The following is a 144,179-nucleotide window of genomic DNA, read 5'->3' on the forward strand; positions in this document are numbered from 1 at the left end:
ACAAAAGCAGTAGTTATATGTCTTACAAGGACACAAAAAATCCTTAAAATGGCACAGGGTAGAAAGACAGGGTCAGCCATAGCGATAGGGAGAGAGGGAGAGCGGTTGAGATAGAGGAATAGGACAGTCAGTGGTCAACTAGAGAAAAGGTTCATTATCCCAGGGTGCCTATTGTGCACTTGCTCTTTTTGCCTAAGCCTTGAAATGCCTCTGGTGGCACTTTCTTTAGAGGAATGAAAGAAAAGTCAAGGATGTTAACAAAGGCAAAATCGCTTCACGCCTGCTTTATGACTTATTATTTTTCTGAAGAGAGAGACTCGCTTTGAGGTTAGCCAGAGTGGATCTGCGCTAGCGCCTTTCTGAGTTTGAGGAAAAAGCACTCACTCAATGTATCTTGTTGAAATGTTTCAGTGGGCCTGGCAGGTAGTTTCTAGTAGTGTTTTTTAGATTGGTTGCTTTCATGAGAGTGAAGCTGAACAAGTTGTTTGGTCCAAAAACCAACCATGTGGTGGAAATGTCTCCGGGGAGCTTAATCACATGTGTTCTTTGGAAACAAGCGAGCTGATGATTCGTAAGAACTTTGTTTGAATGTACAGCTTTTCTGCAAAAAGGGAATAATCTACAATGTAGAATAAGTGATTGTATCAGTGCATGATCCTGAAAACTGTTGGTCGTTGCAAAAACTGTCCCCATGTATGTTACTTCATGTGTGCTACCTTATCTGTGCTAACACATGTGTACTACCTTAATTTGAAGATTATTAAATGGAGAGGGAGTGTGAGGAGTAGAAGGATGGGAGGGGGTGGCATGAAAGCACATGCAGTCCTATAGAGTACAGCAAATAAAATAAAAAAGTAGCCCAGGCTCAAAAAGCAATAGCAGCAGAAGGACGCTCACTGAGAAAAGATCCAGTATTTGGGCCATGCTCCAGGAGAGCGGCAACACACACAAAGAGGAAGTGAAGAAGGCCTGTGCTGATCAAAAAGGAGCAAGAAAATGAGAGTGAGGATGAAGCCAACCAGTGGTAACCAATGATCGAGCTCTACTCCACTTGTAAAGTAACAAAATGGCATGCGCTGGTTCATGCGAGACCTAAAACCTAATGCATTATGATAAAACCCTGAAGCAATGTCATGGCAAGAACAGGAACAGGAACAGGAAGTAACTACAGCTTCAATAGTCCTTTTTTCTTTTCTGTAGTTCACACTCTTTGAGTATCTGCTAGTACTTAAGCAGCAAATAAAAAGCTTTTCAGAGGCTAAGCGCTTGTCAAGGGGTCAATAATGTGATGCAATTGGGACCACCAACACAACTCCTAACCATCACACTCCTACAAGTGGGATAATTCAGACTATTCAAAGCCCCAAAGCTATAAGAATAGCTTGGGTACAAGGTGCTACATATTTTTACTGTATTTTGAATTAATTAACCGCTGTTGTGCTCATCTCTAAATCAAACAACCATCGCCACCATGTGGCAGACTGCCATCAGTCCCGGTGTTGACAATTAAATGCTGGTGTCGAGCACTGGAAAATACTAACACAAATTAAACACTGTGAAGTAGTCAAAATATATGTCAGAGTTACGAATATGATATATTATATAGGATGGTGCATATTTTGTACTGTAGACTAATATTTTGGAGTTGGTGTGTCTTCCTCTCACATTCATTTAACCTATTTATCACCTACCTACAGGTCTATCAACTCCCCACTTGAAAATCTTGTGGTTGCTAAAGTCCCAAGTCCTAGCTCCCCATTTACATTCCTAATCACAGATGTATTACTTGGTGGAGAAAGTTAGCTGTTTTACTAAACTGAAACATATTATCTTCCTTGAAAAGCAAGACTTTTTGTAATCCCCAGTTAAAAAAACTTGCAGTGCTGTTTACTAAACTCTCATTTCTACTTTCCATAGGTTGGAAACATTTGGAATTTTCAAGAATGAACACCTGGATTCTGATATCAATCATTTTGGCTAGTGTTTGTGTGTACACAAGTGATGGCCAAGGTAAGCTTTTACCAAACTATACCAGGCTGAGAACTGGATCCTACAGTAGTAGGTACTCCTGGTAAAATGTAGGTGCATTAAAATGTTTGAAAGTCACCATATGAAAACCATCATGGCTAGAAATATATGAAACATCATGAGAATGTGAAGGTGAGATTAGTTGGTACGGTTGGCTTTGTTTCCACCCAATTTATGGATTTGCACGATTATATAGAGAATATTGTGTCCAGTCTTTATTTCCATATATTGTTCTGGAGTTGGTCAACATTATTTAAAAGGATGTTTTTGGCCAAAAATGAAAGTGTAAGGCCAAAAAGACATCATTGGCATCTACGAACAAGTCAGAAAATGATACCTGGTATGTGTAAATGGATTTATTACTGCAGATTTCTCCACCAGGCGTATGTGGAAATCCACTGTGGTAAATTCTAAAACAAGGGTGTGTACTAGCCCCCACACTATTCAATCTATTTATGGTTGAGCTCTCAGTTCAACTCAATGGAAGCAACGCGCATGCACCAAAGTTAGGTGGTCACCAGCTATCTAATCTCCTATATGCAGACGATTTAGTACTTATCAGTCGGACACCCATAGGATTACAACGTCTGCTGGACATTACATCTCAATACTCAGATACTAACAAACTAAGCATCAACCAAGACAAAACAAAAGTCAAGTGTATAAATTACAGGAAAACAAAAACAAAACACAACTGGCACTTGGCAAAATGCAAGCTTGAAGTCGTACAAGACTACAAATATCTGGGGGTTATGATCGATAGTAAAGGCAATTACAAAGTACAATTTGAGGCAATAAAAAAGAGGGGGCTCATGACAGCAGTAGCACTAAGAAACCTGAAGAACATAACCGCGGGCCCGAGCTTCCTCCCTCTGACCAAGGTGATACAGGCCAAACTCATACCATCTATCACCTATAGAAGCGAAGCCATGAGAGGGAGGGATGCGGAAACATTAAATGGTACCATCGCCAGAGCGCTAAGAATTATATACGGGCTGCCTGGATACACATCTCCAGCGCAAATGAGGCTGGAATTTGGTATACAAAAACAGGAGCTGGACAGGAAAGGGGCCTTTGTTAAAACCTGGTTTAAGATCAAAAAAGGGCAACCAGAAACTTTAAATTTCTATTTGTGGAGAGAACTAGAAACGAAAGTAACTTGCCCAGCCAGACTTTTCTTGGACACTGCACTGGACCAGTTGGGCTTACGGCAACTCTGGGCAACGCCTGGGACCATGGCAAGCTTCAAGAAAATCGTAAATAACACTGTTAAAAAAGAGTCCATCTTACAGGACAAAGCGGCCTTGACTGAACGTTCGCATGGCTGGCTCACTATACAATCTTATAGTAAAGCGACTCCTCAAGCTTACCTCCTCTCTAATTTCTCCAGAACCACCAAAGAGAAGTTTCTGAAATTTCGGTTAGGTCTGCTGCCGACAGCATACCACCTGCCCCCTTGGCTGCGCCCTCCAAAGCCAGCAGTGTGCCGTCTTTGTGGGGAAGGAGAGGAGGACATAGTCCACATTATAACCATTTGCCGTGAGCTGATGCAGGAGCGCCGGCGACTACTCAGACCAATTTTCAACAAAAATCAAATACGGTTGTGCAGACAAGCGGTGCTTGCAAGCTTCTCTGGCCAAGATACTCAACTAAGCTGCTGTCTGGTAAAGTTTTTAATCGCAGATGACCTACATTTTAAAAAAAAGTGCACACAATGGTAACAGTGTTTTAAGAATACAATATCAAGTTTTTTTCTCCACACCCAAGCCTCAAAGGAAACTATTGAAAGGCCAACTATACGACATACTTTGCACAAACCAACGGAAGCTGAGGCAGCACTATGCACTTTAAATCGGCGCATCTCGGTCTTTCATCATTCTGAAGCCAAGACTTAATAAGGGGGGTACTTTTATCTCACGGACTGCTACTAATATTTGCCGGCCGAAGTGAAGGAACAAGATTATGGATTACCGAGGACGGGGGTGTGGATTTTCTTCCCAATCTTAACGCATGTTTCTGTTTAACTATGGCTATCAGTTTTTTATAAAGAAAATTGAGGTTTTATTGTTTATAATTGTGGGTCAATCATTGTAATGGTTTTAATTAACTGCACAATAAACTTATTACTTACTTACTTACCACTGTGGTAAATTCAACTCAAGGCATTGCAAGTGGTTGTACCACGGCGGGGTTTGACTTGTACAATCGGCAAGGTCCACAATCATGTATGCTTATGGCCATGCCCATACGCCATTCCGACCCGTTTCCACCATACAAATAGTTGTCAAGATAGTCCATCCAAGGCTGGAGTAACCCTACCCCTAAGATAGGCAGCTGGGAAGTGGATTGCTACTAGATTTGCTCAGGGTGCTTGGTAAGGGTTACTCCACGGTACAAAATATTGGGGAGAGGATGTGGCCTTACGGCTAGAGTGGTCGACCTCGACGCTGGGGAACCGGGTTCGAGTCTCCGCAGGGACGCGCAACCTCCTGTGATTCTGGGCAAATCACTTAATCTCCCCGTGCCTAACAAAAATGAATGTGTCCTTGTGTAATGTAATTGGTGCTCATGTGAAGCACTCCAATACCTTCGGGTCAAGTTCGCGGTATATAAAAAACTGCAAAGAAATAAATAAATAAGTAATGCCCCTAAATAAGTGTGTGAATGTGTCCTTGTGTAACACAACTGGTGCTTATGTAAAGCCCTCTGATACTTACCGGTTCAAGTTCGCACTATATAAAACTCAGGGGAAAAAATATGTACTCCCTTGAAGAAAAAGAAAAAAAGACTGCTGAATTCTAAGCTATGTAGAATTGTGCATTGAGGAAACAGGTCATCATGGGATAGGTCACATGACATTTCCAGTAGCACATCTGGGCGCCTGCCCGTTGGTACAGCTTTCCAGGGCTTTACATACTTCATTCAGGAGATGTGACTCCCTTACTCTACTTATATGGGGTTTTTGGGAATAGGGTGCTCTATCCACCCCGCGTGTGCTTTCATCACCAAATGAACGCAGAATGCGAGCAAAGTACAACTAACCCTAAATGTGTTATGCTCTATTTCGAAGATAGTGCCAAATTAGCAGAATTATTATTTGATCATTTTTTTGCCCAATCAGCAGCGTAGTTAACCAAGAAATTGTGCAAAGATCATTAGGTCATCAAAGGTATTCAATTGACAATACATAGTAAAAGCAGTTTCAAAGACTGCTAAATGAAAGAGATATTAGATAACTAGATACTACAAAGTCCTTGTAGGAATTCAATGACGCAATAAATCAGCGCACAACTGCAGTGGCTGAATAGGGTCAATGGTAGACACAAAAGACAGACTTTTGGATTCTGCTTTTTCACCCTGAAAGTCGCTTTCTTAGCCTTCTAATAAAAATAAATATACGTTTTGCAAACAGTTCCTAAAGACTTAATAATTGGCTGGAAGGGATTTTCACCCCTTCAAGGCAGCTGGACTAAGGCCGCCATTAAAAGTTAGAAGTTACCCAGACGTAGTTGTGTTATTTATTTCACCCAATGAAATCCACAAGTCTCATTTTCAAACTGCTGGTGCTGTAAATTCTAACTATTACAGGTTTTAAGGTATAATATACAGATTTTGATGCGCTCCCCCAGACACAGCCACACCACTTGTAATTGGGAGCCCTGTGGAAACAGCTGTATACAGAAGGATCCTATAACAGTGTACAGACCCCAAACTGAGGTCTTTGTTATATAGAGGAATCTCACTAAAATTCCACAGGGGGGCCAATCCTTTGCTGCTGTGCCATTATCAGTTCCATTTTTTACTATTTGGGTACCACCATTGACCTGCACTCCTGTTCCCACACACCAGATTAGAAAGTTTGCCTTTTCCAGTGCCAAAATAAACCTTCAAAGCAGCCCTCTCGAGTATTTGCCTCATGATTTATATGTGCAGGGAGGCAGTCAAGTTAGGGCAAGTGAAAGACATTTACAACAGGGTTCATAAGGTCCTCGAAAAATATTTAACTTTCAAATGCCCAGGTGTGTGGTTTTCGAAAATATTTGCAAATCTCATCACTCTCAGTCCTGTGGGGTGCACTGTGAGTGATCCTGATTACTACTTAGAGAGCAGGTGCAAGTAGTCCAGGCCACCAGCAGCCAACCAAACATGATGCATTGTGCTGAGCCAGAAGAGATGGAAGGAAACTGCAAATCCTCTTTTTAAAATCAGTGACTCTAGAGCTGATATGCGTTGAGAGGAACAGGTACAGGTCAAATCTAGGTCAGTAGCACCGATTGGACTTGGAAAATGGATAGCAAAAATGTTCTAAGAAGGCTTCCACAATCAGACCTTCTTTCAAACTGTAGTAAGCAAAAGAACTTACAGTGCCACTAAAACAAATGAACACTTGCTAGTAAGCATTGATGCCAAGACTTGGTCATGCATCAGTCAAATAGTCACAAACCATTTTGCACCTTATACTGAGCCGCGGCCCCTGCAGGTAAGAGCGGTAGGGCCAAGTAGGGGGGATTTCGACAGACGATGAGAAAGTGTGCCTTCCTGCACAAAAACAATACTGCCAACAATGCAGACACCCATGCACCGTGGTGCACGGGTGCCTGCTTTGGTGCTAGGCACCAAATTATGCACCAGCAGAAAGGACAGGAATGCACCGTATCTTATAAATATGGTCCATTTCTGCCCTTTAGAATTGGCATAGGGCAGCACAGCAAAAATTCTTGCAGCGCTGCCCTACACCATTCCATTGTAAATGAGGCCCATCGATTTTAGTTATAACCAAACCCTATGTAATGCAATTTATTTTATATAACTGTCCCTTCAACACCTTCTCAGGGATAGTAAGCACTATGTAAATACAATAACAATTAAAAGCAAGCACTTCACAGCTCAGTTAACTCTATGAACTACCACTCAAAAAGCTTCAAGTCATTTGATACATTTTATTGACTGCAACAGCACTCACCTTTGCTCTGAAATCGAAGGCACACACCTAAACAAATGCGCCTTTCTGCCAGTGTACTACTGGCCTGAAAGAAAAGAACATGTGTACGACTAGTTAATCTGCAAATGTAAAGGATTTGGAGGTTACCTTGCTATGCACATTTGCATTTCTTTCAGGCCAGCAACACACTGGCAGAAAGGCATGTTTACCTATCTGCCTGGCTTCAATTTCACAGGAGATTCCTTGAATACCACTCTAGCCGAAGCATTTTAACTATGGCAATTAACCCTCTGAAGAGCGTGACCCCCTTCCTGTGACTCCAAGCCCCCCCTGGGGGTCGCGCCCCACAGATTGAAGACGTCTGATCCAGAGTAACAACATATGTAACAGGGACAGTCCTCATGGGAGGTTACAACAAGAGAAAAGGCAGTACTAAGGAGGGACTACTAAGCCTATTTACCAATGAAAAGCCACCATTTACATAGGACAGTAACAGAAGCCAATTAAAACGATGGTCAGAAAGTGGGCGGAGCTTCATGCCCATATCCTGAATACAGTATGTCTCAGAGAGACAGCGCAAGCACTGCCTAGGCGAGACCTAAAAATGAAATCTCATAATATTAACTTCTGTTTTCTCATTTGTATTTCATGCAGGATACTACGAAAACTGCTGTCTGTCTTATGCTCAGAATATACACCTAAAACTCCTTTATAGGCATGTGAAATCCTATAAGCAACAGGAAATCAATGAGAGCTGCAATAGGAAAGCAGTTGTGTAAGTATACACTGTTCCTTTTGTAATATTTGCTCAGTGATGTCAATGTGTGTCGCCATTGAGTAATGCTCACAAATCTATGGTCAAGTGGCCAAGAATTATACAATATTTGAAACGGGACTACAGCTTCTTGTGAAATGCTATTAGAATCCCACTTTGGTCCAGGCCAGATTATAGAGATAATCACTGGCTGTAAATGATTTCACTTTAAGTTGGCACCTCTGGATACGACTGTGTGATGGCAAGTGATAGGTGACAGATGGAAACCCAACCAGGATTTGGTTGGTGGTAGGGAAGATGAGATCAAATAACCTATGATTAGTGTTAAGACCTTAACGGAGAAGTAGGTAGCTACAAAAAGCATAAATAAATTTTTTTTCCGCCAAATACAATACTAACGTTTACTGCCCCGTCACTACTGAAGTCCCAAGTCCATCTTAGGGTCCAGACAAAATTACTATCAGCCAACATCAGAGAATCCAATTGCTAAAATATATAAATGAATATCAATTCTAAAAGTTAATTGTCTGATCTGAATGACATCTGCAGGTATCCGTTAGGAAAGAATATGCAGGAAATTAAGATTTCAAAACAATATATGTTTTCTATTTAAAAATTGCTTGAATCCTTGGGTATCCACGCCCTTGCTGAATGTTAATGCTCATCAATACTCCTGGCCAGTAAGAAAGTCAATTCTACAATGTTCTTGCTGATTGTGACAGATTACAATTTTGGTATTTGTCCCGTAAGAAATAAGTGTCCCGTAAGAAATACTATTCCAAACAATAAGGACAGTCGGAGCCAGAGAAGGTTCAGCTCCTCTGATATTTCTTCTAATATCAACGTTCTAAACAAACTAGGAATCTCTCTTACATGTCTATTAAAAATAAAAAATAAATATTAAAAAAACTGTAATTGTAAAAATGTCTTTTATAGAACTGTTTTACTTCCGTATGAGTTAGATACACTGTTATTGACCTATTTTTTGGCTTTTATCTTGGCGATTGATTTGCTAAGTAAGACAGTATTCTCTGTGAACCAAGTCAGATATGTAATGTCTTATGGTTTGGGAATGATCAAGATATACATATTTATTTTTCATGGTTTGGCTTTACGATCATGAAATGATTACAGTGCTCTGAAATATTGTTATTCAAAAAAAGGAATGCTTTTCATCCTGCTACATAACACTCTTTTACCGGCATAAAATGGGAATCATGCTTACTTTAGGTGCATTGTGCAAGGAAAATAATTGCGTAGAACAATATGTCTGATATGCTTGTGAATTGTTGTATGCTTATATTCTCATGATCTACTGTATGTCATAATGGAATTGGACTAGGTTTGCTCCACTTATACAATGAGTAATATGTGTTCTTGTCTCACATCTAAGAATTTACATGGAGCCCTAAATTACTGTCAGGGCCTCAATGTTGTACTGAGTGCAGATATGAGGTTTTGTGATGGGATGTGGGTTTTGATATGTATTTGAGGTAATTGGAGTGGTAATCATTAGGTGTTGGCTACAGAGAAAGCTTTAGCTGTATGTTGGCCAGGTCTATTGTTTCCAGTTGGTATTGAGTGGAGCTTTGGGTCAGCACCCTTGCCCATTATTGGATGACTTTGGTGTCTGTACCAGTTGTTTCCTCGTCATTCAAAGGCTTTCCCCTCTATTCTTGCATTTGTCTGCCCTGGAGTGTTTGGGTCTGGCAGTGTTCTGATTGGTTTACTTGCATCCTCCCAGGGCTGACATTGCTTCCATTCAGGAAACCACTTTTTCTATTCCTTTATGCACTCCACATGAGTTTTTTCGCTTTCTCTGTTTGATGTGATGCTTCCCTCCTCATTTTGTCCCCCTCAATCTCCTTGTTGCGTGCCCCCGCGCTTGATCGTTGCGTCCCTGCCCCACCACATCATGCGGTTTTTAAATATCACCCCACCTCTACTATTTCTTTACATCCCATTCCTTCAGCAATAATTTTTTTACTTTTGTTAAAAAGATTTTTGTTTTGCACCTGATGAAGTATCTGCGAGCATTTATCTTGCAATAATATTTGTAACTCATTTCAAGAGGGCCGCCAGCGACTGTCCATGCATATGCATGCGGAGCAAGTACCAAGACATAATTTTGTTTTATTTTAACAAACTTGTTGGAAAAATGTGTGCACACTACAGCGGCCATCTTTGAATGGGCGCATTCAAATAATACAAGTGCAATCAAAAATGGAAGCCATGAATGGGCATCCATCCGTGGCAGCTCTATTTGAGAGCATTTGTAATGTTTTCTTTTTTTTAAAAAAAGAAACATGCAGGGAGTTTATTCTCACTTACTACAAGGACAGTGAAAGGAGACTATCCTGATCACAATGTCACCTTTGTCATTACCTTCCGTAACACTAATGAGCACGGGTGACACTGCAAAAAATGGTAATAGCATAGTATATTTTTAGTCGACTCAGTCGCGTGGGAATAGAGTTTTTCCATCACAGCAGTTTGTGCCTTTAACCAGCTGTAAGGTAAGGTAAGGTAGTCTTTATTCGGTATACAATAAATAGTATAACCATAAAAGCATACAATTATATTTATATATTTTAAAATCAATAAGAATCTGTGGGAAATTAACATAACAGGATAGTTAATTGTCACATCCTAAGATTTGCTTAGCATGGTCTAAGACAGATGTTCACAGTCCAAATTCATTATTTTTCAGCTGTCATCTTGGTGCAAAAACTACAGATGCCAAGGCTGCATTCTTTAAATGTGGTAGGCCTTGCTCTAGTGGCCTGGCAGCAGTCTTTTCCCGCCAATTTTGCTGTCTGGACATTCCAGTCAAACACAAAAAAGATGGCGGAAGAAATGCCTGCAATTTGTCTAAGCACTGGCAATCATTTGGAGTAGCATTTCATGCCACTTCAGAAAAGACCCAGCTATGCACACATCACTCCTGATCCTGCTCCAGCAGCAACAGTCCAGCCAGGACTGCCATTCCAGGCCCTCTCCATACTAGAACACAAGCAAACAAAGAGAGATTTAGCCCTAATTGGGGCTCGTCAGTTGAATGCAGCTTGGTTCCAGTGGCACAGTGAGCAAGGGTCCCACTCTGGGCATACCCTTTGCCACTTAGGGCAGTACAGCAAGCACACAAAAGGTGATGGGGGAATCCATGCCACCACTGGCATTCGCTGAGAAGTAGTATTCCAACCATAATTTTTTTGCTCATCATGCCACCTCAGATCAGACCCAGCCATATGCAAATCAGTCTTGGTCCTGCTGCAAAAGGAACAGTCCAGCCCAAACTGCCAAACCGGATCCTCTCCCAACCAAACTCAAGCAAGCCAAGACCAGTCTCACCCTTGAAAGCATTCCTCCCCAGTCACCTCTTGTGAGTCTCCAGACATATAATCATCCTCCAAAGAGGTGTGACTCATGCGGCCAGCGCAGCTGACTTCAGAGCAAAGGGTTCATGGTTCAATCCCCAGCTCTGGCGGCAGTTCAGCACAATGTGACTCTGGGCAATACCTTGCTTAATTTCCACAACAGCGCCTTGAGGCCCGTAGGAGTGAGTAGTTTGTGCTTTACAAAACGAATTAAATTAAAGACAGGAGTCCTGAGATTCTACTGGGCACGTTGAGTGGGCTGTCGCGGTACAGTGATAATGGCTGCTAGTGCATTGAAGTTTCTAATTTTACAAAGAGATAAAAAGCAGACTGTGACAAGGTGTTCCTGTAACCTTTCTTAATGGAAGAAATGGGCCATTATTGAGCAATAATTCATTAACCCTAAACCCAGAAGTGGCTTATTGCCATATTTATTTCCAATAAAACATAAAGTTACAAGCATCTTATACTGAAATTACTTTGAGTTTCTGATCACTTAGTAATCACTTAGGTACTCGTTTAGTAATCGCTGAGTAATCAGTCAGGTAATCACCTAATAATCAATTATGTAAAAAAAAAAATACACAGCGACCTAACAATGCCTAGTCTGAGATCTCGCCATCTGACTAATAATTAAATTACCTAATATATAAGGAAGTTTTTTTTATGCACATTGTTTGATACATATCTGTAACAAATCATATCACAATTTTCATCAACTGACTCTAGAGATCTTTCCTTTTCAACAAAGTGAAAAAGCCCCAACTAGATAAAAATATTTTTATATCCTTTCTTGCGTTTCTGGTATTGCCTGTAGTCAGCAAGGATTCCCCACGGTACTGCAATGGCCTTAATTGTCTTCAAGACAACTGGTGTTAATTGTACTTTTATTAAATGATGAAAAGGATGTTGGGGGGAGGATGCTGCCAAATGGTTAGGGCGGTCGCCCTCAAATCTGGGGAACCGGGTTCGAGTCTCGGCAACGACGCACAACATCTTGTGATTCTGGGCAAATCACTTAATCTCCCCGTGCCTAACAAAAAATAATGTCTCCTTGTGTAACGCAACTGATGCTCGTGTAAATCGCTTTGATACCCAATACCTTCAGGTCAAGTTTGTGCTATATAAAACTCTGAAGAAAAAAAAAAGGAGCCACAGTGTGCACTTTGAGGTTTTCCTCCTGAAATCTAATAAATGATCCAGCCCCTACTCAGGGAGGAGATTTCTAATCTCATTTCAATGAAAGCTTCTTAGCTCTGACTGCCCAGCTTTACTTTCTTAATGCTGTTCACATCAACATATAAGACACAAAGACAACAACAAATGCTCACATTAAGATAAAAGACACGAAGACAACAAAAAATGCTTGTGATGGGCACAATTGAATTTCACAAAATGAATAAATGTTATTGATCTTTTATTCCCAGATTCCGCATGTCCAGGAAAGGGAAGGTCGTCTGTGGTGACCCCAAGGAGCACTGGGTGCAACTTCTCATGAAACGTCTAAACAACAGGACAAACCTTAACACGATGAGGCCTTCTCAGAAGAAAAAATCTGCACAACAGCTGGGCAAGGTGAGTAGACATAATCCAGCTGCAAGGAGTAGACTCATGATGTTGATACCCAGCAGCGAGTACTGGTGTGGGCGGACCAGTGGCGGCGAGTAGGAAATAGGGGTGGTGGGGCGGGAGTGGCAGGGGGAGGAGACGACAGGGGGTGTTTGAAAATATTGCTAACGCGGGATTACTGGTTACTAACTATCTTACCAAATCCCATTTCCTGTCGACTGAATCGTTGGTACCTGTCTTGAGTAAAAGGTAATCTCGCAATAAAGCAATCAATTTAAGAACTTACACCACTCTAAATGACCACTGACCAAAATCAAGTTTTAAAGATTTAATATAAAGTCAAAGATAACTGAAGATACAAACTTCCCAAAATGAGATTAAGAAGATAAATCGGTATCACTATAAACATGAACTTTTTGAACGCCGTGACTTGCAGAGGAACGTACTGTTTCCTCAACTTGGACCCCGTACTCGGAGGATCTATTGGGAGCTTCGGATTGGATGGATATGTGTTTTTGATCTGAGGACTGACTGTCCTTTACCTGGGATAATTGCCTTGTGCTAGACGCTGCACCTTTTGGAAACTTATGAATTGTTCTGCTTGAACTAATACGCCTACGCTTACCCATTGGAAGCTTGCAATTGACCGATTTTGCCCTGACGAAGTCTAGTGGTCTTAACGACCTAGACGAAACACGTGTTGGCGGTGTTTGTGGTTTGTCTCTTGTAAATATATGAAGATTGGACTCTATCAATTGAATGAAAGAAAAATCTTTTCATGAAGAATAAAATGAGGAGCACCTAAAATATTGGGACTTGATATCTTGAACTCATTTGAACTTTTTTCCAGCTCAGGATCTTGTGCATGTTTGAACTTTTTGAATAGTCTGAGTCTGAAAAACAGAATAATAAGTACAAGCTCGAAAACCATCAGGGTTGCCAAAATGGATACAAGTTGCAACCTCAAAGTCATTACAGAAAAGAAAATTAAGGTTAGTCTGTCCCTACACTACACTAAATGACATCCCTACTTAGCAAGATCTTAACCCTCTAGGTGTCAGCCGTGGTGACTTCCTAAGAAGATCACGCACTTCTCTTTGTCTCTTCTCTGATAATGGGTCTCTCCTGATCAGCCTATCTGCCTACCCATCCGCTTCCTTAGGCTCCCAAAATCATCTGCTCTGCTCTCCTCCCGGGGCTCTTTCCCTAATACCAAATCACATTTTCAATAGAAACGCCCCTTGGGACGCCCCTCACGTGGTACATCTTTGCGCGGCAAACTCCATGATGGTACTCTTGAAGACCCTCGTTATAGTTGACCTTGGTTCCCAGGCTTCTTCTTCCGTGCGCTGATACCCCCTGAAATTCCTGGAAACTCCTACAGGCCTGCGCAAGGCGCCACTGAACAAAGTCCCTTTCATTCGAGCTGATTAGGACCCTCGCACCTGCATACAGCTCATCCTGCAGTGGGCCTCAAATTCCAGACTCCACCATATCTTTGGTCATAAAACACTCTCAAAGCTCCATGCTGGACACCTCACGACCTCTCCTCTAACGAGCACATGGCAATTTAAACTACATGACATTATCTGCTCTGGCCTACTTGATTTACATGCAGCAGGTTCCTGCACTCTTAAAACGTTAACTTGATTTAAACAGCAAACATTCTTGACTAGCATACGTTTCTAAAATAACACATCTATAAAGCATATACTTTTAACCCTAAGTTCAATAGTACATTTTGAAAGAACCATGTCAACTTTATCTCACATTAGTTTAGCAGCACGTTCAGGTTTGCTGTGAATTGCCCTAAGGCCTACACATAATACTGGATTTTCAAAGTTACATTTAATTCGGACATGACTCTTTTTAACATGAGAACATGAGGTTTTCACATATATTCCAACATTTCTACATTAATCTCACACCGTTATAATTATAGTTACTCTACTTAACATTCTATACGTTTCACTACTGAATATAAACCACTCGTGTGCAAAACATGTTTAAACTAACTACGTGCTTGTAAATATGGCGTACTTATACATTTTTTTCAAACTCGTGCTCTCTCAGTCCCCCCTTTGATGACCTTCAGGGGTCATCATCACCAAGACACTAAAAATGTAGAACCTTTTAAAGTGAAGACAGGGCAGTACCACTTCTTTTCATACTCTCTAATGCTTTCAGACTTTTATATTGAGTGTCCTGCATCGCTGTCAACTCTTCTTCCTGTTTCTTCATAGCTCTCTGTAACCTATTTGCTCTATAACATTGATACAAACGCACCAATCCCCACAAAGTGATTACACAAATCACAATTATGATGATGGGTTTCAATATGTACCAAACGATACCCTTTCCTAAGTTGGCAAACCAACTTCCAACTTTACCCATTCCATGGCCTACTTTTTCCCACACATTTACCTTTGCCAGGTCCTCAATTTCGTAATGTATGGCAGTGATGTTTTGTATATACTTCTCTAGAGGCTTTGAATTGTCTGGAATGTAAGTACAGCATTCCTGGACCTTCAAGGCCCTACAGACTCCTCCCTCTTTTGCTAACAGAACATCTAAAGCAAGTCGGTTCTGAAGAACCATTGCCCTAATCGATTGCATCTCCCCTTCTATCAGCATCAAGGATCTTGCAGTACTGGCAGATAGCCTATCTACGACTGTAGCTAACCTCCTGATCTTAATGTCATTCATTATCAATCCTAAGAAAGGGAATGCAGCACCTATTACATCTCCAACTACTTCTGCTGCACCCAGCCCTCGCTTCCATCTAGTTGATATTTCTTTCTTAGGCGTGTCTAAATTCTCAACATGATATATTTTAGGGAAGACAACAGCCAGATAGCATGATCCGTACCAATTATCTGGTAACTTCACATAGGCATATTTTCCACATACAAAATATACATTTGGTATTGCTTGCATCCCTTTCATGAAGTTCTTAGAGTAATACTCCAATTGAAAGGCATGTTCACAATTGACTTGTCCTACATAAACGTTTTCATAATAGGAGTAACTCCTGTGAATGCACAGTTTCCCCCGTTTCTCCTTATCCAAAGCAATTGGACCAATACTTCCTTTTCGTTGTTGTGCCCTTTCCTCCTTGGTCCAATCTGTTTCCCCTTGTCCTGATGCCTTCAATATCTTCTGCCTCCTGTATCTAGTATCTACCTGTGCTATAAACGTTTTCTCAACTTCTGATATTTGACAAGTCAGATTGTTCCTTCGAGCATGTGAAGTATCTAACGTTTTCCATGGAATAAACCATTTGTGTAATCTGTCTTCGCTTTTGTAGTAGTCCCATTTGTTCAAATGCTTGAAATTCGGAACCTCTGGCAATGTCGAGTCGAAATTCGAGAAGTAATACTCAAATCCGTCTCGTCCATAAAACATACTTAACAATAAACTGCACGTTATTCCATACGTCAACGGGAGATGATGGTATCTGATACCCTCCTCCACTGAAGCTGGTAACTGCATACAAACATAACAATCCTTTACTTCCATGGCATCAACATATTCATAAAGCAATTTAGCATAAGCATTTGACTTGTAATTTCCCTGTGACTCATCCATGTGTAACCTTTTTACTTCTGCATCTAACAATGCTTTGTCTTTTTCATTGATGTTTCCCTTCTCTTTAATAACGGTAGTTTTCGGTGTTGACACTCCCTTATCTTCCTTAACTGTGGTTTCATCCCCTTCGTGTCCCGCTAGGAATGAAACAGTTACCACTAAAATTATAAGAGAAACCACTACTCCTAAAAGTATAACAGCTATACATTTTGCCCTGCGGTTCGGGTTGCCAGCCTCCATGTTCTCAAACAGTGTAGTTTTCGACTTTCTTCCAGCATTCACTTCCTCTTCTTTTCAAACAAAGTCTTTCTCTCTTGCAATGTCTTTCTTTGAACACTTGGAAGCTTGACAATTTGTTTCCGCAAAACAGTTCAAAGTCCAGTAGAAAATAGACAACCCTAGCCCTTCTCCATCCACTAAAATGAAACCCCTATCACTTTTCTTCTTCCACTCGGCGCTAGGTTATCTTGCAACAAGTTTTTACAATTTCTTTGCAACAGTCTTATTTTCGTCTGAAGTTATGTATGACTCAAGGAGTGACACTACTTCTTCATAAATGTCCATCCGAAGTATCATTCCCTCAGGTTCTGGACAGTTCGTACCACAACATGGAAAGTCAACTTTTTCTAGGATTATTCTCCTTATTTCGCTCAAGACAAGTGGACGGACAAAATTGAGAGTTAGCGTTTTTTCAATTTCCACTCCTGGTACTATCAGTTCTACATCCACAATTACAAAGGGGTCCGTTCTAATCAAGATCACTTTCTTCACCTTCCCAGTTCTGCGCCCCTTTGAAGACATTCACAATATGGTATTAATCCACAACAATAAGCGCTCCTAGCATTTCTACTACTCGCTCAAGCATTTCCAAACGAAGAAGAGTTCCCTCCAATATTGGATATCGTGAACAGCAAACTGGAAACTCAACTGTCTCTAAAATCAATTTTCTTATTCCACTTAGAAGAGCAGGATGAACGATGTTGAGTGTCAGCAACCTTTCAGTCTCCGCTCCTGGCAGTAGAAACCTTATTTGCACTGTGATGATCGGGTCAGTTCTGATCAGTTCCACTTCCCTGATCCTCCCTGTTCTGTGTCTCCCAGACATCTGCAACAAGGTAGGTCCAGTCGGGAGTAGAGTATCTTCTGCTAGGCACTCGCACCCTTCTTGATCTTCTAAGACCCTCCTCGGCTTGATCCTGGATATCTTCTTCTGGATCTGAGTCTTCGGATATAGGAGTAAGCGTTTCTTCCTGGGCCGACCTCAAACTTAGCCTTCTTCTCCTTGTTGGCCAAGTGGCAGCTCCAAGCCTTATTCTCCTATTTCTTGTCCTCCCACTTGGTTCTTGGTCGCTCCGATACGGATCTGAGTCTGAGTCGTATTCACTTCTGCTCTCTCCTTCAGTTGCGTCTTCTGTCTCACTGCCGTCCTGCCTTTGCTCTTCTTCTGAATCCGTTGCGTTCCCAACTTCTTCTGACACCCCCTCAGCCGCCTCTATCCCTTCTTGCGACTCTTCTTCCACTTCCGGGCTTTCGTCTGGGATGGGAGCTGTTCCTTCTAGAGGTGCTGGAACTCTTCTAGTATGGGATGCATGGATCCAATTTGGCAGCCCCCCGCACTTCACCGCGGTGTTCGTGATCAGGATTACCTGAAAGGGCCCACGCCAGCGAACATCTAGGCAGTTCTTCCGGACGTGCTTTTTAACTAAGACCCAGTCCCCTGGGTTCAGGTCATGACACAGGTTCCTCGCTGCTGGAACTTCAGCCGCATGCACCTGAAGGGACACAGAATGGATGGCGTCAGACAGTCCTTTACAATAATCCAAGATCAGATCATCTGTAATATTCAATAGAGCTAGTAGTTGGAACTGTAGGAAGTCTCATGGCCCTCCCCATCAGGATCTCGTGGGGAGAGAGACCTGTCCTCCTATCAGGTGTGCTGCGCATGCTCATGAGCACTAATGGAAGAGCATCTGGCCAACTCAAGGATGTGGATGCCACTACTTTAGCCAATCTATTCTTCAAAGTGCCATTCACTTGTTCCACAATTCCTGAAGCTTCTGGTCGATAACTACAATGCAGCTTTTGATCGATATTCAGTGTGGAGCACAACATCTTCACTATTTCGCAGTTAAAATGTTTTCCTCTGTCAGATTCCAAAGAGGCAGGCACCCCGAAGCGCGGTATCAACTCCCTGAGCAACAATTTAGCCACTGTGAGTGTATCGCACCTACGTGTAGGGTACGCTTCAACCCATCTGGAAAATACGCATACAATCACCAACACATACCGAAGGCGATTGACTCTTGGCATCTCGATGAAATCTAGTTGCATTCTATTGAAAGGCCCCCCCGACCTCCCAATGTGACTCAGTGTGACTGGGGTTCGTTTGCCTACGTTCAGCTGTTGGCAAGTAACACATCGTTTACATACTGATTCTGCTGCTATTCTAAATTTAGGGCAATACCAAGTTTGCCTAAACACTCTCATCATAGCATCCCTTCCTAGATGTACTGGACCATGTATTTCTCTCGCCATGGGATTAGCTAATTCTTCAGGTAACACAGCTCTCCCATCTGCTGAAACCCAGAAATCCATTTCACTTCGCACACAACCTGCTATTTCCCATGCCTTTTTCTCTGTTTCAGGTGCGTTCTCCTGCATTATTCTTAAATCCTCCCAAGTGTCTACAGTTTCTAACATCATACTTAATTCAGTCTTTTCTTCTGCACCTTCTATTTCCACCTTTGAGAAAGAATAACTTTGTTCCGCACAATAGCGTGCGACTTCATCAGCATATCTATTACCTTGTGACACAAAATCTGTATTCTTAGTATGAGCTACACACTTCACCACTGCGATGTCAACAGGACCTTGTAATGCTTCTATCAGCAATCGCACAAATTCTCCATTTCGAATGGGCGAACCAGAGGAGGTCATGTAACCCCTCTGAGACCACAACTGCCCGAAATCATGAACCACACCGAAACCATATTGGCTGTCCGTGTAGATGGTGACTCTCTTTCCATTTCCTGCTATGCAGGCACGAGTTAGGGCAATAATCTCTGCTACCTGTGCGGAATGTACTCCTTCCAGGCAAGCGGCTTCCACAACTCCAGTAATAGTACAAACAGCATAAGCTGCTCTCAACCGACCAGTATCGTCTCTTAAACATGAGCCATCAACAAAGTAAATTTCATCGGGGTCTGACAATGGCTCATCCACAATATCTGGTCTGGGTTTCGTGCATAGTTCAGTCACATCAAGGCAATCGTGGTCTTCACATCCTTCGCCTTCTATTACCGTAGGTAATGGCATCAAAGTAGCAGGATTCAAGACAGAGCATCTCCTGAGAGTCACGTTTTCTGCGGCAAGTATAACTTGCTCGTAACGCGTGAGCCTGCTATTGGTCAGATGCTGCGTCTTCGTCCTGGTCATTAACAATTCAACTGAATGTGGTACATACACCACTACTGGATGTCCCATCACAATACTCTCGCTCCTTTCAATGCTGACACCCGTTGCAGCAACGGATTTGAGACATCCGGGCAACGCTGCGGCTACTGGATCTAATGTAGCCGAAAAATATGCAACTGGTCTACGGGCATTACCGTGGGTCTGTGCCAAGACTGACAAAGCACATCCCTCTCTCTCACAGCAATAGAGTGAAAATGACTTTTCGTAATCTGGCATTCCCAGAGCCGGAGCACGACATAAATCGTCTCTCAGCTGTAAAAACGCCACCAGACATTCTTCATCCCATGGTACCGGATCACTCACCTCCTTGTGCGTCAGTTTCTGTAAGGGCTTTGCTTTCAGTGAAAAGTTAACTATCCACTGTCGGCAGTAACCCACCATTCCTAGGAACATTCTAACTTCTCTCTGTGTTGTAGGCGCATTCATTTTCATTATCGCCTCAATCCTCTCTGGGGACACCTTACGTTTCCCTTTTTCTAACCTGTGCCCTAGATACTGTACTTCTGTCAGACAATACTGTAACTTGCTCGGAGATACCTTATGTCCATTTTCAGCTAAATGATTCAGTAAGGCAATTGAATCTGCTTTACAAGCTTCCTCTGTCTCTGACGCAACAAGTAGGTCATCTATGTACTGTACCAGAACCGAATTCTGTGGCAGTACTAGATTCTCAAGATTCTTTTTCAACAACTGATTAAAAATGGATGGGCTGTCTGTGAATCCTTGTGGGATTCGACACCATGTTAAAACGCGATCTTCCATTTTAAAAGCGAAAAGGTACCTGCTCTCTTCATCCAATGGGATTGAAAAGAAAGCCTGACAAAGATCTATCACTGTGAACCATTCTGCTTGACATGGTATTTGAAACAATATTACTGATGGATTCGGTACCACGGGACAACATGAAACGACTATGTTGTTAATTTTTCGTAAATCCTGAACTATCCTAAACTTCCCGCTAGGTTTCTGCAAACCCATAATCGGGGAGTTACAAGGACTACCCACGATTTCTTTCAGTATTCCCTGCTGTATCATTGACTCGATCACAGGCTTTATTCCTGCAATCGTTTCCTGTGACAATTCGTATTGAGGCGTTCTTGGAAACTCAACATTTGGTTTTACCAATATTTTTACCGGTTCTACCCCTTTAATCAATCCTATATCTTCTCCTGTGAAATCCCACACCTCTGACGCCACTGCATCTCTTAAATCTTGTGGAAGATCTTCTACAGTCAGAGTAGGATATAGTTCTACACAGAATTTTGAATTGGCCACCTTAAAGGTAGCATCATCGTCGGTAGTCTGTACCTCCACTCCTTGCGGGGTGCAGTATATGGTGCAATTCAATTTGCACAACAAATCCCTTCCTAACAGACATACCGGACTCGAGTCACAAACCACAAACTGATGTTCGTTCATATGATTGCCTATTTTCACAGATACTGGTTCTGTCAACGGACTAGTCATTCTTTTATTTGCGACTCCTACCACCTGAATTGTTTCCCCTGACATCGGCAAGTCTGGAACCACCGCTGATCTCAGAGTCGAACGAGTAGCCCCAGTATCCACTAAGAACGTAGTGGGACACCCTGCCACTTCTGCCTCAACAAATGGCCCTCTCTGATCCACTTCTAGAACTGCCCCGAGGGTACAGTCCTCTTCACTGCTTACCCGTTGTCCTGTCAATGGATCAATGTAATAACATTTTTCTTCCTCAATAAACAGAGGCATTTGTTTAAAGACCTTTCCTCCAGCTGTTATCTTCGGTGGCTGTGGGAATTGGGCCCGTGGAGCCGAAGTCCCCCCTCTGGCCACCTTATTACTTGGGACTGTCACCTTTTGCACTGGGTCTTCTTGGACCTGCTCTTCTACTTCTAGCTCTCCATTTTCAGGGTTAAAGGGACACTCGCGTCGCCAATGCCCCACCTGGTGACACTGATAACACTTCGTCGTTTTCTTTAAAGTGGCAAAGTCTATCCTAGGTCTCTGCCCTTCTTCATTATCTTTGCTCTGACCATTTGGTTTTCGTCCCATCCCCTGCTTCTGCTGGCCACCCTTCCCAGCGGACTGCATTTGCACCACCATCAATTTCTCCTTTAGATTCTTGGCTTTAGAATCTATCTCGTCACTGCAGTACCTCGCATATCGTAAAATCTCATCTAGTGGTTTGTTCTGCCAACAGATTAAATGTTGCTGTATCATCAAACAAATATCAGGTCTCAACCCCAAGACAAACTTTGACACGAACTGCCCTATGTCTTTGGGATCCATTACATCTAGTCCACTGTATTGCTTGAATGTTTTCAACAATCTTTCATAAAACTCGTGAACTGTCTCCTTGGGTTCCTGCCTTGTTCGGTCTATTTTTACCCAATCTATGTCCTGTGGTGGTACCTTATCTTTCAGCCATGCTATTACCCTTTCATACTTTCGCATGACAATCTCAGATGGTCCATTTGTTCGAGCATCCCTCAATGGTTCAGCATTTGGCCATTCGACACTAGTCTTGCACGGGGTCCACAAATCAGATGGGACCACGATGTCAAACAACGTGTTCAAATCTATCCACAGTACTTTCGAGATTTTAACAAACCTCTCTACCTGCTTATACCATTCGACTGGATTGTCCCGCAACTTCGGAAATGAGTTGGTAAATGCGGCTAAGTCTCCTCTACTCCAGGGCACATGTACATAATTTCCATTTGATATTTCTCGCAAAGGGAATGCCTCCATCTGCATTACCCTTCCCTCAGGGGTCATCACATTTGTACTTCGCCTAACTGTGCCCTTTTTCGACCACCTTTCTTCCCATTTATCCAGTTCTCTCCACACTCTTATCCCTGTTACCAGCTCTCTTATGTGTGTTTTTAATCCAGTAGTTCTCTTCTCATCTAGATCCTGGTCTGCGTACTGTAATCTGTGGTTACTCTGTAATGCCCTTGTCCTAGACAAATCCACGGCATACTTGTCTGCCAAATCAGTCAGTTTTTCATGAAACGCTCTAGCTTTCCTAGTAATATCCTTTGCCATGAACAATAACTCATCCTGTTCGTACAATTCTATCCTTTCCAAAGGCAATGTTCCATCTATTATCTCATCAACATCTGATTTTAAACTGGTAACATCAAGCCTTTTTGCCTTAATTTCAGCTTTCAAGACACTCAATTTAGCTCCTCCATCCGCATCTCTCCCATCCCAGCTCCGAGATCTACGTTTAGGTATTGGTGAATTATAGGGAGTCCTCCCCTGTTCCCATCTCTCTAGATCCCATGCCTTTCCGTCTTCTCGGGGTGGGTGGTGAAACGGATGTACGTCAGTACAACGCGATCTTTTAGATCGCGGTACTTTACAACGCTGCCATTACAACGCAAGTCGTTACAACGACTTGCGTTGGTGTGCGTGGATTGAGGATTATTATAATTTTATATTCCAACACCATCCCACGTAACAGTAGGGAAGGTGTTGGAATATATACAATATTCCTTATCCAACAGCGCCATCCAGCGCAAGTCGTAGTAACGACTTGCGTTGTAATGGCTTAGTTGTAAAGGTAGTGCGGTGTAAACACCGCGTTGTAAACAATGTTTCCCGGTGAAACACTCCTTCATGCCTCATAGCCCCTCTCTCCCCCTCCGGGCTAGTTTCACGGGATGCAGGGTAAGATGTTCCATTACTCCCTCTTTCTTCCCTACTTCCCTGTGATTCCTGATTATTCGAGGCGTGGCGGGACTTATCGCTGTTCTCCTTTCTCCAATGTTGAACGTCTTCCCCGAGTGTATGATGAAGGCACCTAAACCTATTCTGAAAAGCCCGTACCGCCTCATCTCCTCCTTTCCCCCAGAGACGGGACATTTCCTCACATTCTACAATCCTAGTATTTTGTTCCGGCTGTTCTCTCTGATTTGTAGGACATGCATCCCCTCTATTCTCTTGACTTTGGCCTTCCCGGCCCTGACTGCTTTCGCTGGCCCCACAATGAGATACAGTCCCGTTACCCCTGCTTTCCCACTCTGGTTCCGTTCTTGTCCTGTTACTCGGAGATACTATGGACCCGTCCCATTCCCTCAAATCAGCTCTTAACTCTGAAAAAGATCTTGGCCGCGGTCCCCTTAGATCCATTGGTCCTCTCGGACCTCCCTGTTCTGAATTGGGACCGACAGTTGTGTCTAATGGGGTATTCCATGTTACTGATCCTGGCAATTGTTTCCATGCATTTGTCACATTATTCCTCCTTTCCATCTCAATCCTCTCCCTATCCAATTGCCTTTGTTGTTCCCCTCTATCTCTCTCAGAATTATAGATCGAAACTATGGGTCCTATGGTAACAGGCACTCGAAGAGCGTCTGGCAATCCCACAGACTCAACCCTTTCTGTGGTTGGCGTTTTCTGCACCACAAACCTTCCCACTACACTCTGTACAGTGTTGTTTGGAGGTGTTTCTCCGCCTTTGCTAGGTGTCCATTCCGATATAGGGAGTGGTGTATATCCCTCTATCTCATTCCCATCCTCCCTTGCGAGCCCTCTATCTTCTATCAACTCCACTCTCGGAGGTGGTCTATCCATTAACAATCTGTTTATCAGATTGTCCTCCGACTCGCTTTCCTCGTCTTCTTCCATGAGGTTTCCTCCTCCTGACACCTCCCTCATCGGATACATTTTCTCCACCTCAATAGTCTGTACTCTCCAACGCTTTTCCTCCTCATCCCATTTGGAATCTCGCACTGCCCTTACCGATCGCGTCAGTCTTTGTTGACGCCTGTTCAAATTTCGGTCGTGTGCAGCCTTAATCCATGCATTAAGAGCCTCAAACTGTGTTGGTCTGGGCGAGGGTTTCAATGAGGACATGGTTGCTTTCAGCCGATGTAACACCTCTAATTTAAACGTCCCGTACTTCGGGAACTGCATTTCCTCATTCCCTTCCGTAAGCTTATTCCAAGCCCCAATCCACAATATCGTATGCAGCCCAACATTCGTTGCCATATAATGAGCTGGCGTACCCTCTGGGGGAGCCTCTTCCCCGTAATAATGTTCACTTCGTTTACGTTTAAAAATCCCTTTCAAACACTTAAAACACTTCATGATTTCTCTTTTCTCCGCGTTTGTTTACTTCCTGATGATATTCCACCAATCTCAGCCCCGTTCTCAATAACTGGCCTATCCGTACGCGACTTTCCTCCGACGTCACTCTAGCCGCCCAACCAGAGCGCGGCTCTAGCTAACGTCACACCAACCGCTCAATCACAGCGCGGCTCTAGCCGACGTCACCCGTCCCCCTTCGCAGCAGTTCCCCTCCTTTCTCAGCTCGTCTCCTCGGTCATGCACGCATCCCATTCATACTCTGAAAAATGATTACTTCCGTCCAAGCGATCACCTTTCTTTGACTGTACGCCCACAGTCTTTCTGTAGTTGTCACCCTAACTTGGCGAAATGTCTTTCCGATTACTTCCAGACAATCGCCTTCTCCGATAGGTTACTCACACACAGTAACTTTCGACCAGCGTCCGTTACTCATACACTCACTCTTACACTCCCCCTATCTTGGATCCACGGCGGTCAATGGTACCTCGTGACCTCCGTACTATGGTCGACAACTACCCTGGATGTTCGATACACCCAAAACCACTTAAGCTCTGGCCTGAACTTAAGATTTCACCAGTTCACCCGTTTACCAGGTTACCAGTTTACCAGGTTGCGCGCGCTCACAACCTTCTCTCATTCACACTACAGGCATTCAACTCCGCAAGACATTACAATACAAATACAACACAAAACACCGCAATCTATTCACGCATGACCCTTTTTATACTCACTCTCCGATACTGCTGCTTTTCTCGCACCGTCTGCACCTTTCGGCACACGATTCTTCCGCTGCTCGTCTCTCGGCGTCTCGGGCCTTGGGGTAAACTAACCTCTCTAGATTACCTTCCTCAAGAAGATAACCATCCTCACTCTGCTACCAACTGCTAACACGGGATTACTGGTTACTAATTATCTTACCAAATCCCATTTCCTGTCGACTGAATCGTTGGTACCTGTCTTGAGTAAAAGGTAATCTCGCAATAAAGCAATCAATTTAAGAACTTACACCACTCTAAATGACCACTGACCAAAATCAAGTTTTAAAGATTTAATATAAAGTCAAAGATAACTGAAGATACAAACTTCTCAAAATGAGATTAAGAAGATAAATCGGTATCACTATAAACATGAACTTTTTGAATAGTCTGAGTCTGAAAAACAGAATAATAAGTACAAGCTCGAAAACCATCAGGGTTGCCAAAATGGATACAAGTTGCAACCTCAAAGTCATTACAGAAAAGAAAATTAAGGTTAGTCTGTCCCTACACTACACTAAATGACATCCCTACTTAGCAAGATCTTAACCCTCTAGGTGTCAGCCGTGGTGACTTCCTAAGAAGATCACGCACTTCTCTTTGTCTCTTCTCTGATAATGGGTCTCTCCTGATCAGCCTATCTGCCTACCCATCCGCTTCCTTAGGCTCCCAAAATCATCTGCTCTGCTCTCCTCCCGGGGCTCTTTCCCTAATACCAAATCACATTTTCAATAGAAACGCCCCTTGGGACGCCCCTCACGTGGTACATCTTTGCGCGGCAAACTCCATGATGGTACTCTTGAAGACCCTCGTTATAGTTGACCTTGGTTCCCAGGCTTCTTCTTCCGTGCGCTGATACCCCCTGAAATTCCTGGAAACTCCTACAGGCCTGCGCAAGGCGCCACTGAACAAAGTCCCTTTCATTCGAGCTGATTAGGACCCTCGCACCTGCATACAGCTCATCCTGCAGTGGGCCTCAAATTCCAGACTCCACCATATCTTTGGTCATAAAACACTCTCAAAGCTCCATGCTGGACACCTCACGACCTCTCCTCTAACGAGCACATGGCAATTTAAACTACATGACATTATCTGCTCTGGCCTACTTGATTTACATGCAGCAGGTTCCTGCACTCTTAAAACGTTAACTTGATTTAAACAGCAAACATTCTTGACTAGCATACGTTTCTAAAATAACACATCTATAAAGCATATACTTTTAACCCTAAGTTCAATAGTACATTTTGAAAGAACCATGTCAACTTTATCTCACATTAGTTTAGCAGCACGTTCAGGTTTGCTGTGAATTGCCCTAAGGCCTACACATAATACTGGATTTTCAAAGTTACATTTAATTCGGACATGACTCTTTTTAACATGAGAACATGAGGTTTTCACATATATTCCAACATTTCTACATTAATCTCACACCGTTATAATTATAGTTACTCTACTTAACATTCTATACGTTTCACTACTGAATATAAACCACTCGTGTGCAAAACATGTTTAAACTAACTACGTGCTTGTAAATATGGCGTACTTATACATTTTTTTCAAACTCGTGCTCTCTCAATATTTTCTTTTAAAAACGCACTTACCTTTCCTCCGCCGGCCGCATCGCTCCTCCTGTCTCTGCTCTTACTGACTCCAGTCCAGAAGAAGTTGCAGATGTTCCCGGGCACAAACACTCCCCCGTGCCAATCACAACGCTGCGATGCAGAATTGTGATTGGTCTGGCCGCCATTGATCGGCGCTCAGATCAAGACAGGGAGCCTGTGCATATTCCCCACCAGGCTGTCCATTCCAGCCTGGTAGGAATATGCGAAGTGCGCATGACTGCTTAGCTGGCCGTTTACAGCCGGCCAAGCAGTCATGCCCACTTAGAGTGCATAGTCCACTCCTCCTCTCACCCTGAGCCACCAGCCCCATTAAGCCAGCCCGCTGCAACCAAAAATAAAATGATAATAACCTTGTTAATATTGTTGTATTTGACCCCTTTTCACTGCTCTAAAAACAGTGGGGTGATCTCCTCCACCTGACATTTATGGGGGTGCATACCAAGAAGCGAGTCCTGGAGTCAGCATAGTGCCTTGTACAAAAGTGAACACTATAGTCAGCACACTGAAACATGTGGTGCGTTGCACAAAAGTGAGCGCTGGAGTCAGCACACTGAAACACATGGGGCCTTGTACGAGCAAGTGAGCCCTGGAGTCAGCGCACTGAAACACATAGTGCTTTGTACAAGCAGTGAGTGCTGGAGTCAGAATACTGAAACACATGGTGCATTGTACACCAGTGAGAGCTGGAGGCAGCCCATTGAAACACATGCTTTCAGGTCTAGTACACTGAAATGCAACAAATACATTGTGCCTTGTACACCAGTGAGCCCTGGAGTCAACACACTGAAACACATAGTGCCTTGTACAAGCAAGTGAGTCCTGGAGTAAACAATCTGAAAAATGTGGTGCCTTGTATAAGCAAGTGAGCCCTGGAGTCAACAAACTGAAATACATAGTGCCTTATACAAGTCAGTGAGCCCTGGAGTCAGCACACTGGAACACGTGGTGCGTTGTACAAAACAAGTGAGCCCTGGAGTCAGTGCACTGAAACACATAGTGCCTTGCACAAGCGAGTGGAGTTAGCACACTGAAACATGTGTTGTGTTGTACAAGCCAGTGAGTGCTGGAGTCAGTACACTGAAACACATAGTGCCTTGCACAAGCGAGTGGAGTTAGCACACTGAAACATGTGTTGTGTTGTACAAGCCAGTGAGTGCTGGAGTCAGTACACTGAAACACATAGTGCCTTGCACAAGCCAGTGAGCTCTGGAGTCAGCACACTGAAACACATGCTTTCTGCTCTAATGCACTTTAGAAATGCAAAACAAAATGTGTGCCTCTTTCAAGCAAGTGAGCCCTGGAGTAGGTAGACTGAAACACGCGGTGCGTTGTACAACAGTGAGCGCTGGAATCAGCACACTGAGGTTGATACACAATAGAGGGCCTGAGGAGATTTACAGGCCAGCAGGGGACGACTCCCCTATGACAAAGTCATAAAACACAAATAGGCCCCCGGATCGAGTGGAAGATAGTAGAGGAGTGCAGGAGTGTCCCTTTTATAGGACGGTTTCCCTCACCCACCCGAAGGTGGCATGCTTCATCATAGGGTAACCTCCTCGCAATGTGAGCGTGGTCTCAAAGTGGCTATAACCCTCTCTGAGAGGGAGGAGCTCAGGGATGTTTTCAGTGTAGAAACAGAGGTATACTAAAACCTGTAGGTGAGCTGGGTGTGATGAGGGGTGAGAAAGGGTTGAAGAAAGTTTGTGAGAGATAAAACTAACTCCGAGGACACCAAAGACTTTCTTGGGGCATCCCACAGTCAGGATTAAGAGCAAAACCAATAGCAGGAGTGGATTAAACATGTCATAGTACGGTGATGGTCGACATGTTTCAGCCTCATACCCTCCTTAGAGGTGGCACAGCTTTCTTCAGGACCAGTAGTGAGAAAATGTCATCTAGTACATTGCAGAGACATACACATCCATAAAAAGGTATACTGAACCAGTGGATGGAGTGGACTGCCACGCGATCAGAGTTCCATGGGTTAGTGTGTTACCCGCAGTGTCAGGTAATCACAGACACCTTAACCTCAGTGCGAACTCAAGGGGGCAGCTTAGTCTTCAACCACGGTGTGTGGTGGGCGCTGAATCGCGCTTCAAACAGGTCACTAAAACACAAGTCTTCTGGTCTAAAGCGCTTTAGAAATGCAACAGATACATTGTAATTCTGCAAAATATTGATCCAAAGATTTATCATAACCATTTTAGGGACTCTTCAAATACTGCCAAAGTACAGGTAGATTAATTATTAACTCCCTTGTGATTATATTTCGGAAATTATATTATGGTCAAAGTTTATCTGCGGGCCAATATTTTAACTGTGATAAAGCGAAAAAACACTGTGACCTCCAAGAGCACTTGACGAGTAGAACCAAGCATTGAGCCCTGGAGTCTGCACACTGAAACACATAGTGCCTTGTACAAGCAGTGAGCGCTGGAGTCTGCACACTGAAACACATGGTGCCTTGTACAAGCAGTGAGCGCTGGAGTCAGCACACTGAAACAGATGGTGTCTTGTACAAGCAGTGAGCGCTGGAGTCAGCACACTGAAACAGATGGTGTCTTGTACAAGCAAGCGAGCCCTGGAGTCAGTACACTGAAACATTTGGGGCCAGATGTATGACCCTTTTTTGCGGCCGCAAACGGGAGATCCTTCCGTTTGCGGACGCAAAAAAGGGCAATAGCATGTACAAATACTATTTTGTGAGTCACTGACTCGTAAAGTAGCATTTGCGACTCTCACTATTAGGAAGGGGCGTCCCTTCCAAATAGCTAGTCAACATGCTATCTACTAATGTTTTGCCGCCGCATTTGTGGCCGCAAAATACTCGCAGTTTGCCACCTACTTCAAGCAGGTGGTAAATCACTCGAAAAGGGGAAGGGGTTCCCAGGGAACCCCTTCCCCTTAGTGGGTATGTGGGAAAATATTTTTTAAGCGCAGGCAGTGGTACCAGAGACCACTTCCTGCCCTTAAAAAATGAAACTGAAAAGTTTCATTTTTCTTTTTTAACTGCATCCCATTTTCCTTTAGGGAAAACGTGCTGCATTTGATGTGTTGGAATCTGGAGTGGTCAGGTACCGAAAGTGAAGAGATGAGATACCTGGGGATTTATGTAGTGAAGGAAATTGAAAAGATCCCCGAGTTAAATCTAAAGAGGGTGGTAAAAGAAATCGACAGTCTATTCAGTAGATGGAGAAATCTCCCACTGACCATATACGGGAAAACCAACTTAGTAAAGATGGTCATCCTTCCTAAACTGTCATACCTCTTTTCCTCAATTCCACTGACATTCTCGAGTAAAAGTCTGATTAAGGTACAGAGTAAGATCAACAGTTTTATTTGGGGCAACAAGGGAGTTCGACTGGCGTGGAAAAAACTCAGACGCAGATTAAAAAAAGGGGGGTTAGCGCTCCCAGATGTAAGGCTATACGCAGCAGCGTTTCAGTTTAAAAGCATACGGATGCTATTAGTAAAGCCAGGAGAATCAGCCTGGGGGAGGTTGTTAGGCGAAATGGTGCGGGTAGAAGGGGGAGGAGATGGAGAAGCTTTTCTGTATAAATTTGGATCACCTAGGTTCTTCAAGAGGGTTCGTTTGAAGGTTTTAAGGACATCTCTGGAGATTTGGTGCAGGCTCAGGCGTAGCTGGGGCATTGGTTACTACTCTGATAATGCCCCTGTATGGGATGCCCCAGGAACCCCGGATTGTTTGCAGGATGGTTTGGCACTACCGATAAAGAGGGCAGGTGTCAAAATTTGGTCTGAACTGTTGGACTCTGGGGGGATATATCCCTGGGATTACCTTAGGGCCAGGATTGGCACAGGGCTCTCAAGATTCAAGTACATACAGTTAACATCATGGTATGAGGCAGAAAAGCAGGAGATCAGTGGAAACAGGGAGATCGAAGACTTGCTGCAAGGGATACGCCCATTGAATAAGGAAATCTCTATGTGGTACAACAGTTTGTTAGAGGCTGAAGACCATGAGACACCTGCCCCTGTTGCAGTGTGGACCGGAACCCCACTTGAGCCACCAGCAGACCTTTTATATGAATCGTCACTGAAGAACTTGTACAGATCTGTTAAACCTGCCTGTCTAAAAAAAAATCATTTATTTGTTATTAATAGACTTTATTACACCCCGGCAAAAATTGCAAAGTTCGCGCCTTATCCTGTCCCTAAATGCCCCAGATGTGCAGTACCTCTTGCCAACGACTTACATATTTTTTATGAATGCCCAACACTTACAAGGTTCTGGGCTGAGGTGGGTGACAATCTACTGGACATATTTAACACCAACATTGAGATAAATATGCAATTGGTTTTCTTTGGAGATGATGGGTGCCTCAGCCAGAACCTTTCGCTGAAAGATAGGGGTTCACTATTGAATTTGATATTGTTGGCAAGAAGGGAAGTGTGTAAGAGGTGGAAGGACCCCCTACCCCCGCAAAGGGAGGATTGGCTTAAAGCTGCATTTTCCATGGCACGACTGGAGTATGATGGAGTGGAGGATAAGATCTCGAACATGTGGCATCCCCTTGTGAGCTGGGGTAAGAACTTAAGATTACTGTAACATCATTGGTCCTATGATTACACCATGGTCCCTAACAAAACAATGGGACTGGTCGGATGACCCAAGCGAGTGCGGTAAGCCGTAGGGGCGACAGATAACGAAGGCGGCTTCATAAGACCCGCAGAGGCTTGTAAGGTGAGATGAGGACTAAAAAAAAAAATAAAAAAAAAAGGAAGGGGCGTCCCTTCCAAATAGCTAGTCAACATGCTATGTACTAATGTTTTGCCGCCACATTTGTGGCCGCAAAATACTCGCAGTTTGCCACCTACTTCAAGCAGGTGGTAAATCACTCGAAAAGGGGAAGGGGTTCCCAGGGGACCCCTTCCCCTTAGTGGGTATGTGGGAAAATATTTTTTAAGCGCAGGCAGTGGTACCAGAGACCACTTTCTGCCCTTAAAAAATGAAACTGAAAAGTTTCATTTTTCTTTTTTAACTGCATCCCATTTTCCTTTAGGGAAAACGTGCTGCATTTTTTTTAAAACCTGCTTTATTAAAAAAGAAGTCACAGACATGGTGGCCACCAACCCTGTGAATGCTAGCCATTCCTAGAGGGGTCACAAATTGCACGTACCTCATTAATATTAATGAGGCATTATTTTGTAGATAGAGATTTTATAAACAGTGATAAAGTCTGATTCTGACTTTTACATGTAGCTTCAGAATCGCTTTGTAATGGTCCTAGTAAAGACATTGATCATTTTTGTGTGTTAAACAAAAATCTGAAGGAACTTTTTTTTGGTTTTATGTTTTTATGTTTGCAAATGTCTTTTCTGATGATATATTGAAAGGTTAATAAAACTAAGCAAATCAATATTAACAATGATGGAACATTATCGGAGTTAATCATTCAAGGTAAATAAAGTTAAGACAGAAAAGTACACTATAATAGATTTTCTTTAATTTGTGCTAATTGCTTTTTTTTTTTTAGAGAAGAAGAAATTCTGCATAAATCGTCCTAAAAACACTGCTGGATTCTTTGCCCAAAGCTAGGTACATGTAATATCCTTCACCTCAAATAAGTTAACAAAGAACTCAACTCGAACTATTACAGGGCGCTATTGTATTTACAATGCAATCGTTCTTTCTTTTATTTGTGTTTGTAACTGTTGGAAAAGAATTGCTCATTATTTTATATTAAGAAAGTTTTCCATTTTGTTTTTTAAAAAAAAAATCACATATTTTTAAAGAACACACATTGTTCTTTGTTTACTTGGTCCAATGGACCTGCTACTTCACATCTATTGTCAAATTATATATTTGTTTCTCTTTAATTGTTTTTTGATGTTATTTTACATTAAACTACTATGAAATTTGCAAGATGTTGCCATACCCACTTTTACAACACTAGAATGTTTTGAACTCCATTGAGGAAAATGAAGTACAGAGAGCTGGGAGCATGGAATGTTAGACTGAAATTAAGTTGCTTCTTTTCTGTAAATGCTCAGCATACATAGTACACTAACAATCATTTTATGTAAATATTCTGATATTATACCCTGCTATTTTTCATTAAATCTTTTACCTGTACTCCCTCAGTTGTTAATGTTTTTATGCTTAATTTAATCAGAGACGCCTCCAGTTCATGATATTAGTGATCTAGCGCAATCTTTCCTGCATAAAACAGAAAACTGACTATGCGCTCTTCGCAAGAACGACTGCAGAAGGAAGAAAACTGATTCTAAGCTCGTCATAAGACTTCCCTGATGTTCAAGATATTTTACCTTTACATGTCAATTCATTTAAAAACAATTGTCTGTAAACCCACCATGCTTTACATGTCAGTCGTGAAAAGAAGTGATGCCTCCAGGTGTTGTCGCAGGCATTCTACCCTAAACTGGGTGGCCCACTCCAAAGCCATTTCTGGTAACGTCACATCAGCCTTGAACCCTGGCTCCATGATTGGGAACCCCATCCTCCCCCATGATCAGAATGAGAGGGAATTTAGAAGAAAGAAAGACAGACTCCTGCCATGTTTGGTCCATGTTCAGTTTATTTTTTTTGCACCAGGGTCTTAAGGTCTTATTTATAATTTGGCGGACCGGATACTCCATCAAAACATGACGGATAGCAAACGGCTGTATTATAAGTGCACGAGGTTATAAGGCATTTCTAAAATGGCGGACAGGATATCCACCATGTTTGTAGCAAAGTATCCTGTCAGCAAACGCTAAATAGGGCCTTAATTTTGAGCAACTACGAGGCCTGGTGAGTCCCTCAGGCATTGTTTCGATTGAGTTTAAAGGTAGGGAAACCTTCCAATTTTTTTTTTTTAAGTTTGAAATATATGACAAGTAAACAAATAAAAATTATACGAAAACAGGTATGATAAAGAAAATGATTCCCCGTTAATGTGTCTTTCTGAGAAATGATGCTCGTAGTTGTATATAAGGATATTCTACACAGAAAATATTGTGTGAAATAAATATTGTGGTCTAAATATCGTTTACAAAAAATATCATCGCATCGGGTGTTGGCTCAAATGGGTTTATAATTTTGAGAAAAATGTTAAGTACACAATCTTTATATCAGGCCATAGTCTGACAGCGATATTCTCGGACCATACCTTGTTGGTTAATTTGCTGCTAACTACTTGCATTGCCGAAAGATCAACCCAAAGGGGCATATAATAAAGAACCTTGTTAAAATGATCGCCGCTTTAGCGACAGGAAACTGCCACTAAAACGGCGATAATGGGCTTGCTAATATGTGCAGGACATCTAACCTGGGCTTCTATTGGAATTCTTGGTTGAATCTTGGTTGAAAGCTTTATTCGATATGCAAGATATCTTGAAAGCATACATACATATAAAAACAGCATTTCAAAGACAGTAAATAGATATGTCAACATTATAATACTAAGATAATAAAATAGGATATAGCCCTAAATAAATTAGCTAAAAAGTGAATTAAATTGAAATTGACAGTCTCTTGCAGCGAATCAACCATGAGCGTTTTAAAAATTTGGAAACACCGCAAACAATTGGAGGGGCGGTATCAGTCAATAAAATACGTAGTGCAACCAGATGCCTACGTGTTCCCAAGTGTCTAAAAAGAGGTTTAAGCCAACACCACCTAGGATTAATATAGTCCGGGCACTCAAAAAAAATGTGTGCTACCGTTTCTGGCCTAGATTGACAAAGGGCACAGAAGGGCGATAGATGAACACCGGATTTCCATTTTGAGACAAAGGCCCCGATCGGGAGGGTGCCTACCCTGAACTTGAAGTACAGGGCCCTATCAACTGGCAAGGTGATTAAGTCCAGGTAGGGTTCGTAGGCTACCACATCTTTTATTTCCAAAAATGCTGCAGTCATATTACAGTGGTTTTGGTTCCTGATAAGTTTGCCAGAGACCCAGTCCCAATAAAGTTTTTTATGGTCAGCCTTTGGTGGAGCAGATTTTGTAGTCCAACAGTCCCCCAGGCCCAGCTCTCCCAAAAGATTTTTGGTGTCCCTCAGCCACTTGATCTTGGCCCAGCCTCCCGTGCTCATTACCTCTGCCAAGCCGTCGGCATAAGGTTTTAACTCCGGGACCCTCCATATACGGGACCAAAGAAGCAATGGTCGAAGGCGAGCCTGATCTTTAATACTCTTGCAGCCCACATCCAAGAGTACCGGGACTGTCGGGGTGCTCGAGGGGAGGACTAGGAGGTCCTTCAAAAACTTGTTCTCAGCCTTGGATAGGGACTCTAGATTACAGTGGCCCCACAGCTCGGCCCCGTACAATGCTGAGGTTACACCTCTGGCCTTGTAAATCTCGATAGCAGGTCTCACAAAGTGTCTGGGTGATGCTCGAAATTCCCTAAGCAGAGCGCCCCCTACCTTTTTGTGGTTCTGGACCATCTTGTCAATGTGGGAGGACCAATTCATATTGTCAGTTATACGCAGCCCCAGGTAATCAAATTCGGAAACTTTCTCCAAGGGGACGGTGTTCAAAACAGGCGGGCGTCCTAGTCTCCTTGGAGGGTTCAAAATCAAATATTTAGTTTTATCCACGTTGATTACCAGACCTCTGGATAGACAACAGTCCTGGAAGCGGGTCAATAGTTTCTGTAGTCCCTGGGGAGTTTTTGAAATAAGCAGAGTATCATCTGCAAACAGCAGAGTAGGGATCCGTACTCCCCCCAGACAGGGTGCGTCCACTGGTTCTTGCTGCAGATGCTCAACAACACCGTTGACGTAAAGCAAAAGAGTGTTGGAGCTAACACGCAACCCTGTCTGACGCCCCTACAGACCGAGATCCTGTCCGTTGTTTCCCCATTTTTCCCCCAACGGACCTGGGCATAGTTACTAGTGTGAAGTTTAATGAGTAGGGACAGAATATAGGGGGGCAGCCCCAGACCCTGAAGTACCCTCCAAAGTTCCTCCCCAGGGACCAGGTCAAAGGCAGTCTTCAGGTCAATAAAGGCCAAGTAAAGACTGCCCTTGCCTAGTTCCACGACCTTCCAGTTTAGGAGTGCTAACCTGAAGACCTGCTCAATGGTGCCCGTTCCAGAACGGAAACCAGCCTGGAAATCAGATAGCACTCTGTTCTCGTCCACCCAATGGAGAATCCTTCCCAAAATTGCCTTTCCTGCCACCTTTTGCGTGGAGTCGATCAGGCTAATTGGCCTGTAATTCCCTGGGCTATCTCTGGGACCCTTTTTATAAATAGGGACGACCACCGCCCCCCTCCATGAGTCAGGAACTGGGCCACCCTTCATAATATCGTTTAGAAGTGCAGCGATTACAATGGCCCAGTCAGATGGGTATGCACGCAAAAGATCTCCTGGAAGCCCATCCGGGCCTGCTGCTTTCCGCGGTACCACCCACTTGATAACCTCCCCTACCTCCCGTGCCGTAAAAAGATCGAGATTAACGTCCCCTACTGAGACGGTGAAAGAGGCTGGGTCATTTAGGGGGCCTTCTACCAGAGCGTATAAGGCCCCAAAGTGTTTTGACCAGTTCTGGGGAGGGATGTTACATGTCCTCAGGGTCTCGTCGGGTCTGTTTCGGGAACCCACCAGATTCCAGAACCCTCTTGCGTCCTTACTTTTACTGGCAGCCAGTAGGTCCGCCCAGAACTTTTCCTCCCATTCCTTTTTGGCATTTTGGAGGGTCCTGGAGTAAGCCTTTCTGGCCTCCCTGATCTTAATTTGCGATTTAGATTTGACTGCCTCTACCAGTCTAGTCTTCATTGCCCTACATGTACGGGTATACCATCCCTTAACTTTTATTTACCTTTCTTTGGTCCCTAATCTTCTTGGGTGAGCAGTAAACAGATTAGATAGGGCCTTGGTAAGGTCACTAAAAACCCCACAAACCGCCCCCGTCCCTCCTGTAGTGGTCCCCAAGTTAAGTTGTGCTAGGGCTAGGAGATGAGTTATTGCTGCGACCTTCTCCTCAGAGAGGGCGAGTTTCGTCCACCTTATACGCCTCCCACAAAGTGCTACTTGCGACTCGCCCAGATCTGCTGTGAAGGAGGGAGCCAAGCCTCCCCTTCCGACTGTCCACCAGGATACTAGAGTGAGGGAAAGTAAGTTGTGATCACTCTCTACTGAGGGGACCACAACCATATCCCTCACCGAGTTCCACAGACACACATCAAGGAAGATGTAGTCAATTCTTGATGTGTGATTAGGCCTATTGTAAGTGTGGGCCCCCCCCTTGCCCGACTCTGTCCTCCCATTTAGGGCCCTCAGGTTGAACTCCATACTGAGGGTATACACCTGCAGGGCCACCTCAGTCCACCTCTTGATGGGGGCTATTTCTAAAGCGGGAATCCCCCTCCTGGCATCCTCCTCATCCTGATCCTGGGTGACGTCCGAGCCTAAGGGCTCGAATGTACAGTTGATATCACCAGCAACCAGGGTGCAAGCCTTGTACGGGGTTGATCTTAAGAGGCCCTGCAGAATTGCAATTGTTGGGGACTGCCTTCCCCCCTTAGTACCTCGTGCATAAATATTGTAAATGTTTAAAATAGCGCGACCCCTGGAGTCCTTCAGAGTAATATTAAGGAGGTCCAGACAACCGGTCTGTTGCTCCACTATCCTACAATTCAGTGAGGCAGCAACCCAGATGAGGAGGCCACCAGAAGGGCGTCCCCTCCCCGATTCTGAGCATACGGCTGGGATAGAATAGGCCAAATAGCCCACCTTATGAGTGGGCTCCGTGCTCCATGTCTCCTGGAAAATACATATGGAATGCTCATCCACCGATGCATTCCAGTCGGGCAATGACAGCTTCCTTGAAATTCCGGCTACGTTCCAGCTGAGGACCCTAAAGGATGGGTCCGTCACAGCTGGGACGCTACCGGGTACAAGGTCATGACAGGGGGCCACCTCTTGAAGCTCCACCGGTGTTCCACATGCACCTGCGGTATCTTGGGTCTCTACCCTTACCCCTACATCTAGTAATATAGAATGGATTTTAGTTGGGGATGGGGATAAGGACTGTACTATGGTAGAGGGTGAAGACTCTCTCAACTCACCCTCTGCTGTCCCACCCTTGCCCTCAAGTCAATGTCCCCTGGAGCCCCAGGTCATCTCCGGCCATCCGGCTTGGGGATAGAATTGAGGCGCCTCAGAGTATCGTGGGCCTCCACCAGGGCCAAAGCAAGACTCCTCAGTGACAGGCCTAAAAAGTTTGGCTACCGGCCTAGGGTAAAAATAAGTCAAATCCACTACTCTAACACCAGGGCCGCTCACCTCTTGATTTTGACCACAAATTATCTTCGCCACTCTGTTGTCCTGGAAATTGATAATAATACAGTCTCCCTCCAATCGCTTTTTGCCCTGTCCCACCCAACCTACCCTACAGACACTGAGGATTAATCCATCCACACCCATTGGAAGTGGTTTGTTTGTTTTTAACCAGTGGAGACTCTTGTTTTTTAGGGCCTGATGGGTCTCAAGCTGATTAGCCTTCAGTGGTGGGACATTGACAAGCACTATAACATAGAGATGGCAATCAGGGGGGAGATTAACCGGAGGGCTCCGAGTGGTGGCCTTTGGGGGAGCAACTACAGTAGCGTCAGATTGGAATTCTATAATGCATATTAGCAAGCCCATTATCGCCGTTTTAGCGGCAGTTTCCTGCCGCGAAAATGGCGATAATTTTAACGAGGTTCTTGCTAATATGCCCCAAAGTCTTTCAAATAAATGGTGATGTTATTCCTTTTCGTCAAATACTGCATTGTCTCATTCATTCCAACAATGCCTGTTTCATCCATATGAAAAAGTACCTCTTGAGGCCAGATGCGGCCCGTGCCGGTAAGAGCGGTGGGGTCGGCTGAGGGGGGATTTCGACAAACGACAAGGAAAAAATAATTATTCATTTAATTTTTCCTCATGGTCGTCTGTTGAATCTCCCCCAACCCGGTCCCACTGCCCTACCTCTCTTCCCTGCACGAGCCGCAGCTGCTCGAGGCTACAGGTATCAGTGTTATGCTTTTACTACTTACTCTTTCTCTCTTTTTCACTCTAAATTTACTCTCACCCCCACTTTATTCCTCTGTGATCAGTGCTTAATTTGACCTGGTGGTTGCAGGTGAGGACCACCGGTAGTTATTTTTTGGGCCTGGGACTTATCTTTTCTCAACAGACTTGGATCTGGAGGAAAAGAAGGAAAAACACAAAAGGGGGAAAGAAGAAAAAGCGACAGATGAAAAAACAGTGACAAAAACAGAGCAAAACTTTGGTTTTGGCACTTACTGCCACATTGCATCAAGCTAAGCAATTGCGATTCCTTAATAGCAATTATTAAGAAATCATTATTAAGTAATCACAATTGCCTATGCATGTAGGTTTTGCTAAAAAAACAGTGCCTAGAGGCCCATAGGAATGAATGTGAAACCATTCTCAAATTTGCTATTACCAAATAGGTAATTGCAAATTGCAAATGCAATTTCAAGGGTGCCAGGGGGCCAAAAGGCCACCCTGATGCACCCCCAAAGTTGGCATGTGTGCACACGAGGCACACTCACATGCCCTAAGGAAGTGGTTCCCAAACTTTTTTGACCTGTGGCTCCCTTGACTAAATTGGCAGTTGGCCGTGGCTCCCCACCATTTTTTTACCGGTGGGGAATGTAAGTCCGACCTCGGGAGTACCCTCAGTTGTCTTCCTTAAATTAATTAGGACACTTTTTTATTTTCCAATTGATGACAAGCAGAGGAAGTCATGTTTTGGAGCATTTGTAATCATTAAAGGTTCCATGGCAGTCCAAAACAGGTCAGGTCAAGTTACTTACCAGAAAGATGGCAGTACGCCAGGTGATGCAGTGACAGTCGCATGCCATGTCAATGTGTACGGGCAGAGTCCGTCGCCTAGTAAAGTTAGTACAGTGGGGATGGGGCAGTCAGTTGGGTGGCAGACTGGGAGGGCTGGTAAACAGCAAGTAATATATACTGTCAGTAGGGCCAGGTCATCGAGAATTGGCAAAGCTATAAGTAGGCCCACTCCAGGTCACAGGGGCTGAGGCTGGGCAGGACAGTAAGGTTGGGGGCAGAACGAGATGAATGGCAGAAGACAGGGCTGCGTAAGATCCAGCCAGTTCAGTGGGGCTGGGGTAGAGCCAGTCTCATGGCAGGAAGAATGGACGGGCAAGAGGCAGTTTTGTAGCATGCTGGTATGGATAAGGTAGAGTCAGTTGCACAAGGTAGAGATGGTAGTAGACCCAGTTACATCCCAGGTCAGTGTGGGGCACAGGCCATGGATGACTTTGAATTGACCACACGTGTGCCCACTGCCAGTCCCTGCTTAGATGCCTTTATCACATAGGTCTGCTGCCCCCACGCCTAACAGCCCACTCTGCTTCAAAGCTGCTGTCTGTCATCTGTCGAAATTGATGTGACACTAGCAGCTTCTTCCCGAGTACATACTTCGAAGATGTCTCTGAGAAATATTTCTTTTGGTGCAAATTGGCTTCATTGTCGAGCCAGCTGTGAATTGATTCTAAAACGTGAATTACTTTCTTATTCAAAAACGTTTTTCAGGAAATAGACGGTGAGTGATAACAATGTCCCTTAAATTGTGTTCAGGGGTTACAAACTTGTTTTGCCACTTAATAAATCCATTTGTCAACCTTATCTTTATTGAAGGACTGGCTAAAAACTCGTGCCTTGCAGCCTGCATGCACCCTTTTGCAGAAAGTGCCTAGTTAAGTTCACTGGACTGTAACTTGCGACCTGCAGTTCACAGAATGATCTCTGCGGCAAAGCATTTATACCAACTGATTTATACTTTTTATAGCTATCCTACACTGAGCTACCTTACACAGACTAGAAATGCGTGACGTAGACGTAAACACGGTTCTTTGCCGCAGCCATGCTCAACCAGTCTGAGCTATTTTATGATCATTAGAACCTGTTAAGATTTCATAAAAGTATTTCCAAGAAGTGAGTTAGCCATGTTTTTCCTGAATATATATTATATCCTGAAACTGGACGTAAACAGTCGTTTGCTGCAGGTGGCTAACCCTCAGAAGTGTAATAGGGACAGGGGGGAACAACCTTTACAACACAACTTTTACCCCGCACTACCATTACAACGCAACCATTACAACGCAAGTCATTACAACGACTTACGCTGGAGGGCGCTGGAGGATAGGGAATAGCTTAATTTTCTATCCAACACCTTCCCTACTATCCACGGGGACTGGAGTTGGAATTGAAAATGTAACTATTCCACTATCCAGCGCCCCCCAACGCAAGTCGTTGTAACGACTTGCGTTGTAAAAACTGCGTTGTAATGGCATGCGTGGTAAAAGCATGCGTTGTGATGTCATACAACCGGGACAGGTAGTATCAGTTCCAGAAAAAGTTTTATACCTCGAGAAATATACGGAGGGTCAGACTGGGGCCAGGACATTAATCCTGGCTGCAATGCAGCCTATTTCCACAGCCGCGAGTTTGCCCACTGGAATTTCTGACTTATAAAATCAGGCGCAGTGTTTCTTCAAGTTCACACAAAGTGCGGGAACAGCAGCCAGGATATAATTATACATGGCTGTATTTTACATTTACAAGTTGTAGCTATATTTGAAATCATCTTGTTCTGCGAGGGGCCTACTACGTGTTCATTAAGTCCGATGCTGTCCTGTTTTCCGACGAGACTGCGGGGGTCCCTTTCAAATGAAACTTCTCAAAATAAACCAAATAAAAGAGTTAATGAGCAGTGACTCCCCCGTATATTGTGGCTGGAATAAGCTTCATCCTGCATTCAGGCCCTGTTGGGCGTCAACAGACGCATAATATTTTACTACCTACACACGTCCAAGCGCTATCTTTTCCACATCGTGCGCTGCGCCCCTGGCTACTCATAACGGCGCACCAGGGCACTGCGGCGCACAGTTTGGGAACCACTGCCCTAAGGGCATGTGTGCGTGCCACATGGCACTTTGAAAAATGCAATTTTGTGCATTTTTCTAAGGAATTGCACAGTACCATCCACTTGTAGTGGATGGTAATTTGCGATCCCTTAATACAAAGTCGCATTCTAAGAATGCTTCTTGCATTGCATCTAGGGATTCGCAAATTGCGATTCCGTAACTGCATTCGCAAAATAGGTAATCACAAATTTGGCGATTACCTATTTTGTGAATGGCTTTGGGCTTGATGCGTCCCAAAAGACAGGGTTGGCCCGTTTGCGGCCGGTAATTAGCTTGATGCATGTGCCCCTTATTCTTGTACAAATTAAGCGCTGCCTCTGACTCCTCTGTGACCACCATCGTTCACATCTCTCTCTGCCCCGCCGCATCTTTCTGTTGGTCTGTCTTTAACTCCACCTCCCCTCTCCCTGAACCATCAGTTGAGTCTCTCTGTTGTCTGCCCTCCTTAGATCATTTTAATCTAATTTCTCGGATTCTTTATGTTGGGGGAGAGCATGGAAGACACATGCAATTATCTCAGAAAGCAGCTACAGAAAAACAAGCTAATAGAACGCTCTCTCTCTCTCTTCCGGGTTGGAGAGGGCAGACTTTAAATGAGTCTGGGTATCCAGTTCCGCCATTAGAAGAAAGACTCGTTGACCGGCGGTAATGAGGGCAGGAGAGGGGCCAATTACTGCAGCTCCATCATCTAAAGAAGACAATTTTACAGATTGCTGGGCTGGGTGGACTACAGGGAGGGGTGGAGGCAAGTGCTGAAGCCTCTTCCCTGCCACAAAGCACTTGTGAAACCAGTCTGCAGAAGAGGGGACACTTTGCAAGCTCTGTCAGTCAAGGGGGGATTTCCACTACACTGGTGAGTATGCAAGGTGTGTGTGGTTTTGTGTGTGTGTATGTGTGTGGTTGTGTTTGTGAGTGTATGTGTGTGATTGTGTGTGTGTGATTGTGTGTGTGTGATTGTGTGTGATTGTGTGTATGGGTGTGTGTGGTTGTGTGTATGGGTGTGTGTGGCTGTGTGTGACTGTGTGTGTTTGTGTGGTTGTGTGCGCCCAGGCCTGTCATTATCTAACTCTGATGTATGTGTGGTGGTGAGAAGATGTACGCAGGGAAAGAGGCGAGCGAGGGCATCTGAATCTATCTGGGCTGCTGTAACTGGTCGGATTGGGAAGGCATTGGGATACGTACACATTCACTCCTTGGCCTCTCTTCGGTGGTATCACAACCAGTGTTCAGAGAGAGGTTTCGTGTCCATGCTGTTGCTTCTACCCCATGTTCTGCGCCTCACTCTATGCCTTTAGCCTATACGCTCCTTCTCTCTCTGTGCTTTGCAACTCTCAATGTCTCACACTTTCTCCTCTCATTGTATCTCCTTTTTATGTTTCTGTCTCTTTCTCCCTCGCTCTCTTTTTCACATTCTCCTTCTTCAATTCCCATTGTTTACCTATCTCTGTTCTCTCCAAATGGCGTCTACTCTCTGATGATATCCCTATATCTCTCACTTTTTCCTCTTTCTCTTGAATGTCGCTCTCTATCAGACATTCTTTCTCCTCACCCCATCACTTTCCGGGCTCTCTTCTTTTTCTTGGCTCTCTTCTTTTTTTCGATTCCTATATCATTCGCTTTCTCCTCTGTCCTCTAATTTTCTTTCCTCTCCTTTTTTATTCTCTGCTTTTCTAGTGCCCCAATCTCATTCTCTCTGTCTATTTTATATTAAGAGTTGATATTGGAAAAAATGGTAATTTACATTAATGTTACTTAAATCATTATATAACTTCGCAATTGCGTCAGAGCCGTACAATATTTCTTGTTTTGACCCAAATGAGGGACCATTAGGGGCCTGATTCACAAAGGTAAACTTAGACCGAAATTCTAATTTTACTACCTTTCCATATTCACAAAGTGACTTACGAGTAATATCTTTACTCCTGTGGGCGTTCTGCCCCTTGTACGGGGGTTCTCAGTGTCTATCGGGCCTGATCCTCTTGAATTCCCCAGGTGTCCCCATTCATGATGGTCTGGGATGGTGAGTGGTGGGTGACCCTGCCAGGGCCCAGCTCCCTGTGCTACACCTGCATGATGAAAAACGAACAATCGATGGACAGAATGCAGAACAAGGTTATACATTAACCCCAGTACAGAGATCTGGGCCTAAATCCATCGTTTTTTTGCTCACCATGCCATTGCAGTTTGGACCCAGCCATATGCAAATCAGTCCCTGCGCCCATTGGGAACAGTCCAGCCTGAACTGCCAGGCCAGGTCCTCCCTGGATTGGAAACAAGCATCCTAGGACCGGTTTCGAGCTTTCAAACTGGGTGGCATAGTGAGCAAAAGAATGATGGATTTAACCCGGATCTCTTGACTGGGGGAGAATGTTTGAATCATTCAGCATTCCGTCCATCATTTGTTGCTATCACACCTGCATGGTGGGCAGGATGGTATACGACATATGACTTGTTGAAGAAGACATGTTATACTGCCAGGGTCCTGTCTCGGGATTCAGTCCCAGCACTGGGATTGTGTTTTTAATGAGCAATGAACTGTATTGAATTGGTGCTAAAATTAGGATTGCGACACATTGGCTGATATTACTTAGGCGGATTGTTTGTGGTGATTGGTTGTTATAGTAAAACAAGTTAATGTTATTGATCAATTCAAGGTGGTAAATGTAGCTCAGTGACGTAAACACTTAGGGACTAATTAACAATTTGTGTTCAACAAAATTCAACTTAGGTGGACAGAAAGTGCCATCAGTGGGTTATTCTCAGGCTCTGAAAATAGATTGAGGATCTGCTGTTGTTTATACTCAGATAGAACAAGTGTTACATGAAATTCACCAGACTTGTACCCCAGCAGTACCTTTGGAGTCAAGAGTAGCACCATGGAGGTTACTGGGGGGAGGGTTGAATGGAGTGGAGGGAAGCCACTGGAAAGGTAGGTTACTTCTAGAAATGTGCAACTTTGCAGACACCTTACCCTTGGTTCTTTCTACCCCATTTATACACCTAAGTGCAGCTTGCAAAATATGTATGTTTACATTTGAAGGAAACTTCTCACATACTGCACGGAAATGTAAGGAAAGAAGTTTCTGTGCTAAAGAAAATATTCTCATGTTATAGAAAAAAGAGAAATCAGCAGAAGTAAGTCAAGCACAGCAGGGACCCTCATGGAAATATACGATTCCCATCACTACTCCTGGTCATTTATGCTGATCCCAGAATAATTATAAATCAAATCGATTGCTAAGAAGATAGTTTTGCAAGCCTACTGGTATCAGGCCGTGCAACCAACTCTCCACTGCCCACTGCGAAACGCAGTGCAAAGCGGAGAGGTAGCCATCCTTCTGAGGGATGTACGCAGCGCATGGCTGGAGGGTGTGTGTAGCGGTCATGCTGGGTGCCAGTGGAGGGTTGGGCACTGGACTGGGCACTGGACTGGTCATGCCACAATCCTTCAGCTAGCTACGTAGGCGTGGGCACAATACCTGGCTGGAGGTCAGGAAATGCAGCCAATCCTCAGCCTCGCTGTAGATTGGTGATCACAGGGCCTGCTCAGTGAAGCGGTAGCCAGCCAGGAGGGCGTGGGTACAGGGCCTGCCCACACATTGCACCAAAGGCTGAACACAGCAGATGCGATGGCCAGCAGGAGAGGTTTGGGTGTCTGGAAAGGCCTGAGCTCAGGCCGTGTGGCAAATCCTCCCCTGAGCATGGCTGAAGGACTTATGGAACGTAGAGATTGCCTGAATGCTGGGTGGTGGGCACAGGGCCTGGCCTGCTGCATACAACCGTAGACTGGGTGCCATGGAAGGGTTGTTTGCATGCAGAGGGGTAGGTGTAATGCTCCATTTAGAACATGGTAAAAACCACAACAATTCTCTTGATATAGTAATGGATAAGGTGACATCACATTTAGGTTTTGTAATAATGTCTTAACGTATGTTGAAAAAACCGAAATCCACTGAAAAGAAACAAATGGTAAAGTGATGGTAAAGTAAGGAAATAAGATAAGAGCTTACTTTAAAAAACAACAAAACACTCAAATTCACCAGTTATAGTTTAGTGTTCTAGCTATAATTTGCCATACCTTCATGAAATGCTTATTACTTCATTTATCACATCACTCTTGACTTGATTTGTTAATACGTATAATATGGTGTAATATGATGTAAGGATAGTTACAAAGAAACAGGGCTCTGCATGTTATAGAAGAAAAGCCACACAAACTCACGTTGAATGTTTGTGGCTCTTCATAAGACTCTCTTTCTTTTTTTTCTTTTTACTGAAAAAACAAAGGTTACAGGGACATTATAGTTAGGAAATATAATTTGAAAAAAAACTTAGAATTCACTGAAAAAAACATAGGTTACAGGGACATTATAGTTAGGCTCACATTTCACTCATTCAAAACCAGAGAAATTCAGCAGTTACAGTTACCTGAGCTAACTATAACTTACACCCCCGCAATGGACTGCTTATAACCTCACATATTACAACGCTCATGACATGGTCAGTGACATCACTCATGACATCACTGATGACATCTCAAATGACATCACTCATGACATCATCCATTGAGCGTGAGTGGTTTCTAAAAGTTTGTGAGTGTTAAACATATATAGCAAAAACAAAGAGAGGAGTATCCACTATGAATTTGAAGAACAGACGTATCTGGAGGACCGGTTCTTGGCAAAAAGGAGGAAATTCATCCTTTTGATAGAAACCCCTCACTCACCACCTAGTGGTGACATGTAATGTAATGTGCTGGACTTGTAAAGCGCACAGCTGCCCGTAAGCGTCCCGGCGCTTGCTTAGGGAACCCGTCCTAGTATTCCCCTGTGAGAAACCCCGGCAGAGTGTCCACAAGGTGAAAGCCAGGCATCCCGCCGCGAGGGGCCGTAGTGGAGATTAAGCAAGCTATTGCCCAGAGTCGCAGAGTGTGACCCCGTGAGTTGAGTAGGCACCAGAGCGAGAATTGTCGAGTCCGTGGAATTTTGAACCCGAGACCCGCCGAGGCGGGGAATCGAACCCTGGTCCACAGTCGATCTCAGCTTCCGGGTCTGCCGCCTCTAACCACTGAGCCACGCTTTCTCCACTATGCTTCATCATCGGGGTCCACCTCGGCGTCCTAGCGACACCAAGGTGTGCTGCGACACCTGAACTACAGTGGAGCGGGTTGTGGCTGTAGGTGCAAAAAAATTGTTAAAAATTGTCCTGGTTGTACTCAAAAACAATGGATTTAATTATAGAGCAACTGAACAATGTGTTTAAAAATAATTACTGGCGAGATCCTGGTAGGGAGGGTTACGACCAAGTGATCTCTATATGTGTTGAGTGGTCAACATGTTTCTACCATAAGGGCTATTGCCCGGTATTCGTCAGGACCAGAAAAAACAGGTGGACAGGGGGTGCGTGCTCCCTAAAAAGCACACCCGGCCTTGATCCCCTGTGTGCCTCCTGGCAAAAATGGCCAGTGGTGGGTGCTGCTCAATCAAATAAGTGAGCTGGCGAATAAAAAAGAGACCTGTAGGGAGAGAAGGGTGGATAAAGAACAATCAGGTATTGAGTGATAGACTTACTCTCCTGTAACGTCGTGTAGTCTCTTAGTGCAATGGAAATATAGTGCCAAAAGAAGGGGGGGGGTTCCAGATATACATAATTCCGTGGTGAGGGAGTGAAAACTAGTCAACATCTATGCCAAAGGATAGGTGCACGCGAGTTGCATGCGGTGCTAGCACGACCCAAGCGGGATAGAGTATTGAGTTTTAAAATACTTGTGCTACAGGTCTGTCACGTGGTGCCTGGGCTACTCGCAAGTATCAAATGACAGTGCAGGTACCTCTATCATCGTAGATGGATGTGCGGTGGAGTGATTTAAGGCATAGTAGTAACTCGGTAGTGCTATATACATTTGTCAGCAGCCGACTCAAACGTATACGTGAATAACATTAAATTAACATACAAAACGAACACACATGTAACACTGATGGACACACTTGAGCTCAAAATGACATGGGATTGGGCTTACTCGAATATGAGTGCTCTGCGCTTCAACGGGCAGGGCGTAGGGTCATTGCCTGTATAGTAACATATTCTGTAAAAAACAAAAGGGGGCGAGCATTGTAAATCTCTGCGCCGCTCGAGACGCTGCGTGGGTGGGGGGCGGCGCCCTCGTGGACCCGGTACTGGGATGTGTACCCGGGACCTGGTATTGTGAATCTACTTACAGTTGCAGGCAGGGAAGATCATGGTCGACCTACTCCTCGCGTCCACTGCTCGGCTAGTGATTTCGAGAGCAGCTGGGCGCGGTAAAGAGGAGTCGGCCGCTTCCGTGTTTGGGCGCGGCCTGGGCGAGTTGGGGGCGGGGCTGGCCTGGGCGAGTTGGGGGCGGGGCTGGCCTGGGCGAGTTGGGGGCGGGGCTGGCCAGCCCCGCCCCCAACTCGCCCAGGCCGCGCCCAAACACGGAAGCGGCCGACTCCTCTTTACCGCGCCCAGCTGCTCTCGAAATCACTAGCCGAGCAGTGGACGCGAGGAGTAGGTCGACCATGATCTTCCCTGCCTGCAACTGTAAGTAGATTCACAATACCAGGTCCCGGGTACACATCCCAGTACCGGGTCCACGAGGGCGCCGCCCCCCACCCACGCAGCGTCTCGAGCGGCGCAGAGATTTACAATGCTCGCCCCCTTTTGTTTTTTACAGAATATGTTACTATACAGGCAATGACCCTACGCCCTGCCCGTTGAAGCGCAGAGCACTCATATTCGAGTAAGCCCAATCCCATGTCATTTTGAGCTCAAGTGTGTCCATCAGTGTTACATGTGTGTTCGTTTTGTATGTTAATTTAATGTTATTCACGTATACGTTTGAGTCGGCTGCTGACAAATGTATATAGCACTACCGAGTTACTACTATGCCTTAAATCACTCCACCGCACATCCATCTACGATGATAGAGGTACCTGCACTGTCATTTGATACTTGCGAGTAGCCCAGGCACCACGTGACAGACCTGTAGCACAAGTATTTTAAAACTCAATACTCTATCCCGCTTGGGTCGTGCTAGCACCGCATGCAACTCGCGTGCACCTATCCTTTGGCATAGATGTTGACTAGTTTTCACTCCCTCACCACGGAATTATGTATATCTGGAACCCCCCCCCTTCTTTTGGCACTATATTTCCATTGCACTAAGAGACTACACGACGTTACAGGAGAGTAAGTCTATCACTCAATACCTGATTGTTCTTTATCCACCCTTCTCTCCCTACAGGTCTCTTTTTTATTCGCCAGCTCACTTATTTGATTGAGCAGCACCCACCACTGGCCATTTTTGCCAGGAGGCACACAGGGGATCAAGGCCGGGTGTGCTTTTTAGGGAGCACGCACCCCCTGTCCACCTGTTTTTTCTGGTCCTGACGAATACCGGGCAATAGCCCTTATGGTAGAAACATGTTGACCACTCAACACATATAGAGATCACTTGGTCGTAACCCTCCCTACCAGGATCTCGCCAGTAATTATTTTTAAACACATTGTTCAGTTGCTCTATAATTAAATCCATTGTTTTTGAGTACAACCAGGACAATTTTTAACAATTTTTTTGCACCTACAGCCACAACCCGCTCCACTGTAGTTCAGGTGTCGCAGCACACCTTGGTGTCGCTAGGACGCCGAGGTGGACCCCGATGATGAAGCATGTTACCACTAGGTGGTGAGTGAGGGGTTTCTATCAAAAGGATGAATTTCCTCCTTTTTGCCAAGAACCGGTCCTCCAGATACGTCTGTTCTTCAAATTCATAGTGGATACTCCTCTCTTTGTTTTTGCTATATTTCCTCCCAGGGGAATAGGAGAAGTCTCTAGTTCACTTTTGGGTGAACGAACTCCCTTACTCTCTTCTTTGTTTGGAACACTGTTAAACATATATACCACGGTACTACAAACGCTAAAATTGCATACTTTCTGTATTACTAATGAGTAATACTATTTCTAACATATATTATGTGAGTGCCTGTGTGACCGTGTGTATTTGTGTGTGAGTGGGTATCTGAGTGCTTGTATGGGTGTGTGAGTGGCTTTATGGATGGCTAAGTAGGTATATGACTAGCTGTGTGGGTGAGTGAATGGCTGTATGAGTGACTACATTGGTGAGAGAGTAGGTGTTTCAGTGGCAGTATGGGTGAGTGAGTGGCAGTATGTGTGGGTTAGTAGGTGTGTAAGTGACTGTATGGGTGAGTGAGTGGCTGTTTGAGTGGGTGTTCGATTAAGTGAGTTGGTGTTAGTGGCTATTTTGTAGAACAAGTGTCTGTGTGAATGGATGTATGAGTGAGTGAGCAGATGTGTGAGTGCTTGCAGAGATGTGTGAATAGGTATATAAGTGATTGTGTGGGTGTGTGAGTACTTGTATGGGTAAGTGAATGGTTGTGTTGAGAGGCTGTATGGGTGAGTAAGTGGGTGTGTGAGTGGCAGTATAGGTGAATACGTGGGTGTGTGAGTATCTGTATGGGTGATTGTGTGGTGATGTGATGATGCCCAAACCTTTGAGGCGGGTAATCTCAGGAACCACAGCACCAATCACAACACCCAATACAGCGTTGGAAAGGACAGTTGCAGCAGAAGGACATAGGCTATGCAGACGCCCAATATATACATTCAAAAGGTAAAAGAACTGTGCCAGCAAAGTAGTCCCTTGTGGGCGTGTCTGCGTTGTGCTGTGGGCGTGTGCTGGGGCGTGACAAACGCTGGGGGCGTGTGGTACGTTCCGCCCTTCATGCCATGTCTCATATCGTGTGCTGTGGGCGTGGGCATGTGCAGGGCGCGGGATTAGGGGGGGAAAAAAGCGAGCGTTGTGCCCAACATTTCATTGTTTTTTCTTCCCAGATTCTGTACATTCCAGCTCCGGGTGTCCACCCTGCTCCCTTTAAAGACCCCTGCACCCCATAATCATAACCCACCCTTACTCCTTAAAATACCCCAACACCCTTAACACTAACCCATCTTAACCCTATAAATATACCCTGCACCCCAAAACCCAAACCTATCCCTAAACCCTAAAAATACCCCTGTACCCCAAAACCCAAACCTAGCCCTGAACCCTATAAATACCCCTGTACCTCAAAACCCAAACCTACCCCTGAACCCTAAAAATACCCCTGTACCCCAAACCCCAAACCTAGCCCTGAACCCTAAAAATACCCCTGTACCCCAAAACCCAAACCTACCCCTCAACCCTAAAATACCCCTGTACCCCAAAACCCAAACCTAGCCCTGAATCCATAAAATACCCCTGCACCCCAAAATCCAAACGTACCCCGGAACCCTAAAAATACCCCTGTACCCCAAAACCCAAACCTAGCCCTGAACCATAAAAATAACCCTGTACCCCAAAACCCAAACCTACCCCTGAACCCTAAAATACCCCTGTACCCCAAAACCCAAACCTAGCCCTGAACCCGAAAAATACCCCTGTACCCCAAAACCCAAACCTAGCCCTGAACCCTTAACATACCCCTGTACCCCAAAACCCAAACCTACCCCTGAACCCTAAAAATACCCCTATACCCCAAAACCCAAACCTAGCCCTGAACCCTTAAGATACCCCTGTACCCCAAAACCCATACCTATCCCTAAACCCTAAAACTACCCCTGTACCCCATAACCCAAAACTATATCTGAACCCTTAAAATACCCAAACACCCCAAAACATATACCTCAGTACCCCAAAACATATACCCCTATACCCATACTTACCTTAACCAAACATTAAAAAAAGCATGCTTTTACCATTCATGCATTTACAACGAATTTCGTTGTAAATGTATGCGTGGTAAAAGCACATAAAATGTAATGCCATGCGTTATAATAGCATTGCGGAGTCTTGGTACTTTTGTAATGAAAGTATGCGGAGTGATGGTAGGCGGAAAGAAAGTTGCGGAATAATGGGTGTTTACCCTCCCCCGGTAAGTACATTGGTGGCACGGCGGCCCACATTGCCAGCAACATACTCATATTTTTTCACCACCGATTTGAAAAATGCACAGGTCTCTCTCATTGATGGCCAGCACCGACATACACTTTTAGACACACCTCCCGCCACAAGTTCTAGAATTGTGAACTTTAGAGCTGGGGAGCTACGTTCCAATCTCGGCATCAGCTCAATATCCTGTGATTCCAGGCAAATCGCTTTGTCTCCCCGTGCCTACCACAAATGAATGTGTTCTTCTGTAATGTAAATTGTGCTCATGCCATGTTGTCGAGTTTGCGCTATATAATTTTGCAAGGAAAAATAAAGTAGGGAAACTCGAGTTCACACACTACTGAACGCGCACTCTTAAGTGCATCAGCAGTGCACTGTGAATCGGAGCGTTTCACAGGCCTGTCACAGATAAGAAATGCTAGTAAAACGAAATCCTACAAAACAATATACTACTGGCCGGCAGCAATTCATACCCGGACAATGTCGGGACGGGCTGCTAGTGATGTCATAAGTGGTGTCACTGACCATGTCATGAGTGATGTAAGATGTGAGGTCATAAGCAATGCATTGCAGGGGCATAAATTAAAGTTAGCTCAGGTAACTATACCTGCTGAATTTCTTTGGTTTTGTAAGAGTGAAATGGTAGTGTAGCTATACTGATTCTGTAACCTTTGTTTTTTCAGTCAATTTCTAAGGATTTTTTAAATTCTATTTCCTAACTGTAAACTTTACAAATGTGTGTGTGAGTGAGTGCAAGAGCATCTCAGTGGGTGTGTGACTGAGTGCATGAGTGTCTCAATGGGAGTGTGAGTGGGTGTGTGAGATTCTGAGTGGGTCTGGGAGTACCTGAATGGGTATGTGGGTGAGTGCATGATTCTCTGAATGGGTCTGTGAGTGGGTGTTTGAGACTCCGAGTGAGTCTGTGATTGGAGGTGTGTGTGTTTGAGTGGGTCAGTGAGTGAGTGCATGAGTGTGTGAGCGGGTCTGTGAGTGGGCACATGAGTGGGTGCATGAGTCTGTGAGTGGAGGCATGAGTCTCTGCATGGATCTGTGAGTAGGTGCATAAGTCTCTGAATGGGTCTGTGAGTAGGTGCATGAGACTCTGATTGGGTCTGTGAGAAAGTGCGTGAGTGGGTCGATGTGTGGGTGTGTGAATCTCTGAGAGGGTTGTGAGTGGGTGTGTGAGTCTCTGAGTGGGTCAGTGATTGGATGCGTGTATTTCTAAGTGGGCCTGTGAGTGAGTGTCTGAGTGGGTCTGTGAGTCACTGATTGGGTCTGTTAGTGGTTGCAGGAGTCCCTGAGTGGCTCTGTGAGTGGGTGCATGAGTGTCTGTGTGGGTCTGTGAGAAAGTGCGTAAGTGGGTGCATGAGACTCTGATTGGGTCTGTGAGAAAGTGCATGAGTCTGTGAGTGGGGCATGAGTCTCTGCATGGATCTGTGAGTAGGTGCATAAGTCTCTGAATGGGTCTATGAGTAGGTGCATGAGACTCTGATTGGGTCTGTGAGAAAGTGCGTGAGTGGGTCGATGTGTGGGTGTGTGAATCTCTGAGAGGGTTGTGAGTGGGTGTGTGAGTCTCTGAGTGGGTCAGTGATTGGATGCGTGTATTTCTAAGTGGGCCTGTGAGTGAGTGTCTGAGTGGGTCTGTGAGTCACTGATTGGGTCTGTGAGTGGGAGCATAAGTGTCTGTGTGGGTCTGTGGGTGGGTAAGTGGGTTTGTGAGTAGATGTGTGAGTGGCCAGGCCACATTTGAATGGGGGTGGGGGGGCTGCATGCTCGGCCATGCAGCACCCGTCCCAGGGCTGATTTTGGCCTCATCCCCCAGGGTCCAGACATAAACAAATGGGGGAGAGGGCTGAATGGCACTCCTCCTTGGGCCAATTTTTTCCCTGGGGACCCATCCCTCGGAGTCGAGCTACAATACAGTGGGGGGCATGTGCCCCCTTCTCCAGGCCAATTTCAGCCCCAGGTACCACATTCCCCCTGGCCCAGCCTTGTAATTCTGGATGCCTTGGTGCCCACCTAGGGCACCCAGTCCCAGCGTTGGGGACCGCAGGTGGAGCCCGAATGCCCTTGGTTCCTTGGCAGCTCTCCACCTTCTGCGGGAGCCGGCATTGCTGCTGCATGGAGTGAGCTGCTGGAAAGGCAGGTCCCTCCATGCTGGAGCAATCTTTCCATCTCTTTCCCTGCCCACATGTCTGGAAAAATAAAAAGAGGAAACCTCTGCTTCCAGCAGGCGGGGGCACTTTGACAGCTCCCGCCCGCTGTAACCGGAGTGTTTGATTTTGCTTGGCAGGAGCTGTCAACCTTCTGCCAAGCAAAAGCAGACAGCAATGTCCTGGGGTGGGCACCCCGAGACATAGCAAGAGCTGGCCCTGGAACTGACAGTCGGCAAGGCCATTATTGGCTCCAGGAGGGGGCCCGCGTGGCTCCCGTCTTTTCTTCTGCAAGGGCTGCCCAAGGGAGGTGGTGGTACCCAGGGCAGAGAAAAATAAAGAAAACCCAAGAAGGTGGTCGTGCGTGAGGCGTGGGTGGCCCTGCGGACCCCTCTCTCCATGTTTAAGTTAGCCCCAGAGAGGTGGTGGTCCCTGGGGCTCAGAGGGGCCAACGAGGCCGACCAAAACATTTAATTTGTGGCCCTGGGAGTTTGTGGGCCTGCACGTCCCTCCCGCTTACTGGTAGAATTAGGCCCGGGGAGTTGGTGGTCCCAGGGACCTGGCCTACCCCCGGTGCTACAATAAAAACAAGCACAGGAGATTTGTTTTTAATGCACAGCAATATTCGTGAATATTTCCCGAAAATCAATGTGAATTTAAAAACCTAGGGCTAGATGTAGGTAAATAGGATTTACCAATTCTAAAATACCGAATTTTACCGATTCGGTGTTTTAGAATCGGTAAATCCTATGTAGCTAATAATTCGGTAAAAATTACCGAATCGTTAAGATTCGGTATTTACAGAATTGGTATTTACAGATTCGGTAATTGCCATTCATTGCTATGGGCCTACCGAATCGGTAATTACCGATTCGGTAAAATAGGGAAAGAGTCAAGGGTGGCAGGGTGTCACTTTGACACCCTGTTGCACCCCTGAATAGTGCTTGTGTGCACATGTGGCACACATACATGCCCTAAGGGCATGTATGTCTGTCACATGGCACAGGTGTAAATGCACAGATTTGCATTTACAGAGGTATTTGTTATTTACCACCAACTAATAGTTGGTGGTAAATAAAGAATCCTTAAAGCACAGAAGAACTCTTCAAAGTGCTTCCTACATGTCATTTACCGATTCGGTAAATACACAATCGGTCAATGATGATTCGGTAAATACCGAATCGGTAAATACCAATTAGTTATTTACCGAATCCTCCCCTACATCCCAAATGCCCGGTAACGGACGAAATTCTGTAATTTCGGCCGTTACCGACCGGTATTGGGCAACCTACATCTGGCCCAAAATGCTTTTTTACTGTGGCAGGGTGCCAAGGGACCCCCTAAACCAAGGCTTTAGGGTCTGAGTATGCCTGCCCTGTCCACTTTTTGTTTTTCTGTTTTTTTTGTGGGACTTGACTGAAGCCAAGTTCCAAAATGGCTGCCAACACTTCCTGGTGGAGAGCTCTGTATTTCCCTGCATGAGCTTGTTATTATTTGTGAAGTCGTTCCGACCCCAGATATACAAATTTGGATTTACTTAAATTTCTCAGCAACTACTAAACCGATCTACACCACACAACTGAAAGCATGATCTGTGTAACCAAATCTACTTTTCTGCCAAATTTTGTGTAATTCCGTTCAGCGGTTCAGACTGTTGTCGTGTTCAAAGCTCCTACGGGAATTGACATTGGAGACACACTTTTTTTAATCCCCTCTTTTTTTCGGCCCCCGCTTGACGGATCACCCCAAAACTTCCCATGCATAACAAGACTCACTCTGACACTTTTTTGGGAAACTTTTGTGAAGATTCGTCAAATAGCCAAAGAAATAGGTAAGTCAAGAACTCTTTTGCTATGGAAATCTGGTCCTAACTATAACTACCTACTGGTGGTCGCCAGTAGATAATATAATGCATTAGTGTGGTAATATTTATATAGTTTAAAATAACAAGTGGGTGTATACCTGCCATAAAATTGTGAAACAAAACTTATATAATGAGTAATCTCCTTTAACAAAATAAACATTCTTATGTGTGTTATCAATTCCAAATCATTAAGTTTTGATCATGGATACATTAAAAAATGTGCGTGACGTATTTAAAATCTGTTAACAATGTACTTTTTTATCAGTACTGTGAACCTGCCCTTGGCTGCCTGTGTGCTATATGAACAGAATGCATACAATAAAAGTTATCAGACTTAGAAATGTGGAAAGAATGCTTAGATCTCAATCTTACATACTGTAAATCACGTTTCCCTTTTGCAAGTCAATGATTAACAAGCTTACTTACTTAAATGGGAAGCGCGCTCAAAAGATGTACTGTTTATTGATTAGATAAAACTCACCATCTGGAATGGTCTGGCGTCAATGTCTGAGTAAAACCAGGATTTAGCTTCGGAATACCGCTGTACATGAGTTGCAATAGAAGTCTTTAGCTGTGCTAACCGCCCATTTAACACCTCTACAAATTCTTTCGGAAACTGGAACCTGTGATCCCGGGCAATAGTGTACCTAGGCTGTGTTGCACTCTTAGCTTCTGCCTCCCCCTGGCAAAACATCTTTATCTGGTTAAATTGCCATCTGTGCTTAGACAAGCACGCCTTTTAGCAAATATTGGTGAAATCACGTATCCTCAACAGCTATCCATTCTTTACATTCCAGAAGAACAGGCAACTCCTTTCAGAAGTCTATAGGTGCAGATGATACTCCTAATTGCCATCTGAAAAGATTTCTAGCATCACAACCCCAGTCCCAGGACCCACAACATACCTCACAACTCATGCTAGTGTGCCAGGTTCTCATAGCACATACCTACAGTACTAGGCATACATATGCAAGAAGGCATCGCGACAGGTCCAATAGCAACAAAATGCTGTGTCTTTTCAGAATTGCGCACAACTTTGTGGCAATGTCACCAAAGGTATAACCACCAGGATTGGGGTCACAGATTCCAATCCTGAATATTTTTGACACAGTTTAGTAATTATTACTACTACTTTACTGACACCTCCACGCAACCACCAGGTACCCATACAATTACTTCAAAGAAAAAGATTCCTAACTTCAGAGAACCATTAGAGGAATGTGCCAGCCCAACAGCACTCAGTGGAGAAGCACAAGATCTTCTCACTCTGAAGAGATTCCTTGAGCAGGTTAAAGAGAATTTATTTCTACAAGGACCCTCCATGTCTAAGGCTATGCTGTGCAGAGCCACATTCTGAAGAAGGTACCGTTTTGTACCTTTTTAAAATTCGTGGTTATCTCATAATATTCACTATTCATAATATTATCAGGTTGTACATTGATCTTAAAAATGAAAAGCACCTTTAAGTGTATTCAATCCGCAAAGCTGTGTGCAGTAATTTTGCCCAATATTATAATCTTCCGGACCACTGCATTTGCAACTAGTTTATTGGGTGTACTTTTCTACTTCAGTGTCATCACACAGCATGTTTTCAACTGTTGTTCCATTTGTAATGTCACTTTACTATCCCCTTCAATGAACACATGTGCCAGGTCCTATATCTACTTCCTAGGACCTGATTGCGAGTGTAGGTGTTATTTATGCACATGATATATAACGATACCACTGAGGATGTTATTTATCATGTGGGATAAATAACAAACTATTACAAGTTTGAGGAGATTAACATGCAGATTTTGGTGTTTAATGCACTCAAATCTACATTGTCCGGAAAACACTGTTCAATTTCCCCTGTTAAATTTCAGCAGGTTTGATCAGTGGAAGTTTAGCAAAGGTTGAATTATCTAACACATCCAATAATTATTGGATGTGTTTAATAAAAGAAAATTTGCAATTTCGATACATGTGTCAGCAGGATTTTTTACACACGGTTTGATATCAACCAGACCACTCGTAATCAGCCACTAAGAAGTGAGGCCAAAAAAAACACAGAAGATCCATAAATGTGGCCATCATTGACGAGGCTGATGTTCCTTAAGATATCGTTCATGAGTTAAGCGCCACGAAGATCAGGAACTGAGAAGTACAGCACACCAAAATTGTTCTACGAATGTTTATGAAATGTTTCCTATTCGAAAAATTATATGTTATACAATGAGCTCCTTTTTGTGTCTCATATATATTTAATTGATATTCATTAGATAACTAGTTTGCATTAATTAGAAACCCCACAAAATGTCTTTACATTATTATTGTGCTGTCCATTAAAGACCCAATATCACCCCAGGAATCAGAGATCAGCATTTAACTCATTAGTAAATAAATTTTGCACAAAGGTGACTTAATGACTCTCATTACAGTCCAAAGCATTATAACTGCCATGGCCTAATAAGAGAACCACTACAGCCACATTTTAAATAATATGTATTTCCTTATAAACATAACAGATCAGAATCCAAGTGTGCCCCAAATTAAAGACAAGTTTCATATCTTAAATCTTAAATCAAATCAAATCAAATCAAAATGGTGCTAGCACTGACCCTTAAGACCCTCTATATTTTCTGTAATTCCTTTAAATTTAGACCCAATATGCCCCTGACAAAAGACCGAATGATTAAATTCAATCCCATTTGGATTATATCAGAATGTTTCAGACACACTAAAATGCATTTAAGAAAGTTCAATGTAGTCTAAATGGTTTGATGAACTTAAAATTGTGCTTGTTTTTAGGAGTTTTATTGCTTTATGATTTGCACGCCATAATATACTTGAAAGACTATACATTTTCTCAACTGTGATGTACAGCATTTAATGAATTTTACGGGTGGATTTGATATTTTTACTTGAAGTAGATTCTGGCTTTCAGGAGCAGTGAAGATCCATCTTTACATGGTGATGTGTTCAAACTTATTTGCCCTTTTTTACTAGGTATGTTTCAGCACGGAGGATATCTTTCAAGGAATCTGGGTCAAATTTGGGGAGGTTGGCTCCCATAAAATTGCTGTTATCTAGGTTTGAGAGGACTAAATTATGGACAGCAGTTCTGAAAGCTAATGTAGGGATGGAGGGTTTCAGGTGTTGTAGACAAAAGACTTTAAAGGAAGTACAATTATTGAGTTTAAAGATGTGGAGTGTTTTGGCAGCTTTCGGTCTATAATGAAGCGATACAATTTGGTTCAAAATGAGGCAGGTGCCAAGACCCTTTGAGCCACAAAGCTTTTTATGCCAATTTTGAAATGTGGTGGACATTCTTTGGTGTTTAGGATGAGAAAAGTCAGCATAGCTGTATTAAGTTTGAGAGAAAAAGAGTTAATTTATCAGTTCTACTGCAAAACGTTTTCCAGATATGTCAGAGGGATCAGATACTATGGGATAAAGTTGGGTATCTGTTAAGTTAATTTTAACATCCAAAATAATAAACAAGCACATGAAGACTTTAAATGCTTTATTGCTTGACAACATCAATTACCAAAATTCTCTTCAGCTTATTCACATAACAGCCTGTCAACTGTCAACCCAAGAACCCTTCCAACATTCTATGGAAAAGAACAAGAGAACAGGTAGAAAGGGAGAAGGGGAATGTTCCATTGTAATAAGACCATAAGAATTGTATATAATAAATGGAGCAAAAATATGTAATTTACAACCTGGAAATTGTGCTTAGTGATAACAGTATCCTAGGCATGCTGATGGAGATGTTTTTTAGTTGTGCTGGGTCCAGGAAATGGTTGAACAACCCAATTTAGAGGCAAGGGAGTTGCAATATCAAATCTTACAATCAGATCATCTGCAGGCATCAAACCAGCCTCTCCGGATATGAATCATGTGATGTTATGTTCTGCCTAATTCAATATTACCCGCATGTTCAGAAAGTGGAATACAGTACGCCAACTAGGAGTTGGTGATATTTCTCCACTCAAATCTACATGGTTCAGTGTCACCTTTGATATTCCCACCTCCAGACTACTGGCCTAATAGGGCTGCTCATGGAACAAACATCAGCATGATGACCCTTACACAGCTGGCCAATCATGCAATTTGTGGTAATTAGCACAAGCGCCATTACACAGGAATGGGGGATGGATGGTGGCAGGATTAAGCCTCCCATCTCTAATTGTAGGCTGTAAGTGCGAGACTGAGGTATGCCTTTGATAGAATGTGCTATACTTGGATGAATTTTGTCTTTCATTTGGAAGATCATATTCTTTTGTTTCTCTGGATGAATTATGTCTTGTTCTTTTGTTTCTTTGGATGTTTTTTGTCTTTTCATTTGGAAGATCATAATATTTTGTTTCTTTGGATGAATTCTGTCTTTGATTTGGAAAACCATGTTCTTTTGTTTCTATGGATGAATTTTGTCTTTCATTTGTACAATCATAATCTTTTGTTTCTTTGGATAAATTCTGTCTTTCATTTGGAAAGTCATGTTTTTGTGTTTCTTCACGGTAGTCCTGCATGGTCCATGTTTTCAAATCAGCCCTTGGCAGGTTCGGATTCATAGGAAAATGACCCAGAAGGTGGACATAAAAACTAGAGCCCATGCATGGAATAGCAATTTTACCCCATATGAATGACCAGCTCTCCCAACACCAAACTACTGAAAAAGACTGACTAGGGAGGGCTCTGTCAAGCAAAATACTATTGTTATATATGGCTCAACAGCAAGTCAAATTTACCTATAAGACAACAATGCGAATTGGGCCATGGTTTTACATCTTGTATTATAAACATAAAATCTCTTAAAAATGTAAAAAGGTAAAGTTTGAAGAATGGCAGGACCAATGACACACACATTCAAAATTACCCCTCAACACAAATCTCTGAGGGTGGAGATTCACGAGAGTACCATAAGCAGTACTACAGAAGTACGCTTTTAGGTTCTCGTGCACCCCTTTGTGAATCAGCCCTAAAAAGTCTAACTCACTGTTGCTAACTGTACAAGAAGAGCATTTCAAATGTATTCTTATTGTAGACGTTTTTGGGCTCACAAAGGTGTGTAAAAGTAAGAAGGGGATATCAGGAGTACTGTTTGAGGTACTGCAAAATACTTTTGAAAATAGGCTCTGATACCTTAGGAAATCATTGTTCTTCCACTGCTGAGAGCAACACAAGATGGCCTATAAACACACATTGATTCTCAGTCTGCAGCTTCCCAAAATAATATGAATTCATCTAATTCAATTTCATCCCATTTTGACAGTTCTAAAGGAAACTCAACAGTCACAGCAGCACCTAGACGGCTCATCATGCTAGCGGCGCTTCTCCAGCCACACAACAAAACTATAGCGGTGAGTGTCAATGAGACAGAAGACATTGGCGTAACGCTGTTGATGAAGATGTTTGCACCTTCGCTGCTAATCTCCATACTTGGACTAATAGGCAACGGGATCGTCCTTTGGTTCCTGTGCCTCCGGATCAAGAGGAACCCCTACACCGTCTACATCCTCAACTTAGCAGTAGCCGACTTTTGCCTCCTCGTTTACCTCATTGTCGCTTTCCTATACATTTTTGGAATCTCTACAAGGTCGAAAATTGCTTCCTCCAATAATGTCCTCCTGTTTTCCCTACGGCTTCTCTTTACATCAGGCCACTACACCAGCCTCTTCCTTTTAACAGCCCTCAGCGTAGAGAGGTGTCTTTCAGTCCTGTGTCCCATATGGTACAAATGCAAGCGACCAAAACAACTATCCAGCATTGTATGCACACTGATGTGGGTTTGTGCAACCCTTTTCACCACAGCAGAGTGTTTGGCCTGTACAGAGGAGTTATACATTGCAAGAGTCCCACGTTGCACGGCAGTGGTATTGTTTTTTACAATTTTAGCTTTTGGGATTGTGTTCCCGCTCATGATTCTGCCAAGTGTGACATTGATTGTCAAAATCAAAATGAGGTCTATGAGGCATCAGCCTACAACAGTGTATTGGGTTATCCTCCTCAATATTGTGGTCTTCTTGCTCACTATCTATCCCACAAGGGTCATAGGTCTGCTTTACTACTTCCGAGTTATCGCACAGCATGATTTTAACTTTTATGTAATTAGTTATGCTCATGTGCTTTGCACAGCCATGAACAGCAGTGCCAACCCATACATCTACTACTTAGTGGGGAGGATAAAACACAGGAAAGACAGAGGATGTGTTAAGGTGGCACTGCAAAGGGCCTTTAATGATGATGCTGATGCTCTGTGACAAGACATCGCACATGGTCCATGCATATCATAGACTATGGACCAAGCATTGTCCGAATCGTAACAGTACTCTTATAATGTGTAATAATCATACCTCATATTTCATTAGCAATATCATTTATGGGAGCATGCTATCCCTGTATAAAAACTTCCAATCTAATTCCCTTATTACAGTCAAGTTGTGAAGTCTCTGGTCACTCGTAAGACGAAAACGATGTAGTTGCTCAACTGTAATAAGTTATTATAGTTTTTGATGTAAAATGCCCACTACCGGAGTGCGTAGCCTAGCTGAAAGACTGGTTACAGTGCATGAATCCAGCTGCAATTTAAACAAGAAAATAGGAGAACTGGCTTTTCTTTCTTCTGATTTGTTTTTTTCTAAAATGAAGGTGATCAGCAGAAAGTCTATATTTATAGCAAAATGTTTATTTTTTCCACACTATGGGTAACTATAGGATTCTCTGCATGTTTCTACACATTTTGAGCTGCAGCATTATTGTAATCTGATTTACATTATAGGAGGCCTGATTTAAGGTATGGTGGGCGGGGCACGGTCGTCATGGGGGCAGCGGTTGCTACCTCTGTCTCCCAGGTTGGGCTCCTGTCTGTTATAGCCAGAGATCGCCGCCAACCATGCGGTGATCCCTAGATATGAAAAAAGAGGACATCGGACCATCCCCTCAAAATAGGGTGGACGGTCTTATGCCCTTACTTTAATGGCCCACACTGCATCATGATGGCGGAATAAGTTTTCTAATGGGTAAGCCATTACCACCGTTGGAAAACTGACTATCTGGCATCTTAAATTAGTGCAGGGGACCAAGAGTTTGGCGAACAAGTTATTCTGTCACCATTGTGATAAAGCACTGTGTCCACCAAAGTCTAAATCAGGCCCAATATGTTCAAGCACTGCAACTGCATTAATTAGTAGAAATGAATTATAACTTTTGAAACAGTACAATTCCACCTGAGGCCGCCTGTAACAAAGGAAAAGTAGCTCCTGACACATTTCTTTGTCTCACTACAGAGCCTCAGAATTGACAAACTAGAGCACCGGGGCATTGAACACATTCACATCCAAAGCATTTCCTCTCCGATGGAAGCTATCCTGAATTATTCTATGTTTTGCTTGATTTATATGTCAATATAACGTTATTGCTTGTTTTATTGACACCATGAAAAAGTGTTATCCACTCTTAGGATCTAACTTTAAAGCCATTGACAGTTGACAAATAATTATTTTATCTGAAGACCAGCTTTCATTGCATGTGATCCAATGTAGACCACCATTTGCATCAAAGAGAAGCATTCAAACATTTGATTCCAGTATTAAAGTTCAATGATGTTCTATGTTGCATTCAGTATCCTGCTTTTAGAGGTATTACGACAATATACCTATATTAGAAATAAAATATATCCTTATTGGAGACAAATAAGACCTTATTAGGACCCCCCCAAATCCTTCCAAATGTTCAATACCGCCCAATGTTTGAAACCAAGCATAATCCTGATCAGAGAAATAATATACGAAATACACTGGCGCACACAACTGTCCGTGGACAGACATCTTTCAGCCTTGCAAACCTGTTGGTGCCTTACTGACCTAATGGATTAAACCCAGATCTGTTGACTGGGTGTGAGTGTTTGATTGGTTCAGATGCTCCGTCCATCACCACCCCCTTTTGTATTACTGACCTAACAGACAGCCAAGGTCAGCCACCCAACATGTTCTCTTCAATCTGCATTTCTAACTCATTTTGCTTACCCATTGTCACTGAAGACAAATTTCCCTGATTCAAAGGAGTCCCTGAAGGCACATGGTATGTGAAGATCTGCCTTGTGACAAACCTCTGCTGATAATCCAGTCTCTGGAATCTCCTTGTCATTGCCAATATCCTACTAACTGCTGAACTTGCTACTTTTAACTCCTTATGCAATCTCCTTTTACTTGAAAAGTACACTGAAGCGACCTTTAGTTTCATTTGGAGATCCTAAATACTCTCATTAGATGGAAGCCCAAGTTATGCGGCAAGTTTAAATTATGTAGAAAGGAAAGAAATTACCCTACACTTTCTGTGGCTGTACTATTTTGATCCAGAAACAACTTTCTTGTATTTTAAACAGACAATTCTATTGAAAATTATGTAGCAAATTAGTTGACAAATGTCTTAACCCATAAAAATATGTGGTAAGCCCCGGAGCCAGAGAATCACATAAATCCTCAGGCCATCACCAATATTTTATAAGCATTTTACTCACAAAAGATAAAACCGAAACATTCTAATTCCAATTAGCGCCCTTTGTATCAGCCTTTTGGAGAGAACAGCTATTTTTATGCTAATTACCCTAAAATGAACATGTAATAGGAAAAATACAGAATATGAAACATGTTTAAAATGATCCTTTATGAAAACCCTTGAGTTTTGTGGCATTTACAAACAAACGTGTGTAAACTGGTTAACAATTTACAAACGTATTGTTATAGAGAATAGCCATGCTTAGAAAGAGCTGCTGTCCAGCACAATGTCAGAAATCTCTGTTGTCATACCAATGACTTTAAACCCCAGCCACCAAATAAAGGGGTAATATGTGGTTTTATTCCATTTGTGTTTTAAGTTATGCAACTATTTTTCTGGATTAATTTAGTTGACAATATTCTTGCATGGGCGTTATATGCAGGTGAATGATTATGACTGGGGGCCTGACTTAGATCTTGGCGGACAGGTTATTCCATCACAACGGTGGCGGATATCCCGGCCAACGAAATAGAAATCCCATCAGATATAATGGGATTTATATTTCCGCGGATGGGATATCCGTCACCATTGTGATGTAGTAACCCGTCCGCCGACATCTAAATCAGGCTCTAACTCTCTTACATTACAATGATACTTTTAAGACCATATTGTGCCGACACTTTGTGCCATTTAGAATCTCATGCTCATTACCTCATACATGTATGTTATGTATGTTTCTCATAGTGTATTATTCAACACAAGTAAGGGGAGAGGGTCGACCGTATCTACAACTCTACCACCCCGAACCCCCTAATTCACAATCATACACACATCGAGGGGTGGAGAGACTAAAAAAAAAAACATTTAACATCACAAAACAGAAAAAATATATTTTGTATTCCCATGCAAAACTTTGATAGTGGAAAACTTAGGAAAAGTCCACCCACTGCACTAGGGTAAGCAACCTTCAGCTTTTAGCAACTGGGGTTGAGAACATCTGACGCAGGGTGGGGAACTATGACAGACCAACAAGTAATTGGTCAGTAATTCAGAATATTAACAAAACATGGACTGCACTTACCCGTTAGCCAAAGTAAATGTGCAATGAATTGCTGTAAATTTCTAAAAATCGACAGAGACTCTAATGCATGCTTCAACTAGCCCCTTACTATACTGAGTATTGTGTCCTTGTTTACATTTCTAATACTTGCCTGTGCTAATGTGTTACCTACAATTACTATAACCAAATGTCATTTTATACTCCCCAGATAAGTTTGTAATAAAGATCTTCAAACCTCTAATTGTGGTATTCCTTGACTTCTCAGAACCTAAATTGGTGCCCCAGAAAACAAACAACCGTCCAACTGTTTTTGTTAGTTCTGAGACAGTTTTGTTTCTGGCCCATCTCCTGTGATTTAGCCCATGGAGGGTCAGTAAAAGATGTGTCTGCTGTCCCAGCTCTGCAGGCCAGTGTCCAAGAGCCAACCCGGGAGACCGGTTGGCTTTCATCAGCAACACGCAAGACAACAATTGTAAACAAAGTATATGTAATACCCGATTTAGCATCTTCAATTCCATTTTTTATTTATCTTTTTTAGAAAGAAGATTTCATCTGTGCTTTAACACTTTTTCCACTGTGGACGTTGTGAAATAATGACTTCAAGAATGAAATGCTGTTTCTATAAATGAAACCAGGTGAATGCATCTAAACAAAAACTGGCTGTCTATCACCTCTGTAATTACTTCTACTGGCTCTTCAATCTTGATTCTTTATTTAACTTATTTATTTTGGCCTAGTCCTCCAGAGCATGCTCTTCTTTTAAAGTTATTACCTTAAAAATTGAATAGTTTTTTCTCCCATAGAATTCAATGCTCTTCTAGCACACGTTAAATTGAATTCTAAAAAATACTTAGCGCGCCTTGCTTCGTTTTCAAAATCAGGGCCTAATGCCATAAAATGAAAATTTAGTTCACGCCAAAAGATTATTTTGACTTGTAAAAAATGAACATTTTACGATTTCATATATAAAATTGAGTTACATCTTTCTGATGCTCATCATTGGCCATATGTCCTATACATATCCATGCCTACAGCTCATCCCTTTGAGGAATGCCTTCGCCATACTGTACTCTGGAATATTGAGTACATGAATATCTTGGCACAATAATGTCATTGACAAAATATCGAAGGAGAAAATATTGAAAGGTAAGGCAAATTAGGGGGTATAGAATTATTATTCTTAAATGCACATATGTGAAACTTGAAGATATACATATCATCATGGTACCTAGATGTGGAGTTAGGTATAGAAAATCTGTACATATTTACCTTTTGATATTTCGTCCCTCAATAGTCTGTCCACAATATGAGTGTCCCAAGATATTCTGTGGTCAATATTAAGTATCCAAGCCTTCACCACCTTATCCATTTCTTTCCATATTCGCATTCCGAGCAACTAAGTAGCATTGCTTTCTTACAATCACATGAGAAATTTCCTCTAATAGATCCCAGTCTGGACCCCTTCACAAGGGTACTCAAATTTGTGATTCAATTGGAAACCACTGATTGCACAGGGATCGAAGTTCCAAACAATCAGGAGTTTAACACACCCAGAAATTGTTAGCTGCAATCAACTTTGCAGTCATATAATATTGCCTTGGTCAATTCTGCCAAGACAACCCTGCTGAAATGTACCAGGGGAAAATACCTGTAAATTACAAGCACTTGTCTGTTTCAGTGCAGTAGTCATGGAATTCTCAATTATGCCCTATTTGTGGATCCAGTACACACTGCATGTTGATATTAAAGGGTTGCGTCACATCTTTACAAACCACTTGGGATCTAAGAAGTTGATATGATTTGTCCGCTCTTACCTTCCCTCAGTCGACCACATATTTTTTTTAATTTACCCTTACTGATTATTAATTAAATAACCCTTACCCTTCAGCTATTTTACATAACTTAACGAAGTAACGTCAGGCAAAGCACTTGAGGAGATGTAGTGGTCTGGTAATGTAGTGGAGATAATGCAGTCGAGTGTTCCACCACTGTTGTCTTATGACTGCAATGCAAGTTGTGCACTGACAATTGACTCCACCAACACTTAACTGCCTTTATTGTTTTGATACCACTGAGATATATTAATTGGGCCGAGACTTGAGGCCTGCATGTGACTGGTAGTTCAGTGCAGCCATAACATCACCGCTCTGCACTCCACCTTATCAGTACAACAGGTATTGAAACCCATGACCTTTGGGTTGAAGTAGATTTTGCAATAGAAATATTCACACCTTGAACAAACTGTGACCTGCAGATCACACACACACTCCCAGCAGATTACTCCCACCCACATTGAGGCAGTAGCATATAAACACCCTGAGTTATCTGAGAGTGATTGCTGCAATGGACTTTAAAATACTCTTGGCCATCTTACTGAGATGTATGTAGAAGAGAGATTGCCATATGCGTGTTGACCTGATGGTACCTTTACGGCATATTCAGATCTGGGTCAAATTGTAGTACTAAAAAAGGTGCAACCTACCACATCACAGTCTTTACCTACCCACCAGTTACCTACAAAGCTTTACTAAAGGAAATGATACGCAATATTTATCCATGGTTGTTCTTATGAGTTTTCCTTGTATCACACTTCCGCCTTGGTACAGTGTTAGTGTGATATGAAACTCATTTCATCATCCACTGGAGAAGGAAAAGTTCAATCAACCACAGTGCTTAATTTGAGCCGGTGGTTTCCGGTGCTCAGGACCGGCACTTAATTGTCAACACCGGCACTTGTGACAGCTGCCACATGATGGCGCTGTTTGTGTAATTTAGGTGTGAGCAGAACAACAGTTATTTATTAATTCAATCTACAATATAAACAAATACCTGCAGCCCAAGCCATTCTTATAGTATAGGAGGCCTCAAATAGTCTGAATTATCTCATTGTCAAATGATATTACACGGGCAGTGGGTGGTGCAAGCTGCAGTGACTTCCTGACGAGGGCCTTGGCACCTGCAATATTTTACAAATTAAGCAATGATCAAACACTCTGGTATTCGGCACAATGAACCTGCAGGGCAAGGAGGCCAATGGAACCGGCATGCCAAACCACTGCACTATCTTACAAAAAAGGACTTGCTCCAGCTCACAACTAGAATTGCTTTGTAAGAACTACTTGGACGTCAGAGTATGACGTCAAACAGTCTAGCTGTACAGTGGAAGCCCAATAGACGTCGCAGGCTGGTATATCCGCACCTGATGCTAGTCTGGATTGTATTGCATTAGCAGTATTTAAATTAATGATGCCTTTGGAGCTAGATATCTGTGCATGGGATATACGTCACAGTGCATGTGAGTTACAAAATATATAGTCAAGAAAAAACTAGAGTGACGTGGATTTATTCATTCGAGTGTTTTCAACAGAAAGTCGTTGGCCTAGTCAGACTATATAGTGACGTGTTCATCATCATCATCATCAAAAACACTTTATTCGGTTTTTGCAAAGAAAACCATAAAAGTCAAACAAACACACTTACAAATATCTCCATCTGATACATAGTAAAACAGTGCAAAATAACCATCATGGGTTCAATATCACAGGGTTAAAAAGAAAACAAGCACTATATCAAGAACAAGAGAGTCTGAGTTGTGGAAAACACGTCGTCTGGGCACCGTAAAATACAGGATTAATCGTAAAAACTAGAGTGACGTTGATTTATTCATTCGAGTGTTTTCAACAGAAAGTCGTTGGCCTAGTCAGACTATATAGTGACGTGTTCATCATCATCATCATCAAAAACACTTTATTCGGTTTTTGCAAAGAAAACCATAAAAGTAAAACAAACACCCTTAAAAAAAGCTCCATCTGATACACAGTAAAACAGTGCAAAATAACCGTCATGGGTTCAATATTACGTAGTTAAAAAAAACAAGCACTATATCAAGAACAAGTGAGTCTGAGTTGTGAAAAAGACATCGTCTGGGCATCGTAAAATACAGGATTAATCGTAGAAACGATATCCGGTACAGTGAAAACATCCGTCACAACCTCATAAAATACAAAATTATGGATGTAAACCATACTTAAAATTAATTCCTATTATCACAGTAGTGACGTGTTCCATTCCACTACTAGATAGTGTATTGATTTGTAATGTATTATTACAACAAGACACTATAATAAGTAATTCACATTGCTTCATGAATATCTGCACATCTTATCTGTAAAGTTAATAAGTAACAATCTGTGTGACGGTCATGCAATAAAAGAAGAAAATGTTGGTATTAAATACTTATTTTCACAAAAGTAATTCTAATCTCTAAATCTGTCAAAACAGAGATCATTTATCAATGAATTTAAAGAAGAAACAAAACGAGGATGTCAATAAAAATCTATGTAAGCATATGTTCATAGTATATGTAAAAAAAATCCAGTAAAGAGATTCTGTTATTATGCTGTTTCACGTAGATGGTGTATCCAGAGGAGTGATAATGAAAGGGCATAATTTGAGTAGCTATTTTGAACACCGGTTTACATGTCGCATACTGCGTATCTATGTTCAGCACATTGTTTATATGTCACACTCTGAATAGCTATTTTGAATATTGTATAAATTTGCCTTATAATCAATTAGGTCTTGGAACATTTTATTGTAGGATGGTTCTCTGTTTCTCAGACTGCCCCCCTTATTAGCCAGGTTATAAGTCTGTGAGAGCATATCTTCAATATTAGTTTTCAATGCAGACCTCTATTGTCTCGTATAGTAAAATTTTTAAGAGTTACTCTGTCACAAACGTGACGGCTGATCCATCCTCCGTATTCCAAGTTCCATAGGATATAATAGAATTGTAATATGGTGGACGTGATATCCGTCACATTTTGGATGGACTAACGATTCCGCCAAACTCTAAATCAGCATTTACCTACTCTGTGATTTATGTTTCTATACATTATTGCTGCCAAGAATGTTGTCAACTTTTCTGTATATTGTCTCTCTCCAACTCACCCCCTAAAATTCTCCCAACAGCTGGTCAGCTGCCCACTGACCTGGACGTCGCATCATCTATTTTAGGTGGATGTTGTTGTTGGGAAATCTCAGAATCAAACCACCCTCCCTAACCTCCATCTCACTGATTAAAGTTTACACCCCTGAAGAAGGTCTTAATTGAATATCTCGTTTTTACAAAACAGTGACCAAGATTACCACCTAGAAAGAGCCTTGCTGGAGCGAAGGGGAGTTTTCACACTGAATAAAGTACAGCACATGGAGCCTATTCTCCGGGTCCTAGGCACTAGCCTAACAAAATTTGAAGGCCCCCCCCTACAAACTATATGAAATGGCCCCCTCTGGACTCATTCAGGAGCTGTCACGCCAGAGTACTGCGCTGAGGGCCCCCCCTGCAGCCCGTGGGCCCCCCTGCACCACGGGGGCTGTGGGGGTCTTTGTTACACCACTGGTCCTAGGTATGGAGCCCTGGTAAGAATCCAAGGTTCATGTGTCATTTTCATGTGTACGCTTGACCCTTGTTATAAAGTGTTTTATAGATGGGATGTGTTATTTGTCTTCATCTGTCACTCAGGCAGAATGTGTCATGGTCAGTTGCCTGTCATGGTTCTTATGTCAAGTCAGTGTCTTTAGCAGAAGTAGTGACTGTGCACTGCTTTGGTGGTGATTTTCCTTACGTCAATAAAGACCATTTTTACTTCAATTGTATTATATCTCCAAATCTCTCCAGTGGAACTTGATGAAGCAACTAGGGAATAACCTAGTAGGTACAATGTGTGAAATGATCAAGGCCATTGACTGACCACTCAGCAATGTCATTAATATTCTCAGTTAGAAAAATAAAATAACAGACTCCTCAGGGTAATGCGGAACTGGTACAGCTTGGAAGCTATCGACACAATACTCTGATGTGAACCGCTGGCCTACCTGTAGTTTCCTGCATGTCCAGTCGCCCCCACCCCACCCACAATTGTGGCATAGTGCCCAGTCATTCCTTCCTCAAACAAAGTATACCTGGCACAATCACAACCTATCCAGACTGACTCTCCCAGCTATCCCCCAAGCATCTAGCTGGGTTAGCTTGGGGGGAGGGGTTCGGGGGGGGGGGGGGGGGGGGCGGGGGTCGCCTTTTAGATGACATGTTTTGCACCAAAATGTCTTGTCCAAATATCCAGGAGCAAACAATGGTCAAGATCAGCAACATGAGCCGAATCCTCAAAACACTAGTTACTGCACATATAGTAAAATTTAGATTTTTCTAGTAACTGAACTCAAATAAAAATGTGCACAGCTAACTTAAGGCGGTTCTTTTAAAAAGCAAATGATCTTTATTATGCATTTAGAAATGAACAGCAGCTGAACATAAATAAAACAAATATTTTAGTGCCTGGCCACAGGCAAGGGCCTATAATGAGGGGGAGGGCCTTTAACAACCAATATAACTGAGGCAGAAGGACTATACGGCTATTAGAACATTTCACCCATTGAGGGTAGAATGTTCTAAATTTAGAAAAGGAAAACAGAAAGACAAACATTGGAATGTTGGTGCATAAGGCTTATACCAGCCATTACAAGCCTGGAGCTGCTCCATTGTCATCAAAGGAGCTCTCCACAGTCTAATGTTCTAATAAGTTATAATAGTCACATTCTAGTGTATTTTCCTTATAATCGATGTATTGGTCCATCACAAGTCGCTGATTACAAAGAACTCAGAGACTGACGTTTATCCAGGGATTACAGAATTCCATGTATTATAAAACAACATGTATAAAAAAGGAAAATGGGCATTGTTTTTAAATACAGAAGCTAGATAGCACAGTTCCTATGTGAATCAATTTATACAAGGATCGAGTTGAGTAGGTGCAATTTGATGGATTTCTCAGTCTAGAACCCTTGTGGAAGTTTCTAACTGCACTTTGGAGTATCCAAATGCGAATAAAAAATAACTAACACCTTCATATTCAGAAACTGCTGGCCTTAATTTGGATTTGAAGGGTGAAATATGGAGTGCACCACTGAAGACAATGGTGGGGTAACGGGCTATTGGCGCTAGTAGGGTCCCACAGCCATCAACATTGAAATTCCCTAATACATAGTCACTGGTTGTCCCTCTCCACTGTCCCTCCTCAAGATTCAAGGAGCTGCCCTGAACAGAGGCTGTGACCGAGGTGAGAATTTTCAAATCCCCTCCCGCTGCTCCCACGGGCACTGGTCTGCTTTGCAGTCATAGGAAAGAGCGGGAGGTCTCCACAGCACCTGTCCAGGGACATAGCTTCAAGGGGGTTGTTTGGAGTGTTACCCGTCCCTAATGAATTTATTCACGGATAAATAGTTGGGTACAGGTGCTTTCAGCTGGGTATTGTGAGATGGCAGTCGGATTTCAGCAGGAATTTTTACCTGTGCGGCCAAAAAGGCACATAAAGGCACATTTTTATCTCTGAGTGCTCCTACCAATCCCCATTTCACTCCCTTTCGCTGCCTCTTAGGCCCCTCTCATGCACCTGGCTTGTCATCATATTATGCATTTAACCCATTCGGTGCTGAGGACAGCCCCTGGCCGTCCAACATGACGGTGGGCATGTGCAAAGGACGGCCAGGGGCTGCCCGAACCCCGCCCACTGATTAAAATGCCCGCACCGCGGCGGAATTCACGCCACAGTCAACGGGTTAAACATTATATGCCAGCCTGATTGTCGCAACATCTGATGCTCATTCCCCCACCCCCAATTTTACTGGCCAAGCTAGGCCCCTGCACCTGCATCTCCCTCTGCCTTCGTAAATAAAAGAAACAATTAGCAATCAGGGCTACGGGAACTTCTCCCTCTCGTCTTCGATAGCTCCTGTCCCATCCAGTCAGTGACCGCCGAGCCACATATATTGGCACACCGCGACTGCGCGGTGACTGAGATGATTGGACAGTAGGAGCTATCAAAGGAGGGAAAGAGCAGCAGGGGTATTAAACCTTGTGTTTCACCTCATTTGACCAAATCTTCCAATAGACGCGTGGATGTCGAGTGACGTCGCATGCTCATTGGCCAAACTTCATCTCACGTGGTTACATCATTTTGGCCCTTGATGTTGTCACAGGAAATGATATCACCTGACCTTTGACTCTAGTGACATCACAGGAACCACTTCACTGAATTTTTTATAAAAACATACATTGACGGCACGATGAATAAAATGAAGATAGCATTCCTACTTGAATTATACCACCCCATGTATCTTCCTTTCACCATCTCTGCCCTTCTCAGTTTCCCTCAGTGTATGTATGACCTCTGTAGCTCCTAGCCTCATGGCGCCTTCCTAACCTTCCTCTCCCCTCCATCTCCCAACCCGTCTCTGTCTTTCAGTTTTCCCTCTTCACTCTGTCCTTCTTTCTTCTCTCTGTTCATGTTAACTTTCACATCTGTATCGGATAGTATTAACCTCTCCCCTCTATCCTCTGTCCGCATTACCTCAGAGTTTGCCTCTTCAGTCCAACTGCATACCTCCCATCCTCTGGCCTTATTCCCTATCTTCCCATTGCCTACCTTAAATTATTCCAGTTCTGCTTCCAACTTTTCTTCTCTTATTCTCACCTTTAGTCCTTGCAACATTTCCATTCCACCTAAAGGACTTGTATTCACTCACCAAAATCCCAAATACACTTCGCCCTTATTTTTAAACTCTAATATTTGCTATTCTTTAGTTTCCATCTCTACCTCTCCCTTTTATATCTACCCCTTTACATCACTTCCCTCACCTCTGGCACAGATGTTCATTGACACCACTAGATTCCATGTTACTCTGCCATGCTGGTAATTCATTGCTTCTTGTCTTCAACTTTCCTAGATTTCCTCACAACTCAGTTTTGTTCCTGTCTCTTCCTTCACTCTTCTCCCTCACATCTGCACTGCACCAGTCTGGCACCCCCTTTGCCATCCCTGCTCTCCACTCAGTCTGCTAGGCCGCAGTTCATCCTCTTACCTTCTTATACATGATGTATTAGATAGCTTCATCTCCCACATAACCTTTCTTAGCATCCCTTTCTTAGCTTCACTCTCTTAATGTCCATCTCTTTCTCTTCCTCTTATGTTTACACTTTTTACTTTCTCAGTTTATCCTTTACCCTTTTTTTGTCCATGCCTTTCCATTGGCTCTTGCTAAGACATGTTACTCAACTGTAAGAAAGTAAAGGCTTATGGTCCATTTAATGCACAGTGGTCTGGGAATAGAGGTCAGACATGGAGCCTACCCATCTGTGGCAGGACCAAGGTTCATTGCATTCGGTGCAGCCCCACAGTCGACCCCAGCAGGCCGCAGGCTTAGATCCTTTTTACAAGTGGGCCATGTACCAGCCGCCAAGAATCAGCGATACCTGTGGCATCAGTACACCCAGCAGGGTGGCTTGCTGGGCATTACTCGATGATCGCTGAGAGTACCCTCACAAATGAGTAACCATTGAGGAAACTAGGTGTACCATGTCCGATTCCCCTAGTCATGCCTATTTCTCCCTCGAGTTTCAACCAGACTTTTCCGCCATTTTAAGCTGCTGACGTGTCTAGGCGAAATGCACAAAATCTATTGCCTTAATCCAATTTGGGCTAGTGAGTGTTTTTATCAACCGTAGCGACATTACCAGGAGAATCGTAATGAGGACCTCAGAGGAGTTCCTTGTCAAAATAGCTTTTTGCTTCAGGCTAATGAGTCTCCATGCATGGCAACAGCAGTCGAGAAGGTGAAACAAACTCTGCTCCTGGCAGGCAGCACTAAAATACACTAGCCATGCAGGCAGGGCTGCACCTTAGATTAGCTCTCCTCCTCTCTGTCTGTCTTCCCCTCCTGTTTCCCTGTCTGCCACCCCCACCTGACCCATGAAACCTCAGAGTGGTTGACCTATCTGCTGTGATGAGCATGGAAATCAAAATAAGACAAAGAAAAACATCATCATAGGAAGTCACCAGTACAGCCCTCCATAGATACACGCCAAACCAGGGCCGGACTGGCCAGACCGGGCATTGGGCGTTTCCCAGAAGGCTGGAAGGGTGAGGGACGGTTTTGCAGCTGTGGGGCCCATTCTTTTGTTACGGGCGGATTTGCAGCAGTGCTGGATTATCGGGCCCCAGTAACAAAAGCAGCAGGCCAGAACCTGATGCAGATGTCTGGCCCGGGACCAGGGTTCAATTCCTGCCTCGGCAGCTCTTGGACTCAATCTCCCTGGACCTGATAATTCTCGTCTCGGTGCCTAGTCTAATCATGGGTCCCACTCTGTGACTCTGGGCAATAGCTTGCTTAATCTCCACAACGGCCCCAGCAGCGCTTGGATGCCTGGCTTCACCTTGGGGGTGCCCAGGAGTGGACATTTCACAGGAAAGCCAGGATGGGTTCCACAGCAGTATGAATACAGCGCTACGAGACCTCTGGGTAGAAGTGCGCTATATAAATACAAACACATTTACATTTACATTTACATTTCCAGACTCCCGGAGCCAGGCAGTGCTTCTCCAGGGGCTGGTTCAAGAAAAGTGCCAGGTCTGCTTTGGGTTCCCATTCCAGTCCTGCGCCAAACACACCTTAACTTGCCCTGTAGCTCTCACAGTTCCTCTTCCATGGCACTGCTCAGCGCTATGACCTAAAGCAAGATAAGAGCACATCTCTGGTCACTCACACATGACACCAAAACGCTTCCTTTCTGAACTCATGTCATATGTTCTGTGCAGGCTCATTGTCATTTTCCCTATGTTAACATGAGCACAAAGCAGGCACTCACAAGAAGGACAACATTCTACCAACCATGCACTCCCCCACAGTGTAGCAGGTGACCCGTTTGAAAAGGCACTTTGGTGCCACACACTGTATAAATGCAACAATCCAAAACATAAAAGGCCTATCCAGTCATGCCTTATGCAGGCTCAGCTAAGCATGTGTAAAAGACAGAGAGGGACCCTTACAGGTATCAAGGCGCTAGCGCTCTGAGACCTTCGGGTGATTTATGCGCTATATAAATGCATTTTACATGACATTACATTACAAGGGAAATGAGGTACTTTCAACCAAAAAAGAGATAATCCCCTTAATCCCCTTATTGCAAAGGATGACACCTGTTTCCTCGGTAGCACGCTGCAGAACTAGAGGCTGCACGTTTAAGAAGAGGATTGAAACCTGTTTCTCTGGTAGCACGCTGCAGAACTAGAGGCTGCACGTTTAAGAAGAGGATTGAAACCTGTTTCCCTGGTAGCACGCTGCAGAACTAGAGGCTGCACGTTTAAGAAGAGGATTGAAACCTGTTTCCCTGGTAGCACGCTGCAGAACTAGAGGCTGCACGTTTAAGAAGAGGTTTGAAACCTGTTTCCCTGGTAGCACGCTGCAGAACTAGAGGCTGCACGTTTAAGAAGAGGATGGAAACCTGTTTCCCTGGTAGCACGCTGCAGAACTAGAGGCTGCACGTTTAAGAAGAGGATTGAAACCTGTTTCCCTGGTAGCACGCTGCAGAACTAGAGGCTGCACGTTTAAGAAGAGGATTGAAACCTGTTTCCCTGGTAGCACGCTACAGAACTAGAGGCTACACGTTTAAGAAGAGGATTGAAACCTGTTTCCCTGGTAGCACGCTGCAGAACTAGAGGCTGCACGTTTAAGAAGAGGATTGAAACCTGTTTCCCTGGTAGCACGCTGCAGAACTAGAGGCTGCACGTTTAAGAAGAGGATTGAAACCTGTTCCCCTGGTAGCACGCTGCAGAACTAGAGGCTGCACGTTTAAGAAGAGGTTTGAAACCTGTTTCCCTGGTAGCACGCTGCAGAACTAGAGGCTGCACGTTTAAGAAGAGGTTTGAAACCTGTTTCCCTGGTAGCACGCTGCAGAACTAGAGGCTGCACGTTTAAGAAGAGGATTTAAACCTGTTTCCCTGGTAGCACGCTGCAGAACTAGAGGCTGCACGTTTAAGAAGAGGTTTGAAACCTGTTTCCCTGGTAGCACGCTGCAGAACTAGAGGCTGCACGTTTAAGAAGAGGTTTGAAACCTGTTTCCCTGGTAGCACGCTGCAGAACTAGAGGCTGCACGTTTAAGAAGAGGATTAAAATCTTCTATGGCTTCCTCTTTCATCTTACCTATCCACACACAGTCCTATACATTAATCTTTTATCTCCTTTTCCTTTTCTGTCGTATTATTCCCCTTCATTTGTCAGCCCCCTTATATCTATTCACCTCTCTCCCTTTCCTCTCCTCCTCTCCCCTCTTTTTCTTTTTCCTTTTCTTTCCCTTATTTTTCTTCTCTGCTTATGCCTATATTAATTCATCGTGTTGTTTTGCTTTTACTTATTTTATACATATTATGATGTATGTATTATACCTCTATTGTTTTATTGCTTTTGTTTTTCTTCTTGTTCCCATTGTAGTGAAAACTCAATAAAAATCTCTTAAACAAAAAAAAAAAAAGAAGAGGATTGAAAGCCTCGACGGTCCGCCGTAGTTCAAACTAATTTTAAAGCAGAACACGGGGCCCACTACCAAACTGCGATTAATACCCGAGGGGAGCGCAGTGTTCTAATAAATATACGTGGGACTTACAGAACACGCACAAAATCGAAGTTTACAAACAAACGATAGGCACGAGGACGTACCTAGTCCATGAACAATTAAGGAACTGCTACGTATATCAAAGGATGTTTGAAAGTGAAGAATGAGCCAACGCAGAAAAACCCAACATTTGAGGGGAGTGAAACCAGGATTGACATATGAGAGAACAGGTGTGGCACGGTTACAACGAATTTTTTACAACGCACTACCATTACATCGCAACTTTTACCACGCAAACCATTACAACGCATTGCGCTGGGGGGCGCTCTAGGATAGGGAATAGGTTAATTTACTATCCAATAACCTTCCCTAGTGTCCACGGGGACTGAAGTTGGAATAGTAAATTAAACTATTCACTATCCAGCACCCCAAAGCGCTATGCGTTGTAATGGTATGCGTGGTAAAAACCGCGTTGTAAAGGCATGCGATGTAAAAGCATGCGTTGTAGTGACACCAATCCGAGAGAACATTATCATTGTGTCCTGATAAAGATGGAATTATAAGTTTAAACCATCGAAACGCGTCGACGCTTCTGCAGGCACAATCTAAGGATCAACATAGACGTGTAGATACTGATTATATCAATGTATCATTAGCTGTGTTTTAAAATGTTAGTTCCACATGATGTGCAATAGTAAATGACAAGGTGTTGTGTCTTACATATGGTGTTGTCTCTGTTATGCTGGTTATAACGGTATTTGTAATTTGAGGCGCTCAATTTCCTCTGTATTATATCTATTGTATCCTAAAGTGTTTATTAGGTCATAACTGTGATGTCATATGTTTTTACATTTTTTAATCTTATGTTTTTTAATAAAATCTTTTGAAATGTACGAATTTAATATGGTATTTACAATTTGATGTATTGTTAATCATTGTGTATTGACAATATTGTTTGGTCAAGGGGATTATCTCTTTTCTGGCTCAGCTAAGCAGCCAGTGCTCTATGCTTTTGCATCAAGAAGTGAGGAAGTGAACATCGGATTCCTGTAGATTGGGTACATCCATGGAGTGTTTGTTACACACCTACTGGAATGCAACATTGCAATTAGTAGTTTGTGCACTACGCTTCATGGAGTGTTAACTTTTCAAAATAAATACATTCTGAAGTGCGTGCGGACGGGGACAGAAAATAGGCCCAGCCACCAAAATAAAGGTGCCGTCATTAGTGGATTAGAAAGCCAAGTTTCAAAATAGCATCAGTTTTGACAATTTTAAAGACAAGTTGTATAAGTGTTTTGCAAGGTGTGGGAGGCTGCTTAGATTTGAGCTTTGTGCATGGAATATTTGTCGTAATATCAGGGAAATCAACATTAAAAACTCACTTGGCAAACAATAAAACAGGCCCACAAACAGTCAACAAAACAGCCCACGAACTGACCTGCCAGATCAGCCCATCGGGCACTGCCTGAATGTCCCTGACCCTGTTGAAATGCAACAAATACTCTAAAAAAATTAAAAACACTGGTCAGGCAGAGCCCCATTTTCCTTTAGTTCCAGACTCTGTCTGTAAATATCAGGTGTTTCAAGGACAGTGTCAGAGGTCACAAAGGGCAAGGCAAGGATTGTGGCATCTGCCCCTGGCGACCATTACACAATGCCCTTGGTTATACTTATAGACTGCTGTAGCGGAACATACTAGCCATTGAAGTCCCGGTGAGTTGTCATAGGCACTAGAATTTGGCAGGTTAACATTACCTTGCAGTGGACCAATAATGGTTTGTAGAGCACACTGTTGCGAGCTAGAAATCTTTAGTATCCTTCCGTGAAAACATACTCACAGACAGGGGCTTAGCTTTTGGGGGGGGGGGATTGGGGTATTGCACTCCCTAATAAATGTATTTTCTGATAAATAGTTGGGTGCAGGTGCTTTCAGCCAGTTACGGTGAGATGTCTGCCACATTTCACAAGGGGTTTTTACATACACAGAGATAAAAACGCAAACACACTCTCTCTCTGTTTTGAAAGTGCTAAAAAATGTTAATAGTTTTGTAAAATGGTTTTTTTTTCTCTTAGTTCTCCCACCAATCCTCATGCCTCTCCTTTTCCTCGACCCCTTAGGCCTCTTTCATGCATCCTGCTTGTCATATAATGCATTTTAACATTATGTGCCAGCCTGATTGTTGGGAAATCCGATGCTCACACACACCCCCACCCCAATCTTAGTGACAAAGCTACGCCCCTACTCACAGATGAAGATCATTTATTTCTGAAACTGTTTTTTGCCACCTCGTGAGGAGGTGGAAATGTTCTTCTCTTCAACATGACCCTGCATTCCAAGTAAAAAAAATCCTGCGTCTAACAACTTCACTTACACCCATAAAACATCTTTAGAAAGCGACTGTGATATTTTTATACAACAAGAGTAAAATTCTAGGGCCTCATTTATGAGAAGTGACGCATCGCTGCGTGAAAGCAGCGATGCGTCACTTCTCACTGCGCCCTCCTTGCGAGACAAATGATGCGTCATATTTACAGTATGACGCATCATGGCGCAAGGAGTTACAGATACGTCAGTATTTCTGACTTATCTGTATAGCGCAAAAGTGGTGCATTGCTGGAGTGTGTCACAAAAGTGACGCAACTCCAGCAATGTGTCCTTTCACATGGGGCATTCCCCATGTGAAAGGGCCTGCGTCAGTCTTACGCCTGCTGTGAGGCAGGCGTAAGAAATTGACGCATTTGTGTCCTAGAAGTGGCGCAGTGAAATCCTATAGATTTCACTGCGTCACTTCTATGCCCGTCTTACGTCAGAACGCCCCCCCTGCATACATTATACCTGACGTAGGCACTGTTCCCAATAAGCTGTGCGCATGTGCACGTGCGCACATCTGTTTACCGGAGCACGCAGTGCTGTGCGTGGAGCGCGCACACATGCAGCACATTTCGTGAGAGCGTTCGCACCACTTACTTTTAAAAAGCAAAAAAAAATTGTTTCCAGGTTGCTGAGAGCTGCGGAATACACTAACGTCCACAGAAGATAAGGGAGTGGCAGGTAAGTGTTGCGGCAGCCTGTGGTGTTAAGGAGGGCACTTATTTCTTCTTTTGAATGCAGAGTGCGGCTGTTGGCAAATTGTCTGCTTTTGTTTAGGTATTTATGTTAATTGCAGCGCCGTCAGGAGTTGCGATTAACAAGAATACTTGAAACAAAAGCACACAATCTGCTGACAGCCGCGTGAGGACAGCCCAGCATGTCCTTTCAATTAGCCCATTTCCCCAATCAACCCTGCCAGACTGCGAGGGGGAGGCAGGAGGAAGCCCTGCGTCCCACTGCAGCCAGAGACGTTTTAAGGCATGGGCACAGTAGAGTCTTGTCCGGGTGACCTTAAATAATTATTGAACAGATTGCAGCAAATAGCATGTTTCTTTTTCCCGCAGCTGCCAGACACCCGCCTTTACCACTTTCAGGCTGACAGCGGCCAGGAATGAGGGGGAGGAGGAAGAGCAAGGATCTATTAACCATCTCAAGGCGCGGGTCAGAAGCCAGCTAAACTAACAAGCATTTACAATGCAACGGTCTCGCCTTTGCAAAAGTTAGAGCTATTGGCATTGTAAATGACCAATTTTTTATTTATGTGTTGGTTTTGAAAACAGATAAATAAACAGAAGCAGGGTGAGAAGGAGGGGTGATATGGTGAGAAGGAGGGGTGATATGGAGAAGGAGGGGTGTATAAATAAGAGTGAGGCTGGTACAAGGAGTAGCAGAGGTGTTGGGAGGACACGAAGCAATGCGGTGTGTGGGGATTGGACAGGCAGGAGGGGGCAGTGATACGGGAAGAAAATCGACGGGTAAGGTGGTGCAGATCAGAGTCAGGCAGTAGAAAAGTGGGACAGGCCAAACGGAGGGTAAGGGGCACAGCAGGGGGGTCCGAGGGGATGGATAGGTGAGATCCTCCAGATCCTCGCATGCCCCGGTCACAGAACAATAAACAGGGACACACAATTACATTAAATAATTAATGGCGCTAATTAAGGCGGTCGAGAAGGCCCAGCCTTGTGCGTCTGCCGATCTCACGCTGTTTTCTCCTGAATTTGGGGGGGGGCACGGGGACAGCACCCGAGAACGGAGCCTCGCTGACAGACGTCGCGTACCTCTGCGGTCCTGTGCTGCAGAACTACAACCAACCGCACTACCGCACCGTCTGGAGGCGCCGGGCATGGAAGAGGCACTGAAAACTCCTCACCCCTCATCCCCTCACGAACAGGCGCGGTGCGTCCATTGAGGCGTAGGGGCGTAGCCCCACTAAGCCCCATGAACCCACCGCGCCGTCACTGAATAGAATGATCTACCGGGAATCCGGGAGACACCCGACTTTTCCGGAGTGCGCAGGGGGGAGGGGGCTGGGCCTGCAGCAGCTTGAGTGACAGTTCACTCAGCCGCAGCAGTACTGCGCAAGTGAATGTTTGGGCAGAAACTAGCCCGAGCATGCGCAGATAGTTTCCCTGCTGAAGTCCCCCTTAGAGAGAGGACCAGGGGGTGGGCCGCAGCCCCCGGGGTTCTAAAGGGCGACTGGGCGAGCAGTCATGGTGCCCCCCTAGCCAATCCTGGCACTGCATGCAGCGCCAGGATTGGCTGGTCCAGTGGTCCACATGCAGGCCAATCACTGTGTGACTTCGCGCCATCCGCTACCGTAACACACATTAAGTACATATGTCACACTGTGTGTGTGTGGGAGGGGGAGGGGGGTTCGCTTCTGCCTCCCAAGCAGCATCAGACGCTGCCCTCTTCAGTGACTATCAGCGCATTACAAAATGAGCTCGCATGGGAGAAAGCGGGGATTCCCATTTTGGTGTGAAGTTGTAGAAATTCATACATAACTTTGGGCTCAATATGTATGTTCCGATTTTGGTGTGAAGTTGTAGAAATGTATACATGACTTTGGTGTGAATATGTACCATCAAAACTGCAGGTCCACACCAAAGGAGAGAGGATGTGGTCTGACGGTTAGCGCGGCCGAATTTGGTGCTGCGAAACCAGGTTCGAGCCTCTTATCGAGCCATAAAAATGTATACATGACTTTGGTGTTAAATAAATAGATGTTTTAAAAAACAAATAGAAATGATGTTCCGACTAAGGTGTGAATTTGGTGTCGAATAAATACATGTTTTAAAAACAATTAATATTAATCATGTATCATTGGTGCTGGAGTACAAGGTTCGAGACTGGTATTGAACACTGACAAGCTGTGTGCAAGTTATATGGTCATAAAAATACATGAATGATGGATGGATGCAGGGTGGATGGGTGGATGGATGGGTGGATGCATGAATGATGTATGGATGGATGCATGGATGCATGCATGATGGGTGGATGCATGATGGATGGGTGGATGCATGAATGAATGATGTATGGATGCAGGATGGGTGGGTGGGTGGATGGATGGATGGGTGGATGCATGAATGATGTATGGATGGATGCAAGGTGGTTCGGGCTTGCTCGCTGAGCTCGCTCGCTGCGGAGCAATATGCAAATTAGTTTACGCCTCACCACTTTCAAATGTCACCAGCCGCCCCTGGTCACGAATGGGGAACGTCACGTGTGGCACAGAAGACAAACGTCGCACCCTCACACACACTCCCCACAGTGTGAATCACACGTAGTAGGTGGCGGGAGGTTGTACTAGTATTCAGTTAACTCATGTTTTGCCGACTTGCAATGCGCCAATATCTACTGTGACTGGAACTTCAAGAGCTCGAATCCCGGCAGGCCTGATCAGCATCCCATCCTTCCGAAGTCGGCGCATCGAGTACCATTAATTGTAGGATTCAGAATGTACTCGGGGCTGCGTACAGCGTTCAGGAATATCTTGCCTCATGGCACACTCATGAGGGGGGGTACGCTTCCTCGCTGAGCAGCCCCCTAACCCGGACCCACCAAAGCTGCAACGGGCAGCGTCTGTCTGGAGTCTCAGTCGTGTAGCACTGCTGCGGGACCAGGAGCCTATGGATAACAGCGTCAACTAGGCAGAACGCGCGGCTCAAATATTGCAGAGGGGTAGCTAGGAACGGTGGACACCCCCACCCCAAAGTGAGTATAATCTGTGAATGGGTCAAGAACAGAGGGGAGGGCGTGGGTAGAGAGCCCGATCAACCTTGCGAAAACATGATGTACAGAGGAAGGCGGCCGGGGGCCCGGGCAGGAGCACTCTGCCTTGATGACACTAAACATCAATATACAGATTTACAGGATGCTGCCCGGTGAGAGATCTGGTCGGAAGGCGGAGACAGTCTCGGGGAATACAAGAGCGCAGCTGGTGCCCTGGGAACGCGGGGAGTCAGCTGGTGCATCTGGAGGCAGGGCAAGCTTTCAGGCGCATCGGAGGGCAGCGTGGAGCCTGGGGGGAGAGGGCTCAGCCGTAACTTGCCCATGACGGCGGCTGGAGAGGAGGTGGCTCTTGGGGGGCCGAGAGATGACCACTGATAATAAGTCGATATTGATAGGAGGGCAGGCGAGATTACAGGCGGAGAGAGGAGGCGAGCCAGCGGATGGAGGGCAGAGTCCGGGGATGCATGGCTGATGGAGCATCAGGGACTAGCCAAGCTTCTGCAGAGCATGCCCCCCCTCCCATTCAGCCGAATGTCATTAAATATATGTGAAATGTGGGAGACCCAGGCACCCTCGTCACAATCTACCCCTGCCCTCATTTTGGGTTACGCTGCTGGGGAGAATGTACGCTAGAGAGGGCGGAGGTTGCTACAGAATGGGCCCCGTGAAGACGAATTTAACACCGAGGAGCACCGAAAGACAGAAGGGTACAAGAAGAGGGGGAGCTATACAAGATGACAGTGGAGGGCAGCCAGGGCGGAAGTGAAGTAATTGACGGATGGATGCTGTGTAAATGTGACTACGTAAAAGTGTTATCGGGAGAAAGGAGGTTTAACAAACTGCATCGAATTAAACAATCACGCAGCAGCCTCTGCTCATAACAGGCACACGTGACAGGCATATTCCTCTTGGCTGACAGTAGTGAGGTTTTGGTGGGGGGGGTGTTGCTCAGCAATGGACTGCAAGCTGACACATCAGCATACACCCAACTGGTACCTCCGTTTCCTCAGCAGAAACAAACACAGATCTGAAACAGCAGTCACTGCTCACGACCACAGGTAGTCGATACCTGCACCCCCAACATTGCAATGTATTCACCAGCCAGAGATGTTAACTCTGCGGACGCATCCATATCCAGAAACCGATGTGTGCCCCCCCACACGGAAGTTCTCAACGGAGGAGTAGCAAGAAATTGTGTAGCAAGTGCAGTGGCATCGTGGCCCTGTCGCCTGTTGAAGTCTGATTTATTGTTTTTATTTTACGACCGACCCAGCCTGTGGGCGGTTCCTCCTTTAGAAAAGGGCCCATTTCAAGTTTGTTACATCACTGGTCCAAGTTGGTCCAAGTGGGGAGAGGGGTTGGTCTAACGGCTAAGGCGCTCGACCTCGGACCTGGGGAACTCGGTTCGAGTCTCGGTAACGACGCCAAAAAACCCCTGTGATTCTGGGCAAATCACTTAATCTCCCCGTGCCTAAAAAAAATGAAAGTGTGTCCACATGTAACGTAACTGGTGCTATGTAAAGCGCTCTGATAACTGATTCAGTTCGGTTCTAGTTCACGCTATATAAAACTCTGCAAAAAAAAAAAAAGTTTATTTTTGAGCCCCGCCAACCTAGTCCATCGACCCACGTGGTCTGCAATTCTATGATGCTGTCTTCGGATCTCCATACTGACCCCAGAGGTGCTTCGGGTCCTAGCTTACGACCCTTGCGCTCCCAAGTAGTCAATGACGTCCCAGGCAAACCACGCAGTAACATGAGACAGAATGTCTCTCTCATGGAGAGCCACAACACGTTTACCCAAGTTGAATCATGAATCTTAGCAACGGAGAAAAAAGCAGCGCCCTGTTAGTTCTCGGATTTGAAGTCAACACCCCCTTAGAGGGTTGCGAGGCTGGAGCAGGCTGAATGACAATACCCGGAGGCCCCACGACACACACAGGCTAACAAAACAAGGCCAGGGAGGTGGCAGGGGTCAGACCATCTGCGAGGACCAGAGGATGCGGGAGGGAGGTGAGCACTTAAGAGACTGGTCTCTCGCGACTTCAATGAAAGAAGAGAAATCCGGCCTTTCACCGAGGTACGCACTCCCCCATCCACCACTCGGAGACGATCTCAGTAAGAGCCCCCTCATACAACCACACAGCCAAATCATGTGACAAAACATGTGCACCACGAAGGGCTCTGCAGCTCCTGCAAAACACACGTTCAAAATGGCCAAAACATGCAGAGAAAAAAAACACAAAAAAAACATCCGCCCACCACCGCATGACGTTCCAAAAGGGGCGGGATGAGTAAAAATCTATGGAACGCCCACGAATCTGCTGCCACAATTACGGACAGATCTCTCTTCCAATGGCTAGCCTCCATTTATGGAGCTAGCCAATGGAAGAGAGAGGCGGGACAAAGCCCCGCACTGGTAAACATAAGATTTCGCCTGCGCGAACACTGCTGCGCAGTGCTACGCCAGGCGAAACCTAAAAATCACATACATGGAACTCTTGTGTAAATATCAGAAGGTGGTCTGCTGGGGTAGGCTACATACACCCTTTTGATGCCACTGCTCAGCAGGCTGCTCTTCGGTTTACCTATTTGACAGTTGCGGAGCTGGGTTCCCACCGCAACCAGTTGTTGTTTGAGCTCCGGCATGTGTTTGTGTCAAAGTTTGGAAGCACATGAGAGTAAACTTAAAAAAAAGCCATCGGCATTGGTTCACATGTTAACTTGCATCCAGATACATTCTTTGTGAAATGCTAAAATAAACATTAATCAAAAAGGTACTCTTCTTTTCAATGTGCAGGCTCGAAGACAAAAATTATGCAAATTGCTTATTCGACACAGGATCTTTGCTTCTCATTTAAAACCACTTCCATGCTAATGACAAGGTCAGCTCGTCATGCAGTTTACTGGAGCTGTGCTTATGACGAGCTGACCTTGTCATGAACAATGGGAATCCAGAAGAGTCAGCACCCAGCGGGAATTGCCTTAGCAGGCAAGGTGTTAAATAACCATAACATGCTGAAGCAACAGAAACATCAAAGTATTCGTTTTCCCGAGTAAACAACTTGCAAACAAACAACCACAAATGTTAAACTTTTATAATGCAGGAGGCAAACCAATTCTTCATGCAAAAATAGTACGATACCAAGTGTGTTATAGTTGTTGACAGCAATATCAATGCAGTCTTTTAAGACGTGTTAGCTCACTATAAACTGCCTGCCCAGTAAAGTCTTGCTAGTCTACACACATTACTGAGGGAAAAAGGCTTATCATGCATTTTACAAGTATACGTCTGAACATCCTACAGTCTGCGTTTAATATGTATATCAGCTTTTACTAATAAAGACTCGCACCTCTTCCATTACCTGGCCTGCCAATTACAACAGCACCCTCAAGCACACCCACCCCTCTTGTTAAATCCCCTTAGTCCTTGCCATTTCACTTCCACCCTTTCCTTATGTCGTCTCTGCAAAGCAGCCTCAACTCCCACACACATATTTCGCTTTTGACTCCTAGTTTTCACTTTAACCCTTACAATCAGTTTGTTCTTCCCCCTCATTAGTCCTTCATGTCTCTCTTGTGCATTTGTCACTTCTTCCCTCCTTTTAGCCATTTCCACCCTCCTGTGGCCCTCTTCTTCGCTTGTCCCAAGTTCTTGACTTTTTAGCCTCCATCCATTTTCCCCTCTCTTTCCAGTTTTATTACTCCGGGGTTTTCACCATCTTTCTTTCTGCCAATTTTTCCTGTCTTCCTCTTTCCTTCTGCTCCCGACCCCTTTCTTCTCTCTTCCTCTCGTTCCCAATACCTCTCTAATTCCTTTGTCAAAGCCCTTTGTTGAACACTTTTACTCTACTGTATGCACTAACTAAACGTGTGCTCCTTTCTTTTTGGGTCACCGTCTCGTGCTAATAGTGCTACACCCTCTACTCCTTTACATGGTGTTCTCTTCTCTCCCTTTGCAGTTGTACTTAGCGCAAACCTGGCCCAAAGGTATCATAGCGCTTTTCAGAAACACTAGATTATATTACACAGGGTCAATTTTTTAGGCACAGGGTGATTAAGCGATTTTGCCAGAATCTTACCATGTTGAGCTGAGGTCGAAACTCAAACTTGGTTCCCCAGGTCCATGCTACCTTTTCAGGCCTCTTTGGAGACCTTGCAAACTCTAATGCACTTGCCCCTTCTTTATTTCCTCTTATCACTAGCTTCTTGCTTTTCTCCTCCTCACTTTTAAACTCCCAGTTCTCTGTCACTTACTGTCCCTTTATCTTTTGTGTGAACTGCAAGACATCTCGAGCTACACATTCGCTCATTAAAGAACAGAAGGTTCAATATTTCAATTATGGATCAAGCAAAACTTAACAGAATAGTTTTTTCTTTGCCTCCTGATACTTTTAGTCTTGTCTACCCGCTCAGTAGCACCACAGCAAAATGCAAAGGAAACTACTGGACTAGAAAAGATACACGTAAATGAACCTGGTAACCATACACAGACTTAGTAATGGGGCCCACAGAACACAGGCACAGCATCACTCAGCACCACCACAGCATCACTCAGGGCCACCACAGCATCACTCAACGCCACCACAGCATCACTCAGTGCAACCACAGCATCACTCAGGGCCACCACAGCATCACTCAGCACCACCACAGCATCACTCAGGGCCTCCACAGCATCACTCAGTGCCACCACAGTATCACTCAGTGCCACCACAGCATCACTCAGGGCCACCACAGCATCACTCAGCACCAACACAGCATCACTCAGCGCCACCACAGCATCACTCAGTGCCACCACAGCATCACTCAGTGCCACCACAGCATCACTCAGGGCCACAACAGCATCACTCAGCGCCAACACAGCATCACTCAGCGCCACCACAGCATCACTCAGTGTCACCACAGCATCACTCAAGGCCACCACGACATCACTCAGGGCCACCACAACATCACTCAGGGCCACCACAACTTCACTCAGTGCCACCACAGCATCACTCAGTGCCACCACAACATCACTCAGGGCCACCACAGCATCACTCAACGCCACCACAGCATCACTCAGTGCCACCACAGCATCACTCAGGGCCACCACAGCATCACTCAGCACCACCACAGCATCACTCAGGGCCTCCACAGCATCACTCAGTGCCACCACAGTATCACTCAGTGCCACCACAGCATCACTCAGGGCCACCACAGCATCACTCAGCACCAACACAGCATCACTCAGCGCCACCACAGCATCACTCAGTGCCACCACAGCATCACTCAGTGCCACCACAGCATCACTCAGGGCCACCACAGCATCACTCAGCGCCAACACAGCATCACTCAGCGCCACCACAGCATCACTCAGTGTCACCACAGCATCACTCAAGGCCACCACAACATCACTCAGGGCCACCACAACATCACTCAGGGCCACCAAAACTTCACTCAGTGCCACCACAGCATCACTCAGTGCCACCACAACATCACTCAGGGCCACCACAACATCACTCAGGGCCACCACAACATCACTTAGGGCCACCACAACATCACTCAGGGCCACCACAACATCACTCAGGCCCACCACAACTTCACTCAGGGCAACCGCAGCATCACTCAGGAACACCACAACATCACTCAGGGCCACTGCTGCATCACTCAGGGCTACCGCAACATCACTCAGCGCCACCACAGCATTACTCAGAAACAGGCAGAAACAAGTTGCCAGCATTGCAAGAACAAACGAAAACTGAGGAAATGTTTTATTATAAATACTTTTTTTAATATGTTCGTTCAGTTGTACATAATGCCTTCTTGGTCATATATAAGGTAACAAAAATTATTCTGACACTTTTTATTAAAACTTTTCAGCAAGCTGCACAGCAGCTACACTTCTCTACAGCACAGCTAAAAGACATTGACAAAGTCAATAGCTCTGGCTAAACACGTATAAGGCCCCAAAGGCGAGACCTATTGGCTATGCCAATGCTTGTTTATTTTGAGAGGGAGAGTACCGGCACATTTGAAGGGTGACGTAATATGTTTAATTGGAAAGACAAGAAACAAGCAGGTACTCTGGTTCAGAGTACCTGCACTTCCATTTTTCCATTTGAAGTACTGCCCGGAAGGATATGGAACAGGCATGAAGCCTACCACAACATATCCAGCGGGGCTCTGGTAGGATAGTTTTCGGTAAATCCAAAATGATGCGGAAAGCTCTGTGGCCAAAGAATTACTAATTGACACTGGTTATGTGGCGTTATTGGTTCATACTCAACAGAGCTGCTGGCTTTTAACCACATACCAATCTGCCTCCTATTGAAATATTGCTTTTGCTTCTAGTCACTTTAGGGCAATGCTACCCTTTATCCTTGAGGTGCATGTAAGACTCTTATGATCTTATCAGCTTACAAGGCAGCGCCACTTCGAGGATATGTACCAAGTGTAAGGGGGCTCTCCCAGTCAGCTTGCTGAGTGTGCCTACTGAGGTCTGTAGCTTCCCTACAGCTCACACGATTTTATTCCAATATACCCGATGCCACCTGTCATCCTTCAAAGGTCGAGTAAGTGACTTGTAATATCCAGCTGTTTATATATTGCATCATACATCAGTGAGTAATTTGTAAAATAAAAGTGTTCATTGTAAGCCTGCCAAGGTGCTGTAGAAGTAGGGCTGTCTAGTCCAGCTTCCACTCCATCCCATGCTTCTTTCCTCCACTACCATCCACTCCTTTCTCCTTACTTCACTTTCCCACATTTTCTTTTGTCCCTGCTTTCTCACTCTTTCTCTGTCTCTCTTTTCCTCATTCTTTCCCACTTTTCTAGATTTCTTTCTCTTGATCTGGGTCACGGTCTGATGAAGAAACATAAGTACCGTTCCCCAAAAGTGAATACCAATGCCCATCGCCTGGAAACACATGGCACCAATTAAGCAGTGCTCATACCATTATTTAACCTCCTTCTATGCGTTTCCCACTTTATATAAGAACCAAGACAGTGGAAAAGAGGCTCAAGATCACACAGTGTGATTGATTGAGGAATTCCTGATTAGAATCCAGGTCATCTGAATCTACAGTTGTCAACACAGTGACTATACCGTATTTCATCACTTATAGTCGCACCAGATTTTTAAAATGGCAGTATTTAAGGCAGCAATTTCTATATTAAACAAAACGTAAAATTTTGTTCTGAAAAATGGAGAAGGGTAGACCAGTTGGGGGCCCTAGGGCTGGATCTCACTAATGTATCTCCATGAATCAGAGGGCCACCTAAATCCAAGCCAAACAACTGTACTGGCGATGTAGGTATGTTTTTTTAAAAAGTTTTGTTTACATTAAGCTCATGAACACTCTCAGAACTCAGGCATTTGATGCGCTAGGGCTAGAAATTCCTGTCACGGCTGAAAAGTCAACCTTCCTCTCTGATAGATCCCAAATGATCAAAATAGCGAACAGTCTTTCATCTCCTTTGGCGGTGGTCAAGGTGTTCCTCAAGGCTCTATGCTTGCACCCACATTGTTCAATCTCTATTTGGAACCACTGGGAAATCTCCTAAGTAAATCTGGGGTACACTATCATCTCTACGCAGACGACACTCAAATCTACCTCAAGGTTGCCTCCACTCATGATCTCTCCGTCCTAAGCTCTGCTTTGGACTCCATTCAAAACTGGATGTCAACACATCAACTGATTCTGAATCCCTCCAAAACTGAATTCCTCCTCCTCTCCTTCTCACGTTCTCCTCCCCCGGTTCAATCATGGATGGACCAGATGAATCTACTGAACAATAAACCCATCATTGTCGACAGCGCAAAATCCCTTGGTGTCATCCTTGACACAAAACTCAATCTACTCTCCCACATTAATGCAATTGCAAAGTCTGCTCGATACCAACTGTGCCTTCTTTGGGGAATTCGACGCTTCTTCCCGGAGCATGACCGTAACCACATGGATGCTTTAAATATTTCTCTGCTGTGCTGCAGATCCATGATTCCCATTGTTCATGACGAGCTCAGCTCGTCATGAGCACACAAGCAGTGTACTGCATGACGAGCTGAGCTCATCATGAGCATGGAAGGGGTTAAAACTCTGGTCCAATCGCTGGTCCTCACCAGACTGGACTACTGCAATTCTCTTCTTACTGGACTCCCCAAATCCCAGCTGTGTCCCCTCAAGTCTGTTCTCTATTCAGCAGCTCGTTTTATTTATGGGGCCAAAGGAAGCGACCACATCACACCCATGTTATCCACCCTCCGCTGGCTTCCCATCAAGGCAAGATCTATCTACAAGACTGCCTGCATTACCCACAAAGCCTTACACTCCTCCTCTCCTCGCTACCTGGCGAATAAACTGAAACTCTCGGGAGGCTCTCGACCATCACGAAATGCGGAAAATCTACTGCTTGAACCTCCCACTTTCAAGAAGGAAAGATCGATGGCCCAATCCTTTTCAGGCAGAGCAGTGAGAATCTGGAACTCACTTCCGCCCCAGCTCCGGACCACCACCTCCTCCCAGGCCTTCAAAACTGACCTCAAAGTTCTCCTCCTTCAAAGACACTTCCAAACTTAATTCACGCCCTCTCTTTTACCTGAAGGAAGACCTTCCATTATAGAAAATTCTTCTTTCCATGACTATGGAAGTGCCTTCCCAGTGTGTTCTTGTGGTTTGAGAGTCTGCCATTTTTTGCAGTATTATCCTTCTACCTATGTTTGGCACTCGTTTATAACATGCACACGTCACTTTTCTCTTGTATCACACTGTTTGCTACCTCTTACATTGTTTGCTTTCGATTCTTGCACAAGTGCCACCATTGCCTACGTAATGTTTGTTTTTGTAACCTGCACACATGTCACTTTTTTCTCCTGCAATGCACCGTTTGCTACCTCTTGTATTTTGTTGGCTCACGATTGTCACTTTTGCCTCATGTAATGTAACGTTTGCTTCTGTAATTTGCTAACTTGTAATGTTCTCATATATCAGTTCTGTTCCTATTGTGAAGCGCCCTGACACCTTCGGGTAAAAGTCCGCGCTATATAAAAATGCATAAATAAATAAATAAATAAATCTTCACGAGCCTCATCTCCAGATGAGGTGCCCCGGCACGGTCTCTCTGGCACCCCGCCACATTCAACATGGAAGACCCCTTCAAAGCAGTGATAGGGCGCAAAACCATGCAAAATATGTTGATTGGCCCATGAGGTTCCCAGAAACCGCATCATATTTGCTCCGCCATTAACATAGCAGCAATAAGCCCCCTCTGTGTTAATGTCAGTTTATTTATGGTTTAGTTCTATGTATGGATCCTTCACTTTTGATGGCAGTGAATTTCTGACTTTGGCCCAGGGTTTCGGGCCTCACTTAATGGCAGTTCCAGTATCTGGACCCTCACTTTTAATGGCAGTATACTTCTGACTTATTTCAAGTGTCTGGATCCTCACTGTTAATGACAGTGGATTTCTTACTCAATTCCAGAGTCCTCACTTATATTGAGATTGTAATTCTGGCTTGTTTCCAGTGTAGCAGATCCTCACTTTTAATGGCGGTGTATATCTTGCTTATTTCCAGTTTCTCCCTCCTCGCCACTTCTAGCAGTGTATTTCTGGCTTATTTCCAGTGGCCCTCACTGTTAATAGCAGTGGGTTACTGGCTTGTTTCCACCGTTGGGAGTCTTATGCTTTTCTAAACCAGAAGTGTAGCCAATTCATGTCATGGCGTGTGTTTCCAAATTGCAAATCTGCCTTAAGCCCCTTAACATGGCGCTGTATGTGTGGAAATGCACCATCTTTTCAGGTTTTTACGCGAAAGTTTTGAGTGATATTTGGCGCTGCACACCCGCGTGGCTTGTTCCTGGCGCACATAGACATGGCTTCAGCGCACAGAGACCCTACACTGCCGCACACACAGAGGAAAAAAATTAGAGGGAACATTGGGCGTAGGTATAATGTAGCGCAGAGGTTTACAAAGTGACGCATCTACCTAGATGCTTCACTTTGCAAATATGGTGCAACAAGGCACATTTTTTACGATGCTAGTGCGTCACAAAAAGTGACGCACCGGCGGCGTAAAAGTGACGCATGACCTCATAAATGAGGCCCCTAAAACGTTTCTAACCCTTATAAAGTGTACTGCATTGTGCCTGCCAAGTTTCTCGACGTATTTCCCTTGCTCCAGGGTTCAAACACTCCTTTTCCATCTCTTTGTGGTACAAACTGTTAACGTTACCTTCTTCAGTTGTTTTTTTATGAGAGTTATGTTTTATAGTTTCAGAAAGCCTGTGACGAACACATATTTGCGTTCACAATAAAACGCACAACTATCACATCCACTTTTTTTATTACACATAAAGATAACTATAGGTCACCTGAAATACCACTGAAGACCGCTAGATGTCACCAAAGTTCGATAATGAAATATAATGCTACTTTTATACAAACAACAAGTAACTCAGCAAACAGGCGTTCCTCAGAGCGTCTTGCTTTGCAGAGCCATGACATTGAAACTTCATGTGCGCATTCCTGTATCTCATGCACTATAGTACATTAAAACTAGACTTATTGACTTTCTTATGCTGTTTTGCTTTAAATTGATGTCTTCCACACCCTTCTGCATTTGTGTGTTTTTTGTATCTCTTTATGTAGCTCATGTAATCCCAAGTCCTTTAGTATCGAACTAGTTCTTATGTAAAGCGCTCTGACACCTTTGGGTAATGTTCGTGCTATATAAAATCGCATTAATTAAATAAATAAATAAATAACATATACGAGTACAAGTAGGTGTGGCTTACTACGCGTGATTCCTCATTAAAACATTAAAGAGGCTGATGTAGCGGAAAAAAAAGCTTTACAAATATAATGCATGTATGAGATCAAAAGAAATGTATGTGTGACTACTTTCAGATGTAAAATAGTCCCTGATATATTGCAAAGCAAGCTTTCAATAGGAGGAGGAATGTTACACCAAACAGCCAATAGCTAAAGGTGATGGAAAGAGTGGTTCTACTCTGGGGGGCTCCAGAGCACACTCAATGTATATTTGATAGAAGTGCAGGTACGCACTCGTTAGAGTACCTGTTTGCACCTGAGAAGTGCCTGCACTCTCCCATTACATGTAGTGCAGCATTGCTGAGAAGTGCGGGTACTCTCCCATTACATGTATTGCAGCACTGCTGAGAAGTGTGGTTACTCTCTCATTAAATGTATTGCAGCAGTGCTGAGAAGTGCGGGTACTCTCCCATTACATGTATTGCAGCACTGCTGAGAAGTGTGGTTACTCTCTCATTAAATGTATTGCAGCACTGCTGAGAAGTGTGGTTACTCTCTCATTAAATGTATTGCAGCGGTGCTGAGAAGTGCCGGTACTCTCCCATTACATGTATTGCAGCACTGCTGAGAAGTGTGGTTACTCTCTCATTAAATGTATTGCAGCACTGCTGAGAAGTGTGGTTACTCTCTCATTAAATGTATTGCAGCACTGCTGAGAAGTGTGGTTACTCTCTCATTAAATGTATTGCAGCGGTGCTGAGAAGTGCCGGTACTCTCCCATTAAATGTATTGCAGCATTGCTGAGAAGTGCGGGTACTCTCTCATTAAATGTATTGCAGCATTGCTGAGAAGTGTGGTTACTCTCTCATTAAATGTATTGCAGCTTTATCAGACTGGCCCCCCTTCAGCTTTGGCTTTCCATCTGGCGCAGGGACACAGTGACCCTAACCCAAAACAATATTAGAGATATTTTAAAGATGGATAACCACAGCAGGATTAGGTGGTTGAAATATGTGAAACAGGAGTTAACCACCCTGGGCTTGGCGGAGCTTTTTGAAATCCCTACAACGTGCAAAAAGATGTCCAAACAGAAGTTGGCGGACACTTTTATGCGCCGGGCTCAATATGTGCGAAAGGAAAGGAATGATTGTAAGCAGGCAGCCCTCATGTACCAATTAACACCACCATTGTTAGAGGGAGGATATTTTTACTTAGAAGATATTCCCATTGCCCACCACAAATTCATCCTGCTGAGGTTCCGTCTGAGCCTAGTACCTTTAATGTTAGGGTTCCCAGAGAGGACTTTTAAACATTCGGAACTGTCCCTCTATCCTTGTGACTTAAAATCCCCCCAAAGTGACCTCCACATTTTATTTTTTTGTGGCTTTTATCAGAGGGAAAGAAATCAATGTATTGTACCCATTTTAAAACAATACCATTTTAAACAACGTCGGGTTGCCTTATACTTTTTAAAATCCTTGCATGATCCTTTAGTGTGTTTTTCATAAGCGTCATTTTTGTGGACTTGTAGGAACAAAAGGAGACATGTGCAACTGTAAAAAGGTTATGGATCGTTTTATTTTATTTTGTTTTTTTAATTGATATGACTCAAAACTTAATTGAAGAATGGATAGGCGTGTAAAGGTATACCACTTGAGAGTTAAAGGAATTTTATTGCTTTCTTTTTATCTTTTGCGAAGTGTTTATATAACTTTTTATCTGTATCTCGGTGAATACTTGCCAAGTACTTTTATGATCTTAAATGCAAAGATTGAATAAAGTTTTAGAACGAACGTATTGCAGCATTACTGAGAAGTGAGGGTACTCTCCCATTAAATGTACTGCAGCATTGCTGAGAAGTACAGGTACTCTCCCATTACATGTATCGCAGCATTGCTGAGAAGTGTTGGTACTCTCCCTTTAAATGTATTGCAGCACTGCTGAGAAGTCCCAGTACTCTCCCAATAAATGTATTGAAACAGGGCTGGGAAGTGCGGGTATTTTCCTATTAAGTGTACTGCAGCAGTGCTGAGAAGTGCCAGTGCTCTCCCATTAAATGTATTGCAGCAGTGCTGAGAAGTGCTGCTACTTTCCCATTAAATGTATTGCAGCAGTGCTGAGAAGTGCCAGTACTCTCCCATTAAATGTATTGCAGCAGTGCTGCTAAGTGCCGGTACTCTCCCTTTAAATGTATTGCAGCAGTGCTGAGAAGTGCCAGTGCTCTCCCATTAAATGTATTGCAGCAGTGCTGAGAAGTGCTGCTACTCTCCCATTAAATGTATTGCAGCAGTGCTGAGAAGTGCCAGTACCCTCCCATTAAATGTATTGCAGCAGTGCTGAGTATTGCCGGTACTCTCCCATTAAATGTATTGCAGCAGTGCTGAGTATTGCCGGTACTCTCCCATTAAATGTATTGCAGCAGTGCTGCTAAGTGCCGGTACTCTCCCTTTAAATGTATTGCAGCAGTGCTGAGAAGTGCCAGTGCTCTCCCATTAAATGTATTGCAGCAGTGCTGAGAAGTGCTGCTACTCTCCCATTAAATGTATTGCAGCAGTGCTGAGAAGTGCCAGTACCCTCCCATTAAATGTATTGCAGCAGTGCTGAGTATTGCCGGTACTCTCCCATTAAATGTATTGCAGCAGTGCTGCTAAGTGCCGGTATTTTCCCTTTAAATGTATTGCAGCAGTGCTGCTAAGTGCCGGTACTCTCCCTTTAAATGTATTGCAGCAGCATTGAGAAGTGCCGGTACTCTAACATCGTATTGCAGCAGCACTGAGAAGTGCCGGTACTCTTCCATCGTATTGCAGCAGCGCTGAGAAGTGCCGGTACTCTTCCATCGTATTGCAGCAGTGGTGGGAAGTGCCAGTACTCTTCCATCGTATTGCAGCAGTGGTGAGAAGTGCCGGTACTCTTCCATCGTATTGCAGCAGTGCTGAGAAGTGCTGCTCCTCTCCCATTAAATGTATGCAGCAGTGCTGCTAAGTGCCGGTACTCTCCCTTTAAATGTATTGCAGCCGCGCTGAGAAGTGCCTACTCCGGTGGAGTAGTGTGGCTCACTGGTTAGAGGCGGCAGGCCTGAGAGCAGAAGTCAGCCTGGGACCAGGGTTCAATTCCCGACGCGGCAGGGTCGTGGACCTTGGTCAGCGGATTCGATAATTCTCGCTTCAGTGCTTACTCTAATCAGGAGTTCCACTCGGCTTGCCTAATCTCCACAACGGCCTCACCAATTCCGGGGATGCCTGGCTCCACCTTGGGGACTCCCAGCAAGGGACCATCCCACAGGGAAAGCCAGGACGGGTTCCCCAGAGTTATACAGCGCCGGGACGCCCCGTTGCTGGGGCAGCTGTGCGCTTTACAAGTATACTACATTTACATTTACATTTACATTTACTCTTCCATCGTATTGCAGCAGTGCTTAGAAGTGCTGGTTCTCTCCCATTACACGTGTTGCAGTATTGCTGCTAAGTGCCCGTACTCGCCCTTTCAAATGGAAGAAGTGCAGATACTCAGCACTGGCCAGTACCTGATAATTTAAAGCACTGGTTAATAGAATTGGTAAGAATAGGTCAAGCAGACATCTCTGTGCTGCGAAGCCAGGCATTAAATGATGCGCTATAATAAGCATTGACTGTGCCTGCTGTATGCGTTACATTAAAGAAGGACTATATGTTTTTAATCAGCCATCGCACAGTTCACCCTTTGCTCATGACGTTTCACTTCCTGTCTGCGCAGTAAGTTATGAATAGCTCAGCATAATACAACATTTCTTCCATGTATATACCATCATAAGTTCCCCACCATAGCAGCTGATATCCTAGATTTCTTTTGAGGAGGTTTTAATTACGCTGTGCACAGCGCGGGACACTCAAATCTGTTTTACAAGCGTCGTAAGCAGAGGATTGCCTAAATGTAAAACTGACTCACCTATTACTGAGCCTCTGCTGCCATCTTGTGGTTTTATTTAATTAAGTGCGTTTCATTGCTAAATGCAGGGTAGTGGCATCATGTCTGGGAGTAAAGGTTGGACCTGCTGTTTATTTTATTTTCGTGCTGCTGTCCTTGGGTTCGTTCAGCTCATCATTCTAGAGTCCTGTCAGAAGGATTAAGAATGGCTACTGCAATAAATACAACAGAAACATATTACTTTCTGAATGCAATGCACGTATTATATAAAGTATTTTCATTTGTCAAAAGGCGTGATGTTGAGTCTACTCTCCAGGTCTAAAATATTCCCTTTACATTCCAAAGGAGGTGGAAGGATACATTCGAAAAAGAAATAGTAGACGTGACTATAAATGTGAGGCAATACCTCGGGCCAGTGGGTGGCGGTACGGTGTCAAAAAAACTCAATGGCTGAACACGCCTGACTCAAAAGTACACTATGGCTCATATTACATGCAAGGCCACATCAACTAGTCTTGCTTTAGGGCAAACGCCCGACGCTGGCGCCGGAAACCAGGGTTCGAGTCTCAAGGTCGCATCCAAATCCTGTGATTCTGGGCAAATCACTTAGGGCCAGATGTATCAAGATACACTTTTGCGATTCTCAAATAGCGATTTTTAAGGAATCTCTATTTGAGAATTGCAAAATGGTATGCATGTAGAAATTCGCTATTTTTTAGCGAGTTCTTAAAATTCCTTAATTGCGATTAGCAATTTGCTAATCGCAATTAAGGAATAATTTCCCATTCATTTCTATGGGCCAGGAGGCCCATAGGAATGAATGTGAAATTATCCTCAATTTGCGATTGGCAATTTGCTAATCGCAATTAAGGAATAATTTCCCATTCATTTCTATGGGCCAGGAGGCCCATAGGAATGAATGTGAAATTATTCTCAATTTGCGATTGGCAATTTGCTAATCGCAAATTGAGAATAATTTCATGGGTGCAGGGGTGTCCAAAGGACACCCTGTTGCACCCCTGAAATAAGCATGGGTGCACATGTGGTGCACATACATGCCCTAAGGCCATGTATGTGCATCACATGGCACTTAGAAAAATGCAAAAATTGGCATTTTTCAAGAAATTCGCATATTACCACCAACTTGAAGTTGGTGGTAATTTGCGATTCCTTAGGGACAATTAGCAATTTTTTTTTGCATCATACATTGCATTTAAGGAATCGCAAATTAAATGCAATCACAAAATAAGGAATCGCAAATTTGCGATTCCTTATTTTGCACGGAAATTTGCTACATACATACCATTTTGCTCAAATGAGTTCGCAAACGGATTTCGGCATTTCCGAACCCATTTGAGCTTCATACATCTGGCCCTTGATCTCCTCGTGCCTGAATGTGTAATGTAAATACGGTGCTCATGTAAAGCGCTCCAATACCTTCGGGTCGAGTTCGCGCTATATAAATATGCAAAAAAAAAAGAAAAACATTTTCCTGAGGGCTGCAAACTTTGGTCAATGGTGTGTCCGAGGGCTGCACCGATGCCAGCGGGGGGTTTAAAGTGAATGCAGTGGAATCAAAGCATGTATCTAGTGGCGGTCTTTAAATGAAGGTGGTCCTAAAGTTAAAGGCCTAGCTACTTCCTTTCCCTAACTGCAATTAACCTTGACAAAAGTGATTGCTGTATATTTCACATTTTTTTCCATGTTAGCACTGAGTCGAGTAAGCAGCAGCCCAGTGCTGCTGCTGCCCAGGGGGCCGCGTGTAAGGGTCAGGAGGGTCGCATGCGGCCCCCGGGCCTTACTTTGAGTATCACTGCTTTAGGGTGTCTGGCCCAGGAGTCTGGGAAAACTATCTGGAATCTCCTTTTTCATGTTTTCCCTTACAGGAAAGAGTTAACAATATTCCAGGGTGGAGAAGAGGACATGGCAGCCACACCCAAGACAAAGGGCCCCTGAGTCTCAAAACAGACCAGCATTTATGGCCTTTTTATATCTGGGGCATGTGAAATTGTAGCTCACATGAGTGCCACATGCATGCCAATAATTTGAAATAGCTAAAAGTGAGATATGGTTAACGAGATAAGGGGGAACTGAGGCACGATTTATGAATGACTGGCCGCAAAATACTAGTTGTAAATTAGGACCAGTATTTTTGCAACCAGTACAGAGTTTTAAGAACTGGTGTATGTACGAATATGTTTCTTCTTAAACTTCTTACTCACAGTGAGTCGTAATATGACCTATCTCATGAATAATAATGAAGAATACACAAGGAGATGATGGACGGAGCGCTGAAACTTTTCAGACACTCACCCCCAGTCAAAGATCTGGGTTCAATCCATCATCATTCTTTAGCTCACTCTGCCACCCCAGTTCTGACCCAGCTATATGAAAGTCAGTCTTGACCCTGTGCCTCATGGGAACAGTCCAGCCCGAACTGCCAAGCCAAGCCAATTTATTTATTTATTTAGTTGTTGGTTTTGTAGAGTGCCTAAATCACCCCTGAAGGGTTATCTCTGTGCTTTTCGGCGAAGCTGCTGGTGGGCTGAGGAAGATGTTAAAACAGGGAGGCCTTAAGAAGTTTCCTGAAGTGCAGATAGTCTGGGCATTGCCTCGGTGCATGGGGAGCTGCTTCCAATACAGGGGAGCAAGGTAACTCTGGGGACTTGGAAAAGTGATTTGCTGCAAGGCCTAATAGTCCTTGAGGGGCTATAAGGCGTTAGCTTCCTAGAAATGTAGAAAGGACCTTTTATATGCAAGGCTTTATAGACTGTGCAGCAAACCTTGAACTTGACACACTTGCAAATTTTTGTAGCAAAGGAAGGTATGGGGTTTTGAACGTAGAATTCGTGATGAGTCGCGCAGCAGTATTCTGAACCACCTGTAACCTGCTAAGGGATGACTCATTCGCAGAGACCAAGAGAGCATTGCAATAATCAAGACGGCTCATTACCATGGTCTGAATGAGAGTTTTTCGAGTATAGTCTGGCAATAGAGAGAAGACTCATCGTAACAGGCCCAACACGTAGAAGCAAGTGCTTGCAGGTAAACATCACTTACAACGAAACTTTTACAACGCACTAGCATTACAACGCGGTCATTACAACGCACACCATTACAACGCATTGCGCTGGGGGGCGCTCTAGGATAGGGAATATATTTAATTTACTATCCAACACCTTCCCTACTATCCAAGGGGACTGGAGTTGGAATAGTAAATTAAATAAATCACTATCCAGCGCCTTAAAGCACTATGCGTTGTAAAGGTTTGCGATGTAAAAACCGCGTTGTAAAGGCAGGCGTTGTAATAGCCTGCGTTGTAACGTCATACATCCGTGCCAGTATGGGCAGCATGCTCCTATAATGTTAAGGCACGATCAAGGCGAATGCCCAAATGTTTGACTAGGGTTTTGGGGTTATGGGAAGGGCTGAGAGCTACCGGACACCGATCCAGGGACCAGAGAAGAGCGGCGTCTTCCCTGGACTGGAGACAAGCATCTAGGGATCGGTATCAGAGTAGCTGTCATGCCCCGAGGTCCCCATCGAGGCGCCTGGTGTTCCTTTACCTGCTACTGGCCTTGGTTTCTATTTAAGGCGCATCGATGCACCAGAACGCCGCTTTGCGTTCTAGCGTTGAACTCATTTCCTGTTCTTCCGTCCCCGTAGCGGTTGCCTGACTTCCGGTTGTGTGTGTGTGGTGTTTCCGGCCCTGAGCGTCCATCCTTCGTACCGGTGTTTGGCTCCTCCGAAGCCCGTACTATCCCTGGCGGTTCTAATTTACCGCGTTTTGTTTGGGGCCTTTTGGTGAGATTCCCTCGAGGGATCTCTCGGAACACGTTTGCTGTAATTCATGTTCGTTTCACAATTGTTTTCTCCCGTTTTTTCCCCACTGCCCTGGTGCTCCGCCTGGCTGCCGGGTCTCTCTCCGTAGTCCGGCTGGGTGCTGCTTCATCCACTCTCCCCTATCCTGGTGCTCCGCCTGGCTACCGGGTCTCACTCCGTAGTCCGGCCGGGTGCTGCCTTCTCCATACCCTTTTGCCTTGCTGCTCCGCCCGACGGCCGGGTCTTACCCCGTCACCTGGCCGGGTACTGCTTGCTGCACATTCGAACTAGGTTCACTGGCCGGAGCTGCCTCCCGTTTAGTGAACCTCCCTATTTAGCCTTCCCTTTGGCCGTTTGCTGTGATCCTTCCTCCGGGGCACTTGCGTGGACCAGTGTTTGGTGTGTTGTGCTTCTCAGTTACCAGAATCACGGTAACAGCGCGTAGCGCTGCCTCTCTTATATTCCTATCTGTGGTGAGTGATGGATGTAACAAGGTTGTGACACTTTTGGCAGGTACGCTGTGTATTTACATTGAAATAGGGTGAGGTCCAAGCCAAGTGTTCCTCAAAATTCACGTGGTGAGATTTACGGAAATATTCTTACACATACTAGTATATGGTTGAGGACAAATGTCATAATCTTTCCCTTTTTTATTGCCCAGGAAGTCAACACCAGACTTACCCACCTTTGATATTCCAAAACTCAGACTATTACTGTGGTAGGTGTTATATATGCATTTGAGATATACACAAACATGTAGCAAAGTATAGGTTGTAACCTTATTCTTTCCTTACAGCCTGTCTCCTCATCCAGAGTCCACACGGAGGTGCCACTTTCAGGATCTACTATCTTTTTCCCCAACCTTTCCTTGTTTTGTTTCCCTGTTTTCCCCTGGCGTGCCAACCGATACTCTAGAATCTAGTAGAGTCGGAGGGCACGTGGGGGACTACTCTCCAAGTTCCTGACGCTTCTGTGGAACCAGTCTGAAAACCATTACAGTAGCATCCCTCATCAGCCAGGCTAGCTTGAATCTAGTGGCATAGTGAGCAAGGGCCCCACATCTGGGCATACCCTGCCAACTTAGAGCGAACAAAGCAAATACAAGGAGATGATGGACGGAGCTCTGAAACTTTTAAGACACTCGCCCCCAGTCACAGATCTGGGTTGAATCCAACATTGTTCTTTAATAATGAGGCAGGTCTCAAATTGGGAGTCAATGAAATTGGGGGCCATCACAGTAATAGTAGTCTGCTGGGGTCAACAAACTAACCTGTCTGTGAATGCATTTTCAAGAAAGCAAACTTTTTGGGGCTGCAGACCAATTTCCTTAACTAAAACAAGACTGTGTTTATAGAACAAAAGTTTCCTTTTTAAGTTTGTTTAAGAGTTGGAAGTAGAACCATGGTCAACTGCCCATTCCTCAACAAACTTTTTTTCACATTAACAAAGTGGAATGGGTCGCTGGGGGATCTCTTCCCTTTTGCAAATGCATTACTACCTCATTTGAGGTGTTGGAAAATGTTAAATTTTTTGTGTCTGGATTTCAGTCACAAATCATAAATACATAAGAAATTGATTTGGTATATTGAACATACACCTACAACATTTCCCATCGAGATACCAATGCAGAATTCATTTGAAATCCCGCTTGTGGAGATGGAATAACATTTCTGGTTCCTAAAATGAACTGGTGCACAGAAAAAAGCCTTTTAATGGTTGTAAACCTCAAAATAGTGCATTTGCTACAGTTAAAATGCTGAGTACTTCTGGAACAAAATTAAAGTAATTTGCAGTGGAGGATTTTTTAAGGAGGAGAAAGATAAAATAACAGTTTGGTTTTCCTATAAAATTCAGGAATATCTTGCCTTAATGAGCAGTGTTGGCATTTATGCAGTCTTCAAAACACCTCACTTCCTTGTCACTAACACGTAAAAAAAAGACCCAAAGGCGCCAACTCCTACAGGGCTGTGGACTCTGCCATCGAGGAGAGCATTGTAGAGTCACCCTCTTCATCCCTGAAGTCCCAATGAGATATTATCAGTTGGAAAGGGTAAACAGCATTTACAACGCTGCTGTTACCACGCAGGTAGGTAACAACGCAGTCGTTACATCGACTGCGTGGCTTTACATCGCAAGTCGTTTCTACGACTTGCGCTAGATGGCGTGCAACACCAGGGAATGTGTTGGATTTTAAGTCCAACACATTCCCTGCTGTTGCGCTAACTGGAGTAGGAATAGTACTTTATACTATTCCTAAGTCCGACGCGCCATCTAGCGCAAGTCATAGAAACGGCTTTCGATGTAAAGCCACGCGTGGTAACAAGGCGGTCGTGGTAACGACCGTATTGTAACCTACCGCATGGTATTTGCTCACGTAGTAACATCATACATTTGTGGGAAAGGGACAACAGTGAATGGATCAATTTTGTCAACCTTTTATATTTTTTCTGGCAAAGGAATTCAATGCTAGTGAGAAGCAGATATGTTGTTTAGTGGCTGCATTTCAGGAAAGAAAGTTTATATTTTAATTCTAACTCTCCTGTATGGCTGCATTGGGTTATCCCTGAGACTCTGATCCTACTAAGGGCGCATAAAAGTATCCGTGTTTCTTGAGTGTATTGTACAAGAATATTATTTAAGTATGAATAATCTGTTAGCCGCTCAACAGACATTAAGAGAAAAATTGCATATGCATGAAGAAATACATTCAGGACACATTAGTGACTGGGTTATCATTTCTTTTTGAATATTGCATAATAAGAAATACATATTATGTGTAGATGGTGATCCCTAATATTTCATATTCAAGCTCTATTTAGGGCAACAGCAACCCATCCGGGAATTGCCAGGGGAGGCATGACAGACCCAGGCAAGGAAAAACACAATGTTCCCCAAACAGAAGGATATAAAACCTTTGCTTCAGCATCACTGAGTTTTTCTTTTGTAGAAACAATTTCCTGCTCCACTGCTAGTTTATGGCCTCTGCCCTGCTTGTTCTGGGTGGTTTCACTACAGGCTTGTAAATAAGCACCGGTTTCTCAGGCACATCAGCCCTAATTAAAAGCCTAGCCCTGAATTATTTTGAGTAGGAGGGGTGTGAGTGTCAGAAGAGGGTGACAGGGACAAAGAAGTGCAAAGGTTGGGGCCGCGGGAGGTATAGTGGAGCCATGAGGATAACAGGCAGAAGAAGAGGAAGAGGATGAACCCCCTAAGGGAACAAGGCCATTGGAGGACCAGAACTGCCATGGGGGAGAAGGAAGAGGTTCATAATCATCAAGAGGAGGTGCATGAGGATAACCACAAGGATGAAGAGATGGACAGAGAGGGAGAGGAGAAGGAAGATCAGGAACAGGAAGTCCAGGAGGGCTAGGAACATCAGGGCCAGGATAAGTACTTCTAGGTGGATCAGGACCCACCAGGACCTCCAAGAGGAAGAGGGATATGACCACCAGGAGGCCCACCACCATCATAATGATCATCAACTGGACAACCAGAAGAAGGGGAGGAACATCAGTGTAGAACCAGGAGAATGGAGAGGACCAGGAGGTGGAAACTCACAAGAAAATCCAGACCCTTGAAAACCAAGACCAGGATAATGAAGAGAAGGTCTTGAAGGAGGAGAAGGATGACTCAGAATACAATGTGAAGGGAGGCTGCAAGGAGTATGAGGAAAAATATGACCATGAGAACCAGGAACACCAGCAATGCAAATACAACCAGAAGAACAAAGACAAGGGACCAGGACCAAAGAAGACAGGGGAGAGCAAAAAGGCAGAGGATACTGAAGATCAGGAGAAGGCCACCAGCAGAACCTGGAGCATCATTATCACAACCACCAGAAGGAACATGGCATGTAGGCAAGGCCATGATGAACAGGAGACTGGAGACCAGGTCATCCATAAATAAAAGAAGGAGGAGGCAGAGGATTAGGACGAGGAGAAAGAGGTCCACCATGGGAACCATGGCCATGACTATCAGGAGGAAGAAGGATCACAAGGCATCTCAAGATCATGATCAAGAGGAGGATCAGGGCTAAAAGCACAAGGACTAGCAAGACCAGAGGTGGTTCTATACCACACGTATTAAGATATGCATTTGGTTAATGATGTAATTCCACTTTAGCAAGTTTCTCAGTTATGTTTTTTTATGCCATGTCACATTTTTCAGCCTAGTTAAAGGACTAGACATTTCGCCATTAGAGGGAAGGGAAATTTTAAGAACAGCTGCCATGTTGAGAAAATACTCATAAGTCCTTGGCCACCCTCTTGCTAACTTGCAAACTATGCTATGAGTCCATCCCCAGTTAGCTCTGCATCACCGTGTACTGCCCCAGACATGTACTCCCCGTACATCTGCAGCTGTTTGACCTCATGGAGTAGTCATTTGATCCTCTTCGTCGCCGGGGGGCTGTTTCAAGTTGTTGGGGTCAAACACACTTCCCACCTGGTCATTGACGGAGTGCTGGGCTCGCTCGACCTCCCTCCCGCCGCCGCTACACCATCTATGCGGCCGCCGTGTCGAGGAGCGGAACTACCCGCCCCAGACTCCCTAGCGGCAGTAGCCACCACCGCGAATCTTGCGCACGGAGGCGCTTCAAAATCCTGCACAGCCCCGGTGGAGCGGGGGCTCTTTCAAGTTGTTGGGGTCAAACACACTTCCCACCTGGTCATTGACGGAGTGCTGGGCTCGCTCGACCTCCCTCCGCCGCCGCTACACCATCTAAGCGGCCGCCGTGTGGAGGAGCAGAACTACCCGCCCCAGACTCTCTAGCGGCAGCAGCCGCCACCGCGAATCTCGCGCACGGAGGCGCTTCAAAATCCTGCACAGCCCCCGCGTTGCGGGACGCGCGCGGGCATCGCCGGGAGAAGCCTGGGACAAGGGCGGGCCGTCTGTGGCCGTCCGGGGCAGTTCGAGGCTGGGCTGGGCCACCCCCCTAACGAGTCGCCCTTACAAGGTACTGTACTGTTTGTTCTCCCTTGATTCCGTGACTATATCCTGGGAGTTGGACTGGCCCGACTGCTATTTGCTATTTGTATTTTATATTCTTCTAAAAGTCTATTTTCTATACGGACCCCGGGACATTTGGGTCATCTGACTGATCAACTATAGAGATCTCAAATGGGTAAAAGGAAGGCCACGGAAGGGGGGGGGGCAGTTGGTAAACAAGAAAGGGAAAAGGGTTAAAAAAAGCATACATGCTGCAAGCATCTGTGTTCTAGACAGAATTGAGATTCTAGTTGCAGAGTGTGAGGAGATAGTTGGGGGTAAAAATGTAGGCCCAGTAGATAGCATAAATCTACCACAACAAAAAAAAGCAGTTGCAAACAACCAACAGCATGTAATCCCTTTAATATTTTAGAAAAAGGCCCAATCAACAACTCATCCTATTGTGCATAGCGTACCTTTGGTTGATATCGATACTGTAACCATCCACAAGACCCCCACGCCTTCTCCATTGCCACCAGTCAATACTGTCAACTAAGAAATTGATAAGGGTCCCCCAATTCCCTGTGTCAGTAGATTTTCGATCCTCGAGCACATGACGGAGGGATCCACAATTCTGGAGGGGCAAAGTTGTATAGGATTAGGTTTCGATCCCGCGGCAAATAGGTGTGGTTGTAAGGAGTCAATTCAAGGGCTATGGAAGATAGTGGAATCTCTCCAAAAAGCGGTAGAAGGTTTAAAGAAGCTGGTAGCGACTCCAAGCTCTAGGGATGGTCCTATGAAAGTCGTGCCCAGCACGCCAGACCATCCCTCCTCCCTGGCGCCTCCCTCTTATAAAGATGTTCTAGCTAATAAACCTCTAATTAACAAAAGCCGGGGGTCTAGGGATTCCATATCACAGAGGCTAAGAGACATAAGGGCAATATCCACGCCTGCTGTTTCTGAGCCCAGGGGGGGGAATCTCCCGTCACTACACCTAAAAACCCTGCGGTAATTGGGGGGCGTTATATCCCTTATAACCAGAAGCCCACCAGCCAAGTAATCAAGGATCCACCCATGGGTTTAACTAAGGATGGTAGGGCGACAGTATATATGGTGAAGGTGCCTAAAACTTCAGGTAGCCAGTATTACGAATCGAGTGATTCCCTACGCAATAAGGTTATACATTGGCTTAGACATGTAAGAGGCTGCAGGTCTATCATTCGCGAGGACATTGAGGGTGTAAGGCGAATGACACAGCGTAACTCAGCCAGAGATTGTATTGAGGTAAGGCTCAAAGACACTGTCCTAGCTGATAATCTTATATCACTAGAGTTCCGTACCTCTGCCCCTTATCATTCATCTATCCAAGTCAGGCACATGCCCCTCTGGGTGGAAGCTAGTAGCATGGGAAGAAAGGCCCTAGGGAACAAGGAAGGTGGGTCAGGTCTGAATATGGTTGACTGACTAGCGCCCCGGGGTAGGGAGGCTAGCTCCAAACTGGTAACACCATCAAATCCATGTGCAGGAAGTCCATCAGTATCACCAGCCAGCACTGGCAACGCAGCGGGGAATTTCCCTGTTGTAGAATCCTCCCAGGCAGGACAGAGCTCTTCCATCCAAGAGGGCGATCCAACCATTAACAGAACCAATGTAGCAAGCTTGAACATTCTGTCATGGAATGTGGCAGGGCTAGAGAGGAAACTGAAACTCCCAGAATGGCATAACTTCGTGGATAAATTTGAAGTTTGCATATTCCAGGAGACATGGAGTTTAGCACCACTCCATAAATCAGGCTATATATCCTACTGTATCCCCACCATTAGCTCAGGCAAAGGCCGCCCGTCGGGAGGGCTGCAAATCTGGATAAAAACTGCCCTCAACATGGTGGTTACCCCACATACTGGCGATTCTCCTGATTTATTACATCTGACCACCAAAGGACAAGGCAAGGGCCCGGCACTTGAATTATTTAACATCTATGGCAGAGGGTCACCTGTTGCCCAGACCTCTCCTGTTAAATCCACCCTTGAGAGATGTTTAGAAACTATATTGCCCCCAGCGGGGGACTTCAATGTAACCTTCGAACCTTTGAGTTCGGGCGATTTAGCAGGAACCTCTGAAGAGGATGACAAATGGGGCATCCCGCGCCTTAACCTAGACCCGATCAAGAAATGGTCACAGCGTGCGATTCAAATTAACGCCCTTAGTCTGGAATATGACTTGAGAGCCGTCAATGGTAGATCGCGCTCTGACCATAATGGAGCATATACCTTCAACAGATTGGGGTCCCCCTCAAGGATAGATTACATCTTTCTGGATGTTCGGCTGTGGCGGGATTTTATCGACATGAAAGTCGTCCCCACACTTGATAGTGACCATAACCCACTCTGCCTTCAATTGAATAATATTTTGCAGCGGGGGGGGGGGGGGCTTAGGAGATGCAATCGCCCTGCCCTGGTAAGCAGGGAGGTAACACCATCAAACTGCAAAAGCCGCCTGAAGTGGAATAAAGTCTCTCATCAGGAAGGGTTATTAGCAAGTGTGAAGGACGTAGTTGTTGCAAAAAGTAGTGAGCTGATGGCAGTGTATAACGGTGTGGGGGAACTTACTGATTTTAATTTTAAAAGTTTTTATCAAACGTCAATCGATAAGCTGAGCTCGTTTTTTATCTCTGAAGGTAAACCAGTCAGAAAACCTTACCATCCAAAGTCTTGCAACCCGTGGTACACCAAGGATTGCAGGGACAAAAGGGCAGCCATCGCATGTAGTATTAGGTTGAAAGATTCAGCTGCTGTCAGAATTGCCAGGAAAGAGTATGCAAGGGCATTGGTGGAAGCTAAAAGGGGCTGGGAGGAGGCGCACTGGCAGGAATTGAAGACAGCTGCAGTGCAGAGAGATCCCATAGTATTCTGGGATTTAATCAACCGTAAAGACAGGATATCAATGGACCCTATGCCCAACCATATTACTTGCTCACAATGGCAGAACCACTTTGCCAATCTATATACGGGGGAAACTCTAGGTGAACCTCTCCCCATTGAAACCAGTTTGGTCACCCGGGAAGTTGATGGAACATCGGATAGGTTCGACCTTCTGGAAGTGGAGCAAGCAATATATAGTATCTCTCCAGGGAAGGCAGCAGGCCCAGATGGATTGCCTGGAGACCTGCTCCTACATGATCCCATGCCTTGGGCCCAACTCATTCTCCATATCATGAATCTGATAGTCAGAGGGTTCGCCATCCCGGACTCCTGGAAAGGAGCTGAGGTGGTTCCAATATTTAAAAACGGGAACAGAGAGGACCCTGCCAACTACCGGCCTATCAGTCTTATAGATGTGATTCAGAAGGTTGTCGGGAGGGTCCTTCTCTTGAGGATAAGAACCTGGCTGGAGGATGGCAACATCCTATCACACTTTCAAGCAGGGTTCCGGCAAAAGGTGGGAACAATGGACCAGGTCCTCAGATTCTTCATGATCTATTGGAAGTCAGTCCTCTTGGGTAAAGGGAGTCTGTATCTGGCTTTCATAGATCTGAAGACTGCTTTCGACCTGGTCCCCCGGGGTAAGCTTTGGGAGGTGTTTGGACATCTAGGCATGCCACCATATATTTTAGATTTTATACAAATGATGCACATTGGTAACTATGCCAGAATCAGGTGTGGGGCCCAAGGGGAGCTGACAGAGAGGATCACAGAAGGCAGGGGGGGTACGCCAAGGTTGTGTGTTGGCCCCCACCCTATTTTCAATATTCATCAATGGGGTGGTGGCCCACCTCTACAAGGAGCCATCTGATGCTCCAGTGTTGGCAGGGGAGAAGACACCCACCCTCCTCTTTGCCGAAGACACTCTCCTAATCTCCAAGTCCCCAGGTGGCCTGCAGAAATTATTGAAGAGTTTTGACTCATTCTGTAAAGAGCAGGGGCAAATCATCAACACCAGTAAAACTAAGTTGATGACTATTAACCCCTCTAAACGCTTTAGGAACAACATTAGCCTTAACCAAGTGCCACTAGATATAGTTGAGTCTTTCGACTACCTGGGGATCAGAATTTCAAAAAACATGAAGTGGTCCTTACACCTAGATAAAACGCTTTTAAACCACAAGCGGGTGTCTGGTGCAATTGCCAGAGAACAGCATCTCTCGGTTAGCAGACCAGTCGCACCAGCACTCGCAATTTATGACGGGAAAGCTCTGCCCTCGGCCCTTTACGGGGCAGAGCTTTGGGGCATGGAGAACATCACCGAATTATCCAGGTCAGAAAATAGATTTTTAAGAAATCTTGTGTCACTTCCCACTTCCACCACTTTGAAGCCCTTGTTCTACGACACTGGTAGGAGGCATATCCAGGACATCGCCAGGCTTCGTCCTCTGCTCTTTTGGGCTCGTCTTTAGAGGACGGCGGAGCTTTCTAAGTATGCCGTGGGGTTTGACGAATTGGTAGCGGCAGATAAGGGATGCAGGATAAAATGGCTGGCCAATCTGAAGCACCTTATGGGCCTTATCGGCCTAAGCGAGGCATGGGTGACCCAGACTCCCCCTTCCAAGCCCGACTTGAAGCTGGCATAGTGGGATTGGGTGTCAAAACATGAGTTATCGTGCCAGCAGGCAGGGAAACTAACGGAGGGATTCTTTGAATTCAAAAGCATCCGCAGATTAGAGCTCTATCTCGACTTTATTCAGGTCCCGAGGGACAGGACCTTGCATATGAAGCTGAGATTTGGCACCCTGCAGGTTAACTCGGTGATATCCTCTTGGAAGAGGTCGAATCCGGTCCCTGCACCTTGCCCTAGCTGTGGACATCCCGATGAATCCATTGCCCATTTCTTCCTGGCATGTCCTGCTTATATAAAGGCCAGAGAAAAGTGGCTTAAGCCTGTCTGCAAAGCGCTAGGCTTTATGAGCCATGTGGCTGCCCTACGCAACAGGAAAACAGATACCTCCTCTCTGACACTGATCTGTGGAGTAGCCAAATATCTGGGGTGTGCCTGGTTACTAAGACTAAAGGCGGCAGGCAAGAACCTGGAAGGTTCCCAAATGAAGGATTTGGGATGAACGACTGATGTGATTTAACAGCTTAATCCAGGGGGCTTAAGTGGTTGTTCTCGCCCGAATACATGAAATGGTGATTATGATCATGTCTCATGAATGTAATCATTTTAAACTGTACATTATATGCTGATTTTATTGGTTTTAATGGATTGATCTTGTGATATGCGTTTTGTGCTCCTTTTTAATTGTGGCTACATATTTGTATTCCTGTAATGCTTTCATGATAAATTTTTATCGAATAAAGCTTATCTTATCTGATCTTCGTCGCCGCACATTAGTAGAAGTACTTTCGGTTCTTGTCCATGCTGATCAAACGTAGCGACTGGAGCCTGGATCATATTGGGTGGAACATGGTATTTTTCAGCGATAATGTCAGGGCCAATCCTCAACCTTTAGCTGCTCTTCTCAGGCTTGTTGCAGCCATCCGTAAGATGCTTTCACAGCAGTGGCCTCAACTTCAGTCTCTCACACACAGTGCAGGTGTCGTTTTACTATATTGCCATGCTAAAATGTGAGTTCTGCCCAATCTGCCTGAGCCAGACAGCCTTTCTGTTTTGTGTTTGCCATAAATCAACCAGCACATGTGGGGTGAGTTTCAGTGGGGACATTGTCATGCTCTTAGCCTGTGACAAGAACTGAACTTCTCCACACCAGAGGTCAAAGTTGGCGAAATACGAGGAGCACGATGTGCCTGTAATTTTTTATTTAAGGAAAACAATTCCCCTACTTTTCATGAAACAACAACCATCACAGGACAGTTAATTCCGACAGTTAAAATGCTGCAGCCGAAGTGTAAGGCAGGAAGTCTCCTGTGCTGTGAAACCTAAGGAGGAGCAGACAGCTAATCAAAAACAAGCCTTCTTGCCAGGATGTCTGCTTGCCTGAAAGAAATGTAGATGTGACAACTGGTTAATCTGCAATGTAAAGGCAACTTGGAAGCTGGTACCGGCTTTAATTGATGGAATCTCTTGAAGCGTCCTGGTGGCACAGATTTATTCTTTTTGAGTGGTATTGCGAGTGAGTTACCAGCTGAGCTGTGATGTGTCTGCTTTTCAAGGACAATTATAAAAACATTTGCACTACGTACAGTTTGGGTATTACTCCAATCAGGATTTTAGAAGCAATTTTCAATCTGAAAACTTTTAGCTCATTTTGTAGCAGCCTATCTTATACTGTCTGTAATGCAAGTTTAAAATAATGATTTACATATTCAGTGCTTTCAGTCACAGACTGAGACCTCGTAGCACTAAATATATACAAATCTCTATTCTCCACTGCACCAAGAAGGATTCAATTCTGTGACTCTCTGGATACACACGAAGATCTTGGCAGTGTAACTAATAGAGCTTTCATAATGCATGATAGTGCATGTCCTACTGATTAACTTACTTTATTGTTATTTTTCATTTAAGCTGTGCATTGTTTTATATGTAGTTACCTGAAGGTAAAAGACCAAAATAAGTCACAGAATATTTTGGTATTAGCCATGCCTTTTACCCCACGCTCACTCACCCTGCCCCCACTGCTTGCAAGATCACAGTTCCAGTATCTTTTTTAATGCACATCGACCACTGCTCCACCCTGACAGGCAGACGATACATTGCCAGCCTGAAGCACAGTGTTTGTGCAGGTAGAAGGCTAAATGTGTGACTGTGCAAAAATGTAGGTGACCTGATGGGAACAGCCTGGAACCGGAGCAACAACACCATAACACGTGTGTGTGTGTGTACGTGCGTGTGTGTGTGTGTGTGTGTGTGTATGTGTTTGTGAGTGTGTGCGCATGCGTAATGATCTTATCAGATGTGCATAGAGAACATACATTCCACCATTGGGGCTCATTGGAGGGTGATTTAGGAAACACTGTCCCGTGGATTGTATTTTGGAATGAACTTGCATTGGAGTGGAACAAGTTGGGAGAGAGGTAAAATCAGATGATGTTTGCTCAGCAAATCAGGTGTTGGCATACATGCAAAACTCAAATCATCTCCATTTAAAGATCTCAAACTCAGTCGTTGCTAGTAAGACACACTGGAGGTCAGGCTGAGCCCTCACTCACAAGCTTAATGTCACACCTGGTGGAGCGGGTGGTATTAAACTGTATATCGGAGTTCCGCTGTTTGCTGGGCAGCTTCTGGGAGATGTAGAAGTTTTTGGAAGCCACACCAGGGCTAGCAGAGATGTCATGTTTTCCAATGCCCACTTCCAGACTTGTTTATATTTTTGCTTTCTAGAAATATAGCCCATCATAAAATTAGGACTAGAAAAAACCTGGACTGGATGAACTGTTAAGCATTAGATGTGGGAAACTTGACAGGAAATGAACCCACAGATCTGCAACTTTTGCCATGATTTTGTCTACTTTAGTCAGGTTTTGCTGTTATTTCCATTTTACATTTATTTTTTGTTTTTTACCATTTTGCTGATATCACTTCCTATGATTTCATAGATGCAGCATTAACTAACCCAAGTTAATGTCTAATGTGCTGCTCCATGCCAGGTGTTTTCTTTGAATTCTGAAACTTTTAGTAGTTGTTTTATTCCATTGTAATACAGGACTACAAGTCCCAGAATACAAAGAAAAAAAAACTGGGCTGGAGCAGCACATCACGCATCAACCTGGATAACTTAACAACGCTGCATCTATAAAAGCACAGGAAGTGACACCAGAAAAATACAAATAAATGTAAGATGTAAACACCTGGGAAAATTGGCAGTTACATAGATGATAAAGCTTGTGGGACCACTTCTGTGGTGTGATCACATCGGAAAATAAGTTTCATTCCTACAAATTCTAAGTCCTTGTGTCCTCAAAGATCTCGAGTTTCAAAGTCTAAGGTCGAGCAGCCCTCAAACGGATCGCCTCCTTCCTCACCGGAAGAACCCAGAGAATCTGCCGTTCACCTTTCACTTAGGAACCCAAGAACATCACCTGCCTATCCCTCAAGGCTCATCCCTCAGCCCATGTCTGTTCAACGCCTACATGACGCCCCTGGCAAACATCTTCAGAACCCATAGGCTAAACATAATATCCTACGCAGACAAAACCGAACTCATCCTCTCTCTATCAGAAGACCCATCCACCACAAGAGCCAACTTCCACCTGTGCATGACCAGCATTGCCGTCTGGATGCAAAAACAACTACCTCAAACTCAACACAGACAAAACAGAAGTACTAATCTTTGAGAAAAACACCTCCCCATGGAGCGACTTCTGTTAGCCCGCTGAACTAGGACCCTCATCCACTCCTGGACTACGCCCGGAACCTCAGCATCATCCATGACAGCAAACTCACCATGAAAAACCAGATCAACGCAGTCTCCTTCGCCTGCTTCCTCACGCTTCGCATGCTCTGAAAGATCTTCATTTTTTTTTTTTTTTAAATATTTTTTTATTTTTCAAAGGCAGAGGCAGAACAAAATACAGAGATGGAACAAGATACAGTAATAAAAAAAAATTAAGACAGTAATAAGGTAATCAAGATCAGTGACAGATTTCAAAATAAATTGTAGCAGCATGCTATCACTTTAAATTATAAACATATTTAGATTAAATCCAATCATCAATAGGAAGCCATAACTTCCTAGCAAACAACTTTTTTCTTCGTCCCTTCAATTTATAGACTGCATTGTCCATTCGATAAATATCTAACAATTTACCTAGCCATTGTTCAAATGAAGGTGGATCAGCATCTAACCATCTAGAAGTTATACAAAAGCGATAAATGGACATTCCAATGAAAAGGAAATACTCTTGATCAAGGGATAAGCTCTCGGGTGGAAAGTATACACCAAAAATAATAACAGAAGGGCATAATTTGATGTTAGTATTTAACAAATTAGTCAGAAAATGTTCTATCTTATTTTTATATACAGTAAGTTTAGAACAGCTAAAGAACATATGGCATGAATCAGCTGCTAAAATGCCGCACCGACTACAATTGGTGCCTTTCGTAGCTTTCCATTTGACAAGTTTAGCAGGTGTATAATACAGATCCAGGGAGGCCATATAGTGTTGACTTTTGAGAGAGCTGTTAATTAGTACTGTATTACTAAACTCAAACGCCCTTGCCAGATCAATCCCTACTATAGACAATTTCCTCTCCCACTTCTGGGCTTGTTGATCCAGGTCATCAGATAGCCCATTTAACATCAGCTGATAGATGGTACCAATACGGGCATCCTTCCTAACACTCTCCAAAACTTCGTTAGGCTCCATTGCATCACTATAGAGCAAATTTTTCCTATCCAAGAAACTCCGAATTTGTAAGTACTTAAAGAAGTCATGTCTAGAAAGACCAAATATATTTAGGAGTTCAGCGAAAGACATTAAGGTCCCAGCTGAGTACAATTGCCCAATTAGTTGAATCGATCCCAGACAAAATCCAGAGGTAGGAATATTTTGAGACATACCTGGTATTGAGATGTTACAGCGTATAGGTGTATAGAAATTATATTTAGGGATAATCCGCAAAACTTTATTCATCTGTTTCCAAACCAAAAAAGCAGAGAACAAAATCTTAAATTTTGTTTTTTTATAATAGCTCGGCTCCGTAAATATTAATAGTGATTGGCGGACATAATCACCCATGAGCATTTCAAAAATGGAAGGTGCCTTACTGATTTCATTGACATGGTCATGAAATAGCAAAACTTTAATAGTTTTAAGGGTAATGGCCCAATAGTATAACCTAAAGTTCGGGAATCCTAACCCAGCACGCTCTTGCGAGAGTGTACACCACTTGATAGCTCTTCTTGACCGACGATACCCCCATAAAAATCTAGACAGCATCCTGTCTATTTTATTAAAAAGGGACATACTAAAAAATAGAGGGATAGTACGAAAAAAATAAAGAAACTTGGGGAAGATTAGCATTTTAATGACATTAGTCCGTCCAAATAAAGATAAATGTAGATTGTTTATCCTTTCCAAAGTCCTATTAGTAGATATAAGTAAGGGGTCCAAATTTAAACCAACAATGTCATCTATTTTAGATGATAGAGTTACACCAAGATATGTAGCGGTGGAATTAATTGGCAAATCCAGGGGCATACCTGTTTTTGAATGTATGATTTGAGTTTTAGAAACATTCAGTTTATAGCCGGAGAATTTGCCAAATTCGCTAGCGACTTCAATAATTTTAGGTAGAGCTATGGAAGAATCAGAAGTTACGATGGCCACGTCATCGGCGTATGCTAAAACTTTGTGATCTACTTCATAGAGTCGAATAGGGGGAATACCAGGTTCTATAATTAATCTATTCAAATAAGGGTCTAGATAAAGTGCAAATAAAAGTGGAGAACAAGGGCACCCTTGTCTAGTCCCCCTAGTGATGGGAAATGATCTGGAAATATCGGTGCCAAGTCTGATTACTCCTTTTGCGTTGAAATAGAGTGACTGTATAGCCTTGATGAATTGTAATGGGAAGCCTTTCCATTCTAACACCGACCAAAGGAACCCCCAGTCTACTCTATCGAACGCCTTTTCGGCATCGAGTAAAATCACTCCGACTGGGGATTCCTTTGCTTGAGCCCAATCCAACAAGGCAATAACACGTTTAACATGGTCTGTAGTATCCCTATGTTTAATAAACCCGTGTTGTATATTAGAGACCAAACTGGCCATTACATCATTTAATCTGTTGGCAAGAATTTTGGAGTATATCTTGCTATCTGCTGTGATGAGGGAGATAGGACGGTATGATCCTAATTCCTTTGGATCCTTGTTTTTTTTAACGAAGACAACAATAATGGCAGTAGTCCAAGAATCAGGAGGATAATCTTGGAATGCTACATTAAAAAATTTTAATAGTTCTGCCTTCAACAGATGTCTAAACGTCCGGTAGAATTCGAGAGGGATCTGATCGGACCCCATAGCTTTACCGGCAGCTAGGCTCAAAATAGCCTCTTCAATCTCTTCCCAACTTATTGGCCTAGCAAAGGAGTCATTATCATCTGTACATAATGTTAGTTGATTAGCGTTTACAAGGTAGTTTATAGGATTAAGAGTCTTGTCGACTTCATTATTTTCGTCATTATACAATGCTTTATAGAAGCCATAAAATGCATCTAATATTCCTGCCTTGTTTTCTTTTAGTACCCCATTTATATCTTTAATACATTGTATTTCACTAAAAGAAGATTTTTGGCGTAAACGCTGCGCCAGGATTTTCCCCGTACGTTCGCTAAATTCGTAGCGTTCTGTTTTATGTTGTTTAAATTTTATGGCTACTTCTTCAGCCAGATGTGTTCGGAGGCCTGAGCGTGCAATAGTTAATTGTGTTTGTGCATCCTCTATGCTAGCATCATTTTTACATGCGGTAGATAATTCGAACTCGGCCAGTCTAACCTTATTTAGCCTATCTTTGAAGTCTTTTTGATTTTTTTGCCTTCTATAATTTGCGAAACTAATAGTTTCCCCCCGTACAACTGATTTAAAAGAATCCCAAACTACCTGAGGAGAGGCAGAATCATTGTTTATAGAAAAGTATTCTTTAATTATTGTGGCCATAAACTGAAGATACTCTTCGTCTAATAATAAACTCCTCTGAAATGACCAAGATCTATTGGGACCCTGACCATTAGTAGGGAGTTGAATCTCGGCAATGATAGGATTATGATCAGAGATGACCTGTGGTAGTATTTCAATACGAATTTGCTCCAAAAAAACAGAAGATACAAAAAAATAGTCAAGACGGACAAACTTTCGATGAGGGGTAGAAAAAAAAGTATACCCAGGATCATTATGAAAAAGCTTATTCCAGACATCAGTTAGCCCATTACATAAGACCAAATCTCTAAGTGCTTTGTAAGCTTGAATCTTACGGCCCATGTATTTTTTCTCTAATTTAATATCCCAGTCGGCTGGTATATGGATATTAAGGTCCCCACACATTATTATCGGTTGTGCCCAGGTGGATAATTCTGTGTTGATAAGATTGAATAATTCAGCGTCATCCAAGTTGGGGCCATACAAACAGCATAGAGTGAATCTGCAGCTCCCAGTTTTTAATTCAGCAAGCCCCCATCTCCCCCATTTATCAGAGGACGTTTTAACACACTTCCCTACTCCCTTTCGCATACAAATAGCAACGCCTCTCTTGATACCCATTTGTTTAGATGTAGTCAAAACTTCTAGCCCTAAGTTATTCAGAAGGGAGCGTTTATCCCAAGAAATATGAGTTTCCTGAACACATAGCAGATCAATATTCAGAGTTATAAGCATAGTACGAAACATAGCAATCTTCTTTAAATCATTGAGGCCATTAATATTAATAGTGCATATTTTCAGCCGATTATACATTTCAAAATTAATATAGAATAACAATTACTGATTTGCACCTCTAGATTATACCTTATCCACATTATAACCATCCCTGCCTTAAATACATTAACCTTAGTGGCCATCATTGTATTGAACACCTCTGCCTTACACCCCCACCACCCCCCGCTGCCCAAACCCACCCCCACCCCAACCCCCGAAACCCCTCCCCCCACCCTCCCCACTATAGGAGGCACAGGAACTAATAGCTCCTGAAACATATGGATGCCGTGTCCCTAGCTCCTAGCATCTCTACCAAAAAAAAACGCGACGAAAAAAAAGGAAAGAAGAAACAGAATAAGAAAAGAAAAAAAATTCGCAGTTCAGCCAGCGTTCGGACAAGACCCTAAGAAAAAAAAAAAAAGGAAGTATAAGGAATATTTAAGGACGAAAAGGAATATAGAAAATCCTACATAAAGACAATAATTATTCTTGCTCAATGTGATTCCTAGACTTAAATTCAGACATTTGCTTACACACAACTGAATTAATCAAAATCATTCAAAGTGAGTCTAAATACTCCTTAGCTTTAATAGGAGAAATGAAAAATTTAATTTGGCTTTTATATATAGTTTTAAGTTTAGCAGGTCCTTGAAGGAATACTGCAACTTCCTTCTTCTGGAATTCAGGGATCAATTGCTTCAGATGCCAACGTTGAGCCACAGTGGCTTGACAGTAGTCTGGTCGAACAAAAAACTGAACGCCAAGCCCCTCCGCTTTCTTGTCTGGCCTTGCGTTAACAAAAATGATTTCACGGGCAAGAAAGTTGTTGAATGAAACCAGAATAGCCCTGGGGTAGCTTTCCTTGCCTTGTCGCGGGGTCCTTGCAGTAAAAGGGAATCTATGAGCTCGTTGGATCTCCCGGGTCCAGTCCCAATCAGTGATTTCTGGGAAAGCATCACTTAATAGATTAATAATAAACCGCCTCGGGTCCCCTCCTTCCTTGTTTTCAGGGATTCCAAGAAAACGCAAGTTACACCTGCGGGCCTGGTTTTCCAAACTAGCAAGCTTATCAGATAGATCATTTTTTTGCATTTTAAAGTCTCCGACTTCTTGCTTTTGAGCCAAACACTCCTCTTCCAGGACAGATATCCTAGCCTCAGCTTCTGTGACCCTATCCGCAGTCTCTGAACATAGTTTAATTGCACGGCGTACTACATTTTTAACTTTGGCGCATGTCATTTGAGTACGTTGATTCTCCGCCTTGCTTTCTGCCCTATGAGTCATCATGGTGTCAAATATCATTTTAAGTGTAATCTCTGGAGGATCATCTGGTGGCAAGGTAGGGTCAGATAAGCCATTATGGTTAGATCTAGGAGTTTCATCGGCAGCAACAGAAGCAATGGCTACTATTTCAGGAGATAAAGAATCCATATTATTTATTGACCTAGGAGTAGTCTCTTTGCTCGCCACACGAACGGATCTTTTCTTCTTCAACCTCTTTTTAATAATAGTAGCTGCGTTTGTATTATCAGGGCTGTGGCTACTCTCCCCAGGAGAGGATAAAGTCTCGCAGCTAATATCTGCCCATTCTTTATTTACAGCTGTCGCCTCATCAGATGAAAGATCCGAAAGTGAATAAAAATTTTCGGGAAGTTCCTGGCTGTTTTGCTGCATAGTTATTTCTGTTCCAGAACACAAATCACTGGGTAAATCGTTTAGTGCCAGTGATAGTGATGGGAGCGAGCAAGACCGATTGGAAATAGTTCCAGCAGGGACTACATTCCCCATAATGCCCCGCCTCAAAGAATCAGTCGGTATTGAAACCGGAATCGGAGCCATTATCGGATTTGAAAAAGTGTTAGTATTATAATGAATATCGCCGCTAATAGGTGATTGAGTTAAAGACTGTGTAACAGCTAAATCAGTGCTTTGATTTTCCACTCCATTATCCAAATTTTTCTTTTTAGCAGCATGCTTCTCAAACAAAACAGGCAGTGTCTGCGATACTGATACATTAGATACATTGGATTTAGTAGCAGCCCCCTTGCTGGAGCTCTTACCCGGTTTAGTGACAGGTTTGCCAAGAGTCACAGGGGCTGCCTCTGCCATTGTGGCCTCCACGTCCTTCGGCTTGGACCCAGTATCGTTTTTTTTACTGCTGCGTGTTGTAATAGAGGAAGGAAACGGTGTCCTCTTCTTCTTTCGTGGGCCCCCTCTGCCCGGAAAAACGTTCCTCTGTACCCAGCAGAGGCAGAGTGTAACACGCCACAGCGGAGACCGCCGTCGAAGCTCGAAGAAATTTAGTATCATTCGTAGACACCGCCTTCCAAAAGGATAGTTTGTTGCTGCAAGTAATGGTTCACGGCTATTGAAAGCAGTTTTAACAAAGCTAGATACAGCTTTTTCTACAAAATTTCGCCGGCTTAAATTGCACTGGTTCCAGGATTTCAAGGAAGTCAGCGTTAGTCGCCAAACAAACCAGCCACTATCTCTCGGCGGCTGCAAAACCAAGTCCGTAGCAGTAGACGGAAGCGGGAAACACCCTTCAGTCTCCCGGTCAGCTTGCAGCTCCGCAGCTGCCTCCGAATGGCCCAGCCCAGGGCAGCCTCCGCCAGCCTCCGCCAGCCTCCACCTCCGACTCCACCCGCAGCGGCAGCGGTAACGGCTCCAAATCAGCCGCCTGTAGTCGCGTCGTTCTGAAACTAAACGTAGTGAAAATACTCCGGCTTTTTTCTTTTTGCTGGATAAGCGGAGACTCGAAATCGGGTCTTATGGAGCTTTTGGCCAGAAGAATTAGCTGGTTATCTTCCTCCCTTCATGTTAGGACGCCAGGAGCAGGGGAGCGAGCTGCCTACACAGCCTTCCCCACGGCAGCCATCTTGCCTCCTGCTCTGAAAGATCTTCAAATGGCATTCCATCACGCAAGCCCTCGTCACTAGCCGCATGGATTACGGCAACAAGCTCTATATCGGAATCACCACTCATCTCCAGAAGAGATGGTAGACCATACAGAACTCAGCGCCCAGACTCATCCTCAACCTCCCCAGGCAGACTCACATCATACAAGGAAAAAAAATGATTTGAATGTGGAAAAAGTTGTGGGATCGTTTATGATTTAGGGATTTAGCTGTGCGTCCAGAACAGGAGTGTTACTTCGCTCCGGCTTTTGATGAACATTCAAGACGTGGTTGTAGGGCAGACCATGATTACAGGCTGCACGCAACCAAGATTAAATTGCTTAAATTTGACAAGTCGAATATTATGAACAAAGGTGTGCACTTGGATACCCCCTTTTTTGCAAAAAGACCCACATCATCCCACACCTTAAGAAGCTCCACTGGCTTCCCTTGCAGAAGAGATGGCAATTCAAGGTGCTGACCCACACCTACAAAGTCCTGCACAATCAAGATGCGGCATATATCAACCACCACCTGAGCTGCCATCTACCCACCAGACACCTATGCTCCGCCTGCCTCTCCCTCATTCACACCGAAGCAACAGAGGAGGAAGATACTCCTTCTCCTACCTCACCGTGAAGTCCCCCTCAACCTAGGGACCTTACCCTTTCTTCAGGATTTCAGAAAGGGACACAAGAGCTCACTGTTCAGCTGATTCCTCCCGAGCAAATTTGCGCTTAGCACCAAGACACTCTTGCTGGTGATTAGCAGTGCTTTAGAAATTATTGATTAAGTAGTTGATCCAGGTTGGGCGGGCGGAGCTTGCCTGGCCTAAAGATGGTCGCTAATTAAGTGAGCTTCACAAGCCGCCACATCAATCCGGCACGTATTGACTGATATCAAACTTGCATCTCACTCGAGGGACTGAGCACACTGAGCCGTGCAGATGGTGCTCTGAAAGCTGGTGGAACGGAGATGATTGACCCAGGGTGGTGCCTCCTGCTGGGTTGCGACTGCGTGATCACCCTGCCCTGATGAACACTGGCTCGAAGAAGCGACTGGACCCCTGCTCAGCAGCGTACCTCCTGGACGCCGTGTGGAGCCTTTGGTGATTGCTGAGGAACTGTTGGCTCCTCTGTGATCTGTAGCGGGTGGGACGCTGCGGAGGCCTGGGCTGAAGCGCAGTGCGGATCCCTAGCACATGGCCTGATTGGCTGTGGCTTGCTGTGGAGGCCTGATGGTGAGTCGCCGCCTGCGCTGAGCCCTTGTGGGGCTCGAAGGAAAATCCCGGATCTTCTGCGAGCTAAACCAATTGCCAGGTGCGTGTGGCCCCTTCCCTCGGCACAGCTCCACTCCTGCACTGGGCCCAAGGCACCTGGGGTTGCATACATGACTGTTCTGGGACCCTGGATGGGAGAATTGTGGGGGCCATCTCACAAAATGTGACAGCGGAGTTGAGCACCTGCCTCCTGAGTAGGTCGTTGCACTGCACGCTGTGAGGCCCTATCTGACTTCCTTTGTGAGGCGTGCGGTCAGCATAAGCAGGCGCCTACACTCATTGGCGAAGTAACTGGAGTTGAAAAAAATGCAGGCCCTCCGCTATTTGTACCGATACTGGTCAGAGCCAACATGGGGAAACCGGACAAGACACAGCCCAAGCTTGCTGATCTGCCGAGACGCTGACACCCTCGCGCTCCGGCGTTAGGATATTTATTATCCGATACAGATTTGGACGATGAATGCAAGGAGCGTATGTGGTTGGTAACTATTTCACCTCGTTGCTGGACCACTTCTAGTTTCACCTGCGGTGATTGACATTTCACAACGTGAACTCTGCATTTAAGGATGAGTTTTACACCAATTAATTTGGAACTTGTAGGAATACACCTTTAATTGGTGGCCTACCTCATTGTTGGGGTTTTTTCTTGCCTAACGAAGTCTAGGTCTCCCCCACCTCCCACCCTCCCCGTCCTGAGGAAGACCCGTAGCTGAGGTGTTGATCCTCCCTCTGCAGCGTCAGGGTACCCCTGTTTTCCCTTGTCCCCTTTTTTGAAAACTACAAACAAATCGTATGATTGATATACGTGGGGCAGGCTCAACTCTAAGGGAATGATACCTTAGCATCTCAAACCATTGGATTTCTTTTTCATCTATCCGTTTCTTTCACTAGAGCACGCACTTTTGCTTCTTCTACTCCATCTTGCAGAACTTTCCCCAACCTCATGTTTTGTATATATATGTAAATGTATATAGGAAATGAATTGTAAATTTCATTGCCAAACTATTCCATTTGGTCTTGGGTATCATTAATAAGGCCACAAGCGCATAAGGTTTTTTCTGCTTGTTTTTCTTTCTGTTTATTTTTCAGGATTCAATCCAAATGAATTTACTCAGATTAACAATGAATAGTAAATTCAAATGTGAGATTAATTTTTGCCTAGGACCACTTTGTTCTCTATACTATTCAATACCCAGGTCCTTGGACTTTTGTCTGGGTCAACCCCATTTTATTAATGGGTAAATTGGCATGGGCTGGTAAAACTCTGTGTGTCAAACTCTATATCCTAACTCTGCCCTACTCAGCGGGAGGCCAGGTGGCACCGGATCTGGAGCTGTACTACAGAGTGGCGCAAAGCTCGCATGCTCACAGTTGGATCTACGGTCCGCACAATCTACCCCACCTCCAAATAGAGAAGGTGGCTGCAAGTCCTGATTCCCTCCCGCGTTGTCTATCTCAAGCACCTATTAGGCACTGCAGCGTGCCGGATTCAGTTAACTCTACAGTACACGCCAAGCACGTATACTGCCTTCAACACTCTGCCCTCTGCCCTCAACACTCTGCCCTTTGCCCTCAACACTCTGCCCTCTGCCCTCACCACTCTGCCCTCTGTACTCTGCCCTCTGGACTTTGCCCTCTGCACTCTGCCCTCAGCACTCTGCCCTCAACACTCTGCCCTCAACACTCTGCCCTCAACACTCTGAACTCTGCCCTCAACACTCTGCACTCTGCCTTCAACACTCGGCCCTCAACACTCTGCCCTCAACACTCTGCCCTTTGCCCTCAACACTCTGCCCTCTGCCCTCAACACTCTGCCCTCTGCCCTCAACACTCTGCCCTCAACACTCTGCCCTCAACACTCTGCCCTCAACACTCTTCCCTCAACACTCTGCCCTCAACACTCTGCCCTCTGCCCTCAACACTCTGCCCTCTGCCCTCAACACTCTGCCCTCCATACTCTGCCCTCACACTCTGCCCTCTGCCCTCAACACTCTGCCCTCCATACTCTGCCCTCAACACTCTGCACTCTGCCCTCAACACTCTGCACTCTGCCCTCAACATTCTGCCCTCAACACTCTGCCCTCAACACTCTGCACTCTGCTCTCAACACTCTGCCCTCAACACTCTGCCCTCTGCCCTCAACACTCTGCACTCTGCCCTCAACACTCTGCCCTCAACACTCTGCCCTCAAAACTCTGCCCTCTGCCATCAACACTCTGCCCTCTGCCCTCAACACTCTGCCCTCTGCCCTGAAGACTCTGCCCTCAACACTCTGCCCTCTGCCCTCAACACTCTGCCCTCTGCCCTCAACACTCTGCCCTCTGCACTCTGCCCTCAATACTCTGCCCTCAACACTCTGCACTCTGCCCTCAACACTCTGCCCTCAACTCTCTGCCCTCAACACTCTGCCCTCAACACTCTGCCCTCAACACTCTGCCATCAACACTCTGCCCTCAACACTCTGCACTCTGCCCTCAACACTCTGCCCTCAAAACTCTGCCCTCAACACTCTGCCCTCTTCCCTCAACACTCTGCCCTCTGCCCTCAACACTCTGCCCTCTGCCCTCAACACTCTGCCCTCAACACTCTGCACTCTGCCCTCAACACTGTGCCCTCTGCCCTCAACACTCTGCCCTCAACACTCTGCCCTCAACACTCTGCCCTCAACACTCTGCCCTCTGCCCTCAACACTCTGCCCTCAACACTCTGCACTCTGCCCTCAACACTCTGCCCTCTGCCCTCAACACTCTGCCCTCAACACTCTGCACTCTGCCCTCAACACTCTGCCCTCTGCCCTCTGCCCTCAACTCTCTGCCCTCAGCCCTCTGCCCTCCAGTGGTCGAAGTGGGGAAAAAAAGTAGGGGAACTGTGGGCGGAGAAATAGAGGGCGGCAGTAACTGAGGATTGGATCAGTGGGCGGAGTTAGAGGTGTGGCCAGGATGCGCAAAACATCCCAATCTTTAGTATTTGTGTGGTATTTCACTGACCAGTTACAGCTTATTATGTAATGTAATTCAACCGATGGATACACATGATTATTTAACGATTAATATGAGCTATTGACATTAGAAACATATTCCACTTTGTGAATTTATTTTAATCACAGAATGTCCCAAAAATGCTTAAAAGTGGAAGCACAAGCCATTTGTTTCCGAGCCATGGAGTTTCTGTCGTCAGCAATATACACAGAGACAATCAATTTTACGTGTGTAAATGACTGTATAGGAAATGTTACATAAGACAAAGGACTACAAGGTGTAGGAGTCACATGATAACCATACTAGTAGACAGTATAGTTTAATAGTGATTGGCCTGGAGAAACACAAACTCAGAATTTAAAACTTAATACCATGATTGGGGGTTCTCTTTAAAAATCATTCTTGATTTGTATAAAAAATAACACTTTTTGCAGCATTAGGATAATCAAAGGCTTAGGGAAAAAAACATAACTCTCTAGTTTATACCTTGCAGTTTGTATGCAGCTCTTAGATGAAAGTTAATAGCTCACTGTTCTTTGCTAGGATTTTACTTATAAACTGCAAGTAGCAAAAGGATCTCACTGACAAAAGCAGTAACCCACTGACCTATTTACAATATGTGCACTTTGTGATGGGCCTGGTACATTTTCTTTGCAGCAGGCATATTAACCCTCTGCGCTATCTTTCCATGAGTCAAAACTTCCACCAGACAAATCTCCGATCTCGCTCTAGGAAGAAGTTTATTCATCAGAGTTATCATGACATTGTTATTATTGCCGAAAACAGCTGGTGGCCAGGAAGGAGGCAGCAAGTGCTTTTAAACCCATAATATACAACGCCCCCACTCGAAGTCAGCGCCCGTTGCGATCACACCAGTCGCACTGCCCTAGAGCAAGCATCTCTTCTCAGGGGTCATGTGACCTCAGTGACAGAGTCACTGTTGCTCTAGGGTCTGCTACTTCGTAGGCCTGCCCGCAACACTGGAGGTGAACTTCACTATGGATTGTGGTGGGCAAGCCTTCAAGGTGAACCCACACTTGCCACTGCTAGGGTCCACCTGATGGTGCTAACACACCAGGGCTTTTCTGGTGCCTTCTAAGGTCTATCATGGGAATGTGCTCCCTCAGGAGAGTGGTCTGGGGGACTGTTCATGAAAGCTGAACCTGGTTCCCCAGTTCTAAATTCAGCAGCTCTGGCCCCAGTGCTACATCTGCTCCCTCACTGAACACCATACTGCTCCACTGAGAGAAACTCATACTGCCTTCAACTACAATCCAATTTGACCTGCTATAAATAACTGGATGCGACTCAATTCAAATTACGCACTAGGCAAGAGCAATATGCTGCCTAAAAGAAAAGATAACAACATCCTGGAAAAAGCAAACACTCATGAGGAATGACAGATTTAGTAAAGCATGTAAAATGTAAGCAGGAACATGATGAACTTAACACTTGTACAGTCATTTTTCAGAAATCAACAAGTATTTTTGACTGAAAAGTTAAGGACATAACCACAGGGCCCAGAAAGGACCCATTTCAATGTCCACTGCTTATATGCTTACAAAACGTAAGCAGTATGGTTTCAAAAGACCACATTTTTTAACACAAAACCGCCGTACACATTTTGTTTTCCAATCCACCCATCAACAAGGTACTGCAGTACCTCCAGGTAGGAGGTACTGGAGGAAAACAATGCTGTTCAAAGAAAGACAAGAAACCAAAGGTAGCTCTTTACTGGCAAACTCTGTAAAGTGGCGCTAATGTGTTGGGGTTTGAAAAAAATAATCTGGCCACATTAAGAACATTCCATCTTGCTTTATTTAATTATTTTTCAGAGTTTGAACATTTTATTTCCGAGGCTGCACTTTGGAATAGAAAAATGTCAAAACTGCATTTCCAGCAAAAGTGGTTTTCTGTTTTGCATGAATTTCACAGGGGTACAAATGGACAACAGGAAGAGACGGTGAGAACCATTTCTTGATTCATGATTTTCGGTAAGTGAGAAGGAGTTGGAATGAGAGGGAATAGGAGTAAGAAAGAGGGGGCAGCTGCCAGCGGCAGAGCAGAAGCGGACACCTTCCTTGTCTTGTCTGGGCAGGAAGTAAGAGACAGTGACCTTTTCCTTCTCTGCTCCCGGCCCGTCCACAAACAGAATATTTCTGACATCCAGGGACGCATGTTCATAATAAAAAAGTAGAGGAACGGAATCTACAGAATTAAAGAAGTAGGGGCACGCCGTGCCCTGCCGTTCCCGCCCACTTCGACAACTGGTCTGCACGTCTGGTGCGTCCCGGCTAGTATTTTTTCCCTCTGCTCCTCTGTGCCTGTGAGAATACATAAAGCCCTGCTGTCTCTGCTCTCTGCTCCGTGCCTGCTGCGTGATGTTGCACATTTTACCGGTAGCGGGCATTACTGTGCATGAAGGTGAACCAGAGCCCGGTATGCAGACAAAATATCGAAATTAAAATATCGATATACAATAATATCGATGTTTTAATTTCGATAGTATAGAATATCGATGTCCAAAATATCGACAGACAGAATATCGTTTTTTTAAGGTATGTATGTTACTAATATCGAATTTTACTAATATCGAAATTTTGTTTAGTGTTATGTATTTTATTATGTTGTTTATATGTTTGTTAAACATGTTTTGTAATGTATGTTTGAAAATTTGTAAATTTGTTTACATTTTGCGTTTTAGTATCAGAGCGGGTTGTGGGTTTATAGGGGAATAGGGTGGGAAGTAATTTAATAATAATTAATTAATTAATATATGTTTGTAAATATTTTTAATTAATACTTAATTGGTAATTAATTAATATTAATTAGTTAATTAATTAATATAATTTTGTACATATTTTTAATTAATAATTAATTGGTAATTAATTAATATTAATTAGTTAATTACATTAATTAGAGTATTTTTTATATATATAATTTTTTGTTATTGTTAATTAATTAATTGGGAAACAATAATATTGATTAGTAAATTAAATTAATTACAGCTAATGTGCTAATATATTTACTTTATTGTTATTGTTAATTAATAATTAATTGGTAATTAAATAATATTAATTATGTAATTAAATTATTTAGAGTTAATGTGCTAATATATTAAATTTTTTGTTATTGTTAAATAATAATTAATTGGTAATTAATAATTATTAAGTGATTAAATGATATGATTTATTTCTGTGTAGTGGGTTGTGTGTTTATAGGGGGATAGGGTGTGATATAATTAAATGTAATAATTAAAGAGATTGTATTTTTCTTTGGTATTTATTGTTAATTAATTAGTAATTAATATGTGTTATTTAATTCATTTATAATTACATCAATTCAGTAATATTAATTGTTATTAATTGATTAATTGAAATTTATATTAATTGTCTTTTTTATATGTGTAGTGTGTTGTGTGTTAAAGTGGGAGTAGTGTGGGAATTAATTTTTACCCCCATGCTATCCAACGCTTTCCCTACTGTTGCACCCTCTGGAGTGTGAATAGTAATTTTTACCCCTACGCTATCCAATGGGGAAACAACCTTTACAATGCAACTTTTACAACGCACTACCATTACAACGAAATTTTTACAACGCAAAAACCATTACAACGCATGTGTTTACAACGCATGTTTTTACAACGCAGGTACCTTTACAACGCATACCATTACAACGTAAGTATAGGTAAGTATATAATAATATTTTAAATTTTATATGTTTTGGTTTTTTTAAGGGGTATTTTTAGGGTTCAGGGTCAGTTTTCAGTTTTTGGGTAAAAGGGTATTTTTAGTGTTCAGGGTCAGTTTTCAGTTTTTGGGTAAAGGGGTATTTTTAGGATTCAGGGTCAGTTTTCAGTTTTTGGGTAAAGGAGTATTTTTAGGGTTCAGGGTCAGTTTTCAGTTCTTGGGTAAAGGGGTATTTTTTGGGTTCAGGGTCAGTTTTCAGTTTTTGGGTAAAGGGGTATTTTTAGGGTTCAGGGTCAGTTTTCAGTTTTTGGGTAAAGGGGTATTTTTAGGGTTCAGGGTCAGTTTTCAGTTTTTGGGTAAAGGGGTATTTTTAGGGTTCAGGGTCAGTTTTTAGTTCTTGGGTAAAGGGGTATTTTTAGGGTTCAGGGTCAGTTTTGGGTTTTTGGGTAAAGGGGTATTTTTAGGGTTCAGGGTCAGTTTTGGGTTTTTGGGTAAAAGGGTATTTTTAGGGTTCAGGGTCAGTTTTGGGTTTTTGGGTAAAGGGGTATTTTTAGGGTTCAGGGTCAGTTTTGGGTTTTTGGGTAAAGGGGTATTTTTAGGGTTCAGGGTCAGTTTTCAGTTTTTGGGTAAAGGGGTATTTTTAGGGTTCAGGGTCAGTTTTTAGTTCTTGGGTAAAGGGGTATTTTTAGGGTTCAGGGTCAGTTTTGGGTTTTTGGGTAAAGGGGTATTTTTAGGGTTCAGGGTCAGTTTTGAGTTTTTGGGGTACAGGCGTACAGGGTAAAAATAAAATAAATTAAAATTTAAATTAAATCAATTAAATGAAATTAAAAAAAATAAAATTACATTAAATTATTACATTTTTAATTTATTTTAAATGTATATGTATTAGTTTACATTTTTTAATGATGTTTTAATGTTTTTATTTAATATTTGTAAAATTATATGTATTTTAAAATTATTTTTACATTATTATTTATACATTTAAAAAAACGATATTTTTAATTTCGATATTTTTGTACTACGATATAAATTTTTCGATATTTTTGTACTTACCTTTATGAAGATATGACTCCGATATTTTTTATTTCGATATTTTTGTGTCGATATTTTTGTATGTAGATATTCTGTCTGTCGATATTATGTCAGACATTCCCAGAGCCCAGGGCCCCCTCAATGCCCCCTTGAGGCTTTGGGTTGGTGTTTATATGTCTCGCCTTTGGCCAGCTGCCAGGCTGACGGTGTCACTGCCGCCTTCGCACATGGCACCGGTGCCAAGGTAACCTTTCCACTCACAAGCACAGACATGCCTGCCACGTGAAACACCTCCATGCCCTGGAAGGGCTGCCACCATGACAGTGCAAGCAGCAGGGGCTCTAAGGGGGCGGGCAGGCCAGAGGGCAGCTCCCAGTCCGCTGCCAAGGCCTTGCTCACGGATAGCCTTTGCACTTCATTTGACAGGACTTTCCCTGCCCTTCTTGCGCCATCTGCCTGCTTTGGCAAAGGAGCCGAGAGCATCAGCTGCCGGCACGAGGCCTGCCAAGCCCGGCTCGCGCTGCCAGCCACTGGAGAGAGTGTTCATCTTCCCACAATGAATTGCTAATTTCCCTCATTAAACGTTAACGTGAATGTCCAGCTTTTCATATAACACTTAAAGCCGGAGGTGCTAGCTTGTTTATAAATGCTCTCTGTTTCTGTAGCTAAGGGAACCGAGGCCTAGAGATAAGAGTGGCCGTTCGAGCCCTGGAAATAACCAGTGGCTTTACTACTACTGGTTAGCCATTAATATAATTCGTTTTTACATCTTTAAGCATAAAATTAACTACTACGGCAAACCTGGAAAAAAAACTCACCGCCGCAGCCCGGCTTGAACAGGAAGCCAGGCAACCTGTGTTGGGACTGGGGCGGGGCCGCAAAAATACAGGAAGCAGACCGGAGCCTACCCCGCGCTCCTGTGCCTGTCAGCCGGATGATTTGCGTGTCAGCTAGCGGGGCTCCCGTGCTCGTGGAGAGCCCCGCCTGCTGCAGAGAATGACCCGCTGGCTGCCAAGGGAGAGAGGGACACGTGAAAAGAACCCGGTGAGTGGGGTGTGAGGGGGGATGTGTGCGCGCGTGTGTGTGTGCGAGTGTGTCTGTGTGTGTGCATGTGTTTGTGCGTGTGTGTGTATGCGTGTATATGTATGCGTGCATGTGTAAAAAGAGCACGATGACTGGTGGGGGTGAGAGGGGATGTGTGCGCGAGTGTCTGTGTGCTGTACGAGCTAGGGGAGACAGGAGATGGTGAACGTGCGCGCGGCCTTATCCGATTACGGCAGGCGGCGCGTGCACATCTCTTGTCTCCCGTAGCTCCTTGTAAGCAGAGCCGACCACAATAGGGCTCGCAGCGACATCGCTTCGCGATCGTCGCAGGTGCGAGACCTAATAACTGGTAGGTAGTGCCACTGGAATCATGCAATTGTGTGGCATGGCGTTTTCATCATAATTATAGATTTGCTGCAGTTGCTACATAAACCATCATCAGCTGCAAAATCTGCAGATTTTAACAAAACAAAAAAATTGTTTCTAGCTCAAACGGTTCGAAAGTTAAAAACGAAGCGACGTGTGTGTGCAATGGAAGGCCCCTTGCACAGGTTAACTGGTCACATTTCTGTTGCTTGTTACTATATTAGGATGTTAACATGGTACTACTGAGGTGCAACCAATGCCAAGACGGTGTTAACAAGTGTATAAATGACAAAATAATGATGTAATACTATAACAAAATGTGCTGCATTATGCTGCATAATTTGACTTTTGTTGCCACACAATTTACTCACCCATGCCACATAATTTGATCCTCCTCTGCTGTATAATTCCAGTGGCTCTGCTGATAGGCATATGGTGGTAGGGGTTCCTCAATGGGGAATAAATCCCTGGGGATAATCTAGTGAAAAACTCAGGATTGCAATCGCGGACTACTTCATGAAAATATATTTGTTTCTATTTTGGCATGAGAACATTGATTTCACAAGATTTCTAAAAGCGTGCCTGGAAGCCAACAATAATAATTTAACGCCCAGTTACTCTTTAATGTAGTGTTTTGAGAAAATACAATAGGGAACATCTTATAGACAGTGGTTCAATTGGTGAAAAATACGTGCCGGGGCTCTCGTCAGGAGGCAGCTAGCACCAGCCCTTTCTCGTGTTAGCACCGCCTAAAACAGAACCAAATACTAACCATGAAAGTGGGGGGGGGGGATGTGGCGTAATGGCCAGAGCTGTCGACTTCTGGGACGGGGAAATAGGTTTGAGTCTCGGCATTGGCTCAATATCCTGTTATTCTGGGTAAATCACTTAATCTCCCCGTGCCATAAATGAATGTGACCTCAACTGGTGCTCATGAAAAGTGCTGATGTTGATGATTAGGTGCTCACGAGAAACCCTTGTTCAAATTAAGCAATGCTTATAGAGAGTATCAATAGCAAACCCCATATTTGCATGCATTTTTACATATATAGTTTTATTGAAACCTCTATATTTTGAAAGAGTCCAATCACTAATTATGTGGTGTGATGGTGAAATGCCTCCATGATCTATTCGACGCTTAATGAGCACATCTATGTGATCATCTGATATCTGATGCAAGACATCTATCAGGTGTACCAATGACCACAGCAGGTGAATACCTACAATGGAAATTACACAATCCTAAATGCTGCCTGCTATTGTGGGCAAAGAACCCTTTCAGCAGTTTAGTGTAAATAATTTTAAGGCATGTTGGCCAAGTGTGTTACATTTCATGTAAACACTTTTGCTCCCACGCCAATCAGTCCAGTAAATAAGGGGTAGGCCAACGGGAGACAAATATGCAGCTCATGCTGCAATTTAACCCCAGTAATGCAAGCACCACTAATAATCAGCACAAACAACACGATGCGCTTGGCCAGTCGCAGTTGATTTTGCTGCCGCTTGAATATAAAATTTACTAGAGCGGCAAAAAATGTACTCAAATGGAAGCCCTCCGACCATGAAAACTCTCAAACGCCGGTCAGGGGCGTAACACAGGCCCCCAAGCTCCAGGGGCCCCCCTCAACACAGAACTCTGGCCGGAGAGCTCCCGATTTAGGGCCCAATGTAGGTGGCCCATTACCGGTCGGTAAACCCAAAATTCAGTAAATTTCAGACTTACCGACTGGTATTGAGCCATTTCAGATGTAGGGGATTATTCGCTAAATACCGATTCGGTATTTACCGATTCTGTATTTACCGAATCCTTATTTACCGATTCAGTATTTACCGAATCGGTAAATGGCATGTAGGAAGCACTTTTAAGAGTGCTTATGTGCTTTAAGGATTCGTTATTTACCACCAACTATTAGTTGGTGGTAAATACCGAATACCTTTGAAAATGCAAATCTGTTCATTTTCAACAGTGCCGTGTGGCAGGCATGTATGTGTGCCACATGTGCACACAAGCACTATTCAGGGGTGCAACAGGGTGTCAAATGTGACACCCTACCACCATTGAATGTTTCCCTATTTTACCGAATCGGTATTTACTGATTCGGTAATTCACATTCATTCCTCCGGGCCTGGTAAATACAGATTCGGTAAATAATACTTACCAAATTTCTTTCTACATAGCATTTACCGATTCTAAAATACCGAATTGGTAAAATTTCGTATTTTAGAATCTGTAAATTTGGATTACCTACATCGGGCCCTTAGTCCGGAGGATGCCCCTCCACGTACCACGTACCTTGAAGGGGGCCAACTCAGGTTTTGTTACGCCAGAGCCCCGGGTAACCGACCGTGCTCGAAAATCATGCTAGGTAACTCCAAATCTCATTAGTACTCGCCAGCTCACATATTTTGAAGCCTCGCGGGAGAAAAATTCAGCAACAATTAGATGAATTTGGCCAGAACTCCACATTAAAGAGTAACACAGAATATTCACCCACCCCTAGTTTCCCTATCAAATAAATAATGTGAACTGTCAGAAATTGGAAGTCTTTATGAAAAAAGTTGTCTGCTGACGTTGTGAGGTCAGAACTTGAGAGTAGCATACTATTACAATGACTAAGTGATGGGCATTTTCATACTACAGGCATGTAATAACAAGACTTCAATAACTAAATTATGCATAGGTCCGGATTTAAGGATTGGGACATAAATGTAGGCCTGTGTAGGGTACTTGTGAAGTTGGATTTTATCTCAGTTACACATTTACCCACTTATGCTCAGATGTGCTATTTAATGATAATTTTTCATCACAATATTTCACATGAATGTACATTCTATGTACATTCTATGTTTTTTATTAGTCCCAGGTCCCTCTATTAGTAGATGTGAATCAATAAGAATTAGAAATCTTAGATCAGATCAAGTGAATTGTACCCGTCATCCGTGGTTATATTTTTTGAGGGCATATTTTTCATTATCTTTAAGAGGAGATGCGAGTTTACTGACAGGGACAACCTTTTGTTTTCATGTTGATCAATCGGTTCAAATCACAGTGTGAGGTACTCGCCAAAATATAATGAACAAATGTAAAATTGCCAGAAAATAATTTCAGTTTAGTTGATGCAGCTGCTTTAACCGAACAGTGGATTTGGGGACTTTTGGGTCTTTCACTTTTTAAAGACAGAAATCTGTATAAATCTGGGAGCAACAAAAGCTGTTCATGTTTCATTTGCCTCTTTAATTGGCTTAATCTGTTAACAGGATGGCCTCAGATAACTCCTTCTTAACGAGCACTTAAGGATCCCAATGAGGCACGTGTGCAGCCCCAAAGGGGGGATTAAGGGTAATCCTATTAGCTGTGGGAATATCCATCGTTTACTAGAAGAGACTGGCGGCATCTTTCACCGAAACGAGCATTAAGTACCCTTTTTAGGGCAGGGTATTCCTAGTTCACTTCTACTTTAAGATTTTCCTGCCCTGCATGCTATTTCGGTTCTTAAGAAAAGTAATAAGATATCCACTTGGGTCTTTTTCACGCTCGATAAAATTGCCAAACAAATGAATAAATAAATAAATACATTTTTGGCCAAACATCACCACACAAGCCAGTGCAATATTTAGCTATGTACATCATCGCCTTTATTGTTTTTATTCAGAGCCAATTACATTTAAAAATCTTTTTTTTCAAAAATGGGCACATGGGCACAGCTATCATGTGCCCTGTGTCCTTGCTTGACTAGTTTGGGCAGTGTCGTTTTTTTCTTTGAATTCTGGGACTTGTAGTCTTATTTTACACATTGCAAAACTAAGACTACAAGTCCCAGAAGGACCTAAATGGTCATACATGGACCTGGGCAGAGTCCACGAGCCCATAAGTAAAATAAAAGCTATTTTAATGCAAACAGCAATGGTTCAAATATATCCCCCCCCCCCCCCCCCCCGCTAGTTTACTCTGCAGGCACAGGGCGCGATGGGTGGCTGGGGGAAGTAGAGCGCTGTGATGAAACAAAGGGTGCTGTTGCACGGTTAGACTTATACATACGATAACACATTGATACCTAATACATTTACAAAGACTGTCTTTCCAAATGATTCCTTTCTCATCAGCAGACCGTCCATCGATCCATCCATCCATCAGTTATCTCTTCATTAAAAGGGTCCTTGAAGAAACTGAGGATCAATAGAATCAATCAAGGTTTTTCTCTCTGAAATGGGTCTAGAGTACCCTGGTGTTGCCGTACAATTTATGGGAAGCTGTGCAATAGTCCCAACAAATCCCTCATACTCATCCTTATTATGAACTGGAAGCCCCCTAGCACCACCCAGCTCAATGCTCGTGCTTGTAGATTCTAAATGTGACCATAATAAGGCAGTCTACAAATATTGGTTGAAATGAACTCAAGAGGAGTCTGACGGATGTTCTAAAAGCACTTTTGATGGGAGAGTATCCATATAACATTTTCTTTATCTGATTCGCTGCTTCTCCATGAGGCTTCAGGGTCACAGACCCAGATTTCACCGCAAAATATACTTTGTCTTTTCAAACAACTTCATCATTGTTTCCAAGGCTTTAATTAAGTCCTGTGGATCTGACTCTTGAATCAGTACACAAAATATGCAAATATTTAGGTGGTTTCTGTAAATCTTGAGTAATAAGCCATATAACTATACATTGGACATCCAACTGGAATGTGCCCCTTTGAAAGTCCCTGTTTAACAGAATATTTTCTGTATGATCTTTAGAGGCTTCCAGATTACCGTGGTAGAAGGGATAGCACTTGTATGTTGATATCTAAAGGCATTACCAGCATGTCTTAGTATCCTCTGTTTACATAATTACTGGCTATATCTACTTTAATAACCGGTATTTTTTATTTTATATTATTCTTCTAAATATTTTCAGTTGATTTACAAATGTAATAAATGTAACTTCTTTGCCCTCAATTACACCTGCCCAATAAAATTATGACACCCTTGCAAACCACCATTTGTACAAATGTCAGAATGATACATTTGTCTGGAAAATGTGGTAGTTGGATTTTTGTTATAATCATTTTTTGATAAGACAAACCATATAAAATGTGAAAAATGGTAGTAAATACCGAGACATGCAGATTTATGTTATGGTTAGCACCAACATATGCATGTTATTGACCATTTCAATTGGCAAACTTGTAATTGGCGTTATTATTCACACCCTATAAAAATAATGGGGCATATTATCAACACAGGCGATAAAATTATCGCTGCTTTTATCGGCAAAAAACTGCAGCTAAAGCCACTTTTGCGGCAGAAAACTGCCGCTAAAGCCGCTTTTGCGGCAGTTTTCTGCCGATAAAAGCAGCGATAATTTTATCGCCTGTGTTGATAATATGCCCCAAAGATCCTACCGATATTGTTATTTATTCGCTGTGAAAAATAATATGCAAATATCAAGGCACCAATCGAAGGCATGATGTGCTGTACCATTTATTAAATTGTACTATAAAGTAATTAAAACATTTTTTGGGGGGATAATTTAAATGTGTATATTTGACATTCACCAAATACACTCCATCAGAGCTTTATTCATATGATGTTTTCTTATAACATTGTAATACAGACTACTGAGATTTATACCAAATGATTTATGTTCAACTGCTTTTTTCCATGATAAATTTGCCATTTATTCTGTCTTTATTTCACATTTATCTCTTTCTGGGGCTATATGTTTCACATTTGGGTGATGCAATAATGCAAAAATAACCTATGAAAACTGAGAGGACATAAAGCTCTATTTTAAGAAGTGGACTGTCCCATCTGTGTCACAGGGTGTGCCCAAAAGCAGCTGGGGCTACTGCCCTGTGACAGGCGAAACTTGCAGCTGACAACATGATCACTTACCACCTGCGCGGGTTTCCGGTTCACCGGTTGAGCTGATCACAGTTTGAAACTTAAATGTTCACGTTTTTCCATATGTTAACTTGTGATGTGAGTTGAGTGTTGGTGAAAGAAATGAAACAATTATGCATGTTGTTGTGCACATACCCCACAATTAAAATTTGCACTGCTTTTTGAGGTACGCTTCAGGTCAATTTTCAAATCCACTCAATCTCTGATCAGCGTGTCCACTGAGATTTTCATGGTAAGAATAGATCGAACAAGCTTCCACAGATGGACATCAAACAGTGCCAGATAATATTTAATTTCTTATATTTTATTTTGGTATTCATAAATCATCAAATCAAACTCAGAGGGCAATAGGGCACGGTACATAGCAGCAGGATACCCAACTAATATGAAGATAGAGAGACGTGCAGATATATTTTAAAAAATAACTCAAGGCAATATGCATACAAATGCCGATAAGAACAGGTCAGAAGCACAACATCATAGTGATAGAGGTGGGATAGTGAAGGGATATAGCCTTGGGTGAAAGGAAGATTGTGGGCTGGAGGTGGTGTTTTAAACCTGTCCTTAACCGGTTCTGTGCTGATGACGGAACCGCTCCGTCATCAGCTGTGGTGGCGCTATGCTGATGACGGAGCGGTTCCGTCATGGCCCCCCCGACACGCCTGCGCAGCGCTGATTTCATGCCTGCGCGGTGCGTTCTATTGAGCGGTCGGGGCCATGACGGACCCGCTCCGTCATGAGCACAGCTCAACCGCGGCTGGTGACGGAGCGGTTCCGTCACCAGCATGGGCCCGCCGCACTTAGCGCTGCGGCGGAATAGCCGCCGCAGCGATGTGGTTAATTGCAGCAATGATTGAGCAAGTCAGAGGTTCAAACAGATTGTTGAAGAGTTTTAGAGCCTTATTATGAATTTGGCGGTGCAAGAGCGGGACCGCCCACACCCGCACCGCCAAACCTGTGTACGAACTGCCCGTCAGATCAGGAGTTTACTTCTGGTCTGGCGGGTGGTTCTTTGGCGTTTGCCATGGCGGTGCCTATGAAGTCACTGCAATGGGAATGTCAAAGGCAGTACGTGCACGGCATGGACTGCCGTGCAGATACTGGGGTGGAGGAACTGGGTGCAGGTGCTGGGGTACAGGGGGGCTCATATTGTGCCCTCCTGTGTGAAATCACATGGTGTGAGGCAGCGGGGGCCCTGTAGGGCTCCCTTAGTTACCTCTCCGCCACGGTTTTCATGGCAGACTCACTGCCATGAAAATCGTGGTGGATGGGAGACTCATATTATGCTTGGGGGGACTGCAGTGGTCCTTCCTAGCATATTGCAGCCTCAGGATCACCGCACAACTGCCAGGGAAAGTCGATTGCGGTGGTCCCAGGGCAGCCTGACTGCCCTAGTCATACTAGGGTGGTCGGGCGACTGCCACGTGAGTCTGGCGGTGTGTGGACTGCCAGACTCAGAATATTGGCTTATGCATTCAATCGATTCTTTCAGACATGACTATGTTTGTGCTCAGAGCAAAACCAAAGGAAATGATGGACGGAGCGTTGACAATACAAGCACTCACCCCCAGCCAACTGATCTGGGTTTAATCCATCACCATTCTTTAGCCCACTCTGCCACCCCAGTTCAGACATGGCCATATGCAAATCAGTCTGACCCTGTGACTCATGGGAACAGTCCAGCCCGAACTGCCAAGCCATGCCTTCCCTGGACCGGAAACAAGCTTCCGAGGACTGGTTTCTGGCATTGCAGCCGTCTTCCAGATTTGTTGAGTTTAGAGAAAAGGCTGATAGGTTTACTCAAGTAGAGAGCCTCACAGATCACACAAATGATGTTCAAGTTTTTTTATTGATTTGCCGAGTTTTATATTGCGCTGGCTAGACCCGGAGGCATCAGAGCGCTTTCCATGAGGATTAAACAGCGTTACAAAGTTACATCAGTTACAAGAGCTTGGCATAGGAAAAGGAAATGACATTACTTGGATATTTAATAACATAGCAAACAAGATCAATAGGGTGTAGAGGGTAATGGGGGAAAAGTAAAGGGGATAGAATGCGGATCAGGTCTCAGCAGACCAGGCAAGGGGTGAAGCGCAACAGGAAGTCAGAGTCAGCAAGCCGGTGGGGTTACTCATGATCGACCACACCCAGAGCCGGAGTCCCTCACTGCATCCATGCAGTTGATTCTGGCAGTGAGAATCACCCAATGCAGTTCTTTTAAATTAGACGAGATGTGCTCAGCTTTCTTTGGAGACTAGTCAATGGATTTCACACTGCACAGTGTCTCTATTGGTGTCTGATACGACCAAGGGGTTAGACTGTGGAACGGAAATCCATTGGCGAAAGGAAAGGTTTCATTATCTGCAGAAATGTATGCAGGAACCATGTTAATTGTATATTTTAATGGTATGAACCTTCCAGATCATCAGACAAAGGGCCGGGCGTTACAAAGGAGATGACGGGGACAGTTGTTTTATACTACCTACTCTGCCTTTACCAGGGGGACTCTAATCTGGGTGAGATCAGGGGTTCCCTTTCAACCTACGACCACTATTATAGACCCAGAGGGGAGGTATGTGTTGGTGTTGGGCCGCCTGGACGGCAGAGATGTGACCTTCAGCAGCGTCTATGCCCCAAACTCTGACCACGCCGCATTCTTTGCGCGGCTGTCTGGGAAGTTGGCATATTTTCTGGTTGGCACGGTGTTTATGGGGGGGGGACTTTAACTCAATCACTGACGTGGAAATATACCGCTCTCACCCCCCGCTGGCTCAGTCGGCTGTACGACGAGTGGCCAAGGTGCGCAGGGAATGACAGGAAGCGCGGGGTCTTGTGGATGCCTGGCGCGCACAGCATCCCTCGGACAGGGACTATTCCTTTTATTCAGTGCCACATGACCTACACGTGCGGCTTGACGGTATTTTGTGTACTCCGGGCGCACTGGAACTCACATGCCATAGCAAGTACTTAGCGAGGACACTCTCGGACCACAACCCATGCCTGATAACCGTGCGCTGGTCGCGGCAGCGGCAGGCGATCCCGACGTGGTGATTAAATCCCACGACACTGGAGGACCCCACGTTTGCGGCGGAGCTCGGGGAGGGCATAGAGCGCTACTTCTTAGACAATATGGGGACAGCGTCGAGTAGAGCACATGAATGGGACGCTTTTAAAACAGTGGTGAGAGGGACATGCATCTCATCCGTCGCTGGGACGCGCAGGGTGCTGTTACAGGATATCGACCGGGCGGAGACGGACCTGCGCCAAGCAGAAATCGGTAGCCACACGGATAGGAACGGCTCAGATGCGATGACGGCGGCGTGCAAGGAAGTGGCTACGCAGGTCGAGCGGCTCCACTGCTATGATTAAAGGGATTATATGGCCCGCGCTCATGCTGAACGGGACAAGGTTGGGACGCTGTTGGCCTGGCTGGCTAACCCGGCGGTCCGGGGTTCCCCTATAATGTCTCTGACCACCCCCGTAGGGGACCTGGTCTTCTCACAAACGGAAGTGAATACCCAATTTTTGGAATATTACACGCTACTATATCAGAGCAGGATGAGGGACCCCCCGAGGGTCTGGACGATTATCTAGAGGCCACGGGGCTGCCGCATTTGGACCCGGACCAGGGCACCAAACTGGGTGAACCTATTTTGCCAGGAGAAATTACGAAGGCGGTCAAACACATGGTTCGGAAAAAGACGCCGGGGGCTGACGGACTTCTAGTGGAGTTCTATGCAGTGTATTTGGATATCCTGGTGCCACACCTGCAATCGGTTTACCAAGAGGCGTGGAAATTGGGCAGGCTGCCACCCACCATGAGAGAAGCGATCATTGTGCCGCTGCTGAAGAAAGGGGGAGATCCCGAGTCCAGGGCCGCGTACCGACCGCTCTCCATGCTCACAGTGGATTATAAGATCCTTAGTAAGATTCTGGCCACGTGCCTCCTAGACCATATGGGCACCCTGGTACACCCAGACCAATCAGGGTTTATCCCTGCTAGAAATACTGCGACGTGTATACGGAGGTTGATCCGGATCAAGGGGGATGGAGGAAACGGCTCAGCGAGGGCAGCAGTTCTATCGGTGGATATCGAAAAGACGTTCGATAGTATAGAGTGGTCGTACTGTTTTCGGGTGCTGAAGGGATTTGGTCTGGGAGATCATTTTATATGCTGGACCAGTCTGTTATACAGTTCCGCCACGGCACGGGTTCGTACGGGACGCACTATCTCGGCGGCCTGCCAAGTGGAGAGAGGTACTCGTCAGGGCTGCTCTCTGTCCCCACTCCTGTTTGTGCTGGCAATTGAACCGCTAGCAGCACATGCCCGCCAGGGACGATTGTACGAGGGGGTCTTGCTGCGCGGGGAGCTTCATCACATATCGTTATATGCGGACGATCTCCTTTTATATTTGGCTGATGCAGGGTGCTCCCTGCGGGGCACTAGGTTATTGCTCGGGGAATTCGGCCGCCTGTCTGGTCTCCAGGGGAATTGGAGCAAGACCTGTTTGTTCCCCCTGTCTCATGGGGGTCGTCCGCCCCCGGCACTTGATGGCCTGAGGTGGGAACCCGACTGCCTACCGTATTTGGGTGTCCGCATATTTCATGCACCTGCCGACCTCCTTGAAGGGAACGTGGGTGGCGCGCTGAGAGGGCTCAGAGGCAGTATAGCGTTCTGGCGTACTCTCCCCATATCGGTAGCGGGGCGCGTAGCACTCTTGAAGATGGTGACGCTCCCACGCCTGCTCTACTTCTTTCGTACTTTGCCGATATGGATCCCCGTTTCCTTTTTTCGAACACTCCGGGCGATGATGACAGGGTTTATCTGGGGATCCGGCAGACGGCGGGTGGCGTTAGCCACCCTGATGAGGCCAAGGGAGGAGGGGGGCTGGCGGCTCCGGACTTCGAGTGGTACTATCTGGCGGCACAGCTGCAATGGCTTACACAGGTAGTAGCGCGAGAGTTTAGGGGGCCGGTTGGTCAGCAGGGTCATCCCCAGACACGTACTGTCGTTCATTATTCTTCGGCAGAAGCTCCGATTGGACCAGCTCACCCTTGAGGAGAGCACTCTCCGGC

At 44.3% G+C, this 144,179-nt stretch overlaps 1 protein-coding gene across 4 annotated transcripts; it reads left to right on the forward strand.

Moving 5' to 3' along the window:
- Positions 1-1,918: 1,918 nt before the first annotated feature.
- Positions 1,919-63,721, forward strand: LOC144799659 (proto-oncogene Mas-like). Of its 4 annotated transcripts, none has more exons than XM_078671118.1 (5): positions 1,919-2,010; positions 7,625-7,745; positions 12,550-12,697; positions 32,708-32,769; positions 61,387-61,509. In XM_078671118.1, the coding sequence occupies exons 1-4, from the start codon at positions 1,944-1,946 to the stop codon at positions 32,726-32,728; spliced, it is 357 nt and encodes a 118-aa protein (XP_078527244.1). In that variant the 5' UTR covers positions 1,919-1,943; the 3' UTR covers positions 32,729-32,769; positions 61,387-61,509. The 4 variants fall into 4 exon arrangements, with proteins under 4 accessions (XP_078527244.1, XP_078527245.1, XP_078527243.1 ...); XM_078671119.1 differs by lacking the exon at positions 61,387-61,509 and adding an exon at positions 33,347-34,016; XM_078671117.1 differs by lacking the exon at positions 61,387-61,509 and having other exon boundaries at positions 32,708-33,306.
- The last annotated feature ends 80,458 nt before the right edge of the window (positions 63,722-144,179 follow it).

The sequence above is a fragment of the Lissotriton helveticus genome, chromosome 12, assembly GCF_964261635.1.
Source record: "Lissotriton helveticus chromosome 12, aLisHel1.1, whole genome shotgun sequence".
Classification (NCBI taxonomy): domain Eukaryota; kingdom Metazoa; phylum Chordata; class Amphibia; order Caudata; family Salamandridae; genus Lissotriton; species Lissotriton helveticus.

Coding starts and splice junctions, on each gene's coding strand:
- LOC144799659 (XM_078671116.1), top strand. CDS start 61,433: ATGCTAGCGGCGCTTCTCCAGCCACACAACAAAACTATAGCGGTGAGT.